Source organism: Salmo trutta, chromosome 22, assembly GCF_901001165.1.
Source record: "Salmo trutta chromosome 22, fSalTru1.1, whole genome shotgun sequence".
Lineage (NCBI taxonomy): Eukaryota > Metazoa > Chordata > Actinopteri > Salmoniformes > Salmonidae > Salmo > Salmo trutta.
In genome coordinates this window covers 49,108,990-49,253,168 of record NC_042978.1, presented here as the reverse complement: position 1 = coordinate 49,253,168, position 144,179 = coordinate 49,108,990, and the positions used below count along the sequence as shown (strand labels likewise).

The 144,179-nt window shown below is 45.7% G+C and overlaps 1 protein-coding gene, 2 long non-coding RNA genes and 2 other non-coding genes across 5 annotated transcripts; 2 read left to right on the top strand and 3 right to left on the bottom strand.

Moving 5' to 3' along the window:
- Positions 1-12,655: 12,655 nt before the first annotated feature.
- LOC115158890 (uncharacterized) lies at positions 12,656-24,953 on the bottom strand. The gene is made up of 3 exons (XR_003868767.1): positions 24,451-24,953; positions 23,435-23,619; positions 12,656-13,550 (listed from the first exon to the last, which is right to left on the bottom strand). It is a non-coding gene; the product is annotated as an uncharacterized LOC115158890 (long non-coding RNA).
- Positions 24,954-29,170: 4,217 nt separating this feature from the next.
- trnap-cgg (transfer RNA proline (anticodon CGG)) lies at positions 29,171-29,242 on the top strand. The gene has a single exon. It is a non-coding gene; the product is annotated as a tRNA-Pro (tRNA).
- A 191-nt stretch (positions 29,243-29,433) lies between these two features.
- trnap-ugg (transfer RNA proline (anticodon UGG)) lies at positions 29,434-29,505 on the top strand. Its single transcript has one exon. It is a non-coding gene; the product is annotated as a tRNA-Pro (tRNA).
- A 9,560-nt stretch (positions 29,506-39,065) lies between these two features.
- Positions 39,066-41,419, bottom strand: LOC115158889 (uncharacterized). Its single transcript, XR_003868766.1, has 2 exons — positions 39,236-41,419; positions 39,066-39,163 (listed from the first exon to the last, which is right to left on the bottom strand). It is a non-coding gene; the product is annotated as an uncharacterized LOC115158889 (long non-coding RNA).
- A 3,647-nt stretch (positions 41,420-45,066) lies between these two features.
- Positions 45,067-123,020, bottom strand: LOC115158888 (ras-related protein Rab-6B). Its single transcript, XM_029708306.1, has 6 exons — positions 122,930-123,020; positions 116,857-116,962; positions 113,390-113,501; positions 103,596-103,689; positions 79,448-79,514; positions 45,067-50,050 (listed from the first exon to the last, which is right to left on the bottom strand). Exons 1-6 carry the CDS (start codon positions 122,948-122,950, stop codon positions 49,986-49,988), a joined length of 465 nt encoding a protein of 154 aa, XP_029564166.1. The 5' UTR covers positions 122,951-123,020; the 3' UTR covers positions 45,067-49,985.
- Positions 123,021-144,179: the final 21,159 nt, after the last annotated feature.

Sequence of the window (144,179 nt, the reverse complement as noted above, 5' to 3'; positions counted from 1 at the left end):
GCCAGTCAACAGTCGTCAGAGCTGCCCGCCAGTCAACAGTCGTCGGAGTTGCCCGCCAGTCAACAGTCGTCAGAGCTGCCCGCCAGTCAACAGTCGCCGGAGTGGCCAGACTGCGCTGAACTGCCGGAGTGGCCAGACTGCCCCGAGCTGCCGGAGTGGCCAGACTGCCCCGAGCTGCCGGAGTGGCCAGACTGCCCCGAGCTGCCGGAGTGGCCAGACTGCCCCGAGCTGCCGGAGTGGCCAGACTGCCCCGAGCTGCCGGAGTGGCCAGACTGCCCCGAGCTGCCGGAGTGGCCAGACTGCCCCGAGCTGCCGGACTGCCCAGACTGCCCCGAGCTGCCGGACTGCCCAGACTGCCCCGAGCTGCCGGACTGCCCCGAGCTGCCGGACTGCCCAGACTGTCCCGAGCTGCCGGACTGTCCCGAGCTGCCGGACTGCACCGAGCTGCCAGAGTGGCCCGACTGCCCGGAACGGCCAGAACCGGAGCCACCTCCTGATATAGGTGGGTTGGGGAAGGGGGGTGTAGCACAGTGCCGTCGTTGACGGCAGCCACCCTCCCTTCCCTCCCTTTAGTAGAGGGGGATTTTTTTTGTTTGTTGTTGTTGTTGTTTGGGGTTGTTGTTTTTTTTTTGTTTTTAAGGTGCTTCCGGGGTTAGCACCTTTAAGGGGGGGGTACTGTCACGTCCTGGCCAGTATAAGGGTTAATTAGTATTGTAGTTTGGTCAGGACGTGGCAGAGGGTATTTGTTTTATGTGGTTCTGGGTGTTGTATGAGTTATGAGGGCATTTGATTTAGTATTCCGGGGTTTTGGGCACTTGGTGAGTTTCATGAATTCTATGTTGAGTCTAGTGTGTCTGTTTCTATGTTTGGATTCATTGGGGTTGGGACTCTCAATTGATGGCAGGTGTTGTCTATTTGCCTTTGATTGAGAGTCCCATATATGTGGGTGTGTTTGTTTGTCTTTTGGTGGGAGATTGTTCTGTGTGTAAGCCTTATGCTTAGCCAGACTGTTTTGTTGATCGTTCGTTTGTTTTTTTTGTTATTTTTGTACGTTCATTTTGAAAGTTAATAAAAGTCAAGATGAGCCTACACGTACCTGCTGCATTTTGGTCCTCCTTTACCGACGACAACCATGACAGTTGATGTTGAGACTGGTGTATTGCGGGTACTATTTAATGAAGCTGCCAGTTGAGGACTAATGAGGCATCTGTTTCTCTCAAACTAGACACACTAATGTACTTGTCCTCTTGCTCAGTTGTGCACTGGGGCCTCCCACTCCTCTTTCTATTCTGGTTAGAGCCAATAGTCATTTACAACATTAACAATGTCTACACTATTTCTGATCAATTTGATGTTATTTTAACGGACAAAAAAAAAAGTTTTTCTTTCAAAAACAAGGACATTTCTAAGCGACCTCAAACTTTTGAACGGTAGTGTTGCTCTTACAGTAGTTTAGTTGGAATAGGGTCCAGTATGCAGCTTGACGATTTAGGGCTAGGAATGTGTCAAGAGATACAGGATTAAAAAACTTGAGTGTCTCCATTGATCCTAGGTCCTGGCAGTTCTGTGCAGACTCAGGACAACTGAGCTTTGGAGAAATACGCAGATTCAAAGTGGTCCATCATTTGCTTTCTAATGATCATGATCTCTTCCTCAAAGAAGTTCATGAATTTATTACTGCTGAAGTGAAAGCCATCCTCTCTTGGGGAATGCTGCTTTTTAGTTAGCTCTGCAACAGTATTACATTTTTTGGGAGGATCGTTCTTATTCTCCTCAATTAGGTTGGAAAAATAGGATGATCGAGTGAGGGCTCTTCGATATTGTATGGTACTGTCTTTCCAAGCTAGTCGGAGCGCCAGTTTGGTGGAGGGCAATTTCCGTTCCAATTTTCAGGAGGATTACTTCAGGGCTCGGGTATTTTCTGTATACCAGGGAGCAAATGTTTTTTGTGACAAAGTTTTTTGTTTTTAGTGGGGTGACTGCATCTAGGGTATTACACAAGGTTAAATTTAAATCCTCAGTTAAGTGGTTAACCGTTTTTTTTTTTTTTTTTTTTTTTTTTTTTTTTTGTGTACTACGACGTCATTGGGTGCAGGGAGTCTGGAAGGGCATCTACGAATCTTTGGGTTGTCAGAGAATTTCTAGCACTATTTTTTGATGATCATTGGTTGGGGTCTGAGCAGATCATTTGTTGTGATTGCAAACGTAATAAGATGGTGGTCGGATAGTCAAGGGATTATGAGGATTTCGTCTTTATCCACAACATTCATTCCACTGGACAAAACTAGATCCAGGGTATAACTGTGGCAATGAGTAGGTCCGGAGACATGTTGGACAAAACCCACTGAGTTGATGATGGCTCCGAAAGCCTTTTGGAGTGGGTCTGTGGACTTTTCCATGTGAATATTAAAGTCACCAAAAATGTGAATATTATCTGCCATGACTACAAGGTCCAATAGGAATTCAGGGAACTCAGTAAGGAACGCTGTATACGGCCCAGAAGACCTGTAAACAATAGCTATAAAAAGTGATTGAGCTGCATAGATTTCAGGACTAGAAGCTCAAAAGATGGACAGTCTTTTTTTGGGGGTTAAAATTGAAATTTGCTCTTGTAAATGTTAGCAACACCTCCGCCTATGCGGGACACGCAGGGGAGGAAGAGAGGCCTCATTTAACAGAGTAAATTCATCAGACTTGAGGCATGTTTCACTCGGGCCAATAACATCAAGATTATGATCAGTGATTAGTTCATTGACTATGACTGCCTTGGAAGTGAGGGATCTAACATTAAGTAGCCCTATTTTGAGATGTGAGATATCACAATCTCTTTCAATAATGGCAGGAATGGAGGAGGTCTTTATTCTAGTGAGATTGCTAGAGCGAACACCGCCATGTTTAGTTCTGCTCAACCTAGATCGAGGAACAGACACGGTCTCAATGGGAATAGCTGAGCTGACTGTGCAGACTCCGCTAAGCATGCAGGCTGGCAAATAGGGTGGAGGCCAGGCTCTCATTGTGGAGCTAGAGGAGTTAGAGCCCTGTCTATGTTGATAGATAATTTTAGAGCGTCCCTCCAGCTAGGATGGAGTCTGTCACTCCTCAGCAGGCCAGGCTTGATCCTGTTTGTGGGTGAGTCCCAGAAAGAGGGCCAATTATCTACAAATTCTATCTTTTGGGAGGGGCAGAGAACAGTTTTCAACCAGCGATTGAGTTCAGAGACTGCTGTAGAGCTCATCACTCCCCCTAACTGGGAGGGGGCCAGAGACAACTCTAGCTAATTTACATGCTGAAGCTATGTTGCGCTTGGTGACCTCTGACTGTTTCATCCTAATGGCTCAGTAGAATAGAATAAACATTTTAGCACCCGTATCAAACAGGAAGTCACAATTTATAGTCCAATATTTACACACGTTATGGGAAAGTGGGGGGTTAGGGGTAGGTGTTCTAAATTGTGCAGCATTTAGCAATCATAATAAAAGTTTGGTAGCAGCAGTAGGGATGAGTGTGTAGCTTGAATGTGTGTGTGTGTGTATATGTGTTTGCGTGTATACATGAGTGAGTGCATGTATACTAAGATGTGGAGAATCAAAGCAGGTGGTCAGTTCAGTTCAAGTGTTCAGCAATCTGATGGCTTGTAGTTAGAAACTCTCTCCGAGTCTTTTGGTATCAGACTTCATGATCCGATACCGTCTGTCTGACGGTAAGAGAGTGGATAGCTCGTGGCTGGGTGGGGGGGATACTTGATTGTGCTGGGTGCCTTTCCTCATGTACCGTTATGAGTAGATGGGTTGGTGGCTAGCACATACTGGGCCATCTTCACCAACCAATGGAGGGCTAGCGGGCGTGGACAGAGTATTCCCCATACCAGGCCATGATGCAACTGGTCAGGACGCTCTCGACGGTGACGCGGTAGTATTTGAGGACATGGGGTGGCATGTCAATTTTTTCAACTGCTTTAGGAAGTAGAGACGCTGTTGCGCCCTCTTGACAAGAGTTGGTGGTGTTATTGGTCCACGTCAAGTGATGACCTTAAAACTCATGACTTTCTCTACTGCAGTCCTGTTGATGTGGATTGGGGCATGTTCCTTTCTCTGCTTCCTAAAGTCAACAATCCACTCCTTTGTTTTGCTGATGTTGAGTGAGAGGTTGTTGCCCTGGCACCACAATGCCAGTTTACTTAAATCCTTCCTATAGGCTGACTAGTCGTTGTTGGTTATCAGACCTACAACCGTAGTGTCGTCAGCAAACTTGATGTAGTTGGTGTCGTGCAAAGCCACGCTGTGGTGGGTGAACAGGGAGTACAGCAGAGGGTTGAGGACACACCCCTGGGGACCCCCTATGTTAAACGTACACCTTTCTGAACCACAGTTCAACATTCAACGCCATTGTTCCCTCCTACCTCAACACCAAGCTCAGAGTCCTGGGTCTGGACACCAAGCTCAGAGTCCTGGGTCTGGACACCAAGCTCAGAGCCCTGGGTCTGGGGGACACCAAGCTCAGAGCCCTGGGTCTGGGGGACACCAAGCTCAGAGTCCTGGGTCTGGGGGACACCAAGCTCAGAGTCCTGGGTCTGAACACCAAGCTCAGAGCCCTGGGTCTGGGGGACACCAAGCTCAGAGCCCTGGGTCTGGGGGACACCAAGCTCAGAGTCCTGGGTCTAGACACCAAGCTCAGAGCCCTGGGTCTGGGGGACACCAAGCTCAGAGTCCTGGGTCTGGACACCAAGCTCAGAGTCCTGGGTCTGGGGGACACCAAGCTCAGAGCCCTGGGTCTGGGGGACACCAAGCTCAGAGTCCTGGGTCTGGGGGACACCAAGCTCAGAGTCCTGGGTCTGAACACCAACCTCAGAGCCCTGGGTCTGGATACCAAGCTCAGAGTCCTGGGTCTGGGGGACACCAAGCTCAGAGTCCTGGGTCTGAACACCAAGCTCAGAGCCCTGGGTCTGGATACCAAGCTCAGAGTCCTGGGTCTGGACACCAAGCTCAGAGTCCTAGGTCTGGACACCAAGCTCAGAGTCCTGGGTCTGGGGGACACCAAGCTCAGAGCCCTGGGTCTGGGGGACACCAAGCTCAGAGTCCTGGGTCTGGACACCAAGCTCAGAGCCCTGGGTCTAGACACCAAGCTCAGAGTCCTGGGTCTGGATACCAAGCTCAGAGCCCTGGGTCTGGGGGACACCAAGCTCAGAGCCCTGGGTCTGAACACCAAGCTCAGAGCCCTGGGTCTGAACACCAAGCTCAGAGCCCTGGGTCTGGGGGACACCAAGCTCAGAGCCCTGGGTCTGAACACCAAGCTCAGAGCCCTGGGTCTGAACACCAAGCTCAGAGTCCTGGGTCTGGGGGACACCAAGCTCAGAGTCCTGGGTCTGGGGGACACCAAGCTCAGAGCCCTGGGTCTGGGGGACACCAAGCTCAGAGTCCTGGGTCTAGACACCAACCTCAGAGCCCTGGGTCTGGGGGACACCAAGCTCAGAGTCCTGGGTCTGGACACCAAGCTCAGAGTCCTGGGTCTGGGGGACACCAAGCTCAGAGCCCTGGGTCTGGGGGACACCAAGCTCAGAGTCCTGGGTCTGGGGGACACCAAGCTCAGAGTCCTGGGTCTGAACACCAAGCTCAGAGCCCTGGGTCTGGATACCACGCTCAGAGCCCTGGGTCTGGTGGACACCAAGCTCAGAGTCCTGGGTCTGGGGGACACCAAGCTCAGAGTCCTGGGTCTGAACAAGCTCAGAGCCTTGGGTCTGAACACCAAGCTCAGAGCCCTGGGTCTGGACACCAAGCTCAGAGTCCTGGGTCTGGACACCAAGCTCAGAGCCCTGGGTCTGGACACCAAGCTCAGAGCCCTGGGTCTGAACACCAAGCTCAGAGCCCTGGGTCTGGACACCAAGCTCAGAGTCCTGGGTCTGGGGGACACCAAGCTCAGAGTCCTGGGTCTGAACACCAAGCTCAGAGCCTTGGGTCTGAACACCAAGCTCAGAGCCCTGGGTCTGGACACCAAGCTCAGAGTCCTGGGTCTGGACACCAAGCTCAGAGCCCTGGGTCTGGACACCAAGCTCAGAGCCCTGGGTCTGAACACCAAGCTCAGAGCCCTGGGTCTGGACACCAAGCTCAGAGTCCTGGGTCTGGGGGACACCAAGCTCAGAGTCCTGGGTCTGAACACCAAGCTCAGAGCCCTGGGTCTGAACACCAAGCTCAGAGCCCTGGGTCTGGGGGACACCAAGCTCAGAGCCCAGGGTCTGGACACCAAGCTCAGAGTCCTGGGTCTGGACACCAAGCTCAGAGTCCTGGGTCTGGACACCAAGCTCAGAGTCCTGGGTCTGGGGGACACCAAGCTCAGAGCCCTGGGTCTGGGGGACACCAAGCTCAGAGTCCTGGGTCTGGACACCGAGCTCAGAGCCCTGGGTCTAGACACCAAGCTCAGAGTCCTGGGTCTGGATACCAAGCTCAGAGCCCTGGGTCTGGGGGACACCAAGCTCAGAGCCCTGGGTCTGAACACCAAGCTCAGAGCCCTGGGTCTGAACACCAAGCTCAGAGCCCTGGGTCTGGGGGACACCAAGCTCAGAGCCCTGGGTCTGGGGGACACCAAGCTCAGAGCCCTGGGTCTGGGGGACACCAAGCTCAGAGTCCTGGGTCTGGGGGACACCAAGCTCAGAGCCCTGGGTCTGAACACCAAGCTCAGAGCCCTGGGTCTGAACACCAAGCTCAGAGCCCTGGGTCTGGACACCAAGCTCAGAGCCCTGGGTCTGGACACCAAGCTCAGAGTCCTGGGTCTGGGAGACACCAAGCTCAGAGCCCTGGGTCTGAACACCAAGCTCAGAGTCCTGGGTCTGGGGGACACCAAGCTCAGAGCCCTGGGTCTGGACACCAAGCTCAGAGCCCTGGGTCTGGACACCAAGCTCAGAGCCCTGGGTCTGGACACCAAGCTCAGAGTCCTGGGTCTGGGGGACACCAAGCTCAGAGCCCTGGGTCTGGGGGACACCAAGCTCAGAGCCCTGCGTCTGAACACCAAGCTCAGAGTCCTGGGTCTGGGGGACACCAAGCTCAGAGCCCTGGGTCTGGGGGACACCAAGCTCAGAGCCCTGGGTCTGGACACCAAGCTCAGAGCCCTGGGTCTGGGGGACACCAAGCTCAGAGCCCTGGGTCTGGGGGACACCAAGCTCAGAGCCCTGGGTCTGGGGGACACCAAGCTCAGAGCCCTGGGTCTGAACACCAAGCTCAGAGCCCTGGGTCTGGGGGACACCAAGCTCAGAGTCCTGGGTCTGAACACCAAGCTCAGAGCCCTGGGTCTGGACACCAAGCTCAGAGTCCTGGGTCTGGTGGTGGGATATCAGAACAGCAAGCATAGCTGGTTACAGCAGCAACGGCAACGAGAGACACCAATGCATTGAAGAAGCTGGTCTATCTTCAATAGACCGAATATAAGGCTGGCTACTTTGAATAATCTAATTGTGAATCCAATTTGGTGCAATATCCGGGTTTCCCTTCTGAACTGGCTCCGCTAGATTCAATGAACAGCATTCTCACATAGGTGTTCCTCTTGTCCATGTGTGTTACGTCCGTGTGAATAGCGATGGAAATGGCATCTTTCGTGGATCTGTTGGAGCGGTAGTTGATTTGGAGTGGGTCCAGTGTACCTGGCATGCTAACCTTGATGTGGGCCATGACCAACCTCGCCAAGCACTTCATGAAGACTGGGGTCATTTGGTCACCTTGGTTTTCTTGGGCACTTGAAGGGGGGGAGGGGGGGGAGACGACAAGGACAGGTTGAAGATGTCCGGGTATACGACCGCCAGCTGGTCTGCGCACACTCTGAGGACGTAGCCAGGGGGGATGCCATCTGGGCCAACGGCCCAGAGTATTCACTATTCACTATTCTGAGAGGTTTCTTCACGTCAGCCTCTAAGAGCGAAAGCACCTGATTGTCCGGAGCAGCGTGAGTCTTCAAAGAAGGCTCGATAATAATCTGAGTGATAGTCTGTAGTTCTTGCCGAATCTTGACTTAGAAATTATAAAAAACTATCGGCCTATATCGAATCTTCCATTCCTCTCAAAAATTTTAGAAAAGCTGTTGCACAGCAACTCACTGCCTTCCTGAAGACAAACAATGTATACGAAACGCTTCAGTCTGGTTTTAGACCCCACCATAGCACTGAGACTGCACTTGTGAAGGTGGTAAATGACCTTTTAATGACGTCAGACCGAGGCTCTGCATCTGTCCTCGTGCTCCTAGATCTTAGTGCCGCTTTGATACCATCGATCACCACATTCTTTTGGAGAGATTGGAAACCCAAATTGGTCTACATGGACAAGTTCTGGCCTGGTTTAGATCTTATCTGTCGGAAAGATATCAGTTTGTCTCTGTGAATGGTTTGTCCTCTGACAAATCAATTGTAAATGTCGGTGTTCCTCAATGTTCCGTTTTAGGACCACTATTGTTTTCACTATATATTTTACCTCTTGGGGATGTCATTCGAAAACATAATATTAAATTTCACTGCTATGCGGACAACACACAGCTGTACATTTCAATGAAACATGGTGAAGCTCCAAAATTGCCCTCGCTAGAAGCCTGTGTTTCAGACATAAGGAAGTGGATGGCTGCAAACTTTCTACTTTTAAACTCGGACAAAATAGAGATGCTTGTTCTAGGTCCCAAGAAACAAAGAGATCTTCTGTTCAATCTGACAATTAATCTGGATGGTTGTACAGTCGTCTCAAATAAAACTGTGAAGGACCTCGGTGTTACTCTGGACCCTGATGTCTCTTTTGAAGAACATATCAAGACTGTTTCAAGGACAGCTTTTTTCCATCTACGTAACATTGCAAAAATCAGAAACTTTCTGTCCAAAAATGACGCAGAAAAATCAATCCATGCTTTTGTTACTTCTAGGCTGGACTACTGCAATGCTCTACTTTCCGGCTACCCGGATAAAGCACTAAACAAACTTCAGTTAGTGCTAAATACGGCTGCTAGAATCCTGACTAGAACCAAAAAATTTGATCATATTACTCCAGTGCTAGCCTCCCTACACTGGCTTCCTGTTAAGGCAAGGGCTGATTTCAAGGTTTTACTGCTAACCTACAAAGCATTACATGGGCTTGCTCCTACCTATCTTTCCGATTTGGTCCTGCCGTACATACCTACACGTACGCTACGGTCACAAGATGCAGGCCTCCTAATTGTCCCTAGAATTTCTAAGCAAACGGCTGGAGGTAGGGCTTTCTCCTATAGAGCTCCATTTTTATGGAATGGTCTGCCTACCCATGTGAGAGACGCAGACTCAGTCTCAACCTTTAAGTCTTTACTGAAGACTTATCTCTTCAGTAGGTCCTATGATTAAGTATAGTCTGGCCCAGGAGTGTGAAGGTGAACGGAAAGGCTGGAGCAACGAAATGCCCTTGCTGTCTCTGCCTTGCCGGTTCCCCTCTTTCCACTGGGATTCTCTGCCTCTAACCCTATTACAGGGGCTGAGTCACTGACTTACTGGTGTTCTTCCATGCCGTCCATGGGAGGGGTGCGTCACTTGAGTGGGTTGAGTCACTGACGTGGTCTTCCTGTCTGGGTTGGCGCCCCCCCCTTGGGTTGTGCCATGGCGGAGATTTTTGTGGGCTATACTCGGCCTTGTCTTCGGACGGTAAGTTGGTGGTTGTAGACATCCCTCTAGTGGTGTGGGGGCTGTGCTTTGGCAAAGTGGGTGGGGTTATATCCTGCCTGTTTGGCCCTGTCCGGGGGTATCATCGGATGGGGCCACAGTGTCTTCTGATCCCTCCTGTCTCAGCCTCCAGTATTTATGCTGCAGTAGTTTATGTGCCGGGGGGCTAGGGTCAGTCTGTTTCATCTGGAGTATTCTCTTGTCTTATCCGGTGTCCTGTGTGAATTTAAATATGCTCTCTCTAATTCTCTCTCTCTTTCTCTCTTTCTTTCTTTCTCTCGGAGGACCTGAGCCCTAGGACCATGCCTCGGGACTACCTGGCATGATGACTCCTTGCTGTCCCCAGTCCACCTGGCCATGCTGCTGCTCCAGTTTCAACTGTTCTGCCTGTGGCTACGGAACCCTGACCTGTTCACCGGACGTGCTTGTTGCACCCTCGACAACTACAATGATTATTATTATTTGACCATGCTGGTCATTTATGAACATTTTAACATCTTGACCATGTTCTGTTATAATATCCACCCGGCACAGCCAGAAGAGGACTGGCCACCCCTCATAGCCTGGTTCCTCTCTAGGTTTCTTCCTAGGTTTTTGGCCTTTCTAGGGAGTTTTTCCTAGGGAGTTTTTCCTAGCCACCGTGCCTCTTTCACATGCATTTCTTGCTGTTTGGGGTTTTAGGCTGGGTTTCTGTACAGCACTTTGAGATTTCAGCTGATATACGAAGGGCTATATAAATACATTTGATTTGATTTGTCACATGCTTCACGAGTCTGAGTTGTCGAACATCTGTTTGAAGCTGTATTGTCTTTCTGCGTCCCTAATGATGGATTTGCGGAGCCCTGCTTGCCTTGATACGCGTTGTGCGCCACCGAGTCATCGGAGGTTAGTTCTGCTGACAATGAACGCTGCAGCTCTCAGCCGGATATCTCCATTCATCCAGGATTTTTGGCTTGGGTATTGCCGCGTTCACATGCTAATCGGAACTAGGAAACTCTAAAATGTTCTACTTGCTAATTCGTTGAACGCCGGCACATGATTAACTACAACCAGTTAGCAAGTGAGACTTTTCTGAGTTTCCTAGTTCTGACTAGCCCGTGAACGCGGCATTAGTCCGGATTGTTATTGTGGGTACAACATCATCAACACATTTACTAATGAAGCATGTGACTGACGATGTATATTCCTCAATGTCGATGGATGAGTCGTGAACATTTTCCAATCAGTATTGTCAAAACAGTCCTGCAGCATGGAGTCTGCCTCCTCTGTCCAGCGCCTCACTATTCTATGTTGGTGGCTCCCTCCTGAGTTGCTGCTTGTAGGCGGGGAGTAAGAACAGAGAGACGTGATCTGATTGGCTGAAGTGGGGGGTGGGGGATTGGCTTTGATGCGTCACAGATATTTGTATATACACACGTGGTCAGAACGTAGATTTTTCTTTGTCTTGTGGGGTAGGATACACGGTTATCCCGAGATGAATAAAGTTACCTTGTTAACAACTCAAACCTGAGTCGCAGGATACCTTTCTGGTTACTATATCCCTGTAGCAAACTATATGTAGCTGGCATCATATCTATAGTATTTCTCTCCCCCTGGGGGAATCCTGACCTGCTCGAGTGTAAGACGGCAATACGTAACAGCACCCTCTGCTGCTTGTTTTTAGAATGGCAGTTAAATTCAATTTATTGTGGTTCAATGACTGCTTATCGCTATACAGACAGAACTCTGTCCCAGTCTGTAGTATCCCAGATACAGTCGAATGAACAACAATCTATAATTGTAGTTATGTTATTTACTATTTGCTTCTAGTTCTCTCTCTTTTGTAGCCTGAGTGCCAGTCTGTTTCTGCCCGCCGCCAACTCCTTGGGGACAGTTTTGCGTGTCAGTAGGTGACTGTCTGTTAGTGAACAGACTGCTTAACATCTAGGTTCTCTCTATTCCATCTTAAGGAACATCGAAGCAAAAATAAATATATTAAAATCAGTCTTGCTTTGGTCATGAAACTATGATTCATCTTATCCAGAAGATGCCATGGCAGGTCTTAAATCAAGCTTCGCTATTCTTCCCTTACCCCAGGCCCCTTGAAGGAATCGTCACAAAAAAAAAAACTTGTCCAACATGGCACCCTATTCCCTATATAGGACACTACACTATAGGATACATCCTAGTGCACTAAATAGGGGATAGGGTGCCATTTGGGATGTAGCCCTGTTCCAGAGAGTAGCTAGCTAGAGGTCTGCTCTGCCAAATTCCTCTTATGTTTGTTGGGCCTCACAGTCCCGGTAACCAAGGTTACTAAATACCAATGTAAAAAATATATTTTTTTAAAACTCTGGACTGAAGCAAAACATATTTATCTAACTGACACACAAGTTACTGATCTACAGAAAGGAAGAATGAAAAAAAAACAACACATTCCTTAAGAAATTTGATTCATTTGTAATATTCGTAATTTTCCTTTCATTTCCCATCATTTCCCACATAGCGTACGCCCAGTCTCCTTGAAATCAGGACATCTTGAGGTAAAATACAAGGGGCCATTTTGAATTTCTAAAGTTCAGCGTCCCACATGGAGGATATTAACATTCCATAAACTTCTTTTTCATGATGGACGAGAGGAGGCAGGGTGTGTGTAACAGGATTGGCACAATGCTTGCATTCCTCCAGAGGAACTTTGTTAAACAACCAGGAGGGCCCTCATAGCCAGAGGGGTTTCAGTGTGTGTGTGTGTGTGTGTGTGTGTGTGTGGTGGGAGAGTCAGGATGAGAGCCAAGGCCACCCGTCCCTCCCTCCCTCCCTCCCTTCTAGCCTGTGATCCCTCTCTACAGAGAAATGGTCGGGACTTTGTGGAATCCTAACAGTCACATTGAGAGGATGCCAGCTTTTCTCTGGCACCAACAGATTTCTCTCTCTCTCTAGTGAGTCCTTTGTCCTACAGGGAAGGATGCAGTTATGCCAAATGTACTCGTCAACAAGCGAGGACAGCATGTGAGCCATTGGAGAATGCGGTTTTGAATATTTAGAAAACACATTTATATATGTTTAGAAACAGTTACATTCCATCTTGGGTATTTCATCTCCTATATAACTTGCAAACAAGTTATATACTGTAGGACTACCAATCCACACTTCTGTTTCATTCACCAATCACAACATTGACGTGCTCAAAATACGTTCCTCATCCAGAAATACAGACGTTCTAATGGGTACAAAAGGAGACTGTCAGGGGAGGAATCTGAGCAGCAATAACTTGGCTTGATGACACAGTACGTTTCTAAAGGGCTTTATAGGCACTAACTCACACAACAACACTGTAGAGTTGAGTCAGTGGGCTCAGAGACACACCTAAACCACCCTGGACTAACCACACACATTAACTCTCCAACAGACCAGTCGCATTTACAGTGCATCTTTCCAACACGTCCGTCTGAAAAGACACACAAAGCTACAGAATTGCAACACTAATATTCCTAGAGCAACCTGGACCCTCTGGTCAGTCACTGACCGCTCCAGAAGTGAGCCGTCCCTCTGGTCAGTCACTGACCGCTCCAGAGGTGAGCCGTCCGCCTGGTCAGTCACTGACAGCTCCAGAGGTGAGCCGTCCGCCTGGTCAGTCACTGACCGCTCCAGAGGTGAGCCGTCCGTCCCTCTGGTCAGGTATTTGGAGACTGGACGGTCAGGAGGGTCAGAGTCCTGGTCCAGGTATTTAGAGACTGGACGGTCAGGAGGGCCAGAGTCCTGGTCCAGGTATTTAGACACCATCCTGGCATTTTCCTGCCCTGGAAGTCAGCATCTAGTCTCAGTCTAGTCCAGGAGGGTTAGGGTAAGGTGTCTGGATGACCCAGGTATTTAGAGACGGTCCTAGCGTTGTCCAGGTACCAGGACGGGACCCTGCCCAGCGCTCCTGGAGAACAGAAGGATGTATGAGACGCAGTACTACAAGACAACACACTGGCCATACTAACTGAAAAGGAGACTGGTCTACAGAAAGGCCTTGTGCTGATACATCAACATTAAACGTCTATGCTGGTTTTTAATCACCACTTTGAACATGTCCCAGGTATTATTATTATAACTTTGAATGACATCACTATTCCTCGCAACACCAGCATTAGTCTCCTCCAGGGTTGGGGTCGATTCGAATGGAAGTCACTCAATTCAGGAAGTGATTTGAAGTAAAAATTCAACAACAAAAAAAACAACAGAACAACGTTTTAAATAAATAGCTTCTCCTTTTTAATTTATAGATGCCCTTTTTTTCCAATATTGAATTGGAATTTCAGTTTGCTCCTGAATTGATTGAGTAATGGGTCGTTCAATGTCATCTCAGTAAGCCATGACACCATCTCAGAAATCGTTTCTGTAGTTAGAGACAGATAAGATAAACAATATTTTGATCTTTGAGAAATGTATCTAATTGATTGCACCCAAATAGGCCATTTTTATTTATAAGATCCATATACAGATACTGTTCAACAATGATAGTGCTTAACATCTGACTTTAACCCATTTTCTTTTGACAATGAGTAAGACATGAGGAATCCCACGATGTGGTCAAAAGCCATCCACGGACCCCCCCCCCCCCCCCCCAACACACACACACCAGTCCTACCCCAACAACGAGTATATAGTATCAGTTCTCTGTCTGACTAGACACTATATATACAGCAGTATGTGGACACCCCTTCAAAATTAGTGGATTTGGCTATTTCAGCCACACCCCGTTGCTGACAGGCTTATAAAAATCGAGCACACAGCCATAGTAGCAAAGGGGGACCAACTCCATATTAATGCCCATGATTTTGGAATGAGACTTTTTATTTAACCTTTATTTAACTAGAACAAATTGTTATTTACAATGACGGCCTACCAAAAGGCAAAAGGCCTCCTGCGGGGATGGGGGCTGGGATAATAAAAAAATACAATATAAATATAGGACAAAACACACATCACAACAAGAGAGAAAACACAACACAACATAAAGAGAGACCTAAGACAACACCATAGCAAGGCAGCAACACATGACAACACAGCATGGTAGCAACACAATATAACAACAACATGGTAGCAACACAACATGGTAGCAGCACAAAACATGGTACAAACATTATTGGGCACAGACAACAGCACAAAGGGCAAGAAGGTAGAGACAAGAATACATTACGCAAAGCAGCCATGACTTTCAGTAAGAGTGTCCATTGAATGAAGAGATTGAGATAAAACTGACCAGTTTGAGTGTTTGTTGCAGCTCGTTCCAGTCGCTAGCTGCAGCGAACTGAAAAGAGGAGCGACCCAGGGATGTGTGTGCTTTGGGGACCTTTAACAGAATGTGACTGGCAGAACGGGTGTTGTATGTGGAGGATGAGGGCTGCAGTAGATATCTCAGATGGGGGGAGTGAGGCCTAAGAGGGTTTTATAAATAAGCATCAACCAGTGGGTCTTGCAATGGGTATACAGATATGACCAGTTTACAGAGGAGTATAGAGTGCAGTGATGTGTCCTACAAGGAGCTGATGGCCGAATGGTAAAGAACATCTAACCGCTCGAGAGCAACCTTACTTGCCAATGTATAAATTACTTCTCCGTAATCTAGCATGGGTAGGATGGTCATCTGAAACAGGGTTAGCTGGGGTGAAAGAGAAGCGATTACGGTAGAGTATACCAAGTCTAGATTTAACTTTCGCCTGCAGCTTTGATATGTGCTGAGAGAAGGACAGTGCACCGTCTAGCCATACTCCCAAGTACTTGTATGAGGTGACTACCTCAAGCTCTAAACCCTCAGAGGTAGTAATCACACCTGTGGGTGTTGGAGGGTTCGGGTTCACGTTTTTTTTGTCCTGGTGGGAGATCTGTCAACGTGCCCTTGAGCAGGGCATTGACCCTGGATTCTTCTGTGTGTCGCTCTGAATGGGAGTCTGCTGGATGACTGGTATGGTGTAGTTGTTGAGCGGCTTCACTGCAAGGATATTGTATGTTTTTGGATATTGTCACGTCCTGACCAGCAGAGGGAGTAATTGTATTATAATTTGGTCAGGACGTGGCAGAAGGGTATTTGTTTTGTATGGTTGGGGTTGTGTGTGTTATTAAATGGGTGTTTGGTTTATGTAGTCTGGGGTTTGAGTATGTGTTCTAGTGTTGGTTTTCTATGGTTTTCTAGTCCGTCTATTTCTGTGTGGTTTGTGTGGCTCCTGATCAGGAACAGCTGTACGTCGTTGTTCCTGATTGGGAGTCATATATTAGATGCTTGTTTTCACCTGGGGATTTTGTGGGTAGTTGTCTTTAGCACTGCTGTTGTGAGTATAGCCTGTTAAACTGTCTTCTGTCGTTCTTCGTTTTGCTAATTTTTCCGTGCTCTCTGTGTTTAATAAATATTCAAGATGAGCATCCACATTCCTGCTGTGTTTTGGTCATTACAACCCAACGACACCCGTGACAGATATTAAATTAAAAAATATAAAAAGACCTGTGGGAAGAGGGGCATTCTTCTTACCAAACTACATGACCTTTGTTTTGGAGGTGGTTAAGGGTGGAGAAACAAGGTTAAGGGTAGAGAAAGCTTGTTGGACACTAAGAAAGCTTTGTTGTAGAGCATTTAACACAAAATCCAGGGAAGGGCCAGCCGAGGATAAGACTGTATCATCAGCATATAAATGGATGAGAGAGCTTCCTACTGCCTGAGCTATGTTGTTGATGTAAATTGAGAAGAGCGTGGGGCCTAGGATCGAGCCTTGGGGTACTCCCTTGGTGAAAGGCAGTGGCTGAGACAGCATATTTTCAGACTTTTTACACTGCACTCTTTGAGAGAGGAAGTTAGCAAACCAGCCCAAAGACCCCCCAGAGACACAAATACTCCTTAGCCTGTTTAGGATAGGGGGCAGTATTTTCACGGCCGGATAAAATATACGTACCCGATTTAATCTGGTTATTACTCCTGCCCAGAAACTAGAATATGCATATAATTGTTTGATTTGGATAGAAAACACCCTAAAGTTTCTTAAACTGTTTTAACGGTGTCTGTGAGTAAACCAAAACTCATATGGCAGGCCAAAACCTGAGAAGATTGCATACAGGAAGTGCCCTCTCTGACCATTTCTTGGCCTTCTATAGCCTCTTTATGGAAAATAGAGGATCTCTGCTGTAACGTGACATTTTCTAAGGCTCCCATAGGCTCTCAGAAGGCGCCAGAACGGGGAATGATAACTCTGCAGTCCCTGGCTGAAAAACAGTAGCGCATTTGGATAGTGGTCGATCTGAGAACAATGAAACGGGCGTGCGCATGCACATGAAGAGTCCATTTTACATTTTCAGTCTTTGAACGAAAACAGCGTCTCCTGGTCGAAATATTATCGCTATTCATTCATAACCTGAGAGGAAACCAGATTGCATACCAGAGAGAATACTATAGACATCAAGAAAGCCAGTCAGTTGATTATTGACACATTTTTCCAATACTTTTGATAAACAGGGCAAAATAGAAATAGGCCTATAACAGTTAGGATCAGCATTTTTATATTTCACCTTTATTTAACCAGGTAGGCCAGTTGAGAACAAGTCCTTTATTTAACCAGGTAGGCCAGTTGAGAACAAGTCCTTTATTTAACCTGTTGAGGATCTTATCCCGATCTTATCCCGGTATTGGGATTCATTGTCATGTGACCATGGCGGGGAATTCAAAACTGCAAGAGTAATCATTTCAAAAAATCAAATAATCAACTATTTTCCTCCATTTGAAAGATATATCTCCTAAATCTAACCACGCTGTCCGATTTTCAGAGGCATTACGGAGAATGCATAAAGTTAGGTTATGTGAGGAGAGTACATTGACAATAGCTGCGTGTAATGTTTAGCCAATTCAAAGAAGGGCATCAACAGACAGAAAACTAGCTAGAATTATGCACTTACCTTTGACAATCTGCATCAGATGACACTCATAGGACATTATGTTATACAATACATGCATTTTTAGTTCCATCAAGTTCATATTTATATCCAAAAACAGCATTTACAGTCGCGGTGAAATTCAGAATTTTTTTCGGCTCGAATGCACCCAGTGAATCCAGCATTACAAATCACGGAATTACTATTCGAAAACATTGGTAAATTATAATATTGTCATTCAAAGAATAATATATTATCATCTCGTAATTGCTACCGAATGGCCAGATCTCAAAATAACTTTACTGGGAAATCACATTTTGCATAAACTGGGTACTATGCTAACAACAATAAGCTATATGCTAAGCTAAGCTAAGCTATACCGTTAGCATTAGCATCATCTAATATCGATAATAACATTCTAAATATCCCCTTACCTTTGATTATCTCCATCAGAAGGCGCTGCCAGAGATCCCAGGTCCAGAACAAATGTGGTTTCTTTTGACAAAGTTCATAATTTATGTCCAAATAGTTAGCGTTCAGTAGGCTCCCACAAAATGAGGTGGGCAGTGTAAAGTCACGTCGAAAAGCTAAAGAAAACCTAGTAAATAATCTATTTACGTTTGTTTAAACATGTCAAACGTTGTTTAGCACTAATCTTTTGTTCCATTTTTAACGTGAAACATCAGTAAACATCAGTAATATTTTCACACAACCTATCAAGTGTCTAGAATAAACGATAATGACAAAGGCACTCTTCTCAGATTCATGCGCAGGCGCAAAAAATGAAGTGATGACGTGTCAACTTGTAAGCTTTCTAATTCGGTCTGTATTCATGACAGATGCTTCCAACAACTTTCTAAAGATCGTTGACATCTAGTGGAAGCAGTAGGAGTTGCGAACTGAATCCTTTCTCACTGTGGTATCTTTAAAACAATGACACTAAATAGTACAGTCACAAAATTCTCTTTTTTTTATCTATTTTTCACAGGTTTTTGCCTGCAATATGAGTTTTGTTATACTTACAGACACCATTCAAACTGTTTTAGAAAATTCAGAGTGTTTTCTATCCGAATGTGTTAATAATATGCATATCCTAGCTTCTGAGTTGGTGTAGGAGGCAGTTAAAAATGGGCACATATTTCTTTCAAAATTCTCAATACTGCCCCCGTGGCCCGTAGAGGTTAACCAGGTTGGCCAGTTGAGAACAAGTCCTTTATTTAACCAGGTAGGCCAGTTGAGAACAAGTCCTTTATTTAACCAGGTAGGCCAGTTGAGAACAAGTCCTTTATTTAACCAGGTAGGCCAGTTGAGAACAAGTTCTCATTAACAACTGCGACCTGGCCAAGATAAAGCAAAGCAGTGCGACACAAACAACACAGAGTTACACATGGGATAAACAAACGTACAGTCAATAACACAATAGAAAAGTTTATATAGAGTGTGTGCAATTGAAGTAAGATTAGGGAGGCAAGGCAATAAATAGGCCGTAGTGGAGAAATAATTACAATTACAGCTTGATCTCCCCCTTTAAATAAAGGACAAACTTTGGCTGCCTTCCAAGCAATAGGAACCTCCCCAGAGAGGAGAAACAGGTTAAAAAGGTTGGAGATAGGCTTGGCGAGGATAGGGGCAGCAACCTTAAAGAAGAAAGGGTCTAAACCATCTGACCCAGATGTTTTTTTTGGGGTCTAGTTTAAGGAGCTCCTTTAGCACCTCGGACTCAGTGACCACCTGCAGGGAGAAACTTTGTAGCGGGGAAGGGGAAAAATAGGGAGAAGCTTCGGGATAGTCGCATTAGAAGGGGTGGTAAATGTTAGACAGGCAAGGAGGCATGGCTGAATCAAATAGGAATCCTGACTTCATGAAGTGGTGATTAAAGAGCTCAGCCATGTGCTTCTTGTCAGTAACAACCACATCATCAACATTAAGGGACATGGGCAGCTGTGAGGAGGAGGGTTTATTCTCCAGGTCTTTAACCGTTTTCCAGACCTTCTTGGGGTTAGACCCACAGAGAGAGAACTGCTCCTTAAAGTAACTAACTTTGACCTTCCGGATAACCTGAGTGCACTTCTTTAGCAAGCGTCTATGACAAATCAGGATAGGTCGTTTCACTGAGCAGCCATTACAAACACAGGCTGTAAAACAGTGATCACTAAGGTCATTACAGAAAACACCAGACTGATACATGTCATGACGTTGGCCTCTTTGAGTACAGGGAGGACAGTTGACCCCCTCCCCTTTGTACCATCCCCCAACCTACCTTCCCCCAACCCAGGCCCTGTGTGAAAGGGTTGTAAAACTAAGAGGAGAATCTCTTGCCACATGGCCCATAGAGAGACACAGGAAATTCTTCCAACTCACAGAATTGGGGAGCCAAGCGACATTTGTGTTCTGGAGAAGGTATGAAAGATTGGTGAAGAATCCAGCTACGAACTGGTCCGCTTGGTACAATTGTGTGATACTCAGAAGAGACAATATAGCTATATTACCATAAAACTGTTTATATAATAGCCTCAGCGATGAGACTTGCATCATAATGGTTGTATAAAATGTATTAATAAGGATAAAGCTATTTGTAATACATTGAGATGCTATGTACTGATGTTAATGTGATAGAATTGGATTTCTGTACCAAGCTTAACTCAGTCATCGGCACGCCCCCCAGGGACACAGACAGGACCAGGCGTCATTTGACAAGCCTGTTCTAGGGTCAATTTAGGGAGTCCCATTGCTTTAGGACTTGGTCAGGTGGTTTAAGTATGTCCCAGTTTAGGTCACCTAGCAGGACAAATTCAGACTTAGTGTAAGGGACCAGGAGAGATCTTAGGGCAGGTAGAGTACAGGCCAGTGCTGATGGAGGATGATAGCAACAAAGAGCTATTTGAAAGTTTAATGCTTAAAACCAGCAAATCAAATTGTTTGGGGACAGACTTGGTGGAGACAACCGAGCACTGAAGGTGATCCTTGGTAAAGATTGCCACTCCCCCACCTTTGGAAGATCTGTCTTGCCGAAAAAGGTTATAACCAGAAAGGTTAACATCAGTGTTCAAAACGCTCTTTCTTAACCATGTCTCAGTAATGACCAAACACATCTGGATTGGAGCTGTGAACCCACACTTTCAATTGATCCATTTTAGGCAATAAGCTTCTAGTGTTAACGTGCAGAAAACCCAGGCTTTTACGAGAGCAGAAATCAGTGAAGCAGATATCAGAGCACCAGTCAGAATTGGGGCTAGCAACAGTAGATGGGCCAGGGTGTACATGCACATTTCCAGATATCATCAGCAGTAATACAATCAAGGCACGGCAGAGGACAGGGAGAGCTCTGCAGTGCTGATTTATGACATCTGAATGTGCATCAGATGGCAACAAGATCATATTGTACAGCAATTTCATCAGGTAACATGAATACAAAGCCGACGAGAGGTGGTTAGAATAGGATGGGAGGCCAAAAGTCTGTGTAACCAATAGAGAGTCAGATTCCCGAGTGTGGAAACAAACAGTCTGTTCCACGGTTGGGCAAAGAAAGTTTGTAGTCAACAAAGTATGCAGGAGTCATGAGGAAAACGACTTAGGGCCATTGTAAGAGTCACTCGCCCCAACAGTGCGTGAGTGCTGGAGACGAGTGAAAGCTCGGGAGAGAGGGGTGAGTGTGATGGGGGTACCTGTACCAGACAGGGGGAGACAGGCCAGGGCAGACGGTGAACAGATCGCCAGGTGGAAACCAAGCAGCAGTGCAGCAGGCAACGGGAGAAGGTGTCACCCCCACTTGGGAGAAGCTTTTATTTCTGGAGGCAGATTTACACAAATATTAATTTCCACAAAGTTTGCTGCTTCAGTGTCTATGGAATACTGAAGTATAATTACAAGCATTTCATAAGTGTCAAAGGTTTTTATTGACAATTACATGAAGTTGATGCAGAGTCAATATTTGCAGTGTTGACCCTTCTTTATAAAGACCTCTGCAATCTGCCTTGGCATGCTGTCAATTAACTTCTGGGCCACATCCTGACAAACTCCAAGCATATTCAATGCTTGGAGTTTGTCAGAATTTGTGGGTTTTTGTTTGTCCACCCGCCTCTTGAGGATTGACCACAAGTTCTCAATGGGATTAAGGTCTGGGGAGTTTCCTAGCCATGGACCCAAAATATCAATGTTTTGTTCCCCGAGCCACTTAGTTATCACTTTTGCCTTATGGCAAGGTGCTCCATCATGCTGGAAAAGGCATTGTTCGTCACCAAACTGTTCCTGGATGGTTGGGAGAAGTTGCTCTCGGAGGATGTGTTGGTACCATTCATGGCTGTGATCTTAGGCAAATTGTGAGTGAGCCCACTCCCTTGGCTGAGAAGCAACCCCACACATGAATGGTCTCAGGATGCTTTACTGTTGGCATGACACAGGACTGATGGTAGCGCTCACCTTGTCTTCTCCGGACAAGCTTTTTTCCTCAGCAGTCCAATCCCTGTACCTTTTGCAGAATATCAGTCTGTCCCTGATGTTTTTCCTGGAGAGAAGTGGCTTCTTTGCCGCCCTTCTTGACACCAGGCCATCCTCCAAAAGTCTTTGCCTCACTGTGCGTGCAGATGCCCTCGCACCTGCCTGCTGCCATTCCTGAGCAAGCTCTGTACTGGTGGTGCCCCGATCCCGCAGCTGAATCAACTTTAGGAAACGGTGCTGGCGCTTGCTGGACTTTCTTGGGCGCCCTGAAGCCTTCTTCACAACAATTGAACCCCCGCCTTAGATATTTGTAGTTGTCCACATATTCTAAGTCAGAACTGTCCAGAGTAGTGATGCTGGACAGGCGGGCAGGTGCAGGCAGCGATCGGTTGAAGAGCATGCATTTAGTTTTACTTGTATTTAGGAGCAGTTGGAGGCCACGGAAGGAGAGTTGTATGGCATTGAAGCTCGTCTGGAGGGTTGTTAACACAGTGTCCAAAGAAGGGCCAGAAGTATACAGAATGGGGTCGTCTGCGTAGAGGTGGATCAGAGACTCACCAGCAGCAAGAACGACATCATTGATGTATACAGAGAAAAGAGTTGGCCCAAGAATTGAACCCTGTGGCACCCCCATAGAGACTGCCAGAGGTCCGGACAACGATTTGACACACTGAACTCTATCAGAGAAGTAGTTGGTGAACCAGGCGATGCAATCATTTGAGAAACCAAGGCTATTGAGTCTGCCGATGAGAATGTGGTGATTGACAGTCGAAAGCTTTGGCCAGGTCAATGAATACGGCAGCACAGTATTGTTTCTTATCGATGGCGGTTACGATATCGTTTAGGACCTTGAGCGTGGCTGAGGTGCACCCATGACCAGCTCTGAAACCAGATTGCATAGCGGAGAAGGTGCGGTGGGATTCGAAACGGTCGGTAATCTGTTTGTTGACTTGGCTTTCGAAGACCTTAGAAAGGCAGGGTAGGATGGATATAGGTCTGTAGCAATTTGGGTCAAGAGTGTCCCCTCCTTTGAAGAGGGGGATGACAGCAGCTGTTTTCCAATCTATGGGAAATTCAGATGACACGAAAGAGAGGTTGAACAGGCTAGTAATATGGGTTGCAATCATTTCGGCAGATAATTTTAGAAAGAAAGGGTCCAGATTGTCTAGCCCGGCTGATTTGTAGGGGTCCAGATTTTGCAGTGATGATGATGATAGTAGATGCTGTTCATTCATCAAACTAACAAAACAGTCACACAGATGGATGCAGCAGATTTACAAAAAAACTGATTTTGTTCAACACAACTCTTTAAGGACAGGTAACATGTTGTTTTTAAATGGACTCAATTACAAATTCAAGTGATACTTTTCAACTGTCTAAATAAAGTCCAAAAGTCAGATACAGATAGAGGGGCAGTCAGTCAGCCAGCTAGCTAATTAGTCAGCCAGCCAGCTTGGACAGGCCATTACCGACCTGCAGGGGTCCTGGTCAGCTTGGACAGGTCATTATCGACCTGCAGGGGCCCTGGTCAGCTTGGGCAGGTCATTACCGACCTGTAGGGCCCTGGTCAGCTTGGACAGATCATTACCGACCTGCAGGGGCCCTGGTCAGCTTGGACAGGTCATTACCGCTGCTGCCCCTCCTTCCTCTGTTAGCACCTGCAGGGGGAGCAGAGTGAATTACCACGTTGTTTTAAATCACACCAATCAAGTCTCTTTGGCTTACAACAACAGTGCATGTCACACCACTGTCTCACCTCACTGTCTATTCCTGACTATAACATCAACTCTGCCAATCGCACCATCTAGAGACCTGCACCTGGCTGGCACTGACTGTCTATTCCACTGGACATTGCCAAGAAAACGGTCAGTCTCAGGTCTGCCAATTGGCACAGGTTCCCTTCTCCCTCCCTCCCTCCCTCCCTCCCTCCCTCCCTCCCTCCCTCCCTCCCTCTCCTGGACAGGTTCCCTTCTCCCTTCCTCTCCTGGACAGGTTCCCTTCTCCCTCCCTCCCTCCTCTCCTGGACAGGTTCCCTTCTCCCTCCCTCCCTCCCTCCCTCCCTCCCTCCCTCTCCTGGACAGGTTCCCTTCTCCCTCCCTCCCTCCCTCCCTCCCTCCCTCCCTCCCTCCCTCCCTCCCTCCCTCCCTCCCTCCCTCCCTCTCCTGGACAGGTTCCCTTCTCCCTCCCTCTCCTGGACAGGTTCCCTTCTCCCTCCCTCTCCTGGACAGGTTCCCTTCTCCCTCCCTCTCCTGGACAGGTTCCCTTCTCCCTCCTCTCCTGGTTCCTACCTACCATGCAGCTGGCACTCTCTTTCCCTTCCTCTCTCTCTCCCTCCTCCTCTCCTGGGCAGCAGGTTGAGGTCAGTGCCACTAACCTGCTGCTCTCTCCGGGTCTCTCCCCCCAGCTGCTCCTGGGGGTGTCAGAGTTGTTCCCTCTCCCTGTCACTCACTCCTTCTCCTCCCTCCCTCCCTCCTCTCTTCTCCACTAACCTGCTGCTCTCTCCGGGTCTCTCCCCCCCAGCTGCTCCTGGGGGTGTCGGAGTCTTGTTGATTATAGTGGTAGGGAGTCGACTCTATTTTTGCAATGGAGGGACCTCTTTTCTTTTCCATAGTCTACTTCAAGAACACATCTTTCACAGCAAAGAAAGATCGAGCTAGCGAGGGAGAGAAAGAGAGATGGGAGGGGCAGGCATGTCCGCCACCAGGCAGACGGTCAAAACAGTACATCGGTAATTAAAAGATGTAGTCTATAGCAATGCTGTCTTTCGCAATGTCGTCTTTCGCAATGTCGTCGCTTGTTATGTCTTGGGGCGCGCAAGTTCACTAAAGTAGGGGCTATCAATGAGGATGCGGAGCTATTCTACACGCAACAGACCGAAGACCAAACACACACTAGCGTTTTTCATAGCGAAGAGAACGGGGAGCAGGCGAGGCAGAGAGACGGTCAGAACCGTGCGCATAGTCTATAGTTTGGTAATCTAGCAATGCCTCGTAAATTCACCAGAAGTATATTAAAGTAGGCTATATATTAAACTATCAATGAGTATGGCCTAGCTATTCTTCATAGTGACAGTGAATTGAAGTTGAACATTGCCAAATGCATCAGTTTAATTAGGCCTAAATGTGCAATAAGAAGTATTGCCTATTAATGAAACCCTGGCTGGCTGTTCACGTCCTAGGTCAGAACTCTCCAACCCTGTCCCTGGAGAGCTACCAACCTTCCTGTAGGTTTCTGCTCCAACCCCAGTTGCAACTGACCTGATTCAAGTTTATCAATCCGCTAATTATTTCATCAGATGCGCTAGATTGGGGATTAGGAGCTCTCCACGAACAAGGTTGAAGAGCCCTGTCCTAGGCAATAGATCGCAAAGCAGCATCCCCGCTAAACCTTTTGGAAATGGCAAGTTCACTCGTATCATCCATAAACAGTCCAGTGCAAATACGGTTCAGCTGCTCAAATCAGCAGGATGTCGGGCATTGTTATTAGGAAGGACGTCTACCATGGATGGATCGCTAAAATAATGATTATGATCACACTTCATCAATTTAAATATTATAGGGAGACATTTGGCAGCCAAGCACGAGTTACCAGTGTAGCCTATTATCGTCTAGATATGAAGTTGAGATATATTCACGCCTACAATAAAAACCTCCAGGGTTCCGTCATAAGATTCAATTCAAATTGAAAACAATTATAACGATAAATACAGGGGGGGGGGGGGGGGGGGCGTTTGGAAAAACGAATCCTGTGTGAATCGTCCTCTGGAATAACACACATGCTTTTATAATAATTACTAAACCAACGTCTCTAGTAATACCCATCCGAACAGGGCTATAACATGGTTTAGAACAGGGCTATAACATGGTACAGAACAGGGCTATAACATGGTATAGAACAGGGCTATAACATGGTAAATAACAGGGCTATAACATGGTAAAGAACAGGGCTATAACATGGTAAAGAACAGGGCTATAACATGGTATAGAACAGGGCTATAACATGGTAAAGAACAGGGCTATAACATGGTAAAGAACAGGGCTATAACATGGTATAGAACAGGGCTATAACACGGTAAAGAACAGGGCTATAACATGGTATAGAACAGGGCTATAACATGGTCAAGAACAGGGCTATAGCATGGTAAAGAACAGGGCTATAACATGGTAAAGAACAGGGCTATAACATGGTAAAGAACAGGGCGGTAAAGAACAGGGCTATAACATGGTATAGAACAGGGCTATAACATTGTATAGAACAGGGCTATAACATGGTCAAGAACAGGGCTATAGCATGGTAAAGAACAGGGCTATAACATGGTAAAGAACAGGGCTATAACATGGTAAAGAACAGGGCTATAACATGGTACAGAACAGGGCTATAACATGGTATAGAACAGGGCTATAACATGGTAAAGAACAGGGCTATAACATGGTAAAGAACAGGGCTATAACATGGTATAGAACAGGGCTATAACATGGTAAATAACAGGGCTATAACATGGTAAAGAACAGGGCTATAACATGGTAAATAACAGGGCTATAACATGGTAAAGAGCAGGGCTATAACAAGAACAGGGCTATAACACGGTAAAGAACAGGGCTATAACATGGTAAAGAACAGGGCTATAACATGGTAAAGAACAGGGCTATAACATGGTATAGAACAGGGCTATAACATGGTAAATAACAGGGCTATAACATGGTATAGAACAGGGCTATAACATGGTAAAGAACAGGGCTATAACATGGTAAAGAACAGGGCTATAACATGGTACAGAACAGGGCTATAACATGGTAAAGAACAGGGCTATAACATGGTAAAGAACAGGGCTATAACATGGTAAATAACAGGGCTATAACATGGTACAGAACAGGGCTATAACATGGTAAAGAACAGGGCTATAACATGGTAAAGAACAGGGCTATAACATGGTAAAGAACAGGGCTATAACATGGTATAGAACAGGGCTATAACATGGTAAAGAACAGGGCTATAACATCTTTTACATTTACATTTAAGTCATTTAGCAGACGCTCTTATCCAGAGCTACTTACAAATTGGCGCATTCACCTGATGATATCCAGGGGGGGGTTAGAAGGATTACTTTATCCTATCCCAGGTATTCCTTAAAGAGGTGGGGTTTCAGGTGTCTCCGGAAGGTGGTGATTGACTCCGCTGTCCTGGCGTCGTGAGGGAGCTTGTTCCACCATTGGGGTGCCAGAGCAGCGAACAGTTTTGACTGGGCTGACTCTTTTCTGAGTTGATATTCCCCAAGTAGCCATACAACAAATCACCACGTGCATCTCTCAGTTAATTGGGCCTATTAGAATGGTAAAAAAAAAAAAAAAAAGCAGACACTGAATATCCCTTTGAGCATGGTGAAGTTATTAATTACACTCTGGATGGTGTATCAATCCACCCAGTCACTACAAAGATACAGGCGACTCTTCCTAACTCAGTTGCCGGAGAGGAAGGAAACCGCTCGTGGAGTTCACAATGAGGCCGATTGTGACTTTAAAAAAGCTAGAGTTTGATGGCTATGATAAGAGACAATTTAAGATGGATCAACGACACTGTAGTTACTCCACAATACTAACCTAAATGACAAAGTGGAAAAGGAAGCCTGTAAGAAAAAACAAATATTCCAAAACATGCATCCTTTTTGCAATAAGGCACTAAAATAACACTGCTGAAGTACGAACACTAATTGCCTAGCAGAGGAGAAGAGCCCATCTCCCTGTACAAATTCCTGATTGCCTAGGAGAGGGAAACTACTCCCCCTCCCATACAGCCACTGATTACCAAAACAACAACAATAATCACAAATTGCCATGCACCTTAAAGGAAAAATCCACTCCCCATGTTATGTCAATGGGCCGAGCGGTGCATTCTGGGCGATTCGGGATAAGGGGGCACTCTCCTTCAAGGAGTGAATGGGAGTCTATTGGGCGCACGCTCCTCAAAAACTCAACATTAACACTAATTTCGTTAACAAGAAGTACAACATTACACATCTTTTCCAGAGGAAAAATAGGCAGATTTCTCGACATATACACTGATTTTGAGAAAGGATTGCGTGACGATTAGCTTAGCGACCGCTTGACGCCGCATGACAACGTGAACGCGATTGGTCAACAGTTTACTGGGCGGGGGTGTTAAACGTTCGTCGTTCATTGGATTCCTATCTCCTTTCTATAATATCTCTGACAACGGCACCATGCATTGAATGCATCCTGGACTAAAGAGACAGACAAATACGGAAAATGTACTAGACTTTCTGTTAAATCACACATTTCTCGAGGTAGGAATATCGCAAAAAAATGTGATGAATGTGAGAAGACATCCTGCCGAGTTATGACACTGGCCAGTACTGAAATCGGAGGTGTATGACAAACGTTTTCACCATCTAAAAGTCGTATTCCTATGAATTTACAGTTTAATGAGAGCGACTTTTATCACAGTGCTACGTTATACCGGCCGGATTTCTGCCTGCTTGAACGCCAATAATTTACATTCACATGTAAAACATCAAATGACCCAGGGAATCGATAAAACATCACTCAGAGATGCACAAAAACAAAATAACGTTCAAAAATGGGTGAACCTTTCCTTTAGTCCTGGTTGTCAACGAGCTGCAACAAACACTCAAACAGGACAGTTTTATCTCAATCTCTTCATTCAAAGACTTAATCATGGACACTCTTACTGATGGTTGTGGCTGCTTTGTGTGATGTATTGTTGTCTCTACCTTCTTGTCCTTTGTGCTGTTGTCTGTGCCCAATAATGTTTGCACCATGTTTTGTGCTGCTACCATGTTGTGCTGCTACCATGTATTTTTTTTATTTGTTATTTATTTCACCTTTATTTAACTAGGCACGTCAGTTTAGAACAAATCCTTATTTACAGTGACGCCTATGAAAAGGCAAAAGACCTCCTGAGGGGACGGGGCCCTGGGATTAAAAATAAATTAAGAAATAACATATAAATATCTGACAATATCGAACTGCTTTGCTACTCGCTAATAGTTGTTAATTAACCGAGCTGGTGTGGTGTATAACTAGCTAGCTAGTTCACAGGCGCTATTTGTTGTAATATTTGCTAGGTAGCTGTCTAACTAGCGTATTAAAACGACAAATATATGATTAAGGTGCAGAAGGATTTGTCAGTGTTATTATTTTATAATATAAAACGTTGCATGCAACTGCACGTGGCTCGTTGGTCTAGGGGTATGATTCTCGCTTCGGGTGCGAGAGGTCCCGGGTTCAAATCCCGGACGAGCCCTCAATTTTATTTTTTATCTCGACGTTAGCTAAATGAAATGGAAGCAAACCATGTATACAAGCAGTAACATAAGGTAAATGGTATTTAAAATACGATTTTTTTAATGATGCCATTTACTTTTGGGAGATGCGTAATCCCGCTTGATGTAGAATGAAGGCTATATATGCTGTCTAGTTATTGAACTGTAATGTGGCTCGTTGGTCTAGGGGTATGATTCTCGCTTTGGGTGCGAGAGGTCCCGGGTTCAAATCCCGGACGAGCCCGCTTTTTTTTTCAGTTCCGTATATCAATGTAATGCCGTATATCAGCCTCATTCTTACTCCTAAAACTATACAGATCATTAACCTACATGTAGAAATTAAGAAATCTTTGGACAAAGTCTAGATTTTTTTTGTTTTGTAAGTTTTTATGTTTGACTGTCATATCTGTTATTGTTTGTAGGGGGCAGTATGGCCCAGTTTTTGCAAGTCACCATCAACCTGTTTTTTGGTCTCATGTCATGCCGTTAAATTGCCATAATTTCGGAAGGTAGTTTATTCCATCAGGCTGTGCAAAACGCTAGAATCGATAGATTCACTTTACTAAATACGCGCCGAACCGTGCTGTGTGTTGTCTATGCCGGTTATCTTTCTGGGTCCTGTTGTTGACTTTAGATATATTGTAGAGCCCCACACATGATATTAGTGCTTGCAAAATACCGCGCCCCCCCCCCACTCTCTTTTTCTCTCTCTGATTTATTACATTGCCAAAGCAAAATGAAATATATAATTCTCTCACACACACACCCTCCCCCCAAAAACACACGTCTTCCTTCGGCCACCTGCCCTCTGTCAAGCACCCTAAACAAAGGGTGTGAGCTCCCCGCCAGTCAGATAGATATGAGCCCAGCAGTAAAGCATCACACAGGCAGGCAGGATGCTGTGCCAACCTTCCTTTAGAGGAGAGACAGCACCAAACTGCTCCAGAACATTCATACGCTCTGAAAAGGACATGCAGGCATGCAGCAGAGCTGACTTTCTGCCTGTCTCTGTTTCTATAACATACAATATCCGCATGTCTGTCTGTCTCTGTTTCTATAACACACAGTATCCACATGTCTTTCTGTCCAGCCCTGCTACCCAGTTCCCCTGCTACCCAGTATCCCCTGCTACCCAGCATCCCCAGCCCTCCTGCCCAGTATCCCCTGCTACCCAGCATCCCCAGCCCTCCTACCCAGTATCCCCTGCTACCCAGTATCCCCAGCCCTGCTACCCAGTATCCCCTGCTACCCAGTATCCCCTCCTACCCAGTATCCCCTGCTTCCCAGTATCCCCTGCTACCCAGTATCCCCAGCCCTGCTACTCCAGCCCAGTACCCCAGTCTCTGCAACCCACCCAGGCCCCTCCACACCAGGCTTCCTCATGTTCAGGTAGCCCCCCCAGGCCTGCTGCTCCCTCTTTGCTGCATCTACCATATGTAACCGATGTCAAATGGCTAGTTAGTTAGCGGTGGCGCGCGCTAATAGCGTTTCAATCGGTGACGTCACTCGCTCTGAGACCTTGAAGTAGGGTTTCCCCTTGCGTTGCAAGGGCCGCGGCTTTTGTGGCGCGATGGGTAACGATGCTTCGTGGGGTGTCAGTTGTTGATGTGTGCAAGGGTCCCTGGTTCGAGCCCAGGTTGGGGCGAAGAGATACTAACCTCAAGATAGCCCTGCGCGGCCTACACTCCTCCAGCCCGGTAAGCTTGACAGCCAAGTACTCCAGTATTGCTGCTCCACCCAGGCTCTTCCAGTCCAGGTATCCCTTCAAGACCCAGTCCATGGTTCTGCGTGAGGACAGGGAGTATGTTATCAACCCTACTCCCGTCAGGACCGGATCACCCGGGTGCTCTACTGCAGACACACCTTCTGTGCCGCCTGCTTAGACACCATCTCCCAGTCCAGGAGCGGCCTGCTGTGCAGCCAGACCACCTGTGTAGGGCGCGGCCTTAACCTTCAGGAAGCGCTGTGGGTCATCTCACACCTCTTGGACCACATGCCTGAGTGTAAAGAAGAGGAGGAGGAGAGGGTGGAGGCTAACGGACAGAAACATGCCTCCTCACAGGCAGAATGGTGAGTCCTCTTCACTTGATGTAATTAAAGGAGTTGTTGACCTGTACCTAGAAAGTCCTCCTTTGTCTTACCGCCACCCCCCTACCCTCCGTACCGCCATGCCCCTACCCTCCGTACCGCCATGCCCCTACCCTCCGTACCGCCACCCCCCTACCCTCCGTACCGCCACGCCCCTACCCTCCGTACCGCCACGCCCCTACCCTCCGTACCGCCACCCCCCTACCCTCCGTACCGCCACGCCCCTACCCTCCGTACCGCCACGCCCCTACCCTCCGTACCGCCATGCACCTACCCTCCGTACCGCCATGCCCCTAGCCTCCGTACCGCCATGCCCCTACCCTCCGTGTCATAATAGAGGTGTGTGGTTATTTAGAAACACTTTGTTGACTGGGTGTCCATTGGTGACCAGTATAAAATGACATTTTATTGGTCACATATTTTATCAGGAATCAAGGTAAGACCCAGATCCAGTCACATCAAATTGACAATGGTTTAATATTACAACAGGGGCAGGCAATAGACAGGTCAAGGCAGGCAGGGGGTCAGTAAACCAGAGGTGGGGAAAAGTTACAGGTCGGCAGGCAGGCTCAGGGTCAGGCAGAGTGGTCAGGCAGGGCAAGGGTCAAAACCAGGAGGGCGAGAAAAAGAGAGACTGGGGGAAAAGCAGGAGCTGAGACACAAAAACGCGTTGACTTGACAAACAAGACGAACTGGCAGACAAACAAACAGAGAACACAGGTATAAATACACAGGGGATAATGGTGAAGATGTGCAACACCTGGAGGGGGAGCGGAGACAATCACAAGGACAGGTGAAACAGATCAGGGTGTGACATATTTAGCAGATGTTATTGCGGGTGTAGTGAAATGCTTGTGTTTGTAGCTCCAACAGTGCAGTAATATCTAACAATTCACAACAATACACACAGATCTAATAAGTAAAAGAACGGAATTAAGAAATATTAGGACGAGCAATGTTGGTGTGGCATTGACTAAAATACAATAGGGTACAATAGGGTAGAATAGGGTAGAATAGGGTAGAACAGGGTAGAATAGGGTAGAACAGGGTAGAATAGGGTAGAATAGGGTAGAACAGGGTAGAATAGGGTAGAACAGGGTAGAATAGGGTAGAATAGGGTAGAACAGGGTACAATAGGGTAGAATAGGGTAGCACAGGGTACAATAGGGTAGAATAGGGTACAATAGGGTAGAATAGGGTAGAACAGGGTAACATGTAAAAGGCTTTGAAAAAGACAAAGCTTGCTGTACGCTCAGTGCTCCGTTAACATGTCACATGATCAGAAATCTTCTAAAAAGAACAGCAATTTCACATTAACATGAAAAGATGTATACTAAAATACTACATGTCATGTCTCAAAAATCGATATCTATCCTACCTCTAAAATGTTTTTATGTCCTCCTGTCACGTCCTGACCATAGTAAGATGTTATTTTCTATGGTAGAGTAGGTCAGGGCGTGACAGGGGGTGTTTTGTGTTTTTCTATGTTTTGTTCTATGTTTAGGTTCTAGTTTTCTATTTATATGTTGTTGTTTTTTGGGATGATCTCCAATTAGAGGCAGCTGGTCCTCGTTGTCTCTAATTGGAGATTATACTTAAGTAGGGTTTTTTTTTTCCACCTGTGTTTGTGGGTAGTTGTCTTCTGTTTAGGTTTCTGTACCTGACAGAAGTGTGCGCTTTCATTCTCTTTGTTATTTTTTCTTTAGTGTTCTGCGTTAAAATAAATATTCATCATGAGCACTCAACACGCTGCGCTTTGGTCCCCTCTCTACGACAGCCGTTACACCTCCGGATTCGAGAAGAAAAGATGACAAGTTCAAGACCTGAAAATGGCTGTCTAGCAATGATCAACGAACAATTTGACAGAGCTTGAAGAATGTTGTAAAGAATAATGTGCAAATATTGTACAATCTAGGTGTGGGAAGCTCTTAGAGATTTACCCGGAAAGACTCAGCTTTAATCGCTGCCAAAGGTGTTTCTAACATGTATTGACTCAGGGGTGTTAATACATATAAATTTGATATTTCTGTGTTTCATTTTCAATAAATTAGCAAACATTTCCAAAAACATGTTGGTAACACTTTACTTGACACCCAGAGTCATAACACATTATGACATGGTGTCCACATCACCAACAAACTATTATGGTCCAAACACACCAAGACAGTCGAGAGGGCACGACAACACCTTTTCCCCCCTCAGGAGACTGAAAGGGTCCCCAGAGCCCCAAAAAGTTATACAGCTGCACCAGCGAGAGCATCCTGACCGGTTGCATCACCACCTGGTATGGCAACTGCTCGGCATCCGCCTGTAAGGCGCTACAGAGGGTAGTAAATACAGCCCAGTACATCACTGGTGCCAAGCTTCCTGCTATACAGGACCTATATACTAGGTGGTGTCAGAGGAAGGCCCTAAAAAATTCTCATAGACTCCAGTCACCCAAGTCATAGACTGTTCTTTCTGCTACCACACGGCAAGCGGTACTGGAGTGCCAAGTCTAGGTCCAAAAGGCTCCTTAACAGCTTCTATACCCCCCCCCAAGCCATAAAGCTGCTGAATAATTAATCAAATGGCCACCTGGGCTATTTACATTGACCCCCACTTTGTTTTAACACTGCTACTACTCACTGTTTATTATCTATGCATAGTTACTTCACCCCTACATGTACAAATTACCTTGACTAACCTGTACCCCCGCACATTTTGATTGAATCTGTCATAATATGGTCATAACGCTGTCATGATGCTGTCATGACACATACTTACAACTGTTGTGAAATACACCACATGACCAACAGTATCTGGACACCTGCTGTTCGAACATCTCATTCCAAAATCAAGGGCATTAATATGGAGTTGGACCCGCCTTTGCTGCTATAACAGCCTTCACTCTTCTGGGAAAGCTTTCCACTAGATGATGGAACATTGCTGCGGGGACTTGCTTCCATTCAGCCACAAGAGCATTAGTGAGGTCGGGCACTGATGTTGGGCGATTAGACCTGGCATTCCAATTAATCCCAAAGGTGTTCAATGGGGTTGAGGTCAGGGCTCTGTGCAGGCAAGTCAAATTCTTCCTCTCCGATCTCGACAAACTAATTCTGTTTCAGAGTCCAGGAGGTACAGAGTGGCAGACATGCTCGTGGTCAAAGCAGGCAGAATGGTCAGGCAGGCAGGTACAGAGTCCAGAAACAAGCAAGGGTCAAAACCTGTGAGGACTTGAAAAAGGAGTACGGCAAAAACCCGCTGGTTGACTTGACTAAACATACAGTACAAAAAAATACAAAATACAAAAACAAAAATGCATGAAATGAAATGAAATGTTTGAAATGTATTCACTACTGTAAGTCGCTCTGGATAAGAGCATCTGCTAAATGACTAAAATGTAAATGTAATACAACACAAACTGGCACAGAGAGACAGGAAACACAGGGATAAATACACTGGGGAAAACAAGCGACACCTGGCGACACCTGGAGGAGGTGGAGACAATAATGAGGACAGGTGAAACAGATCAGGGAGTGACATACTTTCTCCTTCATCTTACTCACAGCTGAGTTGACACTGCCCAGCTGTACCATATTTACATTTCTAAACGTAACAAACAACCAATCTGTTCAGCTAGTTTCTGATTTATTTATTTTAATATTTATTTATTTCACCTTTATTTAACCAGGTAGGCCAGTTGAGAACAAGTTCTCATTTACAACTGCGATCTGGCCAAAATAAAGCAAAAAAAGCAGTTTCGACAAAAACAACAACAAAGAGTTAGATAAGGAGGGTGGGTTCAGCGTGTGAAGAGATAAGGGGGGGTGGGTTCAATGTGTGAAGGTTATATTTCCATTACTGAGTGACTGTAACATATTCAAATCAAAACACAACGTGTGCAAATACTGTTGGACAAAAAAGTGTCTCTAATTATGATTTAAAAAAATAAAGGTTGATTCATGTTGCAGCTCTGGGATGGCCTTTTTTGTTTTATTTTTTACTTTATTTAGTAAATACTTTCGTACCTCTTTCTTGAACGGTATTGTTGGTTAATGTTTTGTAAGTAAGCATTTCACGGTAAGGTCTACCTACACCTGCTGTATTCGGTGCATGTGAGAAATAAAATGAGATTTGAACTGTTATTTTAGCTTTCTGTTTGTATGTAGCTTGCACTTCAATGGCATGACAACTCTTCTCTTTCAACTTGTTAGGCAATCACATGCACCTACGGGGAAAGGATGGCCAGCCACACAGGAGGGTGATTTTCACTAAGGAGGAGAAGGAGGCCATGCTAAATGAAATGCATGCTGGCCATTTTGGAGTGAAGGGGATGATTGCTAAAATTAACCTACTGTCACAACTTCCGCCGAAGTCGGTCCCTCTCCTTGTTCGGGCGGTGTTCGGCGGTCGACATCACCGACCTTCTAGCCATCACTGATCCATTTTCCATTGGTTTTGTCTTGTCTTCCTTCACACCTGGTTCCAATCCCATCAATTACATGTTGTGTATTTAACCCTCTGTTTCCCCTCATGTCCTTGTCGGTGATTGTTTGTTTGAATGTGATGTGCATGTTATGTTCTGGTGCGCGACCGATTTTGTACCCACTTTTATTATTTTGTATATTTTGGTTTTTGGAGGTTTTGATGTTTATGAAACAGCTCCGATTTTACCTCTAGCCTGATTGGGGGTGTGTACGTCTAGCCTGATGGGGGTGTCTACATCTAGCCTGATGGGGGTGTGTACATCTAGCCTGATGGGGGTGTCTACATCTAGCCTGATGGGGGGTGTGTACATCTAGCCTGATGGGGGTGTGTACATCTAGCCTGATGGGGGTGTGTACATCTAGCCTGATGGGGGTGTATACATCTAGCCTGATGGGGGTGTCTACATCTAGCCTGATGGGGGTGTGTACATCTAGCCTGATGGGGGTGTATACATCTAGCCTGATGGGGGTGTCTACATCTAGCCTGATGGGGGTGTAAACATCTAGCCTGATGGGGGTGTATACATCTAGCCTGATGGGGGTGTCTAGCCTGATGGGGGTGTGTACATCTAGCCTGATGGGGGTGTATACATCTAGCCTGATGGGGGGTGTGTACATCTAGCCTGATGGGGGTGTAAACATCTAGCCTGATGGGGGTGTCTACATCTAGCCTGATGGGGGTGTAAACAACTAGCCTGATGGGGGTGTAAACATCTAGCCTGATGGGGGTGTCTACATCTAGCCTGATGGGGGTCTGTACATCTAGCCTCATGGGGTGTCTACATCTAGCCTGATGGGGGTGTGTACATCTAGCCTGATGGGGGTATTTACATCTAGCCTGATGGGGGTGTATACATCTAGCCTGATGGGGGTGTCTACATCTAGCCTGATGGGGGTGTCTACATCTAGCCTGATGGGGGTGTGTACATCTAGCCTGATGGGGGTGTATACATCTAGCCTGATGGGGGTGTAAACATCTAGCCTGATGGGGGTGTAAACATCTAGCCTGATGGGGGTGTCTACATCTAGCCTGATGGGGGTGTAAACAACTAGCCTGATGGGGGTGTAAACATCTAGCCTGATGGGGGTGTCTACATCTAGCCTGATGGGGGTCTGTACATCTAGCCTGATGGGGGTGTCTACATCTAGCCTGATGGGGGTGTGTACATCTAGCCTGATGGGGGTGTCTACATCTAGCCTGATGGGGGTGTCTACATCTAGCCTGATGGGGGTGTGTACATCTAGCCTGATGGGGGTGTATACATCTAGCCTGATGGGGGTGTATACATCTAGCCTGATGGGGGTGTCTACATCTAGCCTGATGGGGGTGTGTACATCTAGCCTGATGGGGGTGTGTACATCTAGCCTGATGGGGGTGTATACATCTAGCCTGATGGGGGTGTATACATCTAGCCTGATGGGGGTGTGTACATCTAGCCTGATGGGGGTGTGTACATCTAGCCTGATGGGGGTGTGTACGTCTAGCCTGATGGGGGTGTGTACAACTAGCCTGATGGGGGTGTCTAGCCTGATGGGGGTGTCTACATCTAGCCTGATGGGGGTGTGTACATCTAGCTTGATGGGGGTGTCTAGACAGATGGGGGTGTCTACATCTAGCCTGATGGGGGTGTGTACATCTAGCCTGATGGGGATGTATACATCTAGCCTGATGGGGGTGTCTAGCCTGATGGGGGTGTGTACATCTAGCCTGATGGGGGTGTGTACATCTAGCTTGATGGGGGTGTGTACATCTAGCCTGATGGGGGTGTGTACATCTAGCCTGGTGGGGGTGTGTACATCTAGCCTGATGGGGGTGTCTACATCTAGCCTGATGCGGGTGTGTACATCTAGCCTGGTGGGGGTGTATACGTCTAGCCTGATGGGGGTGTCTACATCTAGCCTCATGGGGGTGTGTACATCTAGCCTGATGGGGGTGTGTACATCTAGCCTGATGGGGGTGTGTACATCTAGCCTGATGGGGGTGTATACAACTAGCCTGATGGGGGTGTAAACATCTAGCCTGATGGGGGTGTGTACATCTAGCCTGATGGGGGTGTACGTCTAGCCTGATGGGGGTGTCTACATCTAGCCTGATGGGGGTGTCTACATCTAGCCTGATGGGGGTGTGTACATCTAGCCTGATGGGGGTGTGTACGTCTAGCCTGATGGGGGTGTGTACATCTAGCCTGATAGGGGTGTGTACATCTAGCCTGGTGGGGGTGTCTACATCTAGCCTGATGGGGGTGTGTACATCTAGCCTGATGGGGGTGTATACATCTAGCCTGATGGGGGTGTAAACAACTAGCCTGATGGGGGTGTAAACAACTAGCCTGATGGGGGGTGTAAACATCTAGCCTGATGGGGGTGTGAACATCTAGCCTGATGGGGGTGTCTACATCTAGCCTGATGGGGGTGTCTACATCTAGCCTGATGGGGGTGTCTACATCTAGCCTGATGGGGGAGTCTACATCTAGCCTGATGGGGGTGTCTAGCCTGATAGGGGTGTAAACAACTAGCCTGATGGGGGTGTAAACAATTAGCCTGATGGTGTCTGGTGTCTAGCCTGATGGGGGTGTGTACGTCTAGCCTGATGGGGGTGTCTACGTCTAGCCTGATGGGGGTGTCTACGTCTAGCCTGATGGGGGTGTCTACGTCTAGCCTGATGGGGGTGTAAACATCTAGCCTGATGGGGGTGTAAACATCTAGCCTGATGGGGGTGTCTAGCCTGATGGGGGTGTCTACGTCTAGCCTGATGGGGGGGTGTCTAGCTACGTTTCTACCTTCAAGGTGTTTTCATTCTATGGGTTAATGTCTTTGATGACAAGAAAATGCTCAGTTTTATTTATTGTTTTGACCTTTTTATTTAACCAGTAAAAGCCTGTTTTTGGAGGTGGACCTGGCAAGAGGTCAGCAGGAAGTAGTCAGTGTGTACACACATTACAATAAAAACAATTAAGAATAGTTAACAATATTTTCCTCTATCAGAGCTTTAAACTCAGACAGCGACACCAATAACTTAAATCCATGTAACAATAAACAACGTGCTCGACTCCACCTTTATATAAACAGATTGTGTGCCGAATCCTCCTATATAATCCAAAGAATAATTTAAATCCACTAATCTGACTCAGAAGAGAAACAATGGTAGCAGTATACCAGGCCAGTCTACCTTCACAAACCAGGAACAATCACTTGTGTTTTGTTGAATCAAAGCAAGTTCAATCAAATCAAGAACAACAGGAGATGGTTTTGATAGTAAGACATTTTTATTGATCGTTTTGGACAGACATGCTAGATCTCTATACAGTGTGAATGGAGAGCCATCTCTGAGTTACCGTAACTAACCTTGGTCCTGACCTATGATCTGCTCTGAGTTACCGTAACTAACCGATGGTTTGCTGAGTTACCGTAACTAACCTTGGTCCTGACCTATGATCTGCTCTGAGTTACCGTAACTAACCGATGGTTTGCTGAGTTACCGTAACTAACCTTGGTCCTGACCTATGGTCTGCTCTGAGTTACCGTAACTAACCTTGGTCCTGACCTATGATCTACTCTGAGTTACCGTAACTAACCGGGTCCTGAGCTATGATCTACTCTGAGTTACCGTAACTAACCTTGGTCCTGACCTATGATCTGCTCTGAGTTACCGTAACTAACCGGGTCCTGACCTATGATCTACTCTGAGTTACCGTAACTAACCTTGGTCCTGACCTATGATCTGCTCTGAGTTACCGTAACTAACCGATGGTTTGCTGAGTTACCGTAACTAACCTTGGTCCTGACCTATGGTCTGCTCTGAGTTACCGTAACTAACCTTGGTCCTGACCTATGATCTACTCTGAGTTACCGTAACTAACCGGGTCCTGAGCTATGATCTACTCTGAGTTACCGTAACTAACCTTGGTCCTGACCTATGATCTGCTCTGAGTTACCGTAACTAACCGGGTCCTGACCTATGATCTACTCTGAGTTACCGTAACTAACCTTGGTCCTGACCTATGGTCTGCTCTGAGTTACCGTAACTAACCGATGGTCTGCTCTGAGTTACCGTAACTAACCGATGGTCTGCTGAGTTACCGTAACTAACCGGGTCCTGACCTATGATCTGCTCTGAGTTACCGTAACTAACCGATGGTCTGCTGAGTTACCGTAACTAACCGATGGTCTGCTGAGTTACCGTAACTAACCGATGGTCTGCTGAGTTACCGTAACTAACCGATGGTCTGCTGAGTTACCGTAACTAACCGGGTCCTGACCTATGATCTGCTGCGTCAGAGTTGTACCATTATCTTACGTCAGGTGGCGTCACTTCTACGGGACGCTCGTCCCTCAACCAACGGTTGCAGGTGGAATCATTGTGCTATTTGACGTAAGACAATGAACAGACTACAGGATATACAACACACCCAATCAGGGCCAGGCTGGCCCCCAGCCTCAACAGCCTCAACAGCCCCCAGCCTTAACAGCCCCCAGCCTCAACAGCCCCCAGTCTCAACAGCCTCCACAGCCCCCAGCATCAACAGCCTCCACAGCCCCCAGCCTCAACAGCCTCCAACACAAACCAACTCACCCGACAGCCAGCACATGATATTGCCTGCGTCCCAAATGGCACCCTATTTTATATATAGGGCAGTACTTTTGACCAGGGCCCAGGTCAAAAGTAGCGCATTGTATAGGGTAACGTGTGGGACGCGCATATTTTCCCAAAGCTGCTGCACTGTGGTGTTGTAGTCCAATCAACAGTAAACCATTGTTCGTTCAATCAATCAACAGTAAACCATTGTTCGTTCGATCAATCAACAGTAAACCATTGTTCGTTCGATCAATCAACAGTAAACCATTGTTCGTTCGATCAATCAACAGTAAACCATTGTTCGTTCAATCAATCAACAGTAAACCATTGTTCGTTCGATCAATCAACAGTAAACCATTGTTCGTTCGATCAATCAACAGTAAACCATTGTTCGTTCGATCAATCAACAGTAAACCATTGTTCGTTCAATCAATCAACAGTAAACCATCGTTCGTTCAATCAATCAACAGTAAACCATTGTTCGTTCAATCAATCAACAGTAAACCATTGTTCAATCAATCAACAGTAAACCGTTGTTCAATCAATCAACAGTAAACCATTGTTCAATCAATCAACAGTAAACCATTGTTCCATTGTTCAATCAACAGTAAACCATTGTTCAATCAATCAACAGTAAACCATTGTTCCATTGTTAAATCAACAGTAAACCATTGTTCCTTCTCAGGATCGTGACACTGTCTCTAGTCCTAATATAGTGGCGAGGAGGGTGCTGTACCCAGGTCAGGGAAGGAGCAAACACACTGTCTCTAGTCCTAATATAGTGGTGAGGAGGGTGCTGTACCCAGGTCAGGGAAGGAGCAAACACACTGTCTCTAGTCCTAATATAGTGGTGAGGAGGGTGCTGTACCCAGGTCAGGGAAGGAGCAAACACACTGTCTCTAGTCCTAATATAGTGGCGAGGAGGGTGCTGTACCCAGGTCAGGGAAGAAGAAAATACACAAGAACAAGTGTACATGGTAATTAATCAATGAATGAATCAGTCAATCAATGAATGAATAAATACCCCCCCCCCCCAAAGTGCTCCCCTTACATATCAACACTGTCTCCAGTGAGGCAGTACATTGAGAGCAATACATTCCTAGGCACCAGGGCAATAATACATTGAGTGAAACAGTAGGATAAGTAAAGGTCTGCCTACGGTGTCAATCCCCTCACTAGTTGTTTTGGTGCAGGGGTTATGTTTCACTGGGTATGAATAAGCAGGTGACGTTTCACATTCTTCTATCGGGGGCATTTCTTTATTAGGTATCCTAATATATGTCTGAGTCCTCCTTTTTCTCTTCACAGTATCAACATTGTAAATGTTAAGTTCTGTGAATACCCAGGCCTGTTTTTTATACCTATTTCATCCCTACTCAGCTAACAGAAAGTACCAGAAAGTACCAGAGCCATAGTTAGACTTGGGTAACATTTACAAAGGGTTGTGGAAAAATCAATAACTACCTTGAAGTTCTCACTTTGAGGGATTGTTTTTTTTCTTTCTCCCTGGGACTCTCTTCTGACATCAGGGATTCAACGGTATTTTACTGTACATTTGTAAGCCCACTATGGAGAGCTGTTACTCCAGCTATTTAAGGTATGTTCTGATGCTAGCTCACTTGGCTCCAGCTTGGACTAGTATTTGGCTCGTCAGATGGGTCGGGATTTCAGGATTTCACCAGTATTCACAATGGTGGTGCTTCTCGTCTTATTTTTGGAGACTGGTGAGGAACATATTCACAAATGTTTAAAACTCTACACTAACCGTCAAGACACAGTACTCCAAATGTTATGAAGATTATGGTCTTTTGTAAGACTACAAAGACTAGATTTTCACTAACTGCCAAACACCATACATGTTTCCTTTTAAAAAGTGCATTGTCTTACACAAAAAAGAAAAAAAAAACATTTCAAAATTAAAAGTGAACATTTTTCTAAATAAAAAATTATGTTCTGATCACTGGTTATCCACAATACCAGTATACCACGTTACCTGGTTCTGAAAACAGGACCAGATTATTTCAGTAGTAGTAGTAGTAACCTTTTAAACACAGGCAGCATAGAAGTCCATTTTTTATCATCGTAGGGAGTGGACACTTTATATGACACAATTTTAATGACAATGAAGAAGTCGTTTGAATAATTTGGAGGATGTATATTTACAATGAAGTGCTTGAACATCATCATAACCTGCAAGGTCTACATGTGTAAATTCCTATTTTTCTTCTTGGGTTTATTTGACAGGAATGTGTAACTAACTGTTCACGCCATTACCAGATAAGAGGGTATCCTGGTCCCAGATAGACCTGTGCTCTTGTCAACATCATTGCTGTCAATTGACATGACAACGAGTGACACCGGGAGATGGCGTGACGGCACAAACAGGACAAGGGTGGTCTTTTCAACTATTTTGATGATGCTTTTATACAGAACAGAAACAGTAGAGGTCATAATTTATTTCCATGTATTTTGGATAGTCCATTTAGATGCTCTACAGATGGTCATACAAATCAACAAACTGTTGATAAGCAACTGCTTGCTAAGGTTAGGGTAAGGGTTAGGATTAGGGTAAAGGTTAGGTTTAGAATAAGGGTTAGGGTAGGCGTTAGGGTTATGGTTAGGTTTACAATATCGGTTAGGGTTAGAGTAGGGGTTAGGTTTACAATAAGGGTCACGGTAGGGGTTAGGTTTACAATAAGGGTCAGGGTAGGGGTTAGGTTTACAATAAGGGTCAGGGTAGGAGTTAGGTTTACAATAAGGGTTAGGGTAGGGGTTAGGTTTGCAATAAGGGTCAGGGTAGGAATTAGGTTTACAATAAGGGTTAGGGTAGGGGTTAGGTTTACAATAAGGGTCAGGGTAGGAGTTAGGTTTACAATAAGGGTTAGGGTAGGGGTTAGGTTTGCAATAAGGGTCAGGGTAGGAATTAGGTTTACAATAAGGGTTAGAGTAGGGGTTAGGTTTACAATAAGGGTCAGGGTAGGAATTAGGTTTACAATAAGGGTCAGGGTAGGAGTTAGGTTTACAATAAGGGTCAGGGTAGGAATTAGGTGTACAATAAGGGTCAGGGTAGGGGGTAGGTTTACAATAAGGGTTAGAGTAAGGGTTATGGTTAGGGTAAGGGTTAGGTTTACAATAAGGGTCAGGGTAGGAATTAGGTTTGCAATAAGGGTCAGGGTAGGATTAGGTTTACAATAAGGGTCAGAGTAGTAGTTAGGTTTACAATAAGGGTCAGGGTAGGAGTTAGGTTTACAATAAGGGTCAGGGTAGGAGTTAGGTTTACAATAAGGGTCAGGGTAGGGGTTAGGTTTACAATAAGGGTCAGGGTAGGGTTTAGGTTTACAATAAGGGTTAGGGCTAGGGTAAGGGTTATGGTTAGGGTAAAGGTTAGGTTTACAATATGGGTCAGGGTAGGGGTAAAGGTTTACAATAAGGGTCAGGGTAGGAGTTAGGTTTACAATAAGGGTCAGGGTAGGGGTTAGGTTTACAATAAGGGTCAGGGTAGGGTTTAGGTTTACAATAAGGGTTAGGGCTAGGGTAAGGGTTATGGTTAGGGTAAAGGTTAGGTTTACAATATGGGTCAGGGTAGGGGTTAGGTTTACAATAAGGGTTAGGGTAGGGGTTAGGTTTTACAATAAGGGTTAGGGTAGGGGTTAGGTTTACAATAAGGGTTAGGGTAGGGGGTAGGTTTTACAATAAGGGTTAGGGTAGGGTTTAGGTTTACAATAAGGGTTAGGGTAGGGGTTAGGTTTACAATAAGGGTCAGGGTAGGGTTTAAGGTTTACAATATGGGTCAGGGTAGGGTTTAGGTTTACAATAAGGGTCAGGGTGGGGTTTAGGTTTACAATAAGGGTCAGGGTGGGGTTTAGGTTTACAATAAGGGTTAGGGCTAGGGTAAGGGTTATGGTTAGGGTAAAGGTTAGGTTTACAATATGGGTCAGGGTAGGGGTTAGGTTTACAATAAGGGTTAGGGCTAGGGTAAGGGTTATGGTTAGGGTAAAGGTTAGGTTTACAATAAGGGTCAGGGTAGGGGGTAGGTTTTACAATAAGGGTCAGGGTAGGGGTTAGGTTTACAATAAGGGTCAGGGTGGGGTTTAGGTTTACAATAAGGGTTAGGGCTAGGGTAAGGGTTATGGTTAGGGTAAAGGTTAGGTTTACAATATGGGTCAGGGTAGGGGTTAGGTTTACAATAAGGGTCGGGGTAGGAGATAGGTTTACAATAAGGGTCAGGGTAGGGGTAAGGTTTACAATAAGGGTCAGGGTAGGGTTTAGGTTTACAATAAGGGTTAGGGCTAGGGTAAGGGTTATGGTTAGGGTAAAGGTTAGGTTTACAATATGGGTCAGGGTAGGGGTTAGGTTTACAATAAGGGTTAGGGTAGGGGTTAGGTTTTACAATAAGGGTCAGGGTAGGAGATAGGTTTACAATAAGGGTCAGGGTAGGGGTTAGGTTTACAATAAGTGTCAGGGTAGGGTTTAGGTTTACAATAAGGGTTAGGGCTAGGGTAAGGGTTATGGTTAGGGTAAAGGTTAGGTTTACAATATGGGTCAGGGTAGGGGTTAGGTTTACAATAAGGGTTAGGGTAGGGATTAGGTTTTACAATAAGGGTTAGGGTAGGGGTTAGGTTTACAATAAGGGTTAGGGTAGGGGTTAGGTTTACAATAAGGGTCAGGGTAGGGTTTAAGGTTTACAATAAGGGTTAGGGTAGGGATTAGGTTTACAATAAGGGTCAGGGTAGGGTTTAAGGTTTACAATAAGGGTTAGGGTAGGGGTTAGGTATACAATAAGGGTCAGGGTAGGGATTAGGTTTTACAATAAGGGTTAGGGTAGGGTGTTAGGTTTACAATAAGGGTTAGGGTAGGGGTTAAGGTTTACAATAAGGGTTAGGGTAGGGGTTAGGTTTACAATAAGGGTCAGGGTAGGGATTAGGTTTACAATAAGGGTCAGGGTAGGGGTTAGGTTTGCAATAAGAGTCAGGGTAGGAGTTAGGTTTACAATAAGGGTCAGGGTAGGGGTTAGGTTTACAATAAGGGTCAGGGTAGGGGTTAGGTTTCCAATAAGGGTCAGGGTAGGAGTTAGGTTTACAATAAGGGTTAGGGCTAGGGTAAAGGTTAGGTTTACAATAAGGGTCAGGGTAGGGTCTAGGTTTACAATAAGGGTCAGGGTAGGGTGTAGGTTTACAATAAGGGTTAGGTTAGGGGTTAGGTTTTACAATAAGGGTCAGGGTTTGGGTTAAGGTTTACAATAAGGGTCAGGGTAGGGTCTTAGGTTTACAATAAGGGTTAGGGTAGGGTTAGGTTTACAATAAGGGTCAGGGTAGGGGTTAGGTTTACAATAAGGGTTGAGGCAAGGTTAGGGTTAGTAGATTGTTTAATTGTTAGTGTAAATGGACTATCCAAATTAAGAATTACCTCGCCGTATAAAGTAGTGCACTATATAGGGAGTACGGTGGTATTTGGGACTCACGCCTAATCACGATGACACAGACAGTATGATACAGTGCAGCAGCAACAGGAGTGGCATGGCAGTGAGTAACTGTGAAACAAACACTGCACACGACAGAGAAACACAAACCAGCTAGTGATGTGGCACTGAGAACATGGGCCTCAGTGAGGACACCGCTTGGCTGCTGCCCTCTACAGTAGTGATAACCAGCTAGAACATGGGCCTCAGTGAGGACACCGCTTGGCAGCTGCCCTCTACAGTAGTGATAACCAGCTAGAACATGGGCCTCAGTGAGGACACACCGCTTGGCAGCTGCCCTCTACAGTAGTGATAACCAGCTAGAACATGGGCCTCAGTGAGGACACCGCTTGGCAGCTGCCCTCTACAGTAGTGATAACCAGCTAGAACATGGGCCTCAGTGAGGACACCGCTTGGCAGCTGCCCTCTACAGTAGTGATAACCAGCTAGAACATGGGCCTCAGTGAGGACACCGCTTGGCAGCTGCCCTCTACAGTAGTGATGACCAGCTAGAACATGGGCCTCAGTGAGGACACCGCTTGGCAGCTGCCCTCTACAGTAGTGATGACCAGCTAGAACATGGGCCTCAGTGAGGACACCGCTTGGCAGCTGCCCTCTACAGTAGTGATGACCAGCTAGAACATGGGCCTCAGTGAGGACACCGCTTGGCAGCTGCCCTCTACAGTAGTGATGACCAGCTAGAACATGGGCCTCAGTGAGGACACCGCTTGGCAGCTGCCCTCTACAGTAGTGATGACCAGCTAGAACATGGGCCTCAGTGAGGACACCGCTTGGCAGCTGCCCTCTACAGTAGTGATGACCAGCTAGAACATGGGCCTCAGTGAGGACACCGCTTGGCAGCTGCCCTCTACAGTAGTGATGACCAGCTAGAACATGGGCCTCAGTGAGGACACCGCTTGGCAGCTGCCCTCTACAGTAGTGATTACCAGCTAGAACATGGGCCTCAGTGAGGACACCGCTTGGCAGCTGCCCTCTACAGTAGTGATAACCAGCTAGAACATGGGCCTCAGTGAGGACACCGCTTGGCAGCTGCCCTCTACAGTAGTGATAACCAGCTAGAACATGGGCCTCAGTGAGGACACCGCTTGGCAGCTGCCCTCTACAGTAGTGATAACCAGCTAGAACATGGGCCTCAGTGAGGCCACACCGCTTGGCAGCTGCCCTCTACAGTAGTGATAACCAGCTAGAACATGGGCCTCAGTGAGGACACCGCTTGGCAGCTGCCCTCTACAGTAGTGATAACCAGCTAGAACATGGGCCTCAGTGAGGACACCGCTTGGCAGCTGCCCTCTACAGTAGTGATAACCAGCTAGAACATGGGCCTCAGTGAGGACACCGCTTGGCAGCTGCCCTCTACAGTAGTGATAACCAGCTAGAACATGGGCCTCAGTGAGGACACCGCTTTGGAGCTGCCCTCTACAGTAGTGATGACCAGCTAGAACATGGGCCTCAGTGAGGACACCGCTTGGCAGCTGCCCTCTACAGTAGTGATGACCAGCTAGAACATGGGCCTCAGTGAGGACACCGCTTGGCAGCTGCCCTCTACAGTAGTGATGACCAGCTAGAACATGGGCCTCAGTGAGGACACCGCTTGGCAGCTGCCCTCTACAGTAGTGATGACCAGCTAGAACATGGGCCTCAGTGAGGACACCGCTTGGCAGCTGCCCTCTACAGTAGTGATGACCAGCTAGAACATGGGCCTCAGTGAGGACACCGCTTGGCAGCTGCCCTCTACAGTAGTGATAACCAGCTAGAACATGGGCCTCAGTGAGGACACCGCTTGGCAGCTGCCCTCTACAGTAGTGATAACCAGCTAGAACATGGGCCTCAGTGAGGACACACCGCTTGGCAGCTGCCCTCTACAGTAGTGATAACCAGCTAGAACATGGGCCTCAGTGAGGACACCGCTTGGCAGCTGCCCTCTACAGTAGTGATAACCAGCTAGAACATGGGCCTCAGTGAGGACACCGCTTGGCAGCTGCCCTCTACAGTAGTGATAACCAGCTAGAACATGGGCCTCAGTGAGGACACCGCTTGGCAGCTGCCCTCTACAGTAGTGATAACCAGCTAGAACATGGGCCTCAGTGAGGACACCGCTTTGGAGCTGCCCTCTACAGTAGTGATGACCAGCTAGAACATGGGCCTCAGTGAGGACACCGCTTGGCAGCTGCCCTCTACAGTAGTGATGACCAGCTAGAACATGGGCCTCAGTGAGGACACCGCTTGGCAGCTGCCCTCTACAGTAGTGATGACCAGCTAGAACATGGGCCTCAGTGAGGACACCGCTTGGCAGCTGCCCTCTACAGTAGTGATAACCAGCTAGAACATGGGCCTCAGTGAGGACACCGCTTGGCAGCTGCCCTCTACAGTAGTGATGACCAGCTAGAACATGGGCCTCAGTGAGGACACCGCTTGGCAGCTGCCCTCTACAGTAGTGATAACCAGCTAGAACATGGGCCTCAGTGAGGACACCGCTTGGCAGCTGCCCTCTACAGTAGTGATAACCAGCTAGAACATGGGCCTCAGTGAGGACACCGCTTGGCAGCTGCCCTCTACAGTAGTGATAACCAGCTAGAACATGGGCCTCAGTGAGGACACACCGCTTGGCAGCTGCCCTCTACAGTAGTGATAACCAGCTAGAACATGGGCCTCAGTGAGGACACCGCTTGGCAGCTGCCCTCTACAGTAGTGATAACCAGCTAGAACATGGGCCTCAGTGAGGACACCGCTTGGCAGCTGCCCTCTACAGTAGTGATAACCAGCTAGAACATGGGCCTCAGTGAGGACACCGCTTGGCAGCTGCCCTCTACAGTAGTGATAACCAGCTAGAACATGGGCCTCAGTGAGGACACCGCTTTGGAGCTGCCCTCTACAGTAGTGATGACCAGCTAGAACATGGGCCTCAGTGAGGACACCGCTTGGCAGCTGCCCTCTACAGTAGTGATGACCAGCTAGAACATGGGCCTCAGTGAGGACACCGCTTGGCAGCTGCCCTCTACAGTAGTGATGACCAGCTAGAACATGGGCCTCAGTGAGGACACCGCTTGGCAGCTGCCCTCTACAGTAGTGATAACCAGCTAGAACATGGGCCTCAGTGAGGACACCGCTTAGCAGCTGCCCTCTACAGTAGTGATAACCAGCTAGAACATGGGCCTCAGTGAGGACACCGCTTGGCAGCTGCCCTCTACAGTAGTGATAACCAGCTAGAACATGGGCCTCAGTGAGGACACCGCTTGGCTGCTGCCCTCTGTGGATGGTTGCGATGTACAGTTGCCTAATATAGAAAGCGTACATTTACACACACTAACGAATACACTTTTGACAATGGAAGATGGGCTAAACTCAAGTATACAAATGCAGTTTCACTCACAGCATTTTGTGAAAAACAAAAACATAAAATATCAAGACATATTTAAAGAGTGCATTAAGTCACATGATCAAAGATCATTTACATATTCAAACTCGTGTACATCAGTAGACAGCACAATAGTACCTAAAAAAAAACTAAAAAAAGAACAACATGCGTTAGATATACAGCATCCAAATTGGCACCCTATTCCCTATATAGTGCACTACTTTTGACCAGAGCCCTAGGGGTCACTACATAGGGAATAGTGTGCCCTCTGTCTAGCCATTGGACTGCTTGTTCCATGCTGCTTGTTCCTTCCATCCCAATGACACCCTATACCCTAGTGCCATAGGGCTATGGTCTAAAAGTAGTGTACTACATAGGGAATAGGGTGCCATTGGGGATACATACAAGGGGAGAACTCAGTCATCTGCAACTTTTCAAAACATTTCATTTTATACAAAAATATAAAAGAAAAAAAAAATCACCTACATTCTACTTTTTCAACAAAAAAAAAAGTATAGTTCACATGTTTGAGAGGGTTAAGTTTTTTGTTGTTGTTGTTGATCATTTTGTAAATGTAAGACTTTTTTTGGCAATTCCTTTTAATAAAGTACACTATTTTACAACTGAAATGTATGTAACGCTAGTTTCCAACTGATGACCAGTAATTAAGACAAATTCCAATCTGAAAGCTCTACTGGAGGCGAACCAACACAACAAGCATGTGGTGGAGATGAAGATGCAGAATCAGGTGTTGGGATTAACAGGAGCACCCGCCTTCAGTGGTTGCAGGCTCCTGTGGTTTGTCCAGCTTGATGTCAATCACTGGGGAAAAGCTGGTTAAGGAAGCTTTGGAAACACATTTGCAAACAAGTTAACCAGTAGGACAGACTATAGAGACACAGCTGACCCTTTTAAAACGACTAGCCAAAATTTGAAACTGACCCTAACCTTTACCTAATTTTAAGGAATTAAATATTTGTTTATTTGAATCCCCATGAGCTTTTGCAGAGGTCCACAAAAAACACAAAACTTGACAAGTAACACAAGTCACACAAATTTAAAGTACAATGATATACAAACAATAATAATAAAAAACAATGCAAGAATAAAAACGTGTGTGTGTGTGTGTGTCTGTGTTACAGTGTGTGTCTCCTATCACAGTCCAAGTCTTCTCCTCGAACAGTAGCTCTTCTCAATCCTACAGCTGGACACCAATGTAACACAAATGGAACCCTATTCTCTTCAGTGCACTACGTTCGACCTAAAGTAGTGCACTATATAGGGTGTTAGGGCTCTGGTCTAAAGTAGTGCACTATATAGGGAATAGGGCTCTGGTCTAAAGTAGTGCACTATATAGGGTGTTAGGGCTCTGGTCTAAAGTAGTGCACTATATAGGGAATAGGGTGCCATTTGGGACGTAACAAAGGTGTGTCTGAAACTCATGTATCTATCTACTGCTCTCTATTGCCATAACATGGTACTGCTCTAACGTGTCTCTGCAGTATGACCTCTATGGCACTAGGTGGTGCTGTTGTTCATACATCTACTACTAAAGCCGTACCTTTTCAAGGCAGCAATGCATAAGGGCGTGAACAGGACCACGTATGAACCATCCAACATATTGTCCTCCTGTGGAACACAGAGCTTCTACTACTTTAATATAAGGTTAGGACTCTATATTCAATCTGGATCGCTGAAGCCTTACAGGAAATAGAAATGTGAAGGTCATTTCCTTATGGAGCAGACATCTGCAGCGGTTACTGTGAATGCAGCTTCCGCTGAACACGGGAACGTTGTCCTTTTAAATTTCAATCACGCTGTAACTCTTGATAGAGCCCTTTTTTTTTTTTTAAGTGAGCTTAAAATCAATGCGGTAAAGACTTGCCTGCTTCCATCTTGTTTACAGTGACAGCCATTAGTGGAACGGAGTAAATCATACAGCTTAAAGAGATTTTTAAAATATGTCTCTTTCCGTAGTGTGTATAGATATTAGCTACATTCAATACACACAGTAAGCAAAACAACAGCGTTCTTCAAGAAAAGACATAAAGAAAATATCAAGGAACAGGATAGACTTCTAAAGCCCATTTGGTTGTATTTAATCTCTTCATTAAATGAGCTCACAGCCACCCCCCTGTCTGATATATGACATCATTCTCCTGTCTCTCTGCCCGCGTCCCCAATGGCATCCTATTCTCTATAGTGTATAGCGCACTATTTGTGATAAGGGTCCGGTAAAGACAATAGGGTTCCATTTGGGACCGAGCCTCGTCACCACGGCAGGTTATATACACACCCAAATGACACGCTCCTTGGAGGCCATGGCAGGGCGGTTTCCATGGCACCAGTGTGTCTCTGTGTTCGCCTGTTGTGTGTGCATGTGCGTGCCGTTTGTGTATGTGTGTGTTTACGTGCATGTCATTTGTGTGTGTGTGTGTGTGTGTGTCTGGTATGTTATTGAGTCCTGTTAAATGTCATCTGAAGGACGTCCTGCTAACATCACATATGCCTGGACATTTCCAGAGGATCAGCCAATCAGAATCCCCCATCCCAATCACACATACTACCATTGCAAAGGAGCCCTGTGGCCCCTGGTGACGACACCAGCAGCCTGGTTTAGGGAAGTCTGTTCCAGAGAAGGTCTATCACCTTCAGATGAGGAGGGATGACTAGCCACACAGGAAGTCATGTTATCCATTCTGTAGTGGGCATTCTATTGAGGAGGTAGAGGACCAGGAAGTCATGTTATCCATTCTGTAGTGAGCATTTAGCCACCTAGCTAATGTTAGCAACAACAAATTAGAAATATTTTTATCCCCGCTGGCGCTACAGATGGATATATCCTCTAATACATAAGGACTATTAAAGGCCCAAAAATAAATACAACATTTCAAATTATTCCGATTTCTTTTCAGGGGGTGCTGCAGCACCCTCAGCACCCCTACTTCCTGTAATGAGAGAGTATGACTCTGGAGGGGATAACTTGGTCCCCAGGCTCTATTGATACCCCCTCCATAATCAGGACCAGATCTGACTGCCTATCGCATCTGAATGACTGTGACTGTCACGACAATCTGTGTGTTTTTGGAAGTTGATTCGCTGCTTTTGTTCCCATAACTCCGCCCCGTAGTTACTGTTGCTACGACAAATGCTTGCTAGCAGTTAATATGATGCTAGCTAGCGAACCGTGGCATTGGCAAGCCTAGATAACTACATTAACAGGAGAAGGAAAAAAAAGACGTTAACAAAACACTCCAAGGTAAGTGTATTTTTTTTGTCTTGAAATTTCATATTTGAAAGGTGCATTGAAACAATTATCTGGCTAACTAGATAATATGGAGATATATTTTCAATCACAGCCAGCTAGTAAGTTATGATGAGGTCACAGCCAGCTAGTAAGTTATGATGAGGTCACAGCCAGCTAGTAATTTATGATGAGGTCACAGCCAGCTAGTAAGTTATGATGAGGTCACAGCCAGCTAGTAAGTTATGATGAGGTCACAGCCAGCTAGTAAGTTATGATGAGGTCACAGCCAGCTAGTAAGTTATGATGAGGTCACAGCCAGCTAGTAAGTTATGATGAGGTCACAGCCAGCTAGTAAGTTATGATGAGATCACAGCCAGCTAGTAAGTTATGATGAGATCACAGCCAGCTAGTAAGTTATGATGAGGTCACAGCCAGCTAGTAAGTTATGATGAGGTCACAGCCAGCTAGTAAGTTATGATGAGATCACAGCCAGCTAGTAAGTTATGAGATCACTATGGTATGTGGGTAATCAAGGCGTCATCTGACAGCTTGTCATACATTTATAATAGAACATTTAGCTTTACATTTGTTTTCATTTCCACATTGTGTGTGTGTGTGTCCATCCTTCTGTCTGTCTGCTTGCCTGTCTGTCTTTCTGTCTGTTTAGGAGTTTCAGATGTGGATGGAGAAGAGTGGTGGTGGACAAAACAGGAGGGCGTGTTCACTGAGCACATCTATTCCTGCTGATACACTGTAGCTATCCCATTGGTATTACTGCTGATACACTGTAGCTATCCCATTGGTATTACTGCTGATACACTGTAGCTATCCCATTGGTATTACTGCTGATACACTGTAGCTATCCCATTGGTATTACTGCTGATACACTGTAGCTATCCCATTGGTATACACTGTAGCTATCCCATTGGTATTCCTGCTGATACACTGTAGTTATCCCATTGGTATTACTGCTGATACACTGTAGTTATCCCATTGGTATTACTGCTGATACACTGTAGCTATCCCATTGGTATTACTGCTGATACACTGTAGCTATCCCATTGGTATACACTGTAGCTATCCCATTGGTATACACTGTAGCTATCCCATTGGTATTACTGCTGATACACTGTAGCTATCCCATTGGTATTACTGCTGATACACTGTAGTTATCCCATTGGTATTACTGCTGATACACTGTAGCTATGCCATTGGTATACACTGTAGCTATCCCATTGGTATTACTGCTTGGATGGATAGCTAAGAGGTGGAAGGGTTGAAAGCATACAGGTCGATACTGTACTGGTTCCAAGTCATTACTTGGCACTGGATTGTGTAACACAAAGACACATCATGCATCACACACTGAGAACAGACTGTGTGGACCACCCTTCCTCCTCATAGGCAGTACTCCAATTCATTGGACTTACAAGTCATGTTTACGTCCCGATTCACTTCCTTCTCCCAAAGTGTGCACTTATATACTTTCTTGCATGGATATAGCAATGGGAACTCCCTCCTTCTAATTCTATGCTTCTATGCAATTCATGACAAGGAGTTTGCAAGTGCACACTTAGGGAGAAGGGAGTAGAATTAGGACATAACCGAGTGTGCTCTCTCATCATCTATATGCCCAGTCCTGTACTGAAGGATACAGTGATATTACAACATAAGGGATACTTTAAGGAATGAATTAAAATGTATTTCTATTCATATTGTAGACCCATCCTCTCCCACTGAGTTCTTGTTTGTGACATTTTGTTTGTTGGAAGTCAAGTTTTTTTGTTTACATACCAGTAAATATTGTCAACAGTGGGAACAGTTCCAGAGAATCTGAAAGGGGGCTGATCAATGATATGAACACATTTTCCTGTTGTGATATTTGAAGGTTACAAATGTAATTTTTGGAAGAAAATACTTTTCTATTTAGTAGTTAATTTGTTCCAGACCTGACAGGTTGCCTTTCAACTCATCTATTTTGTGTTACAGCCCTTTGGGAACTATGAGAAGGTAGTGATTCCATTGCACAACGGCATTGCTGTCTACGGGCAACCCGAGCAGCTCCTCCAGCTGACCCCGCCTGTCTTCTAGATGCTGCTGCCCCCGCCTGTCTTCTAGATGCTGCTGCCCCCGCCTGTCTTCCAGATGCTGCTGACCCTGCCTGTCTTCTAGATGCTGCTGCCCCCGCCTGTCTTCTAGATGCTACTGACCCTGCCTGCCTTCTAGATGCTGCTGCCCCCGCCTGTCTTCTAGATGCTGCTGCCCCCGCCTCTCTTCTAGATGCTGCTGCCCCCGCCTGTCTTCTAGATGCTGCTGCCCCCACCTGCCTTCTAGATGCTGCTGCCCCCGCCTGTCTTCTAGATGCTGCTGCCCCCGCCTCTCTTCTAGATGCTGCTGCCCCGCCTGTCTTCTAGATGCTGCTGCCCCCGCCTGTCTTCCAGATGCTGCTGCCCCCGCCTGTCTTCCAGATGCTGCTGCCCCCGCCTGTCTTCTAGATGCTGCTGCCCCCGCCTGTCTTCCAGATGCTGCTGCCCCCGCCTGTCTTCCAGATGCTGCTGCCCCGCCTGTCTTCTAGATGCTGCTGCCCCCGCCTGTCTTCCAGATGCTGCTGCCCCCGCCTGTCTTCCAGATGCTGCTGCCCCCGCCTGTCTTCTAGATGCTGCTGCCCCCGCCTGTCTTCCAGATGCTGCTGCCCCCGCCTGTCTTCCAGATGCTGCTGCCCCCGCCTGTCTTCCAGATGCTGCTGCCCCCGCCTGTCTTCTAGATGCTGCTGCCCCCGCCTGTCTTCCAGATGCTGCTGACCCTGCCTGTCTTCTAGATGCTGCTGCCCCCGCCTGTCTTCTAGATGCTACTGACCCTGCCTGCCTTCTAGATGCTGCTGCCCCCGCCTGTCTTCTAGATGCTGCTGCCCCCGCCTCTCTTCTAGATGCTGCTGCCCCCGCCTGTCTTCTAGATGCTGCTGCCCCCGCCTGCCTTCTAGATGCTGCTGCCCCCGCCTGTCTTCTAGATGCTGCTGCCCCCGCCTCTCTTCTAGATGCTGCTGCCCCGCCTGTCTTCTAGATGCTGCTGCCCCCGCCTGTCTTCCAGATGCTGCTGCCCCCGCCTGTCTTCTAGATGCTGCTGCCCCCCGCCTGTCTTCTAGATGCTGCTGCCCCCGCCTGTCTTCCAGATGCTGCTGCCCCCGCCTGTCTTCCAGATGCTGCTGCCCCCGCCTGTCTTCTAGATGCTGCTGCCCCCGCCTGTCTTCCAGATGCTGCTGCCCCCGCCTGTCTTCCAGATGCTGCTGCCCCCGCCTGTCTTCTAGATGCTGCTGCCCCCGCCTGTCTTCCAGATGCTGCTGCCCCCGCCTGTCTTCCAGATGCTGCTGCCCCCGCCTGTCTTCTAGATGCTGCTGCCCCCGCCTGTCTTCTAGATGCTGCTGCCCCCGCCTGTCTTCCAGATGCTGCTGACCCTGCCTGTCTTCTAGATGCTGCTGCCCCCGCCTGTCTTCTAGATGCTGCTGACCCTGCCTGTCTTCTAGATGCTGCTGCCCCCGCCTCTCTTCTAGATGCTGCTGCCCCCGCCTGTCTTCTAGATGCTGCTGCTCCCGCCTGTCTTCCAGATGCTGCTGCCCCCGCCTCTCTTCTAGATGCTGCTGCCCCCGCCTGTCTTCTAGATGCTGCTGCCCCCGCCTGTCTTCTAGATGCTGCTGCCCCCGCCTGTCTTCTAGATGCTGCTGCCCCGCCTGTCTTCTAGATGCTGCTGCCCCCGCCTGTCTTCCAGATGCTGCTGCCCCCACCTGTCTTCTAGATGCTGCTGACCCCGCTTGTCTTCTAGATGCTGCTGCCCCCGCCTGTCTTCCAGATGCTGCTGACCCCGCCTGTCTTCCAGATGCTGCTGACCCCGCCTGTCTTCTAGATGCTGCTGCCCCCGCCTGTCTTCTAGATGCTGCTGCCCCCGCCTGTCTTCTAGATGCTGCTGCCCCCGCCTGTCTTCTAGATGCTGCTGCCCCCGCCTGTCTTCTAGATGCTGCTGACCCCGCCTGTCTTCTAGATGCTGCTGACCCCGCCTGTCTTCTAGATGCTGCTGCCCCCGCCTGTCTTCTAGATGCTGCTGACCCCGCCTGTCTTCTAGATGCTGCTGCCCCCGCTTGCATAATTTGTGTTTCTTTTTGTTTCTACAGGTGTTTTAAAAAAAAATTATAATAATAATTTTACAAAAAAATGTAATTTAGCAGATGCTCTTATCCAGAGCGACTTACAGTAGTGAATGCATACATTTAATTTTATTTCATGCATTTAAAAAAAAAAAAAATTGTACTGGGAATCGAACCCACAACCCTGGCGTTGCGCACACCATGCTGGTGTTGCAAACACCATGCTCTACCAACTGAGCCACAGGGAAGGCCCCGGTTCCCGGCTGATGACCTGTCCCCCATAGCTGAGAGAAACCGAGGAGGAAAATCCCTTTGTCCCCAATACTACAACGAATGTTTCTAACTGTACTGATGAGCAAGAGGAGGGCAGATTTATCCATTGTTGCTAAACTGTGTTAAAAAAAAATAATTTACAGTGCCACTTTGTTACCAGAAACGAGTCACATAAGGTATTCTGCTAATAGAATTACAATATACAAATGTTCTTGCTTTTCAGTGAAGTTCTGCCCATAATATGCTGGAAACCATTATCAAGGAAACTGAGTTGAACACTTTTGTAAATTGTAACTTTTCTTGAACGCCAGAGATTCTGAGGACAGAGATTGCTACCTGTAGGACAATATATCTCTCACAGGTCGCTAATGAAATCATTTGTGCAGACTAATTGCTATGGCAATTATGGGAATAACTAATCAATGAACTAATTAAAACAATGGTATTGGCTATTATGCCTCTCAATTTCCAGTCGACATTGGGGGGGGGGATGTTTTTCAGCTGCAGGAACTGCGAGAATAGTCAGATTCGAGGGAAAGATGAATGGAGTAAAGTACAGAGAGATCCTTCATGAAAACCTGCTCCAGAGTGCTCAGCACCTCAGACTGGGGTATTGTGTGTTGATTGATGTGGGGTGGGTGGGGTGGGGGACGTCGACAATTGAATCAATTTTAGAATAAGGCTGTTACGTAACAAAATGTGGGAAAAGTCAAGGGGTCTGAATACTTTCTGAATGCACTGTATAGTCATGGATTTAGCTGCTAGCTTGTTAGCTAAGGTTAGCTTGCAGCACCTTGCCCAATCTGTCTTCACTAATCCCATGAACTGCTCACACACTTGACTGGTAATAGCAACATTAATAGCGGCGCTATGGGCGAGAAGCAGAAAACCAGTTTGTGACGCAGATCGACGCGAAGGTCAGATTCGGAAAGCAGTCAGATCTGCCACTGACACCGGCTGGATGGTCCTGATTATGGAGGGGGTAGAGACTAGAAAGTCATGCTTTCCATTATGTATTGTGTTATCAGGGCAGAAGGATATTAAAAGGTGACTGAGGGCTTTGAGGTGCTCTGCTGTAGCCTCATCAGTAGACTCCAGATTAGCCTCTGCATGTGTTTACTAATGAGACCGGCTGCAGTAGATTTATACCGGCAATGTCATAGATGTATTTAGACACAGAAAGGGCGAGGTGTTTTGATATTCCACTGACTGTCTGGAGTCACACCTTCTTTATCAGCCAACAGCCCAGTCTGTAATAAAAAAACTAACATGGGTTGAATGGAGGACATGGAGGATAAAAATGTTTTAAATTCATAGATCACGAATTCAAAGACTAACATGGTCCAAACACACCAAGACAGTCGTGAAGAGGGCACGACAAAACCTATTACCCCCTCAGGAGACTGAAAAGATTCGGCATGGGTCCTTAGATCCTCAAAAAGTTGTACAGCTGCACCATCGAGAGCATCCAGACTGGTTACATCACTGCCTGGTATGGCAATGTCACGTCCTGACCATAGAAAGCTGTTATTTTCTATGGTAGAGTAGGTCAGGGCGTGATGGGTTTTTTCTAGTTTAGATTTTCTATGTTGTTATGTTCTAGTTTTTGTATTTCTATGTTGTTTTGTTGGGATGATTAGAGGCAGCTGGTCATCGTTGTCTCTAATTGGAGATCATCCTTAAGTAGTTGTTTTTCCCACCTGGGTTTGTGGGAGATTGTTTTTGAGTGAGTGTATGTTTCACCTCTTCGTCACAGTTTGTTGTTTTTGTTCTTTAGTTTATTTGTATGTATTGCAATAGTTTCACAGTTTAATAAAGAAAATGTGGTACGATACACACGCTGCGCTTTGGTCCGCTCCTTCATCATACGACAGCCGTGACAGGCAACTGCTCGGCCTCCGACCGTAAGGTGCTACAGAGGGTAGTGTGAACGGCCCAGTACCTCACTGGGGCCAAGCTTCCTGCCATCCAGGACCTCTATACCAGGCGGTGTCAGAGGAAGGCCCTAAAAATTGTCAAAGACTCCAGCCACCCTAGTCATAGACTGTTCTCTCTGCTACCACACAGCAAGCAAAACCGGAGCACCAAGTCTAGGTCCAAGAGGCTTCTAAACAGCTTCTACCCCCAAGCCATAAGACTCCTGAACATCTAATCAAATGGCTACCCAGACTATTCCCCACCCCCCTCTCTTTTACGCTGCTGCTATTCTCTGTTATCATCTATGCATAGTCACTTTAATAACTCTACCTACATGTACAAATTACCTCGACTAACCGGTGTCCCCGCACATTGACTCTGTACCGGTACACCCTGTATATAGCCTCCACATTGACTCTGTACCGGTACCCCCTGTATATAGCCTCCACATTGACTCTGTACCGGTACCCCCTGTATATAGCCTCCACATTGACTCTGTACCGGTACCCCCTGTATATAGCCTCCACATTGACTCTGTACCGGTACCCCCTGTATATAGCCTCCACATTGACTCTGTACCGGTACCCCCTGTATATAGCCTCCACATTGACTCTGTACCTGTACCCCCTGTATATAGCCTCCACATTGACTCTGTACCGGTACCCCCTGTACATAGTCTCACTATTGTTATTTTACTGCTGCTCTTTAATTACTTGTTACTTTTATTTCTTACTTTTTCAGGGATTTTTTCTGAAAACTGCATTGTTGGTTAAGGGTTTGTAAGTAAGTATTTCACTGTACAGGTGTACACCAAATTAAATTTGATTTGGTTCATTTATAAACAGGTCAAATGAAAGCTAACCAGGGTTGTTTCCTTAATGCCACCCTATTCCCTATATAGTGCACTACTTTAGACCAGGACCTATTCCCTATATAGTGCACTACTTTACTACAGAGCCCTTGCCTCTAGTCAAAAGTTGTCCACTATATAGGTTAATCAGGGGCCTTTCGAGACACATCCCAGGTCACAGAGGAGCTAAAAGCCTGTTTTCCTGATTCCTACTAACGTGGACGAACCTTTTTTCTGTCAGAATCCTGCGTTGCATCCAGACCATCCTCTCTCCTCTGCCACTCTGCTGCTCTGCAGAGGAGATGAGATGCAGGCCAGGGCCTAAAGCGAGGGAAGAGATTGCTCCACAAAAACAGAGAGGAGGTTTGTGCCTCAGGCCTTGACACCAATAGTAAATCACACTCCTCCAGTATGACACCCTGTTAATAAAGGAATTCCTGCTTGAGATTCAATAATTCTACCCTGAATTTAGGAATATGGTCGATATAGCCTGTAGAATGAGTAACTAAAGGGTTAAGCATAAGTCTCATGAGATTGACTAGGATAGGAGAGGAATGGGGGTCTGTGGGTTTGAATAAACACCAAGAACTGTTAAACTGTGGATGAGCTGACCTAGCTAGGACTCTGAGGGTTTCAGATATGAGAGGGAGTTCCCCTCAAGGTTTCCCTAATCTCAGAGGAATAAAACTGTCGGCTGGGTAATGATCTACAGTGTTAAGAGATCCGGGGCCTTAATGTTTGTGTGTATGTGTGTGTGTGAATACGGAGCCTGGTATATAATGATGTCTCTGTACAATGGACTTCAGAGCGCTCTCCTGAATAAACAATTCTGATTCTTGTAAGCTGGTCCTCTGTCTGTGTTGTTCAACCAGAATCTTACACATTCTGGATGGCAGACTGAGTATTTTAATTGAAGTTAACATTGAGAACATAATTCTCATATCACACACCCCCCATCCCCAACACACCCACCCATTTCAAAACGGGCAATTTCAAGATCTGGTCTGCGTTAAATATTGTCTAAAATATAATCTAAAATATCAGCCACCCATTCTCCTCTCAAATCAAATGTATTTATATAGCCCTTCTTACATCAGCTGATATCTCAAAGTGCTGTACAGAAACCCAGCCTAAAACCCCAAACAGCAAGCAATGCAGGTGTAGAAGCACGGTGGCTAGGAAAAACTCCCCTAGAAAGGCCAGAACCTAGGAAGAAACCTAGAGAGGAACCAGGCTATGAGGGGTGGCCAGTCCTCTTCTGGCTGTGCCAGGTGGAGATTATAACAGAACATGGCCAAGATGTTCAAATGTCCTCTCCACCTCAAACTGTGCGATTGGGTAAAAGTGTTGATCCTAACACAAACAGAAGGGAGAAACAACAATGGAATCGTTGAGAGAAAATAATAATCTACACATTTACTATATGTCCTTATTGTTTTCTTTTACAACTTTAGTCCATGTGTATGTTTAAAACTACAGCCGAGCTGGGTTTGTGGGTGTGTAATACACCTTGATAGAGGAGATAGACTGAATATTAAAATGCTTAATCAGTTGTTCCTCTGCCAGGCTTCCTCCTGCCCTGTGCCCCCCACTCCCCCTCCTCCTCGTCATGGCTAGCAGGTAGGTGTGGAAAGACGAGTGTCTTGGATGTTGCCTCAGCCCCACTAGAGAGATCGATACTGTCCAGGGAGCGCTGTAACAAAACACTGGCTCTGTTCCATTAAGCAGAGGTGAGTCTCAAATGGCACCCTATTCCCTATATAGCGCACTATATACATAGGCCCTGGTCAAAAGAAGTGCACTATATAGAGAGAATAGGGTGCCATTTTGGACTCATTTGGGAGGCAGGACCTCTCCTCCTCATTCCCCTCTCCTCTCCTCCTCCTTCCCTCTCCTCGCCTCCTCATTCCCCTCTCCTCTCCTCTCCTCCTCCTTCCCTCTCCTCTCCTCCTCATTCCCCTCCCCTCGCCTCCTCATTCCCCTCTCCTCTCCTCCTCCTTCCCTCTCCTCTCCTCCTCATTCCCCTCTCCTCTCCTCCTCCTTCCCTCTCCTCTCCTTCCCTCTCCTCGCCTCCTCATTCCCCTCTCCTCTCCTCCTCCTTCCCTCTCCTCTCCTCCTCCTTCCCTCTCCTCGCCTCCTCCTTCTCCTCTCCTCTCCTCCTCATTCCCCTCCCCTCGCCTCCTCATTCCCCTCTCCTCTCCTCCTCCTTCCATCTCCTCTCCTCCTCCTTCCCTCTCCTCTCCTCCTCATTCCCCTCCCCTCGCCTCCTCATTCCCCTCTCCTCTCCTCCTCCTTCCCTCTCCTCTCCTCCTCCTTCCCTCTCCTCGCCTCCTCCTTCCCCTCTCCTCTCCTCCTCCTTCCCTCTCCTCTCCTCCTCATTCCCCTCTCCTCTCCTCCTCATTCCCCTCCCCTCGCCTCCTCATTCCCCTCTCCTCTCCTCCTCATTCCCCTCTCCTCTCCTCCTCCTTCCCTCTCCTCTCCTCCTCCTTCCCTCTCCTCGCCTCCTCCTTCCCCTCTCCTCTCCTCCTCCTTCCCTCTCCTCTCCTCCTCATTTCCCCTCTCCTCTCCTCCTCATTCCCCTCCCCTCGCCTCCTCATTCCCCTCTCCTCTCCTCCTCATTCCCCTCTCCTCTCCTCCTCCTTCCCTCTCCTCTCCTCCTCATTCCCCTCTCCTCTCCTCCTCATTCCCCTCCCCTCGCCTCCTCATTCCCCTCTCCTCTCCTCCTCATTCCCCTCTCCTCTCCTCCTCTTCCCCTCTCCTCTCCTCCTCCTTCCCTCTCCTCTCCTCGCCTCCTCCTTCTCCTCTCCTCTCCTCCTCATTCCCCTCCCCTCGCCTCCTCATTCCCCTCTCCTCTCCTCCTCCTTCCCTCTCCTCTCCTCCTCCTTCCCTCTCCTCTCCTCCTCATTCCCCTCCCCTCGCCTCCTCATTCCCCTCTCCTCTCCTCCTCCTTCCCTCTCCTCTCCTCCTCCTTCCCTCTCCTCGCCTCCTCCTTCCCCTCTCCTCTCCTCCTCCTTCCCTCTCCTCCTCATTCCCCTCTCCTCTCCTCCTCATTCCCCTCCCCTCGCCTCCTCATTCCCCTCTCCTCTCCTCCTCATTCCCCTCTCCTCTCCTCCTCATTCCCCTCTCCTCTCCTCCTCCTTCCCTCTCCTCGCCTCCTCATTCCCCTCTCCTCTCCTCCTCCTTCCCTCTCCTCGCCTCCTCATTCCCCTCTCCTCTCCTCCTCCTTCCCCTCTCCTCTCCTCCTCATTCCCCTCCCCTCGCCTCCTCATTCCCCTCTCCTCTCCTCCTCCTTCCCCTCTCCTCGCCTCCTCCTTCCCCTCCTCCTTCTCCTCTCCTCGCCTCCTCCTTCCCCTCTCCCCTCGCCTCCTTCCCTCTCCTCTCCTCCTCATTCCCCTCTCCTCTCCTCTTCATTCCCCTCCCCTCGCCTCCTCATTCCCCTCTCCTCTCCTCCTCATTCCCCTCTCCTCTCCTCCTCCTTCCCTCTCCTCTCCTCCTCATTCCCCTCTCCTCGCCTCCTCCTTCTCCTCTCCTCTCCTCCTCATTCCCCTCTCCTCGCCTCCTCCTTCTCCTCTCCTCGCCTCCTCCTTCTCCTCTCCTCTCCTCCTCATTCCCCTCTCCTCTCCTCCTCATTCCCCTCTCCTCGCCTCCTCCTTCTCCTCTCCTCGCCTCCTCCTTCCCCTCTCCTCTCCTTCCTCATTCCCCTCTCCTCCTCATTCCACACAAACATTTGAAATTAGAAGTAAAGATACCTGAATAGAAAATCACTCAAGTAAAAGTGAGTCACCCAGTAAAATACTACTTGAGTAAAAGTTTTTGGTTTGAAATATACTTAAGTATCAAAAGTAAAAGTAGAAATCATTCAATATTCCTTTATATTAAGCAAACCAGACGGCACCATTTTCTTGTTATTTTAATTTACGGATAGCCAGGGGCACTCAGAAATCATTTTCAAACGAAGCATTTGTTTTTAGTGAGTCTGCCAGATCAGAGGCAGTAGGGATGACCTGGGAATGTTTTCTTGATCAGTGCGTGAATTGGAACATTTTCCTGTCCTGCTAAACATTCAACAATGTAACTAACACTTTTGGGTGTCAGGGAAAATGTATGGAGTAAAAAATACATTATATTCTTAAGGAATGTAAAGGAGTAAATAACAACGTAAAGTACAGATGTAGACAACTGACATTTACTCCTGAGGTGCTGACTTGTTGCACCCTCGACCACTACTATGATTATTATTATTTGACCCTGCTGGTCATCTATGAACATTTGAACATCTTGGCCATGTTCTGTTATAATATCCACCCGGCACAGCCAGAAGAGGACCGGCCACCCCTCATAGCCTGGTTCCTCTCTAGGTTTCTTCCTAGTTTTTGGGCTTTCTAGGGAGTTTTTCCTAGCCACCGTGCTTCTACACCTGCATTGCTTGCTGTTTGGGGTTTTAGGCTGGGTTTCTGTACAGCACTTTGAGATATCAGCTGATGTAAGAAGGGCTATATAAATACATTTTATTTTATTTTATTTTATTTTATTTGATTTGATTTACACGACTGCAGCAGAGAAACAAATGATCTGGTAACGTGATACGTTTCTCTTATAATCCCTGTCAGTACATATTTATTACTGTAATAACATGGTTCTATATGTGACACATTAGTTGATCTAACTAATAAAGGATTGTTTGATTATTGACTCGACTACTGTGAGGAGGCCACACCATAGAAATATAACCCATACAACTGGCCTTCCCATTCAAGTCAATGACGGCACACTGGGTGGACTAGAAGACATAACGAGCGCACCCATGTAACAGGAAAATGGCCAGAAGTTCCTACCCCTTTCTGGACATTATAGTTCTATGGGTCACACAGCTACTGTGGTGATGACTGAACAGGTCAGGGATTTATTATCTGTAGTGATGACTGAACAGGTCAAAAATGTATTATCTGTGGTGATGACTGAACAGGTCAAGATGACTACATGGCTCAACTCAATGGCACATGAGAGCCTGGAAAAATAAAACATAAGCATGTGGGTCTCATTGAAGACTATTGGCTCTTGACAATCAAGTGTTCCTGAGGTAACATGAAACACAACACACGTGTCAGATAAACTTAATCCTGGCCAACAGCATCTTGGCACCAGGACAATGTTTAATCCAGTGAAGAGACTGGTTTGTCAGAATAATTTAACCCACTTGGCCCTAGTGCTGGCTGGTCGCAACCTCCACCCTCCCCCTCCCACCCTCCCCACTACATAGTTATGGGGTCTGGGGTTTGTTGGTCTGTGTAATAATACAGACCAACTGGATAGTTTAATATTTTCCTCTGTAACTCAGGCTTGCTGCTGACACTCATCTGACCTGTCATAGAGGATATAGGTTTTATCTGCTGACCTGTCATAGAGGATATAGGTTTTATCTGCTGACCTGTCATAGAGGATATAGGTTTTTATCTGCTGACCTGTCATAGTGGATATAGGTTTTATCTGCTGACCTGTCAGAGAGGATATAGGTTTTATCTGCTGACCTGTCATAGAGGATATAGGTTTTATCTGCTGACCTGTCATAGAGGATATAGGTTTTATCTACTGACCTGTCATAGAGGATATAGGTTTTATCTGCTGACCTGTCATAGAGGATATAGGTTTTATCTGCTGACCTGTCATAGAGGATATAGGTTTTTATCTGCTGACCTGTCAGAGTGGATATAGGTTTTATCTGCTGACCTGTCATAGAGGATATAGGTTTTATCTGCTGACCTGTCATAGAGGATATAGGTTTTATCTGCTGACCTGTCATAGAGGATATAGGTTTTATCTGCTGACCTGTCATAGAGGATATAGGTTTTATCTGCTGACCTGTCAGAGTGGATATAGGTTTTATCTGCTGACCTGTCATAGAGGATATAGGTTCTATCTGCTGACCTGTCAGAGAGGATATAGGTTCTATCTGCTGACCTGTCAGAGAGGATATAGGTTCTATCTGCTGACCTGTCATAGAGGATATAGGTTCTATCTGCTGACCTGTCATAGAGGATATAGGTTCTATCTGCTGACCTGTCAGAGAGGATATAGGTTCTATCTGCTGACCTGTCATAGAGGATATAGGTTTTATCTGCTGACCTGTCATAGAGGATATAGGTTTTATCTGCTGACCTGTCAGAGAGGATATAGGTTTTATCTGCTGACCTGTCATAGAGGATATAGGTTGTATCTGCTGACCTGTCATAGAGGATATAGGTTTTACCTGCTGACCTGTCATAGTGGATATAGGTTTTATCTGCTGACCTGTCAGAGTGGATATAGGTTCTATCTGCTGACCTGTCATAGAGGATATAGGTTTTATCTGCTGACCTGTCATAGAGGATATAGGTTTTATCTGCTGACCTGTCATAGAGGATATAGGTTTTTATCTGCTGACCTGTCAGAGTGGATATAGGTTTTATCTGCTGACCTGTCATAGAGGATATAGGTTTTATCTGCTGACCTGTCAGAGAGGATATAGGTTCTATCTGCTGACCTGTCATAGAGAATATAGGTTCTATCTGCTGACCTGTCATAGTGGATATAGGTTTTATCTGCTGACCTGTCATAGAGGATATAGGTTCTATCTGCTGACCTGTCATAGAGGATATAGGTTTTACCTGCTGACCTGTCATAGTGGATATAGGTTTTATCTGCTGACCTGTCAGAGTGGATATAGGTTCTATCTGCTGACCTGTCATAGAGGATATAGGTTTTATCTGCTGACCTGTCATAGAGGATATAGGTTTTATCTGTTGACCTGTCATAGAGGATATAGGTTTTATCTGCTGACCTGTCAGAGTGGATATAGGTTTTATCTGCTGACCTGTCATAGAGGATATAGGTTTTTATCTGCTGACCTGTCATAGAGGATATAGGTTTTATCTGCTGACCTGTCATGGAGGATATAGGTTTTATCTGCTGACCTGTCAGAGTGGATATAGGTTTTATCTGCTGACCTGTCATAGAGGATATAGGTTCTATCTGCTGACCTGTCAGAGTGGATATAGGTTCTATCTGCTGACCTGTCAGAGAGGATATAGGTTCTATCTGCTGACCTGTCAGAGAGGATATAGGTTTAATCTGCTGACCTGTCATAGAGGATATAGGTTCTATCTGCTGACCTGTCATAGTGGATATAGGTTTTATCTGCTGACCTGTCATAGAGGATATAGGTTCTATCTGCTGACCTGTCATAGAGGATATAGGTTCTATCTGCTGACCTGTCATAGTGGATATGGGTTTTATCTGCTGACCTGTCATAGTGGATATAGGTTTTATCTGCTGACCTGTCAGAGTGGATATAGGTTTTTATCTGCTGACCTGTCATAGAGGATATAGGTTGTATCTGCTGACCTGTCATAGTGGATATAGTTTTTATCTGCTGACCTGTCATAGAGGATATAGGTTTTATCTGCTGACCTGTCATAGTGGATATAGGTTTTATCTGCTGACCTGTCATAGAGGATATAGGTTCTATCTGCTGACCTGTCATAGAGGATATGGGTTTTATCTGCTGACCTGTCATAGTGGATATAGGTTCTATCTGCTGACCTGTCATAGAGGATATAGGTTTAGCCAGTTGCCTTTGTTGTGTTTCCCTTTATAGAATACATGACATACCAACTGGATAGCCCAGGGTGTTACTATGCCTCTCTCTAGTTGACCTGCAGCATTTTCCCAAACTCAGTCCTCAGGACTGGGGTGCCTGTTTTGGTTTTTGCCCTAACACAACACAGGTTCTTCAAATGATCAAAGATTGATGATTAGTTAATTACTTGAATCAGCTGTGTAGTGTTAGGGCAAAAACCAAAACGGGCACCCCTTGGGGTCCTGAGGACTGAGTTTGGGAAACGTACTTGATAATACAGACCAACTGAACAGTATGTTACTTTTCCCCTCTATCTCTCCCTCTCCCCCCCCTCTCGCGCTCTCTCCCCCCTCTCTCTCCCTCTCTCCCCCTCTCTCTCCCTCTCCCTCCTCTCTCTCTCCCTCTCTCTCCCCCCTCTCTCTCCCCCCCTCTCTCCACCTCTCTCTCTGCCGCTCTCTCCCCCCCTCTCTCTCCCCCCCCCCTCTCTCTCCCTCTCCCCCTCTCTCTCTCCCTCTCCCCCCCCTCTCTCCCCCCCTCTCTCTGCCGCTCTCTCTCTCCCCCCCTCTCCTCCCTCTCTCTCTCCCCCCCTCTCTTGCCACTCTCTCTCTCCCTCTCTCCCCCCCCTCTCTCTCTCTCTCCCCCCCCTCTCTCTCTCTCCCCCTCTCGCTAAGCTCATGCGCAGAAACACATCATCGGGTCGGCGCATGTCTAGGCCGTCAAATCAAAGTTACTCCTTCGATTTACCTCATTGACTCCTCAAACCCCAGCCTGGTCTGCTTCACAAGCGTTCCCAGAAGTCTAGCCATGTTGTGCCCCTGGGTTTAAAAACTCTGTGGTTCCAGTCACTCTTCACCCTCCGCATTCTGTCTGAGCATTGTAGGCTGCATCTCTATGGTAACAGCAGGAGATTTATGAAAAATGTATTTCATTTTAATGTGTGTATCCTCCTACTCTTCTCTTCCTGCTCTGTTATCTTCCTGCTCTGTTATCTTCCTGCTCTGTTCTCATCCTGCTCTGTTCTCATCCTGCTCTGTTCTCATTCTGCTTTATCATCCTGCTCTGTTCTTATCCTGCTCTGTTCTCATCCTGCTCTGTTCTCGTTCTGCTCTGTTCTCGTTCTGCTCTGTTCTCTTCCTGCTCTGTTCTCTTCCTGCTCTGTTCTCTTCCTGCTCCATTCTCCTCCTGCTCCATTCTCCTCCTGCTCCGTTCTCCTCCTGCTCCATTCTCCTCCTGCTCCGTTCTCCTCCTGCTCCATTCTCCTCCTGCTCCGTTCTCCTCCTGCTCCATTCTCCTCCTGCTCCGTTCTCCTCCTGCTCTGTTCTCCTCCTGCTCTGTTCTCATTCTGCTTTATCATCCTGCTCTGTTCTCGTTCTGCTCTGTTCTCGTTCTGCTCTGTTCTCTTCCTGCTCTGTTCTCTTCCTGCTCTGTTCTCATCCTGCTCTGTTCTCTTCCTGCTCTGTTCTCTTCCTGCTCTGTTATCCTCCTGCTCTGTTATCCTCCTGCTCTGTTCTCGTTCTGCTCTGTTCTCTTCCTGCTCTGTTCTCCTCCTGCTCTGTTCTCCTCCTGCTCTGTTATCCTCCTGCTCTGTTCTCCTCCTGCTCTGTTATCCTCCTGCTCTGTTATCCTCCTGCTCTGTTCTCTTCCTGCTCTGTTCTCTTCCTGCTCTGGGTACACTGACTTCAATACAAAACCTAGGAGGCTCATGGTTCTCACCCCCTTCCATAGACTGACACAGTAATTATGCCAACTTTCCTGAGGACGTCCTCCAACGTCCTCCATTAACCTGACATGTTGTCCACCCAATCAAAGGATCAGAGAATTTGTCAAGTACTGAAAGCATAAGCTACAGCTAGCTAGCACTGCAGTGTATAAAAAGAGAGAAAGACAATAGTTGAACAGTTTTGAACAAATTAATTCCTTAAAAAATAAACGAAGAGAGAGAGAGAGAGGAGATTTTGTTCATAGTATTTTTTCCACTTACTTAGCTTGAGAATGCAGCTAGCTAGTTTAGCATACTCAAACACCCAACTCAAACAGAGTGGGATGCTATGTTAGCTAGCTGGCTATGGCTATCCAACACTGGAACTCTTCCAAGTCAAGGTAAGCTTTTGGCTTGATTCATTTATTGCCACGTGGCCTACTGGTGTAACTGTTAAACGCCTTACTGACTGTACACTGTACTGCATGATAGTAGCAGGTTTACTAACACGTTAGTTCTATTAGCTATGTTGACTATGACGTTATTATGCTAACAACGATGTAGGCTGTGTGTAGCAGTTAGCGGTTATGATATGAAGGTTTGGCTTGGAAAGTTTTTTTCCGCCTGGTCCCAGACAGCTGATGTGTTGTGCCCTGAAGTCCACAAGCGAAGGGAAAAGGTGAGTGGATCAAAGTGATCATGCTGTTTGTATGTGGCTGCTATGAAAGTGATCATGCTGTTTGTATGTGGCTGCTATGAAAGTGATCATGCTGTTTTCATGTGGCTGCTATGAAAGGGATCATGCTGTTTTCATGTGGCTGCTATGAAAGGGATCATGCTGTTTTCATGTGGCTGCTATGAAAGTGATCATGCTGTTTGTATGTGGCTGCTATGAAAGTGAACTGTGTTTGCGTGTGATCAGGAGTGTATTCATTCCGCCAATTCTGTTGAAAAACATTTCTTAAACGGAAGCAAACGGAACGAAGTGGGGATAAACATATCTGAATTTGTCCAATAGAAACTCTAATGATTACACCCTAGATCAGGTAGATGCAGGCGAGAGCGTGCAAGGCGGTATTGAATGTGTGAATATCTGTCAACTTGATTACTTTAATGTGTCTGTCGACCTGTGTGCACCAAGTACGTTGTAAACTTTCATTCATAGCCTAGGTTGTAGCAACCTCATGATGGGTACTGGGATAATTAGAGTATCATGTAGTAGCCTAAACCTATCAATGTTACATTGAACTGGGTCAATGGAATAGGAATGACAGTCATCCAATATGCTGTAATAGAAATAAGTCCATATTAATCAATATGCTGTAATAGAAATAAGGCCATATTAATCAATATGCTGTAATAGAAATAAGGCCATATTAATCAAACAGATAATCGTCCTCCCTCATATTAAACGGCACCGACCGAGTTAGCGGGACGGTGTGTGATGGAGGTAGTGTGATTAAAAAGGTTGAAAAGGTCAAAAGGTTTTACAGCTGCACCATCGAGAGCATCCTGACTGGTTGCATCACTGCCTGGTATGGCAACTGCTCGACCTCCGACCGTAAGGCGCTACAGAGGGTAGTGCGTACGGCCCAGTACCTCACTGGGGCCAAGCTTCCTGCCATCCAGGACCTCTATACCAGGCGGTGTCAGAGGAAGGCCCTAAAAATTGTCAAAGACTCCAGCCACCCTAGTCATAGACGGTTCTCTCTGCTACCACAAGGCAAGCGGTACCGGAGCACCAAGTCTAGGTCCAAGAGGCTTCTAAACAGCTTCTACCTCCAAGCCATAAGACTCCTGAACATCTAATCAAATGGCTACCCAGACTATTTGCATTGCGCCCCCCCCCCCTTCCACACCACTGCCACTCTCTGTTGTCATCTATGCATAGTCACTTTAATATCTCTACCTACATGTACATACTACCTCAAATAACCGGTGCCCCGGCACATTGACTCTGTACTGGTACCCCCTGTATATAGCCTCCACATTGACTCTGTACCGGTGCCCCCGCACATTGACTCTGTACCGGTACCCCCCTGTATATAGCCTCCACATTGACTCTGTACCGGTACCCCCCTGTATATAGCCTCCACATTGACTCTGTACCGGTACCCCCCCTGTATATAGCCTCCACATTGACTCTGTACCGGTACCCCCTGTATATATTGTTATTTTACTGCTGCTCTTAAATTACTTGTTACTTTTATCTCTTATTCATATATATATATATATATTTTTTTTTTTTACTGAATTGTTGGTTAGGGGCTCCTAAGTAAGCATTTCACTGTAAGGTCTACACCTGTTGTATTCAGTGCATGTGACTAATAACATTTGATTTGATACATTTTGATTTGATGGAGGTAGTGTGATGGTGGTAGTGTGATGGAGGTAGTGTGATGGAGGTAGTGTGATGGCGGTAGTGTGATGGAGGTAGTGTGATGGAGGTAGTGTGATGGCGGTAGTGTGATGGAGGTAGTGTGATGGAGGTAGTGTGATGAAGGTAGTGTGATGGTGTGATGTGGTAGTGTGATGGTGGTGTGATGGTGTGATGGAGGTAGTGTGATGGAGGTAGTGTGATGGTGGTAGTGTGATGGTAGTAGTGTGATGGAGGTAGTGTGTGATGGTGGTAGTGTGATGGTAGTAGTGTGATGGTGGTAGTGTGATGGTGGTAGTGTGATGGTGGTAGTGTGATGGAGGTAGTGTGTGATGGTGGTAGTGTGATGGAGGTAGTGTGATGGTGGTAGTGTGATGGTGGTAGTGTGATGGAGGTAGTGTGATGGTGTTAGTGTGATGGAGGTAGTGTGATGGTGGTAGTGTGATGGCAGTAGTGTGATGGTGGTAGTGTGATGGAGGTAGTGTGTGATGGTGGTGTGTGATGGAGGTAGTGTGATGGAGGTAGTGTGATGGTGGTAGTGTGATGGCGGTAGTGTGATGGAGGTAGTGTGATGGAGGTAGTGTGATGGTGTGATGTGGTAGTGTGATGGTGGTGTGATGGTGTGATGGTGGTAGTGTGATGGAGGTAGTGTGATGGTGGTAGTGTGGTGGTAGTGTGATGGAGGTAGTGTGATGGAGGTAGTGTGATGGTGTGATGTGGTAGTGTGATGGTGGTGTGATGGAGGTAGTGTGATGGTGTGATGGTGGTAGTGTGATGGAGGTAGTGTGATGGAGGTAGTGTGATGGTGGTAGTGTGATGGAGGTAGTGTGATGGTGGTAGTGTGTGATGGTGGTAGTGTGATGGAGGTAGTGTGTGATGGTAGTAGTGTGATGGAGGTAGTGTGATGGTGGTAGTGTGTGATGGTGGTAGTGTGATGGAGGTAGTGTGTGATGGTAGTAGTGTGATGGAGGTAGTGTGTGATGGTGGTGTGTGATGGAGGTAGTGTGATGGTGGTAGTGTGATGGTGGTAGTGTGATGGCAGTAGATTGATGGGCCGTTTTGACATCAAACTCGATCACTTTGAATTGTGGCAATTTACTGGATATACAGTATATGGTGATAGATTATTTACTGGATATACAGTATATGGTGATAGATTATTTACTGGATATACAGTATATGGTGATAGATTATTTACTGGATATACAGTATATGGTGATAGATTATTTACTGGATATACAGTATATGGTGATAGATTATTTACTGGATATACAGTATATGGTGATAGATTATTACTGGATATACAGTATATGGTGATAGATTATTTACTGGATATACAGTATATGGTGATAGATTATTTACTGGATATACAGTATATGGTGATAGATTATTTACTGGATATACAGTATATGGTGATAGATTATTTACTGGATATACAGTATATGGTGATAGATTATTTACTGGATATACAGTATATGGTGATAGATTATTTGGAGTAAAAAGTCACGCTGTACCGAAAATATACCAAATATTAAGAACACTTTCCCAATATTAAGTTGCACCCACGTTTTTACACTCAGAACAGCCTCAATTCGTCAGGACATGGACTCTACAAGGTGTTGATTCCACTGCTTCCCACAGTTGTGTCAAGTTGGCTGGATGTCCTCTGGGTGGTGGACCATTCTTCATACACACGGGAAACTGTTGAGGGTGAAAAACCCCAGCAGCGTTGCAGTTCTTGACAAAAACCAGTGCGCCTGGCACCTACTACCATACCCCGTTCAAAGGCACTTAAATATCTCGTCTTGCCCATTCACCCTCTGAATGGCACACATACACAATCCATGTCTCAATTGTCTCAAAGCATTAAAATCAATCCTTCTTTAACCTGTCTCCTCCCCTTCATCTACACTGATTGAAGTGGATTTAACAAGTGACATCAATAAGGGATCATAGCTTTCACCTGGATTCACCTGGTCAGACTATGTCATGGAAAGAGCAGGTGTTCATAATGTTTTGTAGAGTCAGTGTATATTGACAATGACAGACACTACAAACTGTTGAACTCCCCAAAAATATGAATTCCTTTCTTCAGCACAAATAAAATAATATGTCAGTCAGAGGTTTGTTTATCTATGGGGCCTGGATATTGTTTCCTGTATAAAAACAGCAACCTCTGGTTTTAATATCCCAACCTGTCTGTGAAACACACCCTGCGGCTCTGTGGTCGACTGGCAGCTTCACATCAATGGATGAGATGAGAGGCGCCATTGGAAAGAGAGAAGGAGGAGAGGAGAGAGAGAGGAGAGAAAGAGTGGGTGAGAGGTAGAAAGAGAGAGAGAGAGAGGTAGAGAGAGGGTGAGAGGTATAGAGAGAGGTAGAGTGGGTGAGAGGCAGAGAGAGAGAGAGAGGTAGAGAGCGGGTGAGAGGCAGAGAGAGCGAGAGAGGTAGAGAGCGAGAGTGGGTGAGAGGTAGAGAGAGGATGAGAGGTAGAGAGAGAGAGTGGGTGAGAGGTAGAGAGTGGGTGAGAGGTAGAGAGAGAGAGTGGGTGAGAGGTAGAGAGTGGGTGAGAGGTAGAGAGAGCGAGAGAGGTAGAGAGAGCGAGAGAGGTAGAGAGCGGGTGAGAGGTAGAGAGAGAGAGAGCGAGAGAGAGCGAGAGTGGGTGAGAGGTAGAGAGAGAGAGAGAGAGAGAGGTAGAGAGAGAGGTAGAGAGTGGGTGAGAGGTAGAGAGAGAGAAAGAGAGAGAGAGAGAGAGAGAGAGAGAGAGAGAGAGAGAGAGAGAGAGAGAGAGAGAGAGAGAGAGAGAGAGAGAGAGAGAGAGAGAGAGAGAGAGAGAGTAGAGAGAGAGAGAGAGAGGAGAGAGGAGAGAGAGAGAGAGAGAGAGAGAGGAGAGAGAGAGAGAGAGAGAGAGAGAGAGAGAGGAGAGAGAGAGAGAGAGAGAGAGAGAGAGAGAGAGAGAGAGAGAGAGAGAGAGAGAGAGAGAGAGAGAGAGAGAGAGAGAGAGAGAGAGAGAGGGAGAGAGAGAGAGAGAGAGAGAGAAAGAGAGAGAAGGGGGTCATCAAAGCCCAATAAACTGCACGCTATTAAGAAATACTATAGATGGAAGGAAAAAACCTACCAAGGAACTATTGGCCAAAAACAAATCCAATCCCTCCTAGACGACTTCCTGGACAAAATGTTTCCCTGAAATTGTGAAGGTGTAAACTTAGCAGTAGAAAGCCTGAACAGTGTATCAGCTAACATATCAAATAAAAACAATTCAAGATGAAAACCTAAGAAAATGAACAGCAATGAGAAATGATTTGAGGAAGTGAACAAAAGCCTAAGAAAGACATGGAGAAACCTGTCCATTCACAAACACAGGAGCAAATGGGAAAAGACTGAACAAAGAGTTATCTATCCAAAATGGAGATGTCTGGATAAACCACTTCTCCAACCTTTCAGCCATTTAACAAAGAACATAAACATGATCATCTACTGAACTACCAGCTATTAAAGACTATCCAGAACCCACTGGATTCTCCTATTACATTAAAGACTTCCAGAACCCACTGGATTCTCCTATTACATTAAAGACTACCCAGAACCCACTGGGCTCTCCTATTACATTAAAGACTACCAGAACCCACTGGATTCTCCTATTACATTAAAGACTACCAGAACCCACTGGATTCTCCTATTACATTAAAGACTACCAGAACCCACTGGATTCTCCTATTACATTAAAGACTACCAGAACCCACTGGATTCTCCTATTACATTAAAGACTACCCAGAACCCACTGGGTTCTCCTATTACATTAAAGACTACCAGAACCCACTGGATTCTCCTATTACATTAAAGACTACCAGAACCCACTGGATTCTCCTATTACATTAAAGACTACCAGAACCCACTGGATTCTCCTATTACATTAAAGACTACCAGAACCACCTGGATTCTCCTATTACATTAAAGACTACCCAGAACCCACTGGGCTCTCCTATTACATTAAAAACTACCTGTCACGTCCTGACCAGTATAAGGGTTAATTGTTATGGTAGTTTGGTCAGGACGTGGCAGAGGGTATTTGTTTTATGTGGTTCGGGGTGGTGTTTTTGTAGAAGGGCGTTTGATTTATTATTTCCGGGTTTTGGTTTATGTTCTATGTTTATGTATTTCTATGTTTAGTCTAGTGAGTGTATTTCTATGTTAGGTTAATGGGGGTTTGGGACTCTCAATTGGAGGCAGGTGCTTCCTCGTTGCCTCTGATTGAGAGTCCTATATATGGGTAATTGTTTGGTGTAGGTTTTGTGGGAGATTGTTTCTTGTCTAGCGTGTGTGAGCCTGAGAAGACTGTTCGTTGATCGTGAGTTCGTTTTGTTATTTTGGTGTTCATTTTGAGTTTAATAAAAGTTCAAGATGAGCAACCACATACCTGCTGCATTTTGGTCCTCCTTTCCCGACGACAACCATGACACTACCAGAACCCACTGGGCTCTCCTATTACATTGAAGACTACCCAGAACCCACTGGATTCTCCTATTACATTAAAGACTACCCAGAACCCACTGGATTCTCCTATTACATTAAAGACTACCCAGAACCCACTGGATTCTCCTATTACATTAAAGACTACCAGAACCCACTGGATTCTCCTATTACATTAAAGACTACCAGAACCCACTGGATTCTCCTATTACATTAAAGACTACCCAGAACCCACTGGATTCTCCTATTACATTAGATGAACTTCAGGACAAAATACAAACCGTCCAACCCAAAAAGGCCTGTGGGGTTGATGGTATCCTTAATGAAATTATAAAATATACAGACCACAATTTCAAGTTGCTATACTCAAACCCTTCAACATTATCCTCACCTCTGGCATCTTCCTCAATATTTGGAACCAAGGTCTGATCACCCCAATCCACAGAAGTGGAGACACATTTGACCCCAATAACTACCGTGGGATATGTGTCAACAGTAACCTCAGGAAAATCCTCTGTAGTATCATCAACAGTAGACTCCAACCTTTCCTCAGTGAAAACAATGGCGTGAGCAAATATCAAATTACCGTACGACAGACCACGTATACACCCTGCACACCCTAACTGACAAACAAACAAATCAAAACAAAAGCAAAGTCTTCTCATGCTTTGCTGATTTCAAAAAAGCTTTTGACTCATTTTGGCACGAGGGTCTGCTGTATAAACTGATGGAAAGCGGTGTTGGGGGGGACGACTAAATATTACAAAATCAATGTACACAAACAATAAGTGTGTGGTCAAAATTGTCACAGAATTCTTCCCTGGGGGCCGGGGGGTGAGACAGGGATGCAACTCTCTTCAACATTTGTATAATTTAATTGGCGACAGCACTAGAACAGTCTGCAGCACACGGCCTCACCATGCTAGACTCTGAACTTAAATGTCCAAAAAGTTATACTTTTTACTCATCTGTCCATAGAACATTCTTACAAGAGTCTTGATGATCATCCAGGTGCTTTTTGTCAAACTTGAGTCAACCTTTTGTATGAGATGGGTTCCATTATATCTGGTGAAAACCAAACACTGCATTCCACAGTAAGAACCTCATACCAACGGACAAGCATGGTGGTGGTAGTGTGATGGTTTTGGGGATGCTTTGCTGCCTCAGGACCTGGACGACTTGCCTTAATTCTCTCTACAAGAGAATATCAGGCCATCCGTCTGTGAGCTAAAGCTAAAGAGCAGCTGGGTCATGTAGCAAGACAATGATCCAAAACACACAATCAAGTCTACATGAAAATTGTTAAAAAGCAACAAATTTGAAGTTTCGGAATGGTCGGGTGAAAGTCCAGACCTAATCCCCTATGAGATGTTGTGGCAGGACTTGAAACGAGAAGTTCATAGCCGAGTTAAAGCAGTTCTGCATTCAAGTGGGACAAATTTCCTGTGAGAGACTGATCAACAACAACAGGAAGTGTTTGGTTGGAGTCATTGCAGCTAAAGGTGGCGAACCAGTTATTTAGTGTAAGAGGGTAATTACTTTTTCACACAAGGGCATTGGGTATTGCGTAACTTTGTAAATTAAATAAAATAAACTCAGGTTCCCTTTATCTAATATCAGGTTTTGGTTGAAGATCTGTTAACATTAAGTCAAAAATATGCAAATATAGAGAAAATTAGAAAGGGGGCAAATACTTTTTCACGGCACTGTATCTGTAACTGTAACTAACTGAATCTGTAACTGAATCTGTAACTTTAACTGTATCTGTAACTAACTGTATCTGTAACTGAATCTGTAACTAACTGTATCTGTAACTAACTGTATCTGTATCTGTAAATAACTGTATCTGTAACTGTATCTGCAACTAACTGTATCTGCAACTAACTGTATCTGTATCTGTATATAACTGTATCTGTACCTGTAACTAACTGTATCTGTACCTATCTAACTGTAACTGTACCTGTAACTAACTATCTGTAACTATCTGCAACTAACTGTATCTGTAACTAACTATCTGTAACTAACTGTATCTGTACCTATCTAACTGTAACTGTATCTGTAACTGTAACTAACTGTATCTGTAACTAACTGTACTTGTATCTGTAACTAACTGTACCTGTATCTGTATCTGTAACTAACTGTACCTGTATCTGCAACTGTATCTGCAACTGTATCTGCAACTGTATCTGTAACTAACTGTAACTAACTGTAACTAACTGTAACTGTATCTGTAACTAACTGTAACTGTATCTGTAACTGTATCTGTCTGTAACTGTATCTGTAACTAACTGTAACTGTATCTGTAACTAACTGTAACTGTATCTGTAACTGTATCTGTCTGTAACTGTATCTGTAACTAACTGTAACTAACTGTAACTGTATCTAACTAACTGTAACTGTATCTGTCTGTAACTGTATCTGTAACTAACTGTAACTGTATCTGTAACTGTATCTGTAACTAACTAACTCTATCTGTAACTCTATCTGTAACTGTATCTGTAACTAACTGTACCTGTAACTAACTATCTGTAACTGTATTTGTATCTGTAACTGTATATGTAACTGTATCTGTAACTGTATCTGTAACTGTATTTGTATCTGTAACTGTATCTGTAACTGTATCTGTAACTGTATCTGTAACTGTATTTGTATCTGTAACTGTATATGTAACTAACTGTATCTGTAACTGTATCTGTAACTGTATTTGTATCTGTAACTGTATCTGTAACTGTATCTGTAACTGTATCTGTAACTGTTTTTGTATCTGTAACTGTATCTGTAACTGTATCTGTAACTGTATTTGTATCTGTAACTGTATATGTAACTAACTGTCTGTAACTGTATCTGTAACTGTATCTGTAACTGTATCTGTAACTGTATTTGTATCTGTAACTGTATCTGTAACTGTATCTGTAACAGTATCTGTAACTGTATTTGTATCTGTAACTGTATCTGTAACTGTATTTGTATCTGTAACTGTATATGTAACTAACTGTCTGTAACTGTATCTGTAACTGTATCTGTAACTGTATCTGTAACTGTATTTGTATCTGTAACTGTATCTGTAACTGTATCTGTAACTGTATCTGTAACTGTATTTGTATCTGTAACTGTATATGTAACTAACTGTATCTGTAACTGTATCTGTAACTGTATTTGTATCTGTAACTGTATCTGTAACTGTATCTGTAACTGTATCTGTAACTGTTTTTGTATCTGTAACTGTATCTGTAACTGTATCTGTAACTGTATTTGTATCTGTAACTGTATATGTAACTAACTGTCTGTAACTGTATCTGTAACTGTATCTGTATCTGTAACTGTATTTGTATCTGTAACTGTATCTGTAACTGTATCTGTAACTGTATTTGTATCTGTAACTGTATCTGTAACTGTATTTGTATCTGTAACTGTATATGTAACTAACTGTCTGTAACTGTATCTGTAACTGTATCTGTAACTGTATCTGTAACTGTATTTGTATCTGTAACTGTATCTGTAACTGTATCTGTAACTGTATCTGTAACTGTATTTGTATCTGTAACTTGAGTTGAGGTCTTTTCACAACCACCAACCATTACATTTATGTTACCTGTAGTTGAGTTGAGGCTAAGTGCCTGTGCAGTGAAAGGATACTTCCCTCCTTGCTTGTCTCCTGCATGCTCTCCATCCCAGGAAGGGCAGCTGCCACACGCCGAAACAGCTGGAGAGAGACAGAGAGAGAGAAAATAAACAGAGAGAGGGGGAGGGAGATAGATACAAAGATATAGAGGGAAGGGGGGGAGAGAGAGAGACAGACAGACAGAGAGAGAGAGAGAGAGAGAGAGAAATAAATAAAGACGGAGAGAGAGAGAGAAAGCGAGAGAGTGAAAGAGAGACGAGATAGAGACAGCGAGAGGGGAGGGAGGGAGAGAGAGAGACAGAGGCAGAGAGAGAGAAAGGGGGGAGGGAGGGAGAGAGAGAGAGAGAGAGACAGAGAGAGTGAGAGAGAGTTAGTACACTGTGACTCATGCTATGTCCATAACCTGGGAGAGTCTGTCTGCTACCCAACAGACAGAGAGAATGTCTCATCCATTCATCTCCCTCACCTGTGGACGACCCAATCACCTCGCTGAGAAAGGAAGCTCCATCATGCACTGGGCCAGGGATATAGCTCACACATTATAAAAGTCAGTCAGTCAGTCAGTCACACATTCAGTCAGTCAGTCAGTCACACAGTCAGTCAGTCAGTCAGTCAGTCAGTCAGTCAGTCAGTCAGTCAGTCAGTCACACAGTCAGTCAGTCAGTCAGTCAGTAACACAGTCAGTCAGTCAGTCAGTCAGTCAGTCACACAGTCAGTCAGTCAGTCAGTCAGTCAGGCAGTCAGTCAGTCAGTCAGTCAGTCACACAGTCAGTCAGTCAGTCACACAGTCAGTCACACAGTCAGTCAGTCAGTCACACAGTCAGTAAGTCAGTCAGTCACACAGTCAGTCACACAGTCAGTAAGCCAGTCAGTCACACTGGGGATAGCCAGCTTGACATACCCTATTTCAGTCTGGATGAGTTGGGTGACAGCCAGCTTGACATACCTTCTCGGTCACACTACTTAGATCTGTGGTGCCATTCTGGGGACCATTCTGGGGACCATTCTGGGGACTACTGCCCTCTCATTACATTCAAGTCAATTATAGTACATCTGTGATCTCTCATAGTACAGGAGGAAGAGGGATGGATCATTAGAGCTACTCAATGACTTCCCAGAGGCTGGTCTCTCAGCTTGTTACTATAGTGGAAAACCACCAGACAGAACCAAGGTACCTGCAGAGCTACTACACCGTGACGAATCACCTCAATCTGCCAAAGGTTATAACAAGTACTGCTGTCCCAAATGGCAATTCCCTTTATAGTGCACAACGTTAGACCAGGGCTTATAGGGGAGTAGTGCACTACTTTTGACCAGGCCCTATAGGGTAGTAGTGCACTACTTTTGACCAGGCCCTATAGGGGAGTAGTGCACTACTTTTGACCAGGCCCTATAGGGTAGTAGTGCACTACTTTTGACCAGGCCCTATAGGGGAGTTGTGCACTACTTTTGACCAGGCCCTATAGGGTAGTAGTGCACTACTTTTGACCAGGCCCCATAAAAGCCATTTAGGACGCACTAAAGGAGTGTCACTGAAACAAATGTCAGGGCGGTCATTTAATGTGTTTGGTTTGAAGGGATTTTTAGCTATTGTTCCTACAAGAAATCTATCAAAAAATATCCTCATTTGACCTTCACGGACCTGGACATGAAATATTAGATAAAAGCATGACATAAGAAAGCATACAGCTCTGTCATTTAAAAAGCATAAAAGCAGCTACAAATCCACTTAGTCTGGATGAAGATATTATTTATTTTGCCTCTTGTTTCTTTGCTGGCCATTTCTAAAGCATAAAGCTTCTGAAACTTGATTAAATGTATGATGTTCTCTAATTCTCGCAAAACATTTTCAGATGGACTACATATTTATTCATTGAATGGGTCTCCCATCGATCGGCTTCCCGCCTATAAATATCTGGGCATTTGGATTGACAAGAATCCCAAAAATATACTGATGCTCAGACTTAAAGTGGATTCCTTTTTTTGAAATAGATCTCGTCTCTCCCTAAAACTTTCCTGACAGTTCTTGACAATGGTGACACTATTTACCAGAATGCAGCAGCCACTACTCTTAAACTTTTTAATGCCGTCTAATATAACGCCCTTCACTTTATTACAAGTGACAGTTTTAATACTCCTCACTGCTTCCTGTATCAAAAGTTTGGCTGATCCTCATTAAAGTCCTGTAGATCACTTCACTAGTTCATCTTGTATGTTTAGTCAAGTCAACCAGTGTGTTTTTTCCGTACGCCTTTTGCTATTGTCCTTTTTCTAGTCCTCCCGGTTTTGACCATTGCCTGTTTCTGTACCTGCCTGCCTGACCATTCTGCCTGCCTTGACGAGCCAGCCTGTCTGCCACTCTGTACCTCCTGGACTGTTTCCTGTTTCCGGTCACAACTTGCAGACTTGTTTACGCTGTTGTGCGTTTTTGTTGCCGTTTTTACTTTGCTACCTGACGGTTTTTACTTTTTCATTACCGTATATTTTTACTTTTTCCCTCACTCAACTTTTTTTTTTTTTTCATTCAACTTTCCTACCCCGGAGGTTTTATCTGGACATGGTTCGTCAGGACTTCAAACAGCCGAAGCTAAGTAACATTAACATGATGCCTTCTAATTGCAGTCGTTGTACTCATAATATACAGGAGAACGATCGCCTTACGGCAAGGATAGCTGTGCTGCAAGCCCAGCTTCAGACGCAATCGTTAGGCAAGGGTCATTTCAGTGTAGGAAAGGATGAAACAGCGTCTGTGCCACCAGCAAGTACAGATAGTAACGTTAGTATAAACCCCCTCGCACGGTCCCCGCAGCCGGACATCTTTCTCATGGCTTCTGGAGGGAAACGCTGTAGGAATGCTCAACCGGTGTCGCTTATTCAGCCGACAGAAACTTTCAACCGGTTCTCCCCGTTAAGCGAGTCGGAGTCGGAGGCCGAGACTTCTCTGGTCTCTGCTCCTCCCGTTGTGGGGTCTGAGACGCCGACGGCTCCCACCATTAGCTCTGACAAATTGAAAACCCTAGTCATTGGCGACTCCATTACCCGCAGTATTAGACTTAAAACTAATCATCCAGCGATCATACACTGTTTACCAGGGGGCAGGGCTACCGACGTTAAGGCTAATCTGAAGACGGTGCTGGCTAAAGCTAAAACTGGCGAGTGTAGAGAGTATAGAGATATTGTTATCCACGTCGGCACCAACGATGTTAGGATGAAACAGTCAGAGGTCACCAAGCGCAATATAGCTTCAGCGTGTAAATCAGCTAGAAAGATGTGTCAGCATCGAGTAATTGTCTCTGGCCCCCTCCCAGTTAGGGGGAGTGATGAGCTCTACAGCAGAGTCTCACAACTCAATCGCTGGATGAAAACTGTTTTCTGCCCCTCCCAAAAGATAGAATTTGTAGATAACTGGCCCTCTTTCTGGGATTCACCCACAAACAGGACCAAGCCTGGCCTGCTGAGGAGTGACGGACTCCATCCTAGCTGGAGGGGTGCTCTCATCTTATCTACGAACATAGACAGGGCTCTAACTCCTCTAGCTCCACAATGAAATAGGGTGCAGGCCAGGCAACAGGCTGTTAGCCAGCCTGCCAGCTTAGTGGAGTCTGCCACTAGCACAGTTAGCGTAGTCAGCTCAGCTTTCCCCATTGAGACCGTGTCTGTGCCTCGATCTTGGTTGGGCAAAATTAAAAATGGCGGTGTTCGCTTCAGTAATCTTACTAGTATAAAGACCTCCTCCATTCCTGCCATTATTGAAAGAGATTGTGATACTTCACATCTCAAAATTGGGTTACTTAATGTTAGATCCCTCACTTCCAAGGCAGTTATAGTCAATGAACTAATCACTGATCATAATCTTGATGTGATTGGCCTGACTGAAACATGGCTTAAGCCTGATGAATTTACTGTGTTAAATGAGGCCTCACCCCCTGGTTACACTAGTGACCAAACCCCCCGTGCATCCGGCAAAGGCGGAGGTGTTGCTAACATTTACGATAGCAAATTTCAATTTACAAAAAAAAAACAATGACGTTTTCGTCTTTTGAGCTTCTAGTCATGAAATCTATGCAGCCTACTCAATCACTTTTTATAGCTACTGTTTACAGGCCTCCTGGGCCATATGCAGTGTTCCTTACTGAGTTCCCTGAATTCCTATCGGATCTTGTAGTCATAGCAGATAATATTCTAATTTTTGGTGACTTTAACATTCACATGGAAAAGTCCACAGACCCACTCCAAAAGGCTTTCGGAGCCATCATCGACTCAGTGGGTTTTGTCCAACATGTCTCTGGACCTACTCACTGCCACAGTCATACTCTGGACCTAGTTTTGTCCCATGGAATAAATGTTGTGGATCTTAATGTTTTTCCTCATAATCCTGGATTATCGGACCACCATTTTATTGCGTTTACAATTGCAACAAATAATCTGCTCAGACCCCAACCAAGGAAGATTAAAAGTCGTGCTATAAATTCTCAGACAACCCAAAGATTCCTTGATGCCCTTCCAGACTCCCTCTGCCTACCCAAGGACGTCAGAGGACAAGAATCAGTTAACCACCTAACCGAGGAACTCAATTCAACCTTGCGCAATACCCTAGATGCAGTTGCACCCCTAAAAATTAAAAACATCTGTCATAAGAAACTAGCTCCCTGGTATACAGAAAATACACGAGCTCTGAAGCAAGCTTCCAGAAAATTGGAACGGAAATGGCGCCACACTAAACTGGAAGTCTTCCGACTAGCTTGGAAAGACAGTACCGTGCAGTATCGAAGAGTCCTCACTGCTGCACGATCATCCTATTTTTCCAACTTAATTGAGGAAAATAAGAACAATCCGAAATTTCTTTTTGACACTGTCGCAAAGCTAACTAAAAAGCAGCATTCGCAAATGGAGGATGGCTTTCACTTCAGCAGTAATAAATTGATGAACTTTTTTGAGGAAAAGATCATGATCATTAGAAAGCAAATTACGGACTCATCTTTAAATCTGGGTATTCCTCCAGGGCTTCATTGTCCAGAGTCTGCACAACTCTGCCAGGACCTTGGCTCAAGGGAGATACTAAAGTGTTTTAGTACTATATCTCTTGACACAATGATGAAAATAATCATGGCCTCCAAACCTTCGAGCTGCATACTGGACCCTGTTCCGACTAAACTACTGAAAGAGCTGCTTCCTGTGCTTGGCCCTCCTATGTTGAACATAATAAACGGCTCTCTATCCACCGGATGTGTACCAAGCTCACTAAAAGTGGCAGTAATAAAGACTCTCTTGAAAAAGCCGAATCTTGACCCAGAAATTATAAAAAAACTATCGGCCTATATCGAATCTTCCATTCCTCTCAAAAATTTTAGAAAAAGTTGTTGCGCAGCAACTCACTGCCTTCCTGAAGACAAACAATGTATACGAAACGCTTCAGTCTGGTTTTAGACCCCATCATAGCACTGAGACTGCACTTGTGAAGGTGGTAAATGACCTTTTAATGACGTCAGACCGAGGCTCTGCATCTGTCCTCATGCTCCTAGATCTTAGTGCCGCTTTTGATACCATCGATCACCACATTCTTTTGGAGAGATTGGAAACCCAAATTGGTCTACATGGACAAGTTCTGGCCTGGTTTAGATCTTATCTGTCGGAAAGATATCAGTTTGTCTCTGTGAATGGTTCGTCCTCTGACAAATCAATTGTAAATTTCGGTGTTCCTCAAGGTTCCGTTCTAGGACCACTATTGTTTTCACTATATATTTTACCTCTTGGGGATGTCATTCGAAAACATAATGTTAAATTTCACTGCTATGCGGACGACACACAGCTGTACATTTCAATGAAACATGGTGAAGCCCCAAAATTGCCCTCGCTAGAAGCCTGTGTTTCAGACATAAGGAAGTGGATGGCTGCAAATTTTCTACTTTTAAACTCGGACAAAACAGAGATGCTTGTCCTAGGTCCCAAGAAACAAAGAGATCTTCTGTTGAATCTGACAATTAATCTGGATGGTTGTACAGTCGTCTCAAATAAAACTGTGAAGGACCTCGGCGTTACTCTGGACCCTGATCTCTCTTTTGAAGAACATATCAAGACTGCTTCAAGGACAGCTTTTTTCCATCTACGTAACATTGCAAAAATCAGAAACTTTCTGTCCAAAAATGACGCAGAAAAATTAATCCATGCTTTTGTTACTTCTAGGCTCGACTACTGCAATGCTCTACTTTCCGGCTACCCGGATAAAGCACTAAACAAACTTCAGTTAGTGCTAAATACGGCTGCTAGAATCCTGACTAGAACCAAAAAATTTGATCATATTACTCCAGTGCTAGCTTCCCTACACTGGCTTCCTGTTAAGGCAAGGGCTGATTTCAAGGTTTTACTGCTAACCTACAAAGCATTACATGGGCTTGCTCCTACCTATCTTTCCGATTTGGTCCTGCCGTACATACCTACACGTACGCTACGGTCACAAGACGCAGGCCTCCTAATTGTCCCTAGAATTTCTAAGCAAACGGCTGGAGGTAGGGCTTTCTCCTATAGAGCTCCATTTTTATGGAATGGTCTGCCTACCCATGTGAGAGACGCAGACTCAGTCTCAACCTTTAAGTCTTTACTGAAGACTTATCTCTTCAGTAGGTCCTATGATTAAGTATAGTCTGGCCCAGGAGTGTGAAGGTGAACGGAAAGGCTGGAGCAACGAACCGCCCTTGCTGTCTCTGCCTTGTCGGTTCCCCTCTTCCCACTGGGATTCTCTGCCTCTAACCCTTTTACAGGGGCTGAGTCACTGACTTACTGGTGTTCTTCAATGCCGTCCATGGGAGGGGTGCGTCACTTGAGTAGGTTGAGCCACTGACGTGGTCTTCCGGTCTGGGTTGGCGCCCCCCCCTTGGGTTGTGCCGTGGCGGACATCTTTGTGGGCTATACTCGGCCTTGTCTTCAGACGGTAAGTTGGTGGTTGTAGATATCCCTCTAGTGGTGTGGGGGCTGTGCTTTGGCAAAGTGGGTGGGGTTATATCCTGCCTGTTTGGCCCTGTCCGGGGGTATCATCGGATGGGGCCACAGTGTCTTCTGATCCCTCCTGTCTCAGCCTCCAGTATTTATGCTGCAGTAGTTTATGTGTCGGGGGGCTAGGGTCAGTCTGTTACATCTGGAGTATTCTCTTGTCTTATCCAGTGTCCTGTGTGAATGTAAATATGCTCTCTCTAATTCTCTCTTTCTTTCTTTCTTTCTTTCTCTCGGAGGACCTGAGCCCTAGGACTACCTGGCATGATGACTCCTTGCTGTCCCCAGTCCACCTGGCCATGCTGCTGCTCCAGTTTCAACTGTTCTGCCTGCGGCTACGGAACCCAGACCTGTTCACCGGACGTGCTTGTTGCACCCTCGACAATTACTATGATTATTATTATTTGACCATGCTGGTCATTTACGAACATTTTAACATCTTGACCATGTTCTGTTATAATATCCACCCGGCACAGCCAGAAGAGGACTGGCCACCCCTCATAGCCTGGTTCCTCTCTAGGTTTCTTCCTAGGTTTTTGGCCTTTCTCAGGAGTTTTTCCTAGGGACTTTTTCCCAGCCACCGTGCTTCTTTCACATGCATTGCTTGCTGTTTGGGGTTTTAGGCTGGGTTTCTGTACAGCACTTTGAGATTTCAGCTGATGTACGAAGGGCTATATAAATAAATTTGATTTGATTTGATCCCCTTTTTGTTTACAAAGCCCTACTACACAAGCTTCCCGACTTACCTAACTTCAGTGTTAAAGCATAAAAACATGTGTTACCAAAACCCGTTCACCCCTCGGGTCTCCACCAAATTAGGTTAAACCCCCCCATTTTTTGAATAACTTGCAGAAATCGCTGGGTCTCAATTCCCTGGTGCCGCTAAGGCAGATTAGGAGTCTAATGTTGAATTTGTAAAATGAGAATCGCATCTGTTTTGATTAAACATAAACATGTATTGTAGTGTTGAAATGTATTTTTTGTGTTTTTAATTGTAACCTGTATTATTAAAAACATTTATTTAAATATTTTAAAATTGTCTAATAAAACTACGTATTTTTAATAAACAATACATGTTTATAGCGAGCTACTGCGCTATTTCCTGTCCAATGTTGAATTTGTTTAAATTGTTTACCTCAGGGCACCATTGTAAATGAGACCCTGGTCGAATGGGCTCCCCTGGCAAGATGGTGCCGACAGCCATGGCAGCTCTGCTTCTATCTCCTAAGACATGACAGACAGGGCAGCTCTGCTTCTAGCTCCTAAGACATGACAGACATGGAAGCTCTGCTTCTAGCTCCTAAGACATGACAGACAGGGCAGCTCTGCTTCCAGCTCCTAAGACCTGACAGACATAGCAGCTCTGCTTCTAGCTCCTAAGACATGACAGACAGGGCAGCTCTGCTTCCAGCTCCTAAGACCTGACAGACATAGCAGCTCTGCTTCTAGCTCCTAAGACATGACAGACAGGGCAGCTCTGCTTCTAGCTCCTAAGACATGACAGACATGGCAGCTCTGCTTCGACTACTGCAATGCTCTACTTTCCGGCTACCCGGATAAAGCACTAAACAAACTTCAGTTAGTGCTAAATACGGCTGCTAGAATCCTGACTAGAACCAAAAAATTTGATCATATTACTCCGGTGCTAGCCTCCCTACACTGGCTTCCTGTTAAGGCAAGGGCTGATTTCAAGGTTTTACTGCTAACCTACAAAGCATTACATTGGCTTGCTCCTACCTATCTTTCCGATTTGGTCCTGCCGTACATACCTACACGTACGCTACGGTCACAAGACGCAGGCCTCCTAATTGTCCCTAGAATTTCTAAGCAAACGGCTGGAGGTAGGGCTTTCTCCTATAGAGCTCCATTTTTATGGAATGGTCTGCCTACCCATGTGAGAGACGCAGACTCAGTCTCAACCTTTAAGTCTTTACTGAAGACTTATCTCTTCAGTAGGTCCTATGATTAAGTATAGTCTGGCCCAGGAGTGTGAAGGTGAACGGAAAGGCTGGAGCAACGAACCGCCCTTGCTGTCTCTGCCTTGTCGGTTCCCCTCTTCCCACTGGGATTCTCTGCCTCTAACCCTTTTACAGGGGCTGAGTCACTGACTTACTGGTGTTCTTCCATGCCGTCCATGGGAGGGGTTGAGTAGGTTGAGCCACTGACGTGGTCTTCCTGTCTGGGTTGGCGCCCCCCCCTTTGGGTTGTGCCGTGGCGGACATCTTTGTGGGCTATACTCGGCCTTGTCTTCGGACGGTAAGTTGGTGGTTGTAGATATCCCTCTAGTGGTGTGGGGGCTGTGCTTTGGCAAAGTGGGTGGGGTTATATCCTGCCTGTTTGGCCCTGTCCGGGGGTATCATCGGATGGGGCCACAGTGTCTTCTGATCCCTCCTGTCTCAGCCTCCAGTATTTATGCTCCAGTAGTTTATGTGTCGGGGGGCTAGGGTCAGTCTGTTACATCTGGAGTATTCTCTTGTCTTATCCGGTGTCCTGTGTGAATGTAAATATGCTCTCTCTAATTCTCTCTTTCTCTCTTTCTTTCTTTCTCTCGGAGGACCTGAGCCCTAGGACCATGCCTCAGGACTACCTGGCATGATGACTCCTTGCTGTCCCCAGTCCACCTGGCCATGCTGCTGCTCCAGTTTCAACTGTTCTGCCTGCGGCTACGGAACCCTGACCTGTTCACCGGACGTGCTTGTTGCACCCTCGACAATTACTATGATTATTATTATTTGACCATGCTGGTCATTTACGAACATTTTAACATCTTGACCATGTTCTGTTATAATATCCACCCGGCACAGCCAGAAGAGGACTGGCCACCCCTCATAGCCTGTTCAGTCTCTGGACAATAAAGTAGACGAGCTCAGGGCGAGGATCTCCTTCCACAGAGACATCAGGGACTGTAACATACTCTGTTTCACAGAATCATGGCTCTCTCTGGATATACTGTCCCCATCCATACAGCCAGCAGGGTTCTCAGTTCATTGTGCAGACAGGAATAAAGAACTCTCCGGGAAGAAGAAAGGCGGGGGTGCATGTCTCATGATTAACGACTCATGGTGTGATTGTAATAACGTACAGAAACTCAAGTCCTTTTGTTCACCCGACCTAGAATACCTCACAATCAAAAGCCGACCGTATTACCTCCCAAGATAATTATCTTCTGTTATAGTCACAGTCGTGTATATTCCCTCTCAAGCCGATACCATGACGGCCCTCAAGGAACTTCACTGAACTTTGTGCAAACTGGAAACCACATATCCTGAGGCCGCATTTATTGTAGTTGGGGATTTTAACAAAGAAAATTTGAGGAAAACGCTACCGAAGTCAACATATTGACTGCAGTATTCGTGCTGCTAAAATACTCGACCACTGCTACTCCAACTTCTGGGATGCCTACAACGCCCTCCCCCACCCTCCCTTTGGCAAATCAGGTCATTACTCCATTTTGCTCGTCCTTTCTTATAGGTAGAAACTCAAACAGGAAGTACCCGTGCTAAGGTCTATTCAACGCTGGTCTGACCAATCAGAATCCATGCTTCAAGATTGTTTTCATCACGTGGACAGGGATACGTTCCGGGTTGCCTCTGAGAATAACATTGACGTATATGCTGACACGGTGACTGAGTGTAACGCCCTGGCCATAGAGAGGGGTTTTTTGTTCTTTATTTTGGTTAGGCCAGGGTGTTACATTGGGTGGGCGTTCTATGTGCATTTTTCTATGTTGGTTTGTTTCATTGATTTTGGCCGTGTGGCTTCCAATCAGGCACAGCTGTAGAGTGTTGTTGCTGATTGGGAGTCACACATAAGTGCCTGTTTTTCTGTTGGGGTTTTGTGGGTAATTGTTTCTGTTTAGTGTTTTGCACCTGACAGGACTGTTTGGCTGTCAGTTTTCTCGTTTTGTTTTGTGTAGTGTTCTTTATTAAATTAAAATCATGATGAACACTAACTCCGCTGCGCCTTGGTCTACTCTTTCTCCCGACAGCCGTTACACTGAGTTCATCAGGAAGTGTATAGGGGATGTTGTTTCCACTGTGACTATTAAAACTTACGAAAACCAGAAACCGTGGATCTATGGCAGCATTCAAGCAAAACTAAAAGTGCAAACCACCGCATTTAACCATTGCAAGGTGACTGGGAATGTGGTTGAATACAAACAGTGTAGTTATTCCCTCCATAAGGCAATCAAACAGGTAAAACGTCAGTACAGAGACAAAGTGGAGTCACAATTCAAAGGCTCAGACATGAGACGTATGTGGCAGGGTCTACAGACAATCACTGATTACAAAGGGAAAACCAGCCACGTCGCGGACACCGACGTCTTGCTCCCGGACAAGCTAAACGTCTTCATCGCTCGCTTTGAGGATAACACAGTACCACCGACGCGGCCCGCTACCAAGAAATGTGAGCTAGCGTTCTCCGTGACCGACGTGAGTAAGACATTTAAATGTGTTAACCCTCGCAAGGATGTCAAGGCCCAGACGGGATCCCTAGCTGCGTCCTCAGAGCATGCGCAGACCAGCTGGCTGGAGTGTTTACGGACATATTTAATCTCTCCCTATCCCAGTCTGCTGTCCCCACTTGCTTCAAGATGTCCACTATTGTTCCTGTACACACGAAAGCGAAGGTAATTGAACTAAATGACTATCGCCTGTAGCACTCACTTCTGTCATCATGTGCTTTGAGAGACTAGTCAAGGATCATATCACCTCTACCTTACCTGACACCCTAGACCCACTTCAATTTGCTTACTGCCCCAATAGGTTCACAGACGATGCAAATGCCATCACACTGCACACTGCCCTTTCCCATCTGGACAAGAGGAATACCTCTAGTACCCTCCAAGCTCATCATGAAGCTGGAGGCCCTGGGTCTCAACCCCGCCCTGTGTAACTGGGTCCTGGACTTCCTGACGGGCCACCCTCAGGTGGTGAAGGTAGGAAACAACATCTCCACTTCGCTGATCCTCAACACTGGGGCCCTATAAGGGTGCGTGCTCAGCCCCCTCCTGTACTCCCTGTTCACCCATGACTGTGTGGCCACGCATTCCTCCAACTCAATCAATCAATCAATCAATCAAATGTATTTATAAAGCCCTTCTTACATCAGCTGATGTCACAAAGTGCTGTAAAGAAACCCAGCCTAAAACCCCAAACAGCAAGCAATGCAGATGTAGAAGCATGGTGGCTAGGAAAAACTCCCTAGAAAGGCCAGAACCTAGGAAGAAACCTAGAGAGGAACCAGGCTATGAGGGGTGGCCAGTCCTCTTCTGGCTGTGCCGGGTGTAGATTATAACAGAACATGGCCAAGATGTTCAAATGTTCATAGATGACCAGCAGGGTCAAACAATAATAACCACAGTGGTTGTAGAGGGTGAAACAGGTCAGCACCTCAGGAGTAAATGTCCAACTCAATCACCACATTTGCAGACGACACAACAGTAGTAAGCCTGATTACCAACATTGATGAGACAGCCTACAGGGAGGAGGTGAGGGCCCTGGCAGAGTGGTGCCAGGAAAACAACCTCTCACTCAACGTCAACAAAACAAAGGAGCTGATTGTGGATTTCAGCAAACAGCAGAGTGAGCACGCCCATATCCACATCGACGGGACCGCAGTGGAGAAGCTTCAAGTTCCTCGGTGTATACATCACCGACGCTCTGAAATGGTCCACCCACACAGACAGCGTGGTGAAGAAGACGTAACAGCGCCTCTTCAACCGCAGGAGGCTGAAGAAATTCGGCTTGGCACCTAAGACCCTCACAAACTTTTACAGATGCACAATTGAGAGCATCCTGTCGGGCTGTATCACCGCCTGGTACGGCAACTGCACTGACCGCAACTGCAGGGCTCTACTGAGGGTAGTGCGGACTGCTCAACGCATCGCCGGGGGCAAACTGCCTGCCCTCCAGGACACCTACAGCACCCGATGTCACAGGAAGGCCAAAACGATCATCATAAACATCAACCACCCGAGCCACTGCCTGTTCACCCCGCTATCATCCAGAAGGCGAGGTCAGTACAGGTGCATCAAAGCTGGGACCTAAAGACTGAAAAACAGCTTCTCTCTCAAGGCCATTAGACTGCTAAATAGCCATCACTAGCCGGCTACCAACCAGTTACTCAACCCTACACCTTAGAGGCTGCTGCCCTATATACATAGACCTCGAATTACTGGTCACTTTAATAATGGAACACTAGTCACTTTAATAATGTTTACATACTGCTTTAGTCATCTCATATGTTTATACTGTATTTTAGTCAATACCACTCCTACATTACTCATCCTAATATTTATATATTCCATTCTTTTACTTTAGATTTGTGTATGTATTGTTGTGAATTGTTAGATATTACTGCACTGTTGGAGCTACAAACACAAGCATTTCGTTACACCCGCAATAACATCTGCTAAATATATGTGACCAATAAAATTTGATTTGATTTGATTTGGGAGAGAAAAAAAACATCCATTATAAAGTAATCTGGTGATCCAAAACCTTGTCAGCCTCCATTTATCTGAGGCGTTATCTGAGACGCTATTGGTCAATTCCTCCTTGAAGCCACCTGAGACTGTCTATTTCCCAAACTATACCCTATTCCCTACATAGTGCACCTACGGTTCCTGGTCAAAACTAGTGCACTATAAAGGAACTAGGGTGCTATTTGAGACTAGGGGCAGTATAGCGTTACCCAGGAACACACTCATCGCTATTCCCTGGGCCCTGTTCCCTGGCTCCTAATGGTGCCAAACAGCACAGACATACCCAAGACCTTGCTGCTTTTATTCTGGATGATAAAACACACAGGGGGCTGGACATGAATATATGGACCAGGGAGAGACAGCCATTAGACCAGGAAGAGGCAGGGAGAGGCAGCCAGGGAGAGGCAGCCAAGGAGAGGCAGCCAAGGAGAGGCAGCCATTAGACCAGGGAGAGGCAGCCATTAGACCAGGAAGAGGCAGGGAGAGGCAGCCAGGGAGAGGCAGCCAGGGAGAGACAGCCATTAGACCAGGAAGAGGCAGGGAGAGGCAGCCAGGGAGAGGCAGCCAAGGAGAGGCAGCCAAGGAGAGGCAGCCAAGGAGAGGCAGCCAGGGAGAGGCAGCCATTAGACCAGGAAGAGGCAGGGAGAGGCAGCCAGGGAGAGGCAGCCAGGGAGAGGCAGCCAGGGAGAGGCAGCCAGGGAGAGGCAGCCATTAGACCAGGAAGAGGCAGGGAGAGGCAGCCAGGGAGAGGCAGCCAAGGAGAGGCAGCCAAGGAGAGGCAGCCAGGGAGAGGCAGGCATTAGACCAGGGAGAGGAAGCCAGGGAGAGGCAGCCAGGCAGAGGCAGCCATTAGACCAGGGAGAGGCAGCCAGGGAGAGGCAGCCATTAGACCAGGGAGAGGTAGCCAGGGAGAGGCAGCCAGGGAGAGGCAGGGAGAGGCAGCCAGGGAGAGGCAGCCAGGGAGAGGCAGCCATTAGACCAGGGAGAGGCAGCCAGGGAGAGGCAGCCGTTAGACCAGGGAGAGGCAGCCAGGGAGAGGCAGCCATTAGACCAGGGAAAGGCAGCCAGGGAGAGGCAGCCATTAGACCAGGAGCCCTAAGACAAACGGGTCCATAAACTATCATCTAATGTGGGTAGGAGAGCAGATACAACATGTAATACCTCTCAAATGATAAATGGTTCATTCAATTTTGGTACTTCTCAAATGTTTCTCTCTCTCTTCCCTCAATTTTTTTCTCTCTTTATGTTTCTCTCTTTATGTTTCTCTCTCTTTGTTTCTCTCTCTCTCAGTTCAATTCATTTCAATTCAAGGGGTTTTATTGCCATGGGAAACATATGTTAACATTGCCAAAGCAAGTGAGGTAGATAATATACAAAAGTGAAATAAACAATAAAAATTAACAGTAAACATTACACTCACAGTAGTTCCAAAATAATAAAGACATTTCAAATGTCATATTATGTATATATACAGTGTTGTAACGATCTCTCTCTCTCTGTTTCTCTCTCTCTCGCTTTCTCAATGTTTCTCTCTCTCTCTCTCGCTTTCTCAATGTTTCTCTCTCTCTCTCGCTTTCTCAATGTTTCTCTCTCTCTCTCTCGCTTTCTCAATGTTTCTCTCTCTCTCTCTCGCTTTCTCAATGTTTCTCTCTCTCTCGCTTTCTCAATGTCTCTCTCTCTCTCGCTTTCTCAATGTCTATCTCTCTCTCTCGCTTTCTCAATGTCTGTCTTGGGTTTTAGGCTGGGTTTCTGTACAGCACTTTGAGATATCAGCTGATGTACGAAGGGCTATATAAATAAATTGTATTTGATTTGATTTGTCTCCCTCTCTCTCGCTTTCTCAATGTCTCTCTCTCTCTCTCGCTTTCTCAATGTCTCTCTCTCTCTCTCTCTCTCTCTCTCCCCCCCCCCCCCCTCTCTCTCTCTCTCTCGCTTTCTCAATGTCTCTCTCTCTCTCCCCCTCTCTCTCTCCCCCTCTCTCTCTCTCGACATTTATGCATTCTTGTAAAAACGAAACATTCAACAACAAAAAAACAGGTTTAGCATGTAACTGTAATACAGCTATTCACTAAACCTCCCGAATGACAGATATTAGATTTAATCAGAATGGTTATAAACAGCTCAGCAGCTCAAATGAACCCCTTGCCTGGTATGAATAGTATGCGTTTACAATGGTCTGGGATGCTATGCCATGGCCAAGCAGGCAGTGTTAACACAACAGTGTTTAGAAACAGGATTATGTGTCTTTGTGTTTTATCAGTTGTGCTCTGGTCATCTGTTCCATTAGTGTACAGTGGTCCTGAAGTAGGAGGATAATGGAGAATGGGTCTGGTGGCATTGAAAGGCGAGGCCTTTTCGTGGTTTTCTTTTGCAAGTTACTATGAATTAACAGATTTATTTCCTAAAACTTGTCAACACTAAAATGTTATATTAAGGTGTGGGACATTCATTGTGTGATAAGAAATATTAGTGTCTTCAGAAAGTATTCATACCCCTTGACTTATTCAACATTTTGTTGTGTTACAGCCTGAATTCAAAATGGATACAAAATAATAATTCTCACCCATCTACACCCAATACCCCATAATGACAAAGTGAAAACATGTTTTTAGAAATGTGTGCAAATTTTCTGAAAATGAAATACAGAAATATCTCATTTACAAAACTATTCACAACATTCAATACATGTTAGAACCATCTTTGGCAGTGATTACAGCTGTGAGTCTTTATGTGTAAGTCTCTAAGAGCTGTGAGTCTTTCTGGGTAAGTCTCTAAGAGCTGTGAGTCTTTCTGGGTAAGTCTCTAAGAGCTGTGAGTCTTTCTGGGTACGTCTCTAAGAGCTGTGAGTCTTTCTGGGTACGTCTCTAAGAGCTGTGAGTCTTTCTGGGTAAGTCTCTAAGAGCTGTGAGTCTTTCTGGGTACGTCTCTAAGAGCTGTGAGTCTTTCTGGGTAAGTCTCTAAGAGCTGTGAGTCTTTCTGGGTACGTCTCTAAGAGCTGTGAGTCTTTCTGGGTACGTCTCTAAGAGCTGTGAGTCTTTCTGGGTACGTCTCTAAGAGCTGTGAGTCTTTCTGGGTACGTCTCTAAGAGCTGTGTGTCTTTCTGGGTACGTCTCTAAGAGCTGTGAGTCTTTCTGGGTACGTCTCTAAGAGCTGTGAGTCTTTCTGGGTACGTCTCTAAGAGCTGTGAGTCTTTCTGGGTACGTCTCTAAGAGCTGTGAGTCTTTCTGGGTACGTCTCTAAGAGCTGTGAGTCTTTCTGGGTACGTCTCTAAGAGCTGTGAGTCTTTCTGGGTAAGTCTCTAAGAGCTGTGAGTCTTTCTGGGTAAGTCTCTAAGAGCTGTGAGTCTTTCTGGGTACGTCTCTAAGAGCTGTGAGTCTTTCTGGGTAAGTCTCTAAGAGCTGTGAGTCTTTCTGGGTAAGTCTCTAAGAGCTGTGAGTCTTTCTGGGTAAGTCTCTAAGAGCTGTGAGTCTTTCTGGGTACGTCTCTAAGAGTTGTGAGTCTTTCTGGGTAAGTCTCTAAGAGCTGTGAGTCTTTCTGGGTAAGTCTCTAAGAGCTGTGAGTCTTTCTGGGTACGTCTCTAAGAGCTGTGAGTCTTTCTGGGTAAGTCTCTAAGAGCTGTGAGTCTTTCTGGGTAAGTCTCTAAGAGCTGTGAGTCTTTCTGGGTAAGTCTCTAAGAGCTGTGAGTCTTTCTGGGTAAGTCTCTAAGAGCTGTGAGTCTTTCTGGGTACGTCTCTAAGAGCTGTGAGTCTTTCTGGGTACGTCTCTAAGAGCTGTGAGTCTTTCTGGGTACGTCTCTAAGAGCTGTGAGTCTTTCTGGGTACGTCTCTAAGAGCTGTGAGTCTTTCTGGGTACGTCTCTAAGAGCTGTGAGTCTTTCTGGGTACGTCTCTAAGAGCTGTGTCTTTCTGGGTAAGTTTCTAAGAGCTGTGAGTCTTTCTGGGTAAGTCTCTAAGAGCTGTGAGTCTTTCTGGGTAAGTCTCTAAGAGCTGTGAGTCTTTCTGGGTACGTCTCTAAGAGCTGTGAGTCTTTCTGGGTACGTCTCTAAGAGCTGTGAGTCTTTCTGGGTACGCCTCTAAGAGCTGTGAGTCTTTCTGGGTAAGTCTCTAAGAGCTGTGAGTCTTTCTGGGTAAGTCTCTAAGAGCTGTGAGTCTTTCTGGGTAAGTCTCTAAGAGCTGTGAGTCTTTCTGGGTAAGTCTCTAAGAGCTGTGAGTCTTTCTGGGTAAGTCTCTAAGAGCTGTGAGTCTTTCTGGGTACGTCTCTAAGAGCTGTGAGTCTTTCTGGGTAAGTCTCTAAGAGCTGTGAGTCTTTTTGGGTAAGTCTCTGAGAGCTGTGAGTCTTTCTGGGTAAGTCTCTAAGAGCTGTGAGTCTTTCTGGGTAAGTCTCTAAGAGCTGTGAGTCTTTCTGGGTACGTCTCTAAGAGCTGTGAGTCTTTCTGGGTACGTCTCTAAGAGCTGTGAGTCTTTCTGGGTAAGTCTCTAAGAGCTGTGAGTCTTTCTGGGTACGTCTCTAAGAGCTGTGAGTCTTTCTGGGTAAGTCTCTAAGAGCTGTGAGTCTTTCTGGGTACGTCTCTAAGAGCTGTGAGTCTTTCTGGGTACGTCTCTAAGAGCTGTGAGTCTTTCTGGGTACGTCTCTAAGAGCTGTGAGTCTTTCTGGGTACGCCTCTAAGAGCTTTACAAATTATTATTTTAAATTCTTCAATCTCTGTCAAGTTTCTTGTTGATCATTGCTAGACAGCCATTTTCAAGTCTTGCCATAGATTTTCAAGGTAATTTATACTGAACAAAAATAAAAACACAACATCAAATATTTTACTGAGTTACATTTCATATGAGGAAATCAGTCAATATAAATAAATTCATTAGCCCCTAATCTATGGATTTCACATGACTGGGAATACAGACATGCATCTGTTGGTCACAAATATCTTTACAAAAAAGTAGGGGCGTGGATCAGAAAACCAGTCCGTATCTGGTGTGACCACCATTTGCCTCATGCAGCATGACACATCTCCTTCGCATAGAGTTGATCAGGCTGTTGATTGTGGTCTGTGGAATGTTGTCCCACTCCTCTTCAATGGCTGTGCGAAGTTGCTGGATATTGGTGGGAACTGGAACATGCTGTCGTACACGTTGATCCAGAGCATCCTAAACATGCTCAACGGGTGACATGTCTGGTGAGTAGGCAGGCCATGGAAGAACTGGGACATTTTCAGCTTCAAGGAATTGTGTACACATCCTTGCAACATGGGGCCGTGCATTATCATGCTTAAACATGAAGTGATGGCGGCGGATGAATGACACGACAATGGGCCTCAGGATCTCGTCACGGTTTCTCTGTGTATTCAAATTTCCATCGATAAAATGCAATTGTGTTCATTGTCCGTAGCTTATGCCTGCCCATACCATAACTCCACCTCCATCATGAGTGGTTTGCTAACGTCAGCATTGTGAACAGAGTTACCTGTTCACAAGGCTGATGTCAGCAAACCGCTCACCCACACAACACCATAAACATGGTCTGCGGTTGTGAGGCCAGTTGGACGTACTGTCAAATTCTCTAAAATGACATTGTAGGCGGCTTATGGTAGAGAAATGAACATCCAATCATCTGGCAACAGTTCTGGTGGATATTCCTGCAGTCAGCATGCCAATTGCATGCTCCCTCAAAACTTGAGACATCAGTGGCATTGTGTTATGTAACAAAACTGCACATTTTAGAGTGGCCTTTTATTGTCCCCAGCACAACATGCACCTGTGTAACGATCATGCTGATTAATCAGCTTCTTGATATGCCACACCTGTCAGGTGGATGGAATATCTTGGCAAAGGAGAAATGCTTACTAACAGGGATGTAAACAAATTTGTGCCCAACATTTGACAAGAATAAGCGTTTTGTGCGTATGGAAAATATCAGACAGATTTTATTTCAGCTCATGAAACATGGGACCAACACTTTACATGTAGCCTTAACATTGTTGTTCAGTGTATAAGCCGATTTAAATCAAAACTGTAACTAGGCCACTCAGGAACATTCAGTGTCATCTTGGTAAGCAACTCCAGTGTATATTTGACCTTGTGTTTTAGGTTATTGTCCTGCTGAAAGGTGAATTCATCTCCCAGTGTCTGGTGGAAAGCAGACTGAACCAGGTTTTCCTCTAGGATTTTGCCTTAGCTCTATTCTGTTTATTTTTATCCTAAAATACTCCTTAGTCCTTGCTGATGACAAGCATACCCATAACATGATGCAGCCACCACCATGCTTGAACATATGAAGAGTGGTACTCAGTGATGTGTTGTGGTAGATTTGCTCCAAACATAACGCTTTGTATTCAGGACATAAAGCTAATTTCTTTTACACATTTGCTGCAGAATTACCTTAGTGTCTTGTTGCTAACAGGATGAAATATTTGGAATATTATTATTCTGTACAGGCCTCCTTTTCACTCTGTCATTTAGGTTAGAATGGTGCAATAACTACAATGTTGTTGATCCATCCTCAGTTCTCCCCTATCACAGCCATTAAACTCTGAAACTGTTTTAAAGTCACCATTGGCCTCATGGTGAAATCCCTGAGCGGTTTCCTTCCTCTCCGGCAACTGAGTTAGGAAGGACGCCTGTATCTTTGTAGTGACTGGGTGTATTGATACACCATCAAAAGTGTAATTAATAACTTCACCATGCTCAGAGGGATATTCAGTGTCTGCTTTTTTTTCTTAATTTTTACCAATCGGTGCCCTTCTTTGCGAGACATTGGAAAACCTCCCTGGTCTTTGTGCTTGAAATTCACTACACGAGTGAGGGACCTTACAGATAATTGTATGTGTGGGGTGCAGAGATGAGGTAGTCATTCAGAAATCATGTTAAACACGATTATTGGATACAGAGTGAGTTCATGAAACGTATTATGTGACTTGTTAAGCACATTTTTACTCCTGAAAGTATTTAGGCTTACCATAACAAAGGGGTTGAATACTTATTGACTGAAGACATTTCAGCTTTCTTTTTAGGATACTATAACAAGGAGAGATGGCCAGTCTTTTATGAGATAATACTACACTATAACAGGAGAGATGGCCAGTCCTATTGGGGATAATACTACACTATAACAGGAGAGATGGCCAGTCCTATAGGGGATAATACTACACTATAACAGGAGAGATGGCCAGTCCTATTGGGGATAATACTACACTATAACAGGAGAGATGGCCAGTCCTATAGGGGATAATACTACACTATAACAGGAGAGATGGCAAGTCCTATAGGGGATAATACTACACTATAACAAGGAGAGATGGCCAGTCCTATAGGGGATAATACTACACTATAACAAGGAGAGATGGCCAGTCCTATAGGGGGTAATACACTATAACAAGGAGAGATGGCCAGTCCTATTGGGGATAATACTACACTATAACAAGGAGAGATGGCCAGTCCTATAGGGGATAATACTACACTATAACAAGGAGAGATGGCCAGTCCTATAGGGGGTAATACACTATAACAAGGAGAGATGGCCAGTCCTATTGGGGATAATACTACACTATAACAAGGAGAGATGGCCAGTCCTATAGGGGATAATACTACACTATAACAAGGAGAGATGGCCAGTCCTATAGGGGATAATACTACACTATAACAAGGAGAAATGGCCAGTCCTATAGGGGATAATACTACACTATAACAAGGAGAGATGGCCAGTCCTATAGGGGATAATACTACACTATAACAAGGAGAGATGGCCAGTCCTATAGGGGATAATACTACACTATAACAGGAGAGATGGCCAGTCCTATTGGGGATAATACTACACTATAACAGGAGAGATGGCCAGTCCTATAGGGGATAATACTACACTATAACAAGGAGAGATGGACAGTCCTATAGGGGATAATACACTATAACAAGGAGAAATGGCCAGTCCTATAGGGGATAATACTACACTATAACAGGAGAGATGGCCAGTCCTATAGGGGGTAATACTACACTATAACAGGAGAGATGGCCAGTCCTATAGGGGATAATACTACACTATAACAGGAGAGATGGCCAGTCCTATAGGGGATAATACTACACTATAACAAGGAGAGATGGCCAGTCCTATAGGGGATAATACTACACTATAACAAGGAGAGATGGCCAGTCCTATAGGGGATAATACTACACTATAACAGGAGAGATGGCCAGTCCTATAGGGGGTAATACACTATAACAAGGAGAGATGGCCAGTCCTATAGGGGGTAATACTACACTATAACAGGAGAGATGGCCAGTCCTATAGGGGATAATACTACACTATAACAGGAGAGATGGCCAGTCCTATAGGGGATAATACTACACTATAACAAGGAGAGATGGCCAGTCCTATAGGGGATAATACTACACTATAACAAGGAGAGATGGCCAGTCCTATAGGGGGTAATACTACACTATAACAGGAGAGATGGCCAGTCCTATAGGGGATAATACTACACTATAACAGGAGAGATGGCCAGTCCTATAGGGGATAATACTACACTATAACAAGGAGAGATGGCCAGTCCTATAGGGGATAATACTACACTATAACAAGGAGAGATGGCCAGTCCTATAGGGGATAATACTACACTATAACAGGAGAGATTGCCAGTCCTATAGGGGGTAATACACTATAACAAGGAGAGATGGCCAGTCCTATAGGGGGTAATACTACACTATAACAGGAGAGATGGCCAGTCCTATAGGGGATAATACTACACTATAACAGGAGAGATGGCCAGTCCTATAGGGGATAATACTACACTATAACAAGGAGAGATGGCCAGTCCTATAGGGGATAATACTACACTATAACAAGGAGAGATGGCCAGTCCTATAGGGGATAATACTACACTATAACAGGAGAGATGGCCAGTCCTATAGGGGATAATACTACACTATAACAAGGAGAGATGGCCAGTCCTATAGGGGATAATACTACACTATAACAGGAGAGATGGCCAGTCCTATAGGGGATAATACTACACTATAACAAGGAGAGATGGCCAGTCCTATAGGGGATAATACACTATAACAGGAGAGATGGCCAGTCCTATAGGGGATAATACTACACTATAACAAGGAGAGATGGCCAGTCCTATAGGGGATAATACTACACTATAACAAGGAGAGATGGCCAGTCCTATAGGGGATAATACTACACTATAACAAGGAGAGATGGCCAGTCCTATAGGGGATCATACTACAGTATTACTTTTGCTTGTGTTTTTCTTCCTGTCGATTCCTGCCCTCCTCTGTTTAGACTACTGAATTGATCTCCCAGTGAGGACTTGCTCTACAGACAATAACAATGAGGGTAGCCTAGTCGTTAGAGCGTTGGACAAGTAACCGAAAGGTTGCAAGTTCAATCCCCGAGCTGACAAGGTACAAATCTGTCGTTCTGCCCCTGAACAAGGTAAGTTAACCCACTGTTCCTAGGCTGTCATTGAAAATAAGAATTTGTTCTTAACTGACTTGCCGAGTTAAATAAAGGTAAAATAAAAAATTTGAAAAAACGTAACTTTTTAACACATACCCTCTTCTTTTTTTGTACATAGTATAGAGCACTTAAAGGAGATGTTTAAGGTCATTTAAAGCATATTGCTAATAATACATAAAGATGATGCTGGTCTCTATAAACACTAACCTGTTTGACGTTGTAGCCTGTCTTGGCGCTGGTCTCTGTAAACACTAACCTGTTTGACGTTGTAGCCTGTCTTGGCGCTGGTCTCCATAAACACTAACCTGTTTGACGTTGTAGCCTGTCTTGGCGCTGGTCTCTATAAACACTAACCTGTTTGACGTTGTAGCCTGTCTTGGCGCTGGTCTCTGTAAACACTAACCTGTTTGATGTTGTAGCCTGTCTTGGCGCTGGTCTCTATAAACACTAACCTGTTTGACGTTGTAGCCTGTCTTGGCGCTGGTCTCTATAAACACTAACCTGTTTGACGTTGTAGCCTGTCTTGGCGCTGGTCTCCATAAACACTAACCTGTTTGACGTTGTAGCCTGTCTTGGCGCTGGTCTCTATAAACACTAACCTGTTTGACGTTGTAGCCTGTCTTGGCACTGGTCTCTATAAACACTTACCTGTTTGACGTTGTAGCCTGTCTTGGCGCTGGTCTCTATAAACACTAACCTGTTTGACGTTGTAGCCTGTCTTGGCGCTGGTCTCTATAAACACTAACCTGTTTGACGTTGTAGCCTGTCTTGGCGCTGGTCTCTATAAACACTAACCTGTTTGACATTGTAGCCTGTCTTGGCGCTGGTCTCTGTAAACACTAACCTGTTTGACGTTGTAGCCTGTCTTGGCGCTGGTCTCTGTAAACACTAACCTGTTTGACGTTGTAGCCTGTCTTGGCGCTGGTCTCTATAAACACTAACCTGTTTGACGTTGTAGCCTGTCTTGGCGCTGGTCTCTATAAACACTAACCTGTTTGACGATGTAGCCTGTCTTGGCGCTGGTCTCTATAAACACTAACCTGTTTGACGTTGTAGCCTGTCTTGGCGCTGGTCTCTATAAACACTAACCTGTTTGACGTTGTAGCCTGTCTTGGCGCTGGTCTCTATAAACACTAACCTGTTTGACGTTGTAACCTGTCTTGGCGCTGGTCTCTATAAACACTAACCTGTTTGACGTTGTAGCCTGTCTTGGCGCTGGTCTCTATAAACACTAACCTGTTTGACGTTGTAGCCTGTCTTGGCGCTGGTCTCTATAAACATGACGCTGAGCTCCTTGGCTCGCTGTTCTCCTTCCTCTATGGTGATCTGTCTGGGAGGGAGAAATATTAGGTTCAGTTATCAAACACCCTTATGACATTAAACAACATAAAGATGAGCGATTGGTACCCACTGGGTAAGGAGTCTTTCTACAGTAGAGACCCCCTGGGTAAGGAGTCTTTCTACAGTAGAGACCCCCTGGGTAAGGAGTCTTTCTACAGTAGAGACCCACTGGGTAAGGAGGTTTTCTGGAGCAGAGACCCACTGGGTAAGGAGGTTTTCTGGAGCAGAGACCCCCTGGGTAAGGAGTCTTTCTACAGTAGAGACCCACTGGGTAAGGAGGTTTTCTGGAGCAGAGACCCACTGGGTAAGGAGTCTTTCTACAGTAGAGACCCACTGGGTAAGGAGACTTTCTACAGTAGAGACCCACTGGGTAAGGAGTCTTTCTACAGTAGAGACCCACTGGGTAAGGAGTCTTTCTGGAGTAGAGACCCACTGGGTAAGGAGGTTTTCTACAGTAGAGACCCACTGGGTAAGGAGGTTTTCTACAGTAGAGACCCACTGGGTAAGGAGGTTTTCTATAGTAGAGACCCAATGGGTAAGGAGGTTTTCTACAGTAGAGACCCACTGGGTAAGGAGGTTTTCTATAGTAGAGACCCACTGGGAACAGAAGTCAGTAAAATGTCTAGTTTTAACATTTGATTTAAGTTGTCAAATAACGTGAATTCAATTTGAAATCCCCCCCCAAAGAATTTTACCATGTCACTGAATTTGGGTTAAAAGTTACATGAAAAAAAATACTAACTTCACAAATAAATTGATGACTTTTTATAAATCAAATCAGTTTTCCACATTGATTCAATGTCATCACATTGCAGTGTTTTGCTGAAATGATGTGGAAGTAATGTTGATTCAACCAGTTTGTGCCCAATGGGGGAAGTAGTGTAGTCTACAGAATACAGAAACCAACAATCTGCCACATTATTCATTCACTCACTGAGCAGTACTGGTGATGAAGCTGATTGTTTTGTGGCCTGAGAAAATGAATTAATTACTGCCTATTACTACGACTCCGATGAATTAGTCCTGGGGGTGGGAGAAACGGAAAGTGCCAGGTGACAGAATGTAGGGATGTAAATCTGTTTACAAATGTTGATTAATGTTTAATGGCCCTGTCAAAGAAAACCTAATAAGTAAAGATCAATAGCAGAAATCCATTAAGTTTGAGGTTGATCTCTTCTTCATAGGCTTTAGGCCAGCTAGCTTGTTTTTTTTTTTTGGTGGGTTGAAGGTAGAGGTCGACCGATTAATCGGAATGGCCGATTAATTAGGGCCGATTTCAAGTTTATAACAATCGGTAATCGGCCTTTTTGGACACCGATCATGGCCGATTACATTGCATTCCAAGAGGAGACTGCGTGGCAGGCTGACTACCTGTTATGCGAGTGCAGCAAGGAGCCAAGGTAAGGTGCTAGCTAGCATTAAACGTATCTTATAAAAAACAATCAATCTTAACATAATTACTAGTCAACTACACATGGTTGATGATATTACTAGTTTATCTAACGTGTCCTGCGTTGCATATAATCGATGCGGTGCCTGTTAATTTATCATTGAATCACAGCCTACTTCACCAAACGGGTGAAATTAACAAGCGTATTCACGAAAAAAGCACTGTCTTTGCTCCAACGTGTACCTAACCATAAACATCAACACCTTTCTTAAAATCAATACACAAGTATATATTTTTAAACCTGCATATTTAGTTAATATTGCCTGCTAACATGAATTTCTTTTAACTTGGGAAATTGTGTCACTTCTCTTGCGTTCTGTGCAAAAGAGTCAGGGTATATGCAGCAGTTTGGGCCGCCTGGCTCGTTGCGAACTGTGAAGACTATTTCTTCCTAGCAAAGACAGCCAACTTTGCCAAACGGGGATGATTTAACAAAAGCGCATTTGCGAAAAAAAAGCACAATCATTGCACGAATGTACCTAACCATAAACATCAATGCCTTTCTTAAAATCAATACACAGAAGTATATTTTTTTTAAATCTGCATATTTAGTTTAAAGAAATTCATGTTAGCAGGCAATATTAAACTAGGGAAATTGTGTCACTTCTCTTGCGTTGATTGCACACAGAGTCAGGGTATATGCAGCAGTTTGGGCCGCCTGGCTCGTTGCGAACTAATTTGCCAGAATTTTACGGAATTAACATTGAAGGTTGTACAACGTAACAGCAATATTTAGACTTATGGATGTCACCCGTTAGATAAAATACAGAACGGTTACGTATTTCACTGAAAGAATAAACGTTATGTTTTCGAAATGATAGTTTCTGGATTTGACCATATTAATGACCTAAGGCTCGTATTTCTGTGTGTTTATTATATTATAATTAAGTCTATGATTTGATAGAGCAGTCTGACTGAGCGGTGGTAGGCAGTAGCAGGTTCGCAAGCATTCATTCAAACAGCACTTTTCTGTGTTTGCAAGCAGCTCTTCACTGTGCTTCAAGCATTGCGCTGTTTATGACTTCAAGCCTATCAACTCCCGAGATTAGGCTGGCAATACTAAAGTACCTATTAGAACATCCAATAGTCAAAGGTATATGAAATACAAATGGTATAGAGAGAAATAGTCCTATAATTCCTATAATAACTACAACCTAAAACTTCTTACCTGGGAATATTGAAGACTCATGTTAAAAGGAACCACCAGCTTTCATATGTTCTCATGTTCTGAGGAAGGAACTTAAACGTTAGCTTTTTTTATATGGTGTCACGCTCTGACCATAGAGAGCCCTTGGTTCTCTATGGTATAGTAGATCAGGGCGTGACTGGGGGTGTTCTATGTTGTTTATTTCTATGTTGGTATGTTTGGTATGGTTCCCAATCAGAGGCAGCTGTTTAGCGTTGTCTCTGATTGGGGATCATATTTAGGCAGCCATTTCCCCACTGTGTTTTGTTGGGATCTTGTTTTTGTGTAGGTGCCTATTTGCACTTCACTGTCTTCACGTTTCGTTTGATCATTTATTGTTTTTGTATTTTGCTGAAGTTTCACGTTATAATAAAGATGTGGAACGCTACTCACGCTGCGCCTTGGTCCAATTATTACGACGATCGTGACACATGGCACATATTGCACTTTTACTTTCTTCTCCAACACTTTGTTTTTGCATTATTTAAACCAAATTGAACATGTTTCATTATTTATTTGAGGCTAAATTGATTTTATTGATGAGCTATATTAAGTTAAAATAAGTGTTCATTGTTCATTCAGTATTGTTGTAATTGTCATTATTACAAATATATATATAAAGATCGGCCGATTAATCGGCAGTGGCTTTTTTTGGTCCTCCAATAATCGCTATCAGCGTTGAAAGATCATAATCGGTCGACCTCTAGTTGAAAGTATTAGCATTAGCAATCCCTCAAGGGTTCATAGTATATGATGGTCAAGTGTATCTGGACAGAGACTATAACATCCTGCTGACTGCACAGACCAGCCTGGTAGTGAAACCAACTGTGTTACAATCACAGACCGGCCAGCCCAGACCAGCCTGGTAGCTAAACCAACTGTGTTACAATCACAGACTGGCCAGCCCAGACCAGCCTGGTAGCTAAACCAACTGTGTTACAATCACAGACTGGCCAGCCCAGACCAGCCTGGTAGCTAAACCAACTGTGTTACAATCACAGACTGGCCAGCCCCGACCAGCCTGGTAGCTAAACCAACGGTGTTACAATCACAGAGCAGCCAGCCCAGACCAGCCTGGTAGCTAAACCAACGGTGTTACAATCACAGAGCAGCCAGGCCAGACCAGCCTGGTAGCTAAACCAACGGTGTTACAATCACAGAGCAGCCAGGCCAGACCAGCCTGGTAGCTAAACCAATGGTGTTACAATCACAGAGCAGCCAGCCCAGACCAGCCTGGTAGCTAAACCAACGGTGTTACAATCACAGAGCAGCCAGGCCCCCCCCCCAAAAAAAAATAGATGCTTCTACCCAGTAAAATATAACTTCAATCAAACAGTACTATTAAATGTGAGAAGAAACAAAGTGTCAGCTTTAAGAAACGCTTGGGGGGGATATTCTGTCCTAGATATTTATCTGATGAAGAGACTCAAAGGATTGGAGAAAAACATCTTCAGTAAGAAGTGAACCCCAGAAGGGGGTGTTGTTGGGGCTGTGTTTCTGGACCTAAGGAAGGCATTTGATACTGTAAACCATGAGATTCTCATCACAAAATTGTCCAAGTTCAACGTTTCCCCCGATGTTTTGAGATGGATGAAATCATACCTTGAAGGCAGAACTCAATGTGTCAGAGTGAGCAATGAGCTGTCGCCCACTCTTCGCTATGATGTGGGCGTGCCCCAAGGGTCAATACTGGGGCCCCCTCCTGTTCAGCCTGTACATTCATGATCTGCCTTCTGTCAATACTGGGGCCCCTCCTGTTCAGCCTGTACATTAATGATCTGCCTTCTGTCTGTACTGGGTTTGGAGTTCAAATGTATGCAGATGATACAGTGATATATGTGCATGCAAAGAGCAAACAACAAGCTGCACAAGAACTCACTAATGTAATGGTCCAGGTTACAAAGTGGCTCAGTGACTCGTGTTTGCATCTCAATGTGAAAAAAACTGTTTGCATGTTGTTCACAAAGAGGGCAACAGATGCTACTGAACCAGATGTCTGTGTATCAGGGGAGAAGCTCCAGGTGGTATCTGATTTGAAGTACTTTGGCATCATACTTGATTCCAACCTCTCTTTTAAAAAGCATGTGAAAAAGGTAATTCAAATAACCAAATTCAACCTAGCTAATTTCCGATTTATACGAAATTGTTTGACTACAGAGGTAGCAAAACTGTACTTTAAATCTATGATACACACCCCCCCCCCCCCCCCACTTAACATACTGCTTGACTAGTTGGGCCCAAGCTTGCTGTACAACATTAAAACCCATTCAGTCTGTCTACAAACAGGCACTCAAAGTGCTCGATAGGAAGCCCAATAGCCATCATCACTGTTACATCCTCAGAAAGCATGAGCTCCTGAGTTGGGAAAATCTTGTGCAATACACCGACGCATGTCTTGTATTCAAGATCCTAAATGGCCTAGCTCCCCCTCCACTCAGTACTTTTGTTAAACAGAAAACCCAAACATATGGCAGCAGATCCACAAGGTCTGCCATGAGAGGTGACTGTATAGTTCCCTTAAGGAAAAACACCTTTAGTAAATCCGCTTTCTCTGTGAGAGCGTCCCATGTCTGGAATACACTGCCATCAGACACACATAACTGCACCACATATCACACTTTCACAAAATGCATGAAGACATGGCTAAAGGTCAATCAGATTTGTGAACATAATCCCTAGCTGTGTATTGCCGCTTTCCATGTTGTCTGTAGCTTGTGAGGTGTGGAAACACTTTGTTGTTTTTATGGATTTTGTCTTGTTGCTTTTTGTTCTATGTTGCTCTGTCTGTATGCTACGTCTTGCTTGTTCTATGTTGCTCTGTCTGTATGCTACGTCTTGCTTGTCCTATGTTGCTCTGTCTGTATGCTATGTCTTGCTTGTTCTATGTTGCTCTGTTTGTATGCTATGTCTTGCTTGTCCTATGTTGCTCTGCGTGTGCTCACTGCTCATTGATTGTCTGTATTGTAATTGTTTTTAATAACCTGCCCAGGGACTGCGGTTGAAAATTAGCCAGCTGGCTAAAACCGGCACTTTTACTGAAACGTTGATTAATGTGCACTGTCCCTGTAAAAACAAACTAAACTCAAACCACCACATCTCTGTGTAGCAGTGTGGTTGTGGAGAAGGCTGAGATATTATTAGGTCCTAGCAGTGTGGAGAAGGCTGAGATATTATTAGGTCCTAGCAGTGTGGAGAAGGCTGAGATATTATTAGGTCCTAGCAGTGTGGTTGTGGAGAAGGCTGAGATATTATTAGGTCCTAGCAGTGTGGAGAAGGCTGAGATATTATTAGGTCCTAGCAGTGTGGTTGTGGAGAAGGCTGAGACATTATTAGGTCCTAGCAGTGTGGTTGTGGAGAAGGCTGAGATATTATTAGGTCCTCGCAGTGTAGAGAAGGCTAGCTGCCTAACGTTAGCTAGGCTAGGGATTAGGGTTAAGTTTAGGAGACAGGTTAAAGGGTTAAGATTAGGGTTAGGGGGAAGGGTTATCTAAAAGGATTAAGATTATGGGTTAGGGTTACGGTTAACAAAACATTTTGTGACAATGCAGCAATGGAGAAGTGAAACAAATACCAAAATATCCTTAACACACTGCACCATGTCTACAAGACAGCCCTGTCTTAACACACTGCACCATGTCTACAAGACAGCCATGTCTTAACACACTGCACCATGTCTACACACCAGCCTTGACACACTACACCATGTCTACAAGACAGCCCTGTCTTAACACACTGCACCATGTCTACAAGACAGCCCTGTCTTAACACACTGCACCGTGTCTACAAGACAGCCCTGTCTTAACACACTGCACCGTGTCTACAAGACAGCCCTGTCTTAACACACTGCACCGTGTCTACAAGACAGCCCTGTCTTAACACACTGCACCATGTCTACAAGACAGCCCTGTCTTAACACACTGCACCATGTCTACAAGACAGCCCTGTTTTAACACACTGCACCATGTCTACAAGACAGCCCTGTCTTAACACACTGCACAATGTCTACAAGACAGCCCTGTCTTAACACACTGCACCATGTCTACAAGACAGCCCTGTTTTAACACACTGCACCATGTCTACAAGACAGCCCTGTCTTAACACACTGCACAATGTCTACAAGACAGCCCTGTCTTAACACACTGCACCATGTCTACAAGACAGCCCTGTCTTAACACACTGCACAATGTCTACAAGACAGCCCTGTTTTAACACACTGCACCATGTCTACAAGACATCCCTGTCTTAACACACTACACCATGTCTACAAGACATCCCTGTCTTAACACACTACACCATGTCTACAAGACAGCCCTGTCTTAACACACTGCACAATGTCTACAAGACAGCCCTGTTTTAACACACTGCACCATGTCTACAAGACATCCCTGTCTTAACACACTACACCATGTCTACAAGACATCCCTGTCTTAACACACTACACCATGTCTACAAGACAGCCCTGTCTTAACACACTGCACCATGTCTACAAGACATCCCTGTCTTAACACACTGCACAATGTCTACAAGACAGCCTTTTGCTTTTATCAAAATCTCACATATGGTAGCTAGCTGCTCTAATCCCTGTCCTACAGCCTTCTCTAATCACCGTCCTACAGCCTTCTCTAATCACCGTCCTACAGCCTTCTCTAATCACCGTCCTACAGCCTTCTCTAATCACCGTCCTACAGCCTTCTCTAATCACCGTCCTACAGCCTTCTCTAATCACTGTCCTACAGCCTTCTCTAATCACCGTCCTACAGCCTTCTCTAATCCCAGTCCTACAGCCTTCTCTAATCCCTGTCCTACAGCCTTCTCTAATCCCTGTCCTACAGCCTTCTCTAATCACCGTCCTACAGCCTTCTCTAATCACCGTCCTACAGCCTTCTCTAATCCCTGCAATACAGCCTGATCTAATCCCTGTCCTACAGCCTTCTCTAATCCCTGTCCTACAGCCTTCTCTAATCACCGTCCTACAGCCTTCTCTAATCACCGTCCTACAGCCTTCTCTAATCCCTGCAATACAGCCTGATCTAATCCCTGCAATACAGCCTGATCTAAACCCTCCAATACAGCCTGATCTAAACCCTGTCCTACAGCCTGATCTAATCCCTGTCCTACAGCCTGATCTAAACCCTGTAATACAGCCTGATCTAAACCCTGCAATACAGCCTGATCTAATCCCTGTCCTACAGCCTGATCTAATCCCTGTAATACAGCCTGATCTAATCCCTGTAATACAGCCTGATCTAAACCCTGTCCTACAGCCTGATCTAAACCCTGCAATACAGCCTGATCTAATCCCTGTTCTACAGCCTGATCTAATCCCTGTAATACAGCCTGATCTAATCCCTGTCCTACAGCCTGATCTAAACCCTGCAATACAGCCTGATCTAAACCCTGTCCTACAGCCTGATCTAATCCCTGTAATACAGCCTGATCTAAACCCTGTCCTACAGCCTGATCTAAACCCTCCAATACAGCCTGATCTAAAACCTGTCCTACAGCCTGATCTAATCCCTGCAATACAGCCTGATCTAATCCCTGCAATACAGCCTGATCTAAACCCTCCAATACAGCCTGATCTAAACCCTCCAATACAGCCTGATCTAATCCCTGTCCTACAGCCTGATCTAATCCCTGCAATACAGCCTGATCTAAACCCTCCAATACAGCCTGATCTAATCCCTGTCCTACAGCCTGATCTAATCCCTGCAATACAGCCTGATCTAATCCCTGCAATACAGCCTGATCTAAACCCTCCAATACAGCCTGATCTAATCCCTGTCCTACAGCCTGATCTAATCCCTGTTTTACAGCCTGATCTAATCCCTGTTTTACAGCCTGATCTAATCCCTGTTTTACAGCCTGATCTAATCCCTGTTTTACAGCCTGATCTAATCCCTGTTTTACAGCCTGATCTAATCCCTGTTTTACAGCCTGATCTAATCCCTGTTTTACAGCCTGATCTAATCCCTGTTTTACAGCCTGATCTAATCCCTGTTTTACAGCCTGATCTAATCCCTGTTTTACAGCCTGATCTAATCCCTGTCCCATAGCTTTATCTGCCGTTATGGCCGCCTTCCTTGAATGTCAATTGACTGATCCAGTCAATCTGACTCAGGAAACTGCCTTGCACAGCACTTTATCTGCCTTCCCTAGATCAATTAGACACTGGGTGAGCTTTCCAAATGGCACCCTATTCCCTATATAGTGCACTACTTTTGACCAGGGTTTTGGTCAAAAGTAGTGCACTGTGTAAGTAATAGGGTTCTATTTGGGATTTAGCCTCTGGTTCTGAGATGTGAGCATGCCGGTGGGAATATCGGCTGCAGCGGAAGCGGGAAGCGGAGGTGTATCTTAACCTATCCTCCGCCAGCTCTGCCTGCCATCTTAACGACCCTGTAAACGCTATTATTACTGTGCCTGGCTAGAGGTGCTGACCATCACTGTGAAGTTGGGTTTTGTCTACGTCCCAAATAGCACCTTATTCCCTTTATAGTGCTTTACTTTTACCCATAGGCCTCTGGTCAAATGTAGTGCACTATAAAGGGAATAGGGAGCCCATTTGGTCTCGTGTGGCTCAGTTGGTAGAGAGCGGCGCTTGCAACGACAAGGTTGTGGGTTCAATTCCCACAGGGGGACCAGTACGGAAAGATAAAAAATATATATGCATTCACTACTGTAAATCGCTCTGGATAAGTGCGTCTGATAAATTATTTAAATATATAAAATATAAAATAAAAAAATAGAGATGTAGGATTTGTGTGTGGTGGTTTAGCAATGCTGTGACGGTGCCTTGGTAACTCTACCTGGCAGCAGTGTCACTGGGTTTGTTGGACAGGATGCTGAGGGGACATAGAAAGCAGTGAGACGGACTAACTGAGGCATACTACTCTACGTCTCATGTTTAATTAAATGTGGCTGAAGCCTGAAACACACTACCTAAAAGCCTCGTCACTCCCCCACCGGTCCATAAATAAGACCCCTGCTTCTTAACACAGCATGAAAGGCAAAAGGCTTCTGATTATATGTCTACGGATACACTACACAAACCTCTTATCTCCCAAGTCTGTTTTGTTGCCGACCAGCATAATAATTACATCACTTCCTCTCTCTGTTCTGACGTCATCGATCCATTTGGATGTTTGCTGGAAGGAGTTCACATCTGTTGAGGAAAAAAAAAAGTATTTCAAGTGGTCTGAATATCAGATATTGTTTAAACGTGCCTATTGCCAAAGAATGGTGGTGTATACATTGTATACAGACACAATGTATAACTTCAATATTCACAAATGTAATTTGCATATCACTCTCAGATATAAGATGAAAATATCAAAATGTTCGAACTTTTCAATGTGGGTTTGGTAGTATTCCTATTGACCTTGACCTAACCCATTCCTATTGACCTTGACCCACCCCATTCCTATTGACCTTGACCCACCCCATTCCTATTGACCTTGACCCAGGGAGCCATGTTAGGGAGCCATGTTAGGGAGCCATGAAGGGAACCATGTTAGAGAGCCATGTTAGGGAGCCATGTTAGGGCGCCATGTTAGGGAGCCATGTTAGGGAGCCATGTTAGGGAGCCATGTTAGGGAGCCATGAAGGGAACCATGTTAGAGAGCCATGTTAGGGAGCCATGTTAGGGAGCCATGTTAGGGAGCCATGTTAGGGAGCCATGTTAGGGAGCCATGTTAGGGAGCCATGAAGGGAACCATGTTAGAGAGCCATGTTAGGGAGCCATGTTAGGGAGCCATGTTAGGGAGCCATGTTAGGGCGCCATGTTAGGGAGCCATGTTAGGGCGCCATGTTAGGGAGCCATGTTAGGGAGCCATGTTAGGGAGCCATGTTAGGGAGCCATGTTAGGGAGCCATGAAGGGAACCATGTTAGGGAGCCATGAAGGGAGCCATGTTAGGGAGCCATGTTAGGGAGCCATGAAGGGAGCCATGTTAGGGAGCCATGTTAGGGAACCATGTTAGGGAGCCATGTTAGGGAGCCATGAAGGGAGCCATGAAGGGAGCCATGTTAGGGAGCCATGTTAGGGAGCCATGTTAGGGTGCCATGTTAGGGAGCCATGTTAGGGAGCCATGTTAGGGAGCCATGTTAGGGAGCCATGAAGGGAACCAAGTTAGAGAGCCATGTTAGGGAGCCATGTTAGGGAGCCATGTTAGGGAGCCATGTTAGGGAGCCATGTTAGGGCGCCATGTTAGGGAGCCATGTTAGGGAGCCATGTTAGGGAGCCATGAAGGGAACCATGTTAGGGAGCCATGAAGGGAGCCATGTTAGGGAGCCATGTTAGGGAACCATGTTAGGGAGCCATGTTAGGGAGCCATGAAGGGAACCATGTTAGGGAGCCATGTTTTAGGGAGCCATGTTATGGAACCATGTTAGGGAGCCATGTTAGGGAGCCATGTTAGGGCGCCATGTTAGGGAGCCATGTTAGGGAGCCATGTTAGGGAGCCATGTTAGGGCGCCATGTTAGGGAGCCATGTTAGGGAGCCATGTTAGGGAGCCATGTTAGGGAGCCATGAAGGGAACCATGTTAGGGAGCCATGAAGGGAGCCATGTTAGGGAGCCATGAAGGGAGCCATGAAGGGAGCCATGTTAGGGAGCCATGTTAGGGAACCATGTTAGGGAGCCATGTTAGGGAGCCATGTTAGGGAGACATGAAGGGAGCCATGAAGGGAGCCATGTTAGGGAGCCATGTTAGGGAGCCATGTTAGGGAGCCATGAAGGGAACCATGTTAGGGAGCCATGTTAGGGAGCCATGAAGGGAGCCATGAAGGGAACCATGTTAGGGAGCCATGTTAGGGAGCCATGTTAGGGAGCCATGTTAGGGAACCATGTTACGGAGCCATGTTAGGGAGCCATGTTAGGGAGCCATGAAGGGAGCCATGAAGGGAACCATGTTAGGGAGCCATGTTAGGGAGCCATGAAGGGATCCATGAAGGGAGCCATGTTAGGGAACCATGTTAGGGAGCCATGTTAGGGAGCCATGTTAGGGAGCCATGAAGGGAGCCATGTTAGGGAGCCATGAAGGGAGCCATATTAGGGAGCAATGTTAGGGAGCCATTATTCCTAAACTATTAGCTTTACTGTTCATCTCCTGAGGGTCTTTAACATGACCGGATGTATGTATGTATGTATGTGTGTGTGTGTGTGTGTGTGTGTGTGTGTGTGTGTGTGTGTGTGTGTGTGTGTGTGTGTGTGTGTGGTCTTAAACATGACCGGCTCCACTCCATCACAAACATATTAAACCACTGCCTCTGATGAACTCCCATCTACAGGGACTGACTTACATGGTTAAAGACTGATTATAGACTTTAACATGATTATAGACTTTAACATGGTTATAGACTGATTATAGACTTTAACATGGTTATAGACTGATTATAGACGAACATGGTTATAGACTGATTATAGACTTTAACATGGTTATAGACTGATTATAGACTTTACATGGTTACAGACTGATGTACATGGTTAATGACTGATTTACATGGTCATAGACTGACTTACATGGTTATAGACTGATTATAGACTGATTATAGACTGATTTACATGGTCATAGACTGACTTACATGGTCATAGACGGACGTATATGTTATAGACTGATTATAGACTGATTTACATGGTTATAGACTGATTTACATGGTTATAGACTGACTTACATGGTTATAGACTGAATATAGACTGATTTACATGGTTATAGACTGATTTACATGGTTATAGACTGACTTACATGGTTATAGACTGAATATAGACTGACTTACATGGTTATAGACTGATTTACATGGTTATAGACTGACTTACATGGTTATAGACTGAATATAGACTGACTTACATGGTCATAGACTGACATATGTTATAGACTGATTATAGACTTATTTACATGGTTCTAGACTGATTTACATGTTATATACTGATTATAGACTGATTGACATGGTTCTAGACTGATTTACATGTTATATACTGATTATAGACTGATTTACATGGTTCTAGACTGACTTATATGTTATAGACTGATTGACATGGTTCTAGACTGATTTACATGTTATATACTGATTATAGACTGATTTACATGGTTCTAGACTGATTTACATGTTATAGACTGATTATAAACTGATTTACATGGTTCTAGACTGATTTACATGGTCATAGACTGATTTACATGGTCATAGACTGATTTCCATGGTTCTAAACTGATTTACATGGTCATAGACTGATTTACATGGTCATAGACTGATTTACATGGTTCTAAACTGATTTCCATGGTTCTAGACTGATTTACATGGTTCTAGTGCTGCTGCTTACATAAAGGAACAGTATGGAGGAATATCATGTCTGGCAGTATAACGGTGTGTCCACGGTGTCCTGATTCACATCATCATGACAGCATACAATGTGTGTGTGTGTGTGTGTGTGTGTGTGTGTGTGTGTGTGTGTGTGTGTGTGTGTGTGTGTGTGTGTGTGTGTGTGTGTGTGAGTGTGTGTGTGTGTGTGTGTGATCCCCACTCACTTGTAATATCATAAACCACCACGGCCACAGTAGAGTCTCGTATGTAGGAGGGAATGAGGCTCCTGAAGCGCTCCTGTCCTGCCGTGTCCCACAGCTGCAACCTCACCTGGGGATCAGAGAGACACACCTGGGGATCAGAGAGACACCTGGGGATCAGAGAGACACACCTGGGGATCAGAGAGACACCTGGGGATCAGAGAGACACACCTGGGGATCAGAGAGACACCTGGGGATCAGAGAGACACACCTGGGGATCAGAGAGACACACCTGGGGATCAGAGAGAAACACCTGGGGATCAGAGAGACACACCTGGGGATCAGAGAGACACAACTGGGGATCAGAGAGACACCTGGGGATCAGAGAGACACACCTGGGGATCAGAGAGACACACCTGGGGATCAGAGAGACACACCTGGGGATCAGAGAGACACACCTGGGGATCAGAGAGACACCTGGGGATCAGAGAGACACCTGGGGATCAGAGAGACACACCTGGGGATCAGAGAGACACACCTGGGGATCAGAGAGACACACCTGGGGATCAGAGAGACACACCTGGGGATCAGAGAGAGACACCTGGGGATCAGAGAGACACACCTGGGGATCAGAGAGAGACACCTGGGGATCAGAGAGAGACACCTGGGGATCAGAGAGACACCTGGAGATCAGAGAGACACCTGGGGATCAGAGAGACACACCTGGGGATCAGAGAGACACCTGGGGATCAGAGAGACACACCTGGGGATCAGAGAGACACACCTGGGGATCAGAGAGAGACACCTGGGGATCAGAGAGAGACACCTGGGGATCAGAGAAACACCTGGGGATCAGAGAGAGACACCTGGGGATCAGAGAGACACACCTTGGGATCAGAGAGACACACCTGGGGATCAGAGAGACACACCTGGGGATCAGAGAGACACCTGGGGATCAGAGAGGCACACCTGGGGATCAGAGAGACACACCTGGGGATCAGAGAGACACACCTGGGGATCAGAGAGACAAACCTGGGGATCAGAGAGACACACCTGGGGATCAGAGAGACACCTGGGGATCAGAGAGACACACCTGGGGATCAGAGAGACACACCTGGGGATCAGAGAGACACACCTGGGGATCAGAGAGAGACACCTGGAGATCAGAGAGACACACCTGGGGATCAGAGAGAGACACCTGGGGATCAGAGAGAGACACCTGGGGATCAGAGAGACACACCTGGGGATCAGAGATACACACCTGGGGATCAGAGATACACACCTGGGGATCAGAGATACACCTGGGGATCAGAGACACACCTGGGGATCAGAGACACACCTGGGGATCAGAGAGACACCTGGGGATCAGAGAGACACACCTGGGGATCAGAGAGACACACCTGGGGATCAGAGAGACACCTGGGGATCAGAGAGACACACCTGGGGATCAGAGAGACACCTGGGGATCAGAGAGACACACCTGGGGATCAGAGAGACACACCTGGGGATCAGAGAGACACCTGGGGATCAGAGAGAGACACCTGGGGATCAGAGAGAGACACCTGGGGATCAGAGAGACACCTGGGGATCAGAGAGAGACACCTGGAGATCAGAGAGGCACACCTGGGGATCAGAGAGACACACCTGGGGATCAGAGAGACACACCTGGGGATCAGAGAGACACACCTGGGGATCAGAGAGACACCTGGGGATCAGAGAGACACACCTGGGGATCAGAGAGACACACCTGGGGATCAGAGAGACACCTGGAGATCAGAGAGACACACCTGGGGATCAGAGAGACACACCTGTGGATCAGAGAGACACACCTGGGGATCAGAGAGACACCTGGGGATCAGAGCGACACACCTGGGGATCAGAGCGACACACCTGGGGATCAGAGAGACACACCTGGGGATCAGAGAAACACCTGGGGATCAGAGAGACACACCTGGGGATCAGAGAGACACACCTGGGGATCAGAGAGACACACATGGGGATCAGAGAGACACCTGGGGATCAGAGAGAGACACCTGGGGATCAGAGAGGCACACCTGGGGATCAGAGAGACACACCTGGGGATCAGAGAGAGACACCTGGAGATCAGAGAGACACACCTGGGGATCAGAGAGACACACCTGGGGATCAGAGAGACACACCTGGGGATCAGAGACACACCTGGGGATCAGAGAGACACCTGGGGATCAGAGAGACACCTGGGGATCAGAGAGACACACCTGGGGATCAGAGAGACACCTGGGGATCAGAGAGACACACCTGGGGATCAGAGACACAGCTGAGCACTGTCAGATTACTCACCATGTCCACACTGGCGTATTGTACATCACTGGAATGCATCAAGTGTACACACTCACACACACACAGGCACACACACACACACACACACACACACACACACACACACACACACACACACACACACACACACACACACACACACACACAGTAGTACCAACAAAAAGTATATTAACATAAACTCAAGCCCCTTTATCCCCATTGACACCTTCTCAATGTCAGGGTATGTAAAATACGTGCCAAGATTCAGCACAGACAGACGTACACACGTTACATTGAATAAATTTACATTTCTTATGCCGTGAACATCACGTCAATGTCAGGCCTACTTCAATTGATGTGTGTGTGTGTGTGTGTGAGGACCAATCACTGTATAAATTAAGGGTTTAAGACCCACAAACCGTGGTTCTCCATCACAAATGGCATCTTATTCCCTATGTAGTGCACTACTGAGCCATTTGGGACACCTAAACTCAGCAAAAAAAAAGAAATGTCCCTTTTTTCAGGACCCTGTCTTTCAAAGATAATTGATAAAAATCCAATGAACTTCACAGATCTGCATTGTAAAGGGTTTAAACACTGTTTCCCATGCTTGTTCAATGAACCATAAACAATTCATGAACATGCACCTGTGGAACGGTCGTTAAGACACTAACAGCTTACAGACGGTAGGCAATTAAGGTCACAGTTATGAAAACTTAGGACACTAAAGAGGCCTTTCTACTGACTCTGAAAACACCAAAAGAAAGATGCCCAGGGTCCCTGCTCATCTGCGTGAACGTGCTTTAGGCATGCTGCAAGGAGGCATGAGGACTGCAGATGTGGCCAGGGCAATAAATTGCAATGTCCGTACTGTGAGATGCCTAAGACAGCGCTACAGGGAGACAGGACGGACAGCTGATCGTCCTCGCAGTGGCAGACCACGTGTAACAACACCTGCACAGAATCGGTACATCCGAACATCACACCTGCACACAACAACTGCCCGAGTTAAACCAGGAACGCACAATCCCGCCATCAGTGCTCAGACTGTCCGCAATAGGCTGAGAGAGACTGGACTGAGGGCGTGTAGGCCTGTTGTAAGGCAGGTCCTCCCCAGACATCACTGGCAACAACGTCGCCTATGGGCACAAACCCACCATCGCTGGACCAGACAGGACTGGCAAAAAGTGTTCTTCACTGACGAGTCGTGGTTTTGTCTTACCAGGGGTGATGGTCGGATTCGCGTTTATCGTCGAAGGAATGAGCGTTACACCGAGGCCTGTACTCTGGAGCGGGATCGATTTGGAGGTGGAGGGTCCGTCATGGTCTGGGGCGGTGTGTCACAGCATCATCGGACTGAGCTTGTTGTCATTGCAGGCAATCTCAACGCTGTGCGTTACAGGGAAGACATCCTCCTCCCTCATGTGGTACCCTTCCTGCAGGCTCATCCTGACATGACCCTCCAGCATGACAATGCCACCAGCCATACTGCTCGTTCTGTGCATGATTTCCTGCAAGACAGGAATGTCAGTGTTCTGCCATGGCCAGCGAAGAGCCCGGATCTCAATCCCATTGAGCACGTCTGGGACCTGTTGGATCGGTGGGTGAGGGCTAGGGCCATTCCCCCCAGAAATGTCCAGGAACTTGCAGGTGCCTTGGTGGAAGAGTGAGGTAACATCTCACAGCAAGAACTGGCAAATCTGGTGCAGTCCATGAGGAGGAGATGCACTGCAGTACTTAATGCAGCTGGTGGCCACACCAGATACTGACTGTTACTTTTGATTTTGACCCACCCTTTGTTCAGGAACACATTATTCCATTTCTGTTAGTCACATGTCTGTGGAACTTGTTCAGTTTATGTCTCAGTTGAATCTTGTTATGTTCATACACATGTTAAGTTTGCTGAAAATAAACGCAGTTGACAGTGAGGACGTTTCTTTTTTTGCTGAGTTTACATATCAAACACACATGTATATCTAACACACCTGTGTATCTAACACAGCTGTATATCTAACACACCTGTGTATCTAACACACTTGTATATCTAACACACATGTATATCTAACACACATGTATATCTAACACACCTGTATATCTAAAACACCTGTACATCTAACACTGAGGTGACCTTTGACACACCTGTATATCTAACACACCGGTATATCTAACACTGAGATGACATTTGACACACCTGTATATCTAACACAGCTGTATATCTAACACTGAGATGACATTTGACACACCTGTATATCTAACACACCCGAAGAATCTAACACACCTGTATATCTAACACAGCTGTATATCTAACACTGAGGTGACATTTGTCACACCTGTATATCTAACACACCGGTATATCTAACACTGAGATGACATTTGACACACCTGTATATCTAACACACCTGTATATCTAACACTGAGTTGATGTTTGACACACCTGTATATCTAATACACCTGTATATCTAACACTGAGATGACATTTGACACACCTGTATATCTAACACTGTGGTGACATTTGACACACCTGTATATCTAACACTGAGGTGACATTTGACACACCTGTATATCTAACACTGAGGTGACATTTGACACACCTGTATATCTAACACCGAGGTGACAATTGTCACACATGTGTATCTAACACTGAGGTGACATTTGACACACCTGTATATCTAACACACCTGTATATCTAACACACCTGCATATCTAACACTGAGGTGACATTTGACACACCTGTATATCTAACACACCTGTATATCTAACACACCTGTATATCGAACACAGAGGTGACATTTGACACACCTGTATATCTAACACTGAGGTGACATTTGACACACCTGTATATCTAACACACCTGTATATCTAACACTGAGGTGACATTTGTCACACCTGTATATCTAACACTGAGGTGGCGTTTGACACACCTGTATATCTAACACACCTGTATATCTAACACACCTGCTTATCTAACACTGAGGTGACATTTGACACACCTGTTTATCTAACACACCTATATATCTAACACTGAGGTGACATTTGACACACCTTCATATCTAACACTGAGGTGGCGTTTGACACACCAGTATATCTAACACACCTGTATATCTAACACACCTGCATATCTAACACTGAGGTGACGTTTGACACACCTGTTTATCTAACACACCTGTATATCTAACACTGAGGTGACATTTGACACACCTTCATATCTAACACTGAGGTGGCGTTTGACACACCTGTATATCTAACACACCTGTATATCTAACACACCTGTATATCTAACACACCTGTATATCTAACACTGAGGTGACATTTGACACACCTGTATATCTAACACTGAGGTGACATTTGACACACCTGTATATCTAACACTGAGGTGATGTTTGACACACTTGTATATCTAACACTGAGTTGATGTTTGACACACCTGTATATCTAATACACCTGTATATCTAACACTGAGGTGATGTTTAACATACTTGTATATCTAACACTGAGGTGACGTTTGACACACCTGTATATCTAACACTGAGGTGACGTTTGACACACCTGTATATCTAACACTGAGTTGATGTTTGACACACCTGTATATCTAATACACCTGTATATCTAACACTGAGGTGATGTTTGACACACCTGTATATCTAACACTGAGGTGATGTTTGACACACCTGCATATCTAACACTGAGGTGACGATATTTCACAGGGACAAGGTATGGACCTGGTGTTGACATTGAAATGGCAATAAAGAGCCGTGGATTATGAGCAAATTAACTTTTTTTTTTTGATTGAGCTACTTACCGTTCGGTCTTCCAAGTACATCGTTTTTGAAAGGAAGTCTATTCCGATTGTGGCCTGAAATTAGAAAGAAATTGTGTTAATTGTTTTGAGGACTGTGGAGTGTTAATGGCCTTGAGGACTGTGGAGTGTTAATGGTACCCAGTACAGAATAGTAGATATCTGACAGAGACCAGTATAGTACAGTAGATATCTGACTGAACCCAGTACAGTAGATATCTGACTGAACCCAGTACAGTACATATCTGACAGAGACCAGTACAGTACAGTAGGTATCTGACTGAACACAGTACAGTAGATATCTGACTGAACCCAGTACAGTAGATATCTGACTGAGCCAAGTACAGTAGATATCTGACTGAGCCCAGTACAGTAGATATCTGACTGAACCCAGTACAGTACAGTAGATATCTGACTGAACCCAGTACAGTAGATATCTGACTGAACCCAGTACAGTAGATATCTGACTGAACCCAGTACAGAGATATCTGACTGAACCCAGTACAGTAGATATCTGCCTGAACCCAGTACAGTAGATATCTGACTGAGCCCAGTACAGAACAGTAGATATCTGACTGAACCCAGTACAGTACAGTAGATATCTGACTGAGCCCAGTACAGTAGATATCTGACTGAACCCAGTACAGTAGATATCTGACTGAGCCCAGTACAGTAGATATCTGACTGAGCCCAGTACAGTAGATATCTGACTGAACCCAGTACAGTAGATATGACAGCCCAGTACAGAACAGTAGATATCTGACTGAACCCAGTACAGCAGATATCTGACTGAACACAGTACAGTAGATATCTGACTGAACCCAGTACAGTAGATATCTGACTGAACCCAGTACAGTAGATATCTGACTGTACCCAGTACAGTAGATATGACAGCCCAGTATAGTAGATATGTGATGGGCTCAGCCCTGTGTACAGTCGGAGCGGCCAGGCTATTGTGTCTAATCCTGCCAATAGACCTGATGCTGGACATGTACTAAAGTACTCATACTATCCCATAGCAAGCTACACATGGTTTCAAGAAGCTGCTTCTGTGCATTGCATCTTCTACATTGGTAGCAAGTTACAGCAATTAATATGAATAGCTGAAAATCTAATAATCTTTACACATTATTGTTAGATAATGCCAGCAGAGTGGTAGATTAACGTCTATACAAAACATTAAGAATACCTTCCTAATATTGAGTTGGACTCTACAAGGTGTCGAAAGCGTTCCACAGGGATGCTGGCCCACGTTGATTCCAATGCTTCCTACAGTTGTGTCAAGTTGGCTGGATGTCCTTTGGGTGGTGGACCATTCTTCATACACACAGGAAACTGTTGAGCGTGAAAAACCCAGCAGCGTTGCAGTTCTTGACACCAACCGGTGCGCCTGGCACCTACTGCCATACCTCGTTCAAAGGCACTTAAATATTTTGTCTTGCCCATTCACCCTCTGAATGGTACACATACCCAATCCATGTCTCAATTGTCTCGAGCCTCAAAAATCCTTCTTTAACCTGTCTCCTCACCTTCATCTACACTGATTGAAGTGGATTTAACAAGTGACATCAATAAGGGATCATAGATTTCACCTGGATTCTCCTGGTCAGTCTATGTCATGGAAAGAGCCATAATTCATGTTCATAATGTTTTGTAAACTCAGTGTAAATGGCTCTGTATGCCAGCAAACACTGGAAAACAATGAATAATACACTGGCAGTGTAATGTATTGTACATGGGAATGGGATCATCCAGAATAATAATTAACAGTAATCCACTAGTCTTATATTGTTCCCTAATAACTAAACCTGCAGTGTGGAGCCTCGAAGACAGGGGGGGGGGGGGACTGTACTATTAGAGCCTGCGGTATTAGAGCCTGCAGTATTGGAGCCTGCAGTATTGGAGCCTGCAGTATTGGAGCCTGCAGTATTGGAGCCTGCAGTATAGGAGCCTGCGGGATTGGAGCCTGCAGTATTGGAGCCTGCCATATTAGAGCCTGCCATATTAGAGCCTGCAGTATAGGAGCCTGCAGTATAGGAGCCTGCAGTATAGGAGCCTGCCATATTAGAGCCTGCCATATTAGAGCCTGCAGTATAGGAGCCTGCGTTATTGGTGCCTGCGGTATTAGAGCATGCAGTATTCGAGCCTGCAGTATTAGAGCCTGCAGTATTAGAGCCTGCAGTATTAGAGCCTGCAGTATTAGAGCCTGCAGTATTAGAGCCTGTGGTATTTGAGCTGAGGCTTGGAGCCAGTTGAGTTTGCAGTGTTGGAACCCTGCAGCATTGGGGCCTTGGAGACGGGGGAGCCCTGCAGCATTGGGGCCTTGGAGACGGGGGGAGCCCTGCAGCATTGGGGCCTTGGAGACGGGGGGAGCCCTGCAGCATTGGGGCCTTGGAGACGGGGGGAGCCCTGCAGCATTGGGGCCTTGGAGACGGGGGGAGCCCTGCAGCATTCGGGCCAGTGCTGCTGCCCAGCGGGGTGCCCCCTGCCTGGTCTGCCCACTCTGACAGAACTGGTCACCAGCAGCTTGATCACGATCCCATTACCTTGGCGATGCCAGCCACTGCAGCAGGCAGTAAGACTTACTCAGGCTCCTCTGGCATTAGGAGCAGGACTTAATATATGCTCCTTCTCCTCTATTCTCCCACAGCCAGATCATCTACACTCTCACTGTAACCTAATTGTCTCTAGTTCACGTAGAAAGATAAAGAAATACCTAAAACATAGTCCAGGATGATGGTCATCTATCAAGAAAGCTCTTTAGTCAGATTGGGTTGAAAACCTGGAGGAGATGCATTACGAAGTCTATGAATTAAATAGCGTGATGAATAAAGGATCAAACAGTTGGCATTCCTCAATATTAGATAAAGTCCTGTTGAAAGCAAAGCCACAGAGGTGTTTGTTGTTTTAATTTTGAATGGCAGAGCCAGGCATCGTCTCTGGGTTATATATAGAATACCACACACAGAGAGAAGCACTGCGCTGCGCTGCACAAACAGACCCCCATGCAGACTAAATAATTCAGAACTCTTTCATTATTAACCAATCACACATCATCGTTAAAGAAACCCCAGCTTCCGGATCCTGCATGGCCTCTCAACCAATGACTGTTGGGGGAAGAGGTAATCAACCAATGACTGCCTGGGGAAGAGGTAATCAACCAATGACTTTTGGGGAAGAGGTAATTAACCAATGACTGCCTGGGGAAGAGGCAATTAACCAATGACTGCTGGGGGAAGAAGTAAGCAACCAATGACTGCTGGGGGAAGAGGGATTTAACCAATAACTGGTGGGAGAAGAGGGATCTAACCAATGACTCCTGGGAGAAGAGGGATTTAACCAATGACTGCTGGGAGAAGAGGGATTTAACCAATGACTGCCGGGAGAAGAGGGATTTAACCAATGACTGCTGGGAGAAGAGGTAATCAACCAATGACTGTTGGGGGAAGAGGTAATCAACCAATGACTGCCTGGGGAAGAGGTAATCAACCAATGACTGCTGGGGGAAGAAGTAAGCAACCAATGACTGCTGGGGGAAGAGGGATTTAACCAATAACTGGTGGGAGAAGAGGGATCTAACCAATGACTCCTGGGAGAAGAGGGATTTAACCAATGACTGCTGGGAGAAGAGGGATTTAACCAATGACTGCCGGGAGAAGAGGGATTTAACCAATGACTGCTGGGAGAAGAGGTAATCAACCAATGACTGTTGGGGGAAGAGGTAATCAACCAATGACTGCCTGGGGAAGAGGTAATCAACCAATGACTGCTGGGGGAAGAAGTAAGCAACCAATGACTGCTGGGGGAAGAGGGATTTAACCAATAACTGGTGGGAGAAGAGGGATCTAACCAATGACTCCTGGGAGAAGAGGGATTTAACCAATGACTGCTGGGAGAAGAGGGATTTAACCAATGACTGCCGGGAGAAGAGGGATTTAACCAATGACTGCTGGGAGAAGAGGGATTTAACCAATGACTGCCGGGATAAGAGGGATTTAACCAATGACTGCCGGGAGAAGAGGGATTTAAGCAATGACTGCCGGGAGAAGAGGGATTTAACCAATGACTGCCGGGAGAAGAGGGATTTAAGCAATGACTGCCGGGAGAAGAGGGATTTAACCAATGACTGCCGGGAGAAAAGGGATTTAACCAATGACTGCCGGGAGAAGAGGGATTTAACCAATGACTGCCGGGAGAAGAGGGATTTAACCAATGACTGCCGGGAGAAGAGGGATTTAACCAATGACTGCTGGGAGAAGAGGGATTTAACCAATGACTGCCGGGAGAAGAGGGATTTAACCAATGACTGCTGGGAGAAGAGGGATTTAACCAATGACTGCCGGGAGAAGAGGGATTTAACCAATGACTGCTGGGAGAAAAGGGATTTAACCAATGACTGCCGGGAGAAGAGGGATTTAACCAATGACTGCTGGGAGAAGAGGGATTTAACCAATGACTGCTGGGAGAAGAGGGATTTAACCAATGACTGCTGGGAGAAGAGGGATTTAACCAATGACTGCCGGGAGAAGAGGGATTTAACCAATGACTGCTGGGAGAAGAGGGATTTAACCAATGACTGCCGGGAGAAGAGGGATTTAACCAATGACTGCTGGGAGAAGTGGAATTTAACCAATGACTGCTGGGAGAAGAGGGATTTAACCAATGACTTCTGGGAGAAGAGGGATTTAACCAATGACTGCTGGGAGAAGAGGGATTTAACCAATGACTGCCGGGAGAAGAGGGATTTAACCAATGACTGCCGGGAGAAGAGGGATTTAACCAATGACTGCCTGGAGAAGAGGGATTTAACCAATGACTGCCTGGAGAAGAGGGATTTAACCAATGACTGCTGGGAGAAGAGGGATTTAACCAATGACAGCTGGGAGAAGAGGGGGAACAGAACGGTTCCAATATCAGGAAAGAGATTAGTTCTGAATTAGAATACCAAGCACCTTTAGCCAGAAAAGGAAATGTACGTTTTTTTTCATAAGGGTTGTATGAAATAGAGAGCTGTATTCCAGTCGGCATTTATCATGCAGCGGGCAGTCAGACAGACGACTTTGGGATGGAAATATTTTTGTTTTCCCGCAGGTTAGTTGGAAACGGTCATCTTTCTGCTTTATATGCGTTAGCCTAAGCCTACCTATTATATTAAAATGACATCTCTTTTTCTTCTGCGTTATTCAGACAGAATTCGCTGCGTCATTAGCCTCTCTCCTCTCCTAGTTTGGGGTGGTAGTTCAAGTGTGCCTAGTACGTCTGGCCTCATTGAAATACTGTAAAGTAGGGTGTCTACATGGGGCGGAGAATCACGTGACAGTTCATTTAAATATGAAATTAACTTAAATATGATTAGACTGTAATTTACGACAGTGTCTGTAAATACATTTTTGATACTGGAAAGAAGTGGAAGGCACTCAACCAATAGCAATCAAAAAAATGGTATCATCATTGAGAAGGAAAAGGCGAGTGTTGCGCCTTGGTATTAATTACCCATTTATTTGTCTCCTAAAAGGTATGTATGCTATATCCTATATGCAAAACATAGCAAGTGTCGCTGTCATCATTCTTGCTGCTTCCAGTTCAGTAGCCATACAGTGGCTTGCGAAAGTATTCACCCCCCCTTGGCATTTTTCTTATTTTGTTGCCTTACAACCTGGAATAAAAATGAAAAAAATTGGGGGGGTTTGTATCATTTGATTTACACAACATGCCTACCACTTTGAAAATGCAAAATATTTTTAATTGTGAAAAAAACAAGAAATAACACAAAAAAACAGAAAACTTTAGCGTGCATAACTATTCACCCCCTCCAAAGTTAATACTTGTAGAGACACCTTTTGCAGCAATTACAGCTGCAAGTCTCTTGGGGTATGTCTCTGTAAACTTGGCACATCTAGCCACTGGGATTGTTGCCCATTCTTCAAGGCAAAACTGCTCCAGCTCCTTCAAGTTGGATGGGTTCCGCTGGGGTACAGCAATCTTTAAGTCATACCACAGATTCTCAATTGGATTGAGGTCTGAGCTTTGACTAGGCCATTCCAAGACATTTAAATGTTTCCCCTTAAACTACTCGAGTGTTGCTTGAGCAGTATGCTTAGAGTCATTGTTCAGCTGGAAGGTGAACCTCCGTCCCAGTCTCAAATCTCTGGAAGACTGAAACAAGTTTCCCACAAGAATTTCCCTGTATTTAGCGCCATCCATCATTCCTTCAATTCTGACCAGTTTCCCAGTCCCTGCCGATGAAAAACATAGTTGTTCTCAGGTTGATGAGAGGTATTGGGTTTGCCCCAGAAATAGCGTTTTCTTTGATGGCCAAAAAGCTCAATTTTAGTCTCATCTGACCAAAGTACCTTCTTCCATATTTTTGGGGAGTCTCCCGCATGCCTTTGGTGAACACCAAATTTGTTTGCTTATTTTTTTCTTTAAGCAATGGCTTTTTTTTTCAGGCCACTCTTCCAAAAAGCCCAGCTCTGTGGAGTGTACGGCTTAAAGTGGTCCTATGAACAGATACCTCAATCTCCGCTGTGGAGCTCTGCAGCTCCTTCAGGGTTATTTTTGATTTCTTTGTTGCCTCTCTGATTAATGCCCTCCTTGCCTGGTCCGTGAGTTTTGGAGGGTGGCCCTCTCTTGGCAGGTTTGTTGTGGTGCCATATTCTTTCAATTTTTTAATAATGGATTTAATGGTGCTCAGTGGGATGTTCAAAGTTTCTGATATTTTTTTATAATCCAACCCTGATCTGTACTTCTCCACAACTTTGTCCCTAACCTGTTTGGAGAGCTCCTTGGTCTTCATCATGGTGCTGATTGCTTGGTGTTGCCCCTTGCTTAGTGATGTTGCAGACTCTGGGGCCTTTCAGAACAGGTGTATATATACTGAGATCATGTGACAGATCATGTGACACTTAGATTGCACACAGGTGGACTTTATTTAACTAATTATGTGACTTCTGAAGGTAATTGGTTGCACCAGATCTTATTTAGGGTTTTCATAGCAAAGGGGGTGAATACATATGAACGCACCACCTTTCAGTTTTTATTTTTTTATAGAATTTTCTGAAACAAGTCATTTTTTTCATTTCACTTCACCAATTTGGACTATTTTAATTACAGGTTGTAATGCAACAAAATAGGAAAAACGCCAAGGGGGATGAATACTTTTGCAAGGCGCTGTACCTGCGAGATCAGGTACACGTGCTGTTTCAATTAAATAGAGCAGGCTATAGCCTATGCATGGGCAGAGAAGCACTGGGCAGTTATCTTTCCTAGGAAATATGTTTAGGCAATAGTTTACTACATTGCCTAGAAATAAATATTGAACACCCATATTTCTCAGTCTGAAAATCGTCTCACTCCTAAAACGGTAGGCTATAAAACAATTCTCAAGAGAAATACATTTTACCTCTAGAATGAAGAATAGCTAGAATCTTCTATGTTACCCACCAGGGATCCCAGCTACAGTAACTATCTAACTTTATCTTTAAGGCTATCAAAATGGGGGAGGTGGACATAGATGAAAAAATCAATGTCAGGTCCATCCATAGTGGCATCTTTCATGCTGTATCTACAATTTATCTACCAGTGTTGGTGGAGCTATGCCAGACAACCTGGAGTCAATAGGAGCATTTCTGTAATATTGCGTGTGTGTAGCCGCTGTAGAGGAGTCAGGCGCAGGACAGCAGATGTGAGTAACAAAGGTACTTTACTCAAATATTCACAAATACAATGCAATAATCGAGCCCACAATAACGGACCGTATTACATAAAAACAATTACTCAAACAAACAAACATGGGGGAACAGAGGGTTAAATAATGAACAAGTAATTGGGGGAATGAAAACCAGGTGTGTAAGACAAGGACAAAACAAATGGAAAGTGAAAAGTGGATCGGCGATGTCTAGAAGGCCGGTGACGCTGAACGCCGCCCGAACAAGGAGAGGGACCGACTTCGGCGGAAGTCGTGACAATTACTCTGACAACAACCAATGGCCTTGGCCTTGGAATGTTCCAGCCAACAACTTTTTTTCAATCAAGCCTCATTGATTACCTTTAAAAAAAAAAAAAGTAATGTAGCTTCAGAACAGAAGGCCGAGATGACATCGGTTGGTAAATAAAGGCTGGTTTATACTTGGTCTAACGACATGTCTGTAGACAATGAGAATTCGACAAGTGTCGCTGGTCAAAACAACATTACATTTATTAATCAATGTGAGCTTCTGTTTTCTTGTCACACAGATATGAAACAGTTTCAACGTCGACTCTGTCGTTGCGACGGCGTCAATAAATTCTACATTTCTCAGACAGAATGTTCTGCTTTTTTTCTTTTGTCACATTCGCAACTGTAAGTTTGCCTTTTTTTTTTTTGCTTGCCATTAACTTGTAAATAATGATCTTGTAATCATTATTGTTATAATGATAATGTTCCCTGTGGCTCAGTTGGTAGAGCATGGTGTGTGCAACGCCAGGGTTGTGGGTTCGATTCCCACGGGGGGCCAGTACAAAAAAAGAAAAATGCATGAAATGAAATGTATGCATTCACTAGTGTAAGTCGCTCTGGATAAGAGCGTCTGCTAAATGACTAAAATGTAAAAAATGTTATAATGAAAACAAGAGTCTACTTGTCAGATATGTTCTGGTCATCATTTTTGAACAGGCTAGCCAGCTAGCTAGCAAACAAGCTAGCAATGAACCAAAACATTGTTTCAAAAAGTTGCTTTTAGTTGCCTGGCTTGCTAGATTAACATATTCTAATGAAATTTTTTGAACAGATTCGTTTATTTGGGTTAAAATAGAGCAGGTATGCTATTTGGACCGCCAGTCTGCCGATGTCATGCAAACTGTCGTTTTGGTGTTTATAATTTTTCATAATGACAACGACAAGTTTGATGTCGGACGACGATAGAATGTTCATGACGTCACTGGGACAACTGTCAACAAACATGTTGATTGACGGACTATAAACCAGCCTTAAGACGTACATTTAAAAGGCGCGTACGGTATACCACAGTATAGTCAGTACGGTCTACAGTTGGAGTCTAGTACAATACGCTTCTGAGTCCACTCCACAAGGTCTTAAAAAGTGATATATTGATGTGTGATAGACAGATTTGAACGCAACACATTCTGTTGTGTTGACTACGGTTGCATGTCAAGCAAACCCAGACACAGACAGAACTAGTTGTCCGGCCGGACAGAGAACTAGTTGTCTGTTTGATAGAAAAGGACAGGGAACACTCCGTGCCTCCAGCAGCAGACAGGATCAATGGACCTATTGGCGATCACTTCCCTGATAACTCAATAGGGTGAGTCTCAAATGGCACCCTATATCCCTACGTAAGTGCACTTCGTTTCACCAAAGCCCTAATACAGGCCCTGTTCAAAAAGTAGTGTACAATATAGGGACTAATGTGTCATTAAGTCAACACCCAGAGACTACCCTGCTCTCTAATAGGTCTTCTGTCCCAACCCATTTCTAATGGCCCCAGTATCCAGGATGATCCTGTAGTAACTCTACCAATCAGACTCAGCACTTCAAGAGCCTTAACGACTTCTACTACTAGAGAGCACAGTCCAGTTTATACCTGCTGCTAACTTCCTCCATTATAGAAGCTCTGAGTCATCACGATGATGCAGAGACGGGTGACGTCACAGCGCGAGTACATACACGGGAGTTAGATACACGGGGAGTTAGATACACAGGGAGTTAGATACACGGGGGTTAGATACACGGGGGGTTAGATACACGGGGAGTTAGATAAACGGGGGTGAGATACACGGGAGTTAGATACACTAGATACACGGGGGTAAGATACACGGGGGTTAGATACACGGGGGTAAGATACACGGGGAGTGAGATACACGGGAGTTAGATACACGGGGGTTAGATACACGGGGGTTAGATACACGGGGGTTAGATACACAGGGAATTAGATACACGGGGAGTTAGATACACGGGAGTTAGATACACGGGGAGTGAGATACACGGGGGTTAGATACACGGGGGTTAGATACACTAGATACACGGGGGTTAGATACACGGGGTTAGATACACGGGAGTTAGATACACGGGGTTAGATACACGGGGGTTAGATACACTAGATACACGGGGGTTAGATACACGGGGGTTAGATACACGGGGGTGAGATACACGGGGAGTGAGATACACGGGGGTGAGATACACGGGGGTCAGATACACTAGATACACGGGGGTTAGATACACGGGGAATTAGATACACGGGGGTTAGATACACGGGGGTTAGATACACTAGATACACGGGGGGTTAGATACACGGGGGTTAGATACACTAGATACACGGGGGTTAGATACACGGGGAGTTAGATACACGGGAGTTAGATACACGGGGGTTAGATACACTAGATACACGGGGGTTAGATACACGGGGGTTAGATACACGGGGGTTAGATACACGGGGGTGAGATACACGGGGAGTTAGATACACGGGGGTTAGATACATGGGGGTTAGATACACGGGGGTTAGATACACGGGGGTGAGATACACGGGGGTTAGATACACGGGGAGTTAGATACACGGGGAGTTAGATACACAGGGAGTTAGATAAACGGGGGTAGGATACACGGGGGTTAGATACATGGGGGTAAGACCACGGGGAGTGAGATACACGGGGAGTGAGATACACGGGGGTTAGATACACGGGAGTTAGATACACGGGAGTTAGATACACGGGGGTTAGATACACGGGGGTTAGATACACGGGAGTTAGATACACGGGAGTTAGATACACGGGGGTTAGATACACGGGAGTTAGATACACGGGGTTAGATACACGGGGGTGAGATACACGGGGGTGAGATACACGGGGGTTAGATACAAGGGGGTTAGATACACGGGGGTTAGATACACGGGGGTTAGATACACGGGGGTTAGATACACTAGATACACGGGAGTTAGATACACGGGGGTTAGATACACGGGAGTTAGATACACGGGGTTAGATACACGGGGGTGAGATACACGGGGTTAGATACACGGGGGTTAGATACACGGGGAGTTAGATACACGGGAGTTAGATACACGGGGGTTAGATACACGGGGGTTAGATACACTAGATACACGGGAGTTAGATACACGGGGGTTAGATACACGGGAGTTAGATACACGGGGTTAGATACACGGGGGTGAGATACACGGGGTTAGATACACGGGGGTTAGATACACGGGGAGTTAGATACACGGGGAGTTAGATACACGGAGAGTTAGATACACGGGGAGTGAGATACACGGGGGTTAGATACACGGGGGTGAGATACACGGGAGTTAGATACAAGGGGGTTAGATACACGGGGGTTAGATACACGGGAGTGAGATACACGGGGGTAAGATACACGGGAGTGAGATACACGGGGGTGAGATACACGGGGGTTAGATACACGGGGGTTAGATACACTAGATACACGGGAGTTAGATACACGGGGGTTAGATACACGGGGGTTAGATACACGTGGGTTAGATACACGGGGGTGAGATACACGGGGGTTAAATACACGGGGAGTTAGATACACGGGGAGTTAGATACACAGGGAGTTAGATAAACGGGGGTAGGATACACGGGGGTTAGATACACGGGGGTAAGATACACGGGGAGTGAGATACACGGGGAGTGAGATACACGGGGGTTAGATACACGGGAGTTAGATACACGGGAGTTAGATACACGGGGGTTAGATACACGGGGAGTTAGATACACGGGGGTTAGATACACGGGAGTTAGATACACGGGAGTTAGATACACGGGGGTTAGATACACGGGAGTTAGATACACGGGGTTAGATACACGGGGGTGAGATACACGGGGGTGAGATACACGGGGGTTAGATACAAGGGGGTTAGATACACGGGGTTAGATACACGGGGGTTAGATACACGGGGGTTAGATACAAGGGGGTTAGATACACGGGGGTTAGATACACGGGGGTAAGATACACGGGGAGTGAGATACACGGCGGTGAGATACACGGGGGTTAGATACACGGGGGTGAGATACACGGGGGTTAGATACACAGGGGTTAGATACACGGGGCTGAGATACACGGGGAGTTAGATACACGGGGGTTAGATACACGGGGGTTAGATACACTAGATACACGGGGGTTAGATACACGGGGGTTAGATACACGGGGGTTAGATACATGGGGAGTTAGATAAATGGGGGTGAGATACACGGGAGTTAGATACACGGGGGTTAGATACACAGGGGTTAGATACACTAGATACACGGGGGTAAGATACACGGGGAGTGAGATACACGGGAGTTAGATACACGGGGGTTAGATACACGGGGAGGTAGATACACGGGGGTTAGATACACGGGGGTTAGATACACGGGGAGTTAGATACACGGGAGTTAGATACACGGGGGTTAGATACACGGGGGTTAGATACACTAGATACACGGGAGTTAGATACACGGGGGTTAGATACACGGGAGTTAAGATACACGGGAGTTAGATACACGGGGGTTAGATACACGGGAGTTAGATACACGGGGTTAGATACACGGGGGTGAGATACACGGGGGTTAGATACACGGGGGTTAGATACATGGGGGTTAGATACACGGGAGTTAGATACACGGGGGTTAGATACACGGGGGTAAGATACACGGGGGTGAGATACACGGGGGTTAGATACACGGGGGTTAGATACACTAGATACACGGGAGTTAGATACACGGGGGTTAGATACACGGGGGTTAGATACACGGGGGTTAGATACACGGGGGTTAGATGCACGGGGGTTAGATACACGGGGGTTAGATACACGGGGTGAGATACACGGGGTGAGATACACGGGGGTTAGATACACGGGGGTAAGATACACGGGAGTGAGATACACGGGGGTGAGATACACGGGGGTGAGATACACGGGGGTTAGATACACGGGGGTTAGATACACTAGATACACGGGAGTTAGATACACGGGGGTTAGATACACGGGGGTTAGATACACGGGGGTTAGATACACGGGGGTTAGATACACGGGGGTTAGATGCACGGGGGTTAGATACACGGGGTGAGATACACGGGGGTGAGATACACGGGGGTTAGATACACGGGGGTTAGATACACGGGAGTTAGATACACGGGGGTTAGATACACGGGGGTTAGATACACGGGGGTGAGATACACGGGGGTGAGATACACGGGGGTCAGATACACTAGATACACGGGGGTTAGATACACGGGGGTTAGATATACGGGAGTTAGATACACTAGATACACGGGGGTTAGATACACGGGGGTTAGATACACGGGGGTTAGATACACGGGGAGTTAGATACACGGGGAGTTAGATAAACGGGGGTTAGATACACGGGGGTTAGATACACGGGGGTTAGATACACGGGGGTTAGATACACGGGGGTTAGATACACGGGGGGTTAGATACACGGGGGTTAGATACACGGGGAGTTAGATACACGGGGGTTAGATACACTGGGTTTCTTATGGATCCAAAACAAATGGGCTTAGGTGGTGGGCGTGGCAGGAGCTGTGGTATGGGGTGTGGTCGTCCCGTCTGCGTGGCTGAATTTGAGAATAATTTGTAGAGGTCCCATCCTCCCCCGCCATCTTGGCGGTGTAGAGACATTTTGGCATAGTTAATGCTTTGTTCTTTGTTTCTCAAACATAATAACAAAATCTTTACTGGTAAATGAATTGTTTTAGGAATTTGCAATTCTCCCTGACTGCATAGCTTTTATTTTGGTGATTGTTAGTTCTCAAAGATGATAATAAATAGGGCCATTATCTTTTCTACATCCTGTCTCTCTCGTTTTTGTAATGAACACGATGGGGAGATAGAGAGCTGGTTTCAAGCGCAGGGCGCAGCATGTGTTTATTGTAAAGGACCACAGGAGGAGGCAGGTAGCTGGGTCCAGGGGCAGGCAGAAGGTCATACACAGGGGGTCCAGCAAGGCAACAGTACAGGCAGGGAAAAGGCTAGTAACGTCATCCGGGAGATCAGGCAATAGGTTGATGACAGGAAATCCGATAGGCTAAAGTACAGGCAGGAAATAGGCAAAAGGCGTCGTTAGAGAGGCAGGCAAAAACTATCATACACAGGAGGATTAAACTACGGGAAAAACAGGGCTCAGAATAGAAGTGTGTCACAAAACAAACAATACCTCACAATGATGCGGTGCAAAGAACTGGACTAAATAATGTGTGATAATGACATACAGGTGTGTGAACAGGTGATTAGAATTCAGGTGATTGGGATCTGGACAGTGAGCTGCGTTCAGGGGATCTACGTGTTTGACTGTGAGAGCTGGAAGCAGACGTTACAGTCCTTTTAGTTAACACTATCCAAACAATTAATACACACACATATGTATATATATATTTTTTTTTAACACTGTTTGGACAAAAAAACGCTCAAGGACTTCAACGGCAGAAAAATCCCTGCATACACAGGGAGTCTGAATGATACAGCTCTTCATCATGTCTCCCCACGGCCGACTCCCAAACATACACTCAGTTCAAGAAAAAGGTATTACGTATTTAGAGCCATGATTTCAGATTGCTCAAGTGAACAGCAAGCCTGGTTTAAAAAAAAAAAAATCACAGATAAAGCAACACCGCACGAGCACAACGCCTCTCCCCTATTCGACCTGGATGTTTTGTGTGTATGTATTGATATGTAGGCTACAGTATGTGTGACGTTTTAAATGTATGTAGTTCTGTTCTTGAGCTGTTCTTGTCTATTAATGTTCTGTATTATGTCATGTTTTATGTGGACTGCAGGAAGAGTAGCTGCTGCTGCTTATATATATATATATATATATATATATATATATATATATATATATATATATATATACACACATACATACACACACACACACACACACACACACACACACACACACACACACACACACACACACACACACACAGCAGACACTTTCAGACCTCCAAAGGTCCAGAGCGTCTGTCTTGTCACAGGCCAGTGCCCAGCTCTGCATGTCTGAGTGACAGCTCAGTCAGCTGAGAGAGCAGCTCCAAGCCTCTGGAGGATCTCTGAGCCTTTTAGTGTGTTCTGCCAGGCAGAGAGACTTCCCGCCTGGATCTCTGAGCCTTTTAGTGTGTTCTACCAGGCAGAGAGACTTCCCGCCTGGATCTCTGAGCCTTTTAGTGTGTTCTACCAGGCAGAGAGACTTCCCGCCTGGATCTCTGAGCCTTTTAGTGTGTTCTACCAGGCAGAGAGACTTCCCGCCTGGATCTCTGAGCCTTTTAGTGTGTTCTGCCAGGCAGAGAGACTACCTGCCAGGTGCTGACGCCTGCCCCTGTCTCTCTCTCCATCTCTACCTGGTGCCTGCCTCTGTCTGTCTCTCTATCTCTACCTGGTGCCTGCCTCTGTCTGTCTCTCTATCTCTACCTGGTGCCTGCCTCTGTCTGTCTCTCTATCTCTACCTGATGCCTGCCTCTGTCTGTCTCTCTATCTCTACCTGGTGCCTGCCTCTGTCTGTCTCTCTATCTCTACCTGGTGCCTGCCTTTGTCTGTCTCTCTATCTCTACCTGGTGCCTGCCTTTGTCTGTCTCTCTATCTCTACCTGGTGCCCGCCTCTGTCTGTCTCTCTATCTCTACCTGGTGCCCGCCTCTGTCTGTCTCTCTATCTCTACCTGATGCCTGCCTGTCTGTCTCTCTATCTCTACCTGATGCCTGCCTGTCTGTCTCTCTATCTCTACCTGGTGCCTGCCTCTGTCTGTCTCTCTATCTCTACCTGGTGCCTGCCTGTCTGTCTCTCTATCTCTACCTGGTGCCTGCCTGTCTGTCTCTCTCTCTCTACCTGGCGCCTGCCTCTGTCTGTCTCTCTCAATTCAATGTAAGGGCTTTATTGGCATGGGAAACATATGTTAACATTGCCAAAGCAAGTTAAAAAGATACTAAACAAAAGTGAAATAAACAATAAAAAAGTAAACATTACCCTTACAAAAGTTCCAAAAGAATAAAGACATTTCAAATGTCATGTTAAGTCTATATACAGTGTTGTAATATGTGCAAATGGTTAAAGTACAAAAGGGAAAATAAATAAACATAAATATGGGTTGTATTCACAATGGTGTTTGTTCTTCACTGGTTGACCTTTTCTTGTGGCAACAGGTCACAAATCTTGCTGCTGTGATGGCACACTGTGGTATTTCACCTAATAGATACGGGAGTTTATCAAAATTTGATTTATTTTCTAATTATTTGTGGGTCTGTGTAATTTGAGGGAAATATGTGTCTCTCGGTTAGGGAGTGCAGCTCAGTTTCCACCTCATTTTGTGGGCAGTGTGCACATTGCCTGTCTTCTCTTGAGAGCCAGGTCTGCCTTCGGCGGCCTTTCTCAATAGCAAGGCCTTTCTCAATAGCAAGGCTATTTAAGGCTATTTAGGATATTTTAGACTGAGTCTGTACACAGTCTAAGATTTCCTTAATTTTGGGACAAATCAAATTTAAATGTATCACATGCGCCATATACAACAGGTGTAGACCTTACAGTGAAATACTTACTTACAAGCCCTTAACCAACAGGTGTAGACCTTACAGTGAAATACTTACTTACAAGCCCTTAACCAACAGGTGTAGACCTCACAGTGAAATACTGACTGACGAGCCCTTAACCAACAGGTGTAGACCTTACAGTGAAATACTGACTGACGAGCCCTTAACCAACAGGTGTAGACCTTACAGTGAAATACTTACTTACAAGCCCTTAACCAACAGGTGTAGACCTTACAGTGAAATACTTACTTACAAGCCCTTAACCAACAGGTGTAGACCTCACAGTGAAATACTGACTGACGAGCCCTTAACAAACAGGTGTAGACCTTACAGTGAAATACTGACTGACGAGCCCTTAACCAACAGGTGTAGACCTTACAGTGAAATACTGACTGACGAGCCCTTAACCAACAGGTGTAGACCTTACAGTGAAATACTTACTTACAAGCCCTTAACCAACAGGTGTAGACCTTACAGTGAAATACTGACTGACGAGCCCTTAACCAACAGGTGTAGACCTCACAGTGAAATACTGACTGACGAGCCCTTAACAAACAGGTGTAGACCTCACAGTGAAATACTGACTTACAAGCCCTTAACCAACAGGTGTAGACCTCACAGTGAAATACTGACTGACGAGCCCTTAACAAACAGGTGTAGACCTCACAGTGAAATACTGACTGACGAGCCCTTAACAAACAGGTGTAGACCTTACAGTGAAATACTTACTTACAAGCCCTTAACCAACAGGTGTAGACCTCACAGTGAAATACTGACTGACGAGCCCTTAACCAACAGGTGTAGACCTCACAGTGAAATACTGACTGACGAGCCCTTAACCAACAGGTGTAGACCTCACAGTGAAATACTGACTGACGAGCCCTTAACCAACAGGTGTAGACCTCACAGTGAAATACTGACTGACGAGCCCTTAACCAACAGGTGTAGACCTCACAGTGAAATACTGACTGACGAGCCCTTAACCAACAGGTGTAGACCTCACAGTGAAATACTGACTTAACCAACAACGCTCTAAAATAAGTGTGAAGTAAAAAATAGAAAATAAAAGTAACAAATAATTAAACAACAGCAGTAAAATTACAAGCGAGTCTGAATACAGGGGGTACCGGTTAGTCGAGGTACTTGAGGTCTATATACAGGGGGCACCGGTTAGTCGAGGTACTTGAGGTCTATATACAGGGGGCACCGGTTAGTCGAGGTACTTGAGGTCTATATACAGGGGGCACCGGTTAGTCGAGGTACTTGAGGTCTATATACAGGGGGCACCGGTTAGTCGAGGTACCTGAGGTCTATATACAGGGGGCACCGGTTAGTCGAGGTACCTGAGGTCTATATACAGGGGGCACCGGTTAGTCGAGGTACTTGAGGTCTATATACAGGGGGCACCGGTTAGTCGAGGTACCTGAGGTCTATATACAGGGGGTACCGGTTAGTCGAGGTACCTGAGGTCATTTGTACATGTTGGTAGAGTTAAAGTGACTATGCATAGATGATAAACAGAGAGTAGCAGCAGTGTAAACGAGGGGTCTGGGTAACCCTTTGATTAGCTGTTCAGGAGTCTTATGGCTTGGGGGGTAGAAGCTGTTTAGAAGCCTCTTGGACCTTGACTTAGCACTCCGGTACCGCTTGCCGTGCGGGAGCAGAGAGAACAGTCTATGACTGGGGTGGCTGGAGTCTTTGACAATTTTTAGGGCCTTCCTCTGACACCGCCTGGTATAGAGGTCCTGGATGGCAGGAAGCTTGGCCCCAGCGAGGTACTGGGCCATTCGTACTACCCTCTGTAGTGCCTTGCGGTCGGAGGCCAAGCAGTTGCCATACGAGGCAGTGATGCAACCCGTCAGGATGCTCTCGATGGTGCAGCTGTAAAACCTTTTGCCAAATATTTTCAGTCTTCTAGGTTTTGTCATGCTCCTTTCACGACTGTCTTGGTGTGCTTGGACCATGTTAGTTTGTTGGTGATGTGGACACCAGGGAACTTGAAGCTTTCAACCTGCTCCACTACAGCCCTGTCGATGAGAATGGGGGCGTGCTCAGTCCTCCATTCCCTGTAGTCCACAATCATCTCCTTTGTCTTGATCATGTTGAGGGAGAGGTTGTTGTCATGGCACCACACTGCCAGGTCTCTGACCTCCTCCCTATAGGCTGTCTCATCGTTGTCGGTCAGTCACAGTGGTCAGGTATTCTGCCACTGTGTACTTTCTGTTTAGGGCCAGATAGCATTCTAGTTTGCTCAGTTTTTTTTTGTAAATTCTTTTCAATGTGTCAAGTAATTATCTTTTTGTTTTCTCATGATTTGGTTGGGTCTAATTGTGTTGCTGACCTGGGGCTCTGTGGGGTCTGTTTGTGTTTGTGAACAGAGCCCCACAATCAGCTTGCTTAGGGGACTCTTCCCCAGGTTCATCTCTCTGTAGGTGATGGCTTTGTTATGGAAGGTTTGGGAATCGCTTCCTTTTAGGTGGATGTGGAATTTAAGGGCTCTTTTCTGGATTTTGATCATTAGCGGGTATCGGCCTAATTCTGCTCTGCATTATTTGGTGTTTTACGGTGTACACAGAGGATATTTTTGCAGAATTCTGCATGAGTCTCAATTTGTGTTTGTCCCATTTTGCGAATTCTTGGTTGGTGAGCGGACCCCAGACCTCACAACGATTAAGGGCAATGGGTTCCATAACTGATTCAAGTATTTTTAGCCAGATCCTAATTGGTATGTTGAATTTTATGTTCCTTTTGATGGCATAGAATGCCCTTCTTGCTTTGTCTCAGATCGTTCACAGCTTTGTGGAAGTTACCACTTGGGGCTGATGTTTAGGCCGAGGTATGTAAAGTTTTTTGTGGAAAATAGGGCAACGGTGTATAAATGGAATTTGTATTAATGGTCTTGGCAACTGGACATTTTATACTAAGAGCTGCTACGCTAAGAGCTGCTACGCTAAGAGCTGCTACGCTAAGAGCTGCTACGCTAAGAGCTGCTACATTAAGAGCTGCTACACTAAGAGCTGCTACACTAAGAGCTGCTACACTAAGAGCTGCTACACTAAGAGCTGCTACACTAAGAGCTGCTACACTAAGAGCTGTGACGCTAAGAGCTGCTACGCTAAGAGCTGCTACACTAAGAACTGCTACATTAAGAGCTGCTACATTAAGAGCTGCTACGCTAAGAGCTGCTACGCTAAGAGCTGCTACACTAAGAGCTGCTACACTAAGAGCTGCTACATTAAGAGCTGCTACACTAAGAGCTGCTACACTAAGAACTGCTACATTAAGAGCTGCTACATTAAGAGCTGCTACGCTAAGAGCTGCTACGCTAAGAGCTGCTACACTAAGAGCTGCTACACTAAGAGCTGTGACGCTAAGAGCTGCTACGCTAAGAGCTGCTACACCAAGAGCTGCTACATTAAGAGCTGCTACACTAAGAGCTGCTACACTAAGAGCTGCTACGTTAAGAGCTGCTACGTTAAGAGCTGCTACACTAAGAGCTGCTACATTAAGAGCTTCTACATTAAGAGCTGCTACACTAAGAACTGCTACATTAAGAGCTGCTACATTAAGAGCTGCTACGCTAAGAGCTGCTACGCTAAGAGCTGCTACGCTAAGAGCTGCTACATTAAGAGCTGCTACATTAAGAGCTGCTACACTAAGAGCTGCTACATTAAGAGCTGCTACACTAAGAGCTGCTACACTAAGAGCTGCTACACTAAGAGCTGCTACACTAAGAACTGCTACACTAAGAGCTGCTACGCTAAGAGCTGCTACATTAAGAGCTGCTACACTAAGAGCTGCTACATTAAGAGCTGCGACACTAAGAGCTGCGACACTAAGAGCTGCTACACTAAGAGCTGCTACACTAAGAGCTGCAACATTAATAGCTGCTACGCTAAGAGCTGCTACATTAAGAGCTGCTACACTAAGAGCTGCGACACTAAGAGCTGCGACACTAAGAGCTGCGACACTAAGAGCTGCTACACTAAGAGCTGCTACATTAAGAGCTGCTACGCTAAGAGCTGCTACGCTAAGAGCTGCTACATTAAGAGCTGCGACACTAAGAGCTGCTACACTAAGAGCTGCTACATTAAGAGCTGCTACATTAAGAGCTGCTACATTAAGAGCTGCTACACTAAGAGCTGCTACATTAATAGTGTATAAATGAGCAGACTGTAGTCAGGTTGAGTTACATGTGTGGCCTTGTGACAGGCAAGGTAGAGAAGGACACACACACACACTCTTTTTGTCTCTCTCTCTGACTGATAAAAACGACACATTATAATTCCTTGTTAACAATACTCCTCCAGCGACCATACTGCTCCTTCTCTCCCCGACTGTTCAGAGACCTGGATCAAGCTGTCCCTAAAATAAGCCCTAGCCAGAGAGGGTTTCACAGAGAAAGCCCTGGTTTCAAAGAGCCATAGTACTGCTTTATGCGAATGCGGGGGAAAAAAATAGAAACTTTGAACAGTCGTTCTGGAGCGAGTCTGGGCCTGAGTTCCAAATAGCACCCTATCCCCTATATCGTGCTTTACTTTTAACGATCAGAGCCCTGGGCCCTGGTGCGCTACGAAGGGGATAGGGTGCCATTTGGGACATCTCTGTATTCATTCAGGACTCCCGAATCCAGGGATAGAAGGGGATACAGTGTGCATTGTTAGAGCTACAGCCGCTCTGAGCTACCAGAAAGCATCTCATCCACTCACAATACATCATCCAAATCT

Bases quoted from the DNA above. Each gene is read 5' to 3' on its own strand.
- LOC115158888 (XM_029708306.1), bottom strand. From the start codon at position 122,950: ATGTACTTGGAAGACCGAACG. The intron at 113,502-116,856 runs GTGAGTGGGGAT...TTTCCTCAACAG, and splicing joins GGTGGTTTATGATATTACAA to ATGTGAACTCCTTCCAGCAA. The intron at 79,515-103,595 runs GTTAGTGTTTAT...GTCTCTCTCCAG, and splicing joins CAGGCTACAACGTCAAACAG to CTGTTTCGGCGTGTGGCAGC.